The sequence below is a fragment of the Oncorhynchus clarkii genome, chromosome 4 (assembly GCF_045791955.1).
Source record: "Oncorhynchus clarkii lewisi isolate Uvic-CL-2024 chromosome 4, UVic_Ocla_1.0, whole genome shotgun sequence".
In the NCBI taxonomy this organism is placed as follows: domain Eukaryota; kingdom Metazoa; phylum Chordata; class Actinopteri; order Salmoniformes; family Salmonidae; genus Oncorhynchus; species Oncorhynchus clarkii.
The window spans coordinates 29,641,535-29,785,713 of NC_092150.1; the positions used below are offsets into that span (position 1 = coordinate 29,641,535).

Here is a 144,179-nt window from a genome sequence, read left to right on the forward strand (position 1 = left end):
CTTAACCAGGCCAGGACTTGTCCGTGTAGACCAATTTGGGTTTCCAATCTCTCCAAAGGAATGTGGTGATTGATGGTATCAAAAGCAGCAATAAGGCTGTAACATAACACAACGTGGGAAAAGTGAAGGGGTCTGAATACTTTCCAAATACACTGTATATGCCCAGACTTTTCCGTTTTTTTTTTTACCATTTCACTGTCAGTAATACCCACACTAAATAACTGTCACTTTAGTGCAGTTCATAATTCCTTTACATTGTTAGTTATCCTTTCTTTCCTCTGTCATGTCCGTGTGGTTGTTTCTGAGGGCCGGTAGTAAATTTGAACCTTTATTGATCTAGGCAAGTCAGTTAAGAACAAATTCTTATTTACAATGACGGCTGGGCCAATTGTGCGCCGCACTATAGGACTCCCAATCACGGCCGGTTGTAATACAGGCTGGATGTCATTGTTCCTGACAGTCAACTGTGTGCTGCAATAGTGGATCATAATAGACTAATGTTTTACAAGTTGTGCAATCATTTGGGACATGTAGCCCATCTGAATCATTATGGAACGCAGACCATACATAGCAGTTTAAACATGAAGACTGGCTCACGGGTCATTGTCATCACAGTTCTGTGATTAGTGAGGATTAGGGTAGATTTATAGGATTATTGTTCAACCACTATTTCTTACCTTCCAATATTTTATGGATTAGACAATTGAATATGGCAAATTTCAGGATGAATCAAACCACTGTATTATTTATTCACCAATATACTCACCAAAGGCTCTCCAACCCTGTTTATGTATGACTCATAAATACTTTCCTAACTGTAAATAATCTTCAAAATCAGAGTATTTTTTTAATCTACCAATTGGTGCAACAACAAATAAAGGATACTAATATATGTACATTAAGATGGCTTGCTTTCATAATTCCTATTCTGAACTTGTTCTCGATATACAGTATATTCTAGTCAGTGAGTCTGTTGAGAAAATTCAAATGAAATGTAAGTCATATGTGTCACGACTCCCACCTGCCTGTTCGGGCGGCGCCCTTTTCCTTTTGTTTGTTTGGTCTTATTGGTTGCACCTGTCTCTTATTTTTTTTTTTTAAGCCTGTTAGGTCTGCCTGTTTTTGTGCGGGCTTGTTTTCTGTTTGCCAGGTTGTGCGTGTTGTGCCCTGTGTTGGGTTGGACAATTTTGACTAACGACTAATTTCGCCTGTTGTTTTGGGCGTTAGCTTTGGAAACCTAATAAAGTCCGGTTTCCCCAGTATCCTCTGCTCTCTGCGGTTGACTCCGCACCCACCACTCCAGGCGTTGTGGCAGTATGTAAAGGTATGGCTTTAGATAAATGTACTGCAAACCCTGTTGAATGAAAACTCCATGAGAAAATCTGTTAGCCAACAAGTAGGAGGGTTTACAGCGCTTTAATTAAATCTATTCAATGCACATCAGGGAGTCACATCTGCAAAGCCTGTTACGCACATGCATAAGGTAAGTGTAAATACCAACTACTGAGAAAGGCTTAAATCAAAACACGGACTATGGGCGTGAAAGTATTGTCTGCTCAAGTTCAATTTGACAAAGAAAGCAAAATACACACACACATTTCTACAAGTATATATTTATTTTATAAAACTAGTTACATTTATTACAAGTTTAGTACAGTAGATATCGGCTTCAATCAAATAAGGTAAGTTATTATAACAAAGACAAAAGTCATTGTAATAAACTGTACAATTGAGAGGCAAGAACAATCTAGAAAAAGCAAAACATCTGATAGAAACTTGTCCGTACAAAAGATTTTAAGGTGTTGCATTTGATAAAACCACTTGTGTGAGATGTAGACTGGATTTTTCCAAGAAAACACAATTGACAGAAAAAGAAAGAAAAAAGAATGAAAACATTTGCTAATTCAATTGTCAAATTCCAGTTACCATTTCCTGCAATAGAGGAAGTGGGCGGATTGCTTCTCAGGAACTAGGTGTGTCCCTGTGGCTCCCCTGACCTTCCATCTACTGTGTAAACATGATTGCATTCCAAGGGTTTGCTAAAAACAGTGGTCTTTACAATGACGAATTATCTCATACAACTTTCATCAATCCCATTGAATATATTACATTTATCTCATAACAAAATACTTTGACTGAATAAACAATGCAATGGATAAGCCACTACTACATGTGATGACATTGTTCCTGATGGTCCCTGAGGGTGTGCTGCAAAAACAGACTCAAGGAGAGGGCTATATTTTGTGGGCATTTAGGGGAACAGTGCTAGTGATGATGGTGTTGACCATTAGGGGCTAAACAGGGGGTGTACTGTAGCGCACCTCAACACTGAACTTGTCTGCTGTTTTGGGCGGCAGTGGCTTCTTCACAATGCTTCTCTTCATGATCATCTCCTCATTAGCATAAATGGGTGCGTCAGTGTCGTCTGAGTGGTAGCCTGACTGGTACCCACTCGTCTGATTGGACGACTCGGAGGCCAGAGACTCCTTACTCTTACATCGCTGGATGTGACTATAGGAGGACAGGAACCATTTATTATCCAATAAAAAAATACAGTAACAATCACACAAATGCTGTGAGATTCCAGAGTGTAACACAACCATTGGGTTGGGGGTTATGGGCCTCCTGTTTTCTCACCTGAAGTTGGACGTGCGGTGACGCTGATGGTCCAGACTCTTCATCTCCTCTGGTGATAGGCACATACCGCTGTCCGTCTGACCCTCCTGTAGGGAACACCCACATGGACTCAGATTATTGGCTGTTGATATGTAAAGGGGAGTGACACTGTGTGTAACCATGGAGACACTCACCATGACGCTGCTATGCCCCACAGGGACGTCATCAAAAGTCTTCACACTGAGTGGTCGACTGCACCTGTCACTCTGCTGGGAGAGCCTATAAGGAGCAGTGAGGGGGGGGGCATCACCCGTTACACTAGCAACTAGCAAGTGTTCATACAAACTGCACAAAAGTAGTCCACTATATTGGGGTTTCATTTGTGATGGATCAATGCGATGCTTGGTGTTAATTTGAGTCAGTGTGCATGTTGCTGACCCGAGGGAGATGGCGGGTGTGTTGTCACAGTGTATCTGGGGGACATGGGTTTCCTCTCTGATGATCCTGGTGAAGGGGTTCCTGGGTTCAGGGCTGAGTGAGCCCCCCTCCACCTCCACTGCTGTCAAAGGGATGTAGTCCTTCCCATCCTGAAGGTAAACACACACCGATTACACTCTCAGACCTCACGATCTCATCTCATACACACACAATAAGATGAACAAACTCACATACCGTGCACCAATACCCTCATAAATAAACTAGTTACTGCTAGTTACATACATACATGTAACATGCATGTAAACAAACAGACCTGATGAGCGCTGGCCTGTAGCAGGTTCCCCAAATGTTCTACGAGCTCAGTGAAATTTGGTCTGTCGGTAGGTTTGTCCAGCCAGCAGTCCAACATGGTTTGATATCTAGCAGAACAATCATTACCTGGTCATTTGTTAATTCATCACTGCAATGGTGTCACATTGTTGTCTATGGCTTCACGTGGCAGATTCTATTGGCAGATAATTGTATTTCACAGTCATAATGGAATTGAGCAGGCTTCAGTATGTCATGTCGTGTGATATGCTGTATTTCAGTAGTCCACTCACATCTCAGTGGTGGCGTAGTCTGGTGCTCTCATCCTGGTCCCTTCCTTCAGCCTCCTGCAGAAGGCCTCATCAATGCCAACACCAGGGTATGGAGATGCCCCTGTGGTGGAGAGATCAACCGTTATAATACAGTCACAGTGTGGTCACGGTGCTGCCACTAAGTGGTCAAGTTGTGTTTGAAGAGGTACTGTCACTTGGCTCACCCAGAGAGAAGATCTCCCAGAGCAGAATGCCAAAGGACCACACGTCGCTCTGTGTGGTATAGACCCGGTCGAAGATGGTCTCAGGAGCCATCCATTTCAGAGGGAGCCGCGCCTGTAGAGTGAATCGCAGTTTATGAGACGTCGTAATAACCACTGCTAGTGACTGAGGTACGGCGTGTTCTTAGCAGCTTACGTCTCCCTTGCGGACGTAGTCGGGGTCTTTGTAGACGTCTCTGGCCAGACCAAAGTCACAGATCTTCACAATGTTGTTTTCTGAGAGCAAGATGTTCCTAGCTGCTAGGTCCCGATGGATGCACTTGCGGGAGGATAGGAACTCCATGCCCTTGGCCACCTGGAAGCTGTAGCTGATCAGGTCCTCCATGGTCAGGTGCTCCTCCCACTCACAACTCTCTGCTTGGGTTCAAATTGGGCATTTAATAATAGCAGAGAGGTTAAATGATCACATTATCACGTCATACATTATACATTGTGATCAGTGAAGTGGTGCATGCAAATGAAGGATCTTCATTTGATCAACCTTTTGTTGCTTAGAATTCTCCTGCACATTCTCCTGCTAGTGTATTTGAGTTTTAAAAAGGCTTCTAAAGTTTGAAATTCCGACTTTGAAATTAATTTCAGACTTGATTTGCCCTAACGAAAAATGTATCAACACCTACAAAAATGTATATTAAATATACCCCACATAATAATTCAAATGTCCTGTTGCTGCATGATTATTTTCCCGCTGTAGCACACTGGCTCAAGTTAAGATCCTACGTCTATATAAATCCTATTGGTGATATGTACAGTATTTGCATGAGGTGAGTATGGAGGTATAGAGCTGCAGTACCATCCTCCTCCTCTACGTGGCTAACAGAGCTCTCCTCTCCCAGTCTGGAGCAGACTGCTGTCCCAGTGCAAATGTCCAAGTGGGTGCTGGTCCCCAAACCCAGGTCCCCTTCAGTCACGTCCTCCTCCATCCGCTCCCACTGACATGACCGAGGCCGCCTCCTCTGTAACCATGGAGAAATGGCATGTCAAAGGATCAAGGACCAAAAGTCCAATAGAAAAACTGGACTGGAAAACTCCTGGCCCAAGCAATACAACATGAAATGGAAGCTGGTAGTTTCCAGCGGCTCAGGCAGGCAGACAATGTGAGAGCATCACGGAGAACACTTGTGTAATGGTCTGGGATCAGTGTAACCACATCAGAGGCTGGCTGAGCTTTACAGATCGCTGTTGCTGGGGCATGGCTCATTTACCTTGAAGGGGCTGTACTCTCCACGCTTGCTCTTTAAATAGCTGGAGAGGTTGCCGTGTTTACAGTACTCCACAATCACCATCAATGGACCTGAGGGGAGAGGGAGGGAGAAAAGGTTCAATATCAGAGGAAGATCATCACTTCATTAGAGCACTGTAGAATGGGAATGTGTAGTAAAGTAAGGGAAAGCGTAGGAGTGAGAAAGAGAGAGAGGACATGGAAACAGAGGCTCTCTTCCCCGTTCCCAGAACATGGCTTCCTTTCTGCAGTTTGAGCAGATATACAATTAGGACAGATAGAGCATGCTTGTTATTCTCTGCCTCTCACCTCTAATAAAGCAGACACTTCCTGATGAACACAATGTGCAGAACACAAATGGAAGGGGGAGGGGGAGAAAGGGGTGCCAAGAAATGGTGCGAGAGAAAAAGAGGGGGAAAGAAAATAGGAAAGGGAATATGTGAAATATGAAATGTGTGAGTGTGTGTTGATAATGTGAAGACTCACTCCCTGGTTTGGTGCAGGCCCCCAGCAGGTTGACCACATTGAGATGGTGGCCAATGTGGATGAGGATCTTCAGCTCTGACATCAGTGCACGGTACTCACTGGATGTGGCTCCCTCTGAGGTGGGCAGAGATAAAAACTCAGTCAGCTCATTTTGTGTGTGTGTGTGTGTGTGTGTGTGTGTGTGTGTGTGTGTGTGTGTGTGTGTGAATGCCAGGGGATGAGAAGGAGGTGTACCCACCTTTCAGCATCTTGACTGCCACTGTAGTACAGGTAGTGGCTTTCTCTATGCCAAAGGCTGCTGCCTCTACTACCTGTCCAAAAGCTCCACGCCCCAATTGGTCACCTTCAAAACACACCAAATACCATTTCAGACAGTGGATTTAAAACTTTCATCTCGCCTGTGTATAGCGTCTCTTCCTCCCCAAAAATGTGCCCGTAAGGATCTGAAAGTCTCACCTAGCTTCAGCCTGTCACGAGGGAACTCCCACTTGTTGGCGTCGTATGTGAGCCTCTCACAGTGCTCGTCCATGGGCATGTCCTCAGAGTCAAGGATGATGGACAGGTACCCTGTCTTCATGTCCCCATTATTTGTCTAGAGAGAGGGATTGGGGGGATGAGAGAGAGAGAGAAATTTATATATTTTTTATATAATGACCTACAGATAGTGTCTTCAGACATTTCCCCTGATGGGATGGATGGAAAGCCCCCTTTTCTGATTATTTATGGAAGTTTGTCTATGAGAGTTTGTCATGTGTTAGTCCCCTCTCTGCTGGTTCATCAGTTAGATGCCATGCCAGGCCCGGCCAGTGACGAAGGGACTGGCAGCAGAATGTGGCTCTGTTGTTCCCCAACACAAAGGAGTGTAGACACTGACCGCTAGACCAGTCACTTCTCATCTGTCAGACCCATCCGTGTGTGTGTGTGTGTGACTCTGTGTGTGTGTGTGACTCTGTGTGTGGGCCTGTGCAGAGGAGTGTGGAAAGGGGATGAGTTGAGCAGTCTGTCTTACTCTTTTCCTGCTGCGGATGACGAAGACGATGAGAAGCCAGAAGAACATGGCGATGACCACAGAGCCAATAGGAACAATCAGCTCTACATTAGTCTTCTCCTCTGCACCTACAACCAAAACAATAACCAGAGTGAGTATGAAGTAGTATGAACTACAGTAAACTGTAAAAGGTTATTTACCTCTTCATTACTCAATCGTTATACAGTGCTGCTTGAAAGTATGTGAACCCCTTGTAGAAATTACAGATTGTTTTAGTTTTTACCCTGAAATCTTAATTGGATCAGAACCAGTCTTTTTGATCTGACATAGCAGGTATATATTTACTAATACTGTATGCTGGTGTAGAGGAAATCATGCGTGTAGTAGGAAAACTAAATTAAAAAGGTGCAGGTGCAAAAATAAGGCTGATCTATGGAAATCTAAGTGAAAGCCAAGTTGCATTGGTTAAATCAAGTAGGTAAGTAGAATCAGGTGGGTAAATAATTGGGTACCAAATGAACCAATCAAAGGAGAGATCGTTAGGAAAGAGTTTGGGCGGGACTAAATAGATAAATAGAGATTGGAAACCTGGTCAGTTTGTTGTTACCCATCCAGGTGAATGCAAAGCACACCATGCCGAGAGAAAAGGAGATCTCAGAGGACATCAGGACGAAGGTAGTGAGAGCACGTCAGCATGGGGAAGGCTATAAAATCATATCAAGAAGATTTGAGCTCCATCAGTCCACTGTGAGGCAAATAATTTACAAATCGAGAGCATTTAACATGACAGCAACCCTTCCAAAGTATCCCCAAGAGCCACAAGAAATCAGGTAAAAGCCAAACCTAACATAACATCTAGAGATTTGCAGACTTCCCTTGCTGCATCTCAGGTGACTGTGCATGCTTCAACAACAAGAAGAACACTGAATCAAAATGCCATTTGTGGGAGGGTTGCTAGGGAGAAGCCTCTGCTGTCAAAAAAAGAACCAAACTGCCCGTCTTAACTTTGCCAGAGACCACCTGGAGAAACCTGAAGGTTTCTGGAAGTCCATTCTCTGGACCGATGAATCAACACTGCTATGTTTGGAGAAAACTCAACACTGCCTATCACCAAAATAACCTTATCAGAACAGTCAAGCATGGTGATGGAAATGTCAAGATCTGGGGCTGCTTTTCCTCTTCTGGACCTGGACGACTCCACATCATTAAGGGAACCATGAATTTTGAGGGATACCAGGAGATTCTTAAACAGAACGTCGGGCTCAAGGAGCTAAAGCTGGGCTTAAAATGGGTCTTCCAACAAGACAATGACCCAAAGCATTCAAGCAAAGCTACCAAAGAATGGCTCAGGAGAAAGAAGATTTGTGTTTTGAATTGGCCAAGTCAAAGTCCTGACCTAAATCCAATCGAGACGCTGTGGGAGGACCTGGAGAGGGCAGTTCATACCAGACACCCCTCAAACCTCACTCAATTGGCTGAGTTCTGTAAGGAGGAGTGGGGGGAACAATCTGTCAAAACAGATGTCAGAGACTGATTACTGGCTACAGGAGACGTTTACTCCCAAGTTATCGCTGCTGATGAGACAAGCTATTGACTGAAGGGGTTCACATATTTTGCACATTTTGCACACATCAAATCTGAGTTTCTGTTAAATAAACCACTTCTGTTAAATAAACAAAACAATTATTTGAAATAGATTTTCTCCGTCAGTTTGGAATTTGCCAATTACAATGTGCTTTGGCTATAAATCAGTACCAAGCTAGGAGGAACACGGTTTCAGGAAACCTGTGTGTGTGTGTGTGTGTGTGTGTGTGTGTGTGTGTGTGTGTGTGTGTGTTTGTATTGGCGGAAGGGCACTGTTGGAATTCAGGCTGTGAGCAGACCTGATATTCTATCTAGTCATAACAAATGTTCTGGGGTCAGCATCACTCTGGCCAAAGTCAACCTGGAAAAAAACTGTCATCATACCATAAGTCTGTGACTACAAGCTGTAGAACCCTAATGATCTACCCCCATCATTAATGTTTCCACCCTACTCGGTCCCTCTTTCCATCTATATCCCATTTTCTCTCTTTTGCCCAATATCCCTCTCTTGTCCTCCGCCCACATATAAGAGGAACTTCTCGTTAGTGAGCTGAGGCAGCCTCTGTCGTCTGTCCTGCCTCGTTAGTGAGGCTCACTGGCGCCTGAGAGACCCTGAGCTCTGACTGGGTGACGGGCCGGTGGCCAGAGGCCTGTGATGGGGGCTGGGTCACGTAGGCTCTACAGATGCAGGATCTTAATTTGAGACAGTTTTCTACAGAAGGAAAATAATTCTGGAACAACATTAAATGTGAATTATTATGTGGATTATAATTAATGGACATTTTTTGTAAGGGTTGATACAGTTTGTTAGGGCAAATCAAGTCTGACATTTTAAAGTAGAAATTAAACACTGTAAATATGCATTTTCTGCTGTGCCAGGAAATTCTTAGCAACAAAAGAGTGATCAAATGAAGATCCTACATCTGTAACTGGTCACTCTCTGTACGTCTGTTTGTTTGTTTGTTGCTGTGTCTCAGTGTTCTAGGCCAGCCTTTCCCTTTGTCCTTGCTGGGCTTCTTATTGTTTGGTATTCTGAAACTCCCAGGAGGATGTGCTCTAACAGGGCCCTCTTCCTGTTCCGTGGGGGAACAGTTATTTATACACTTCATCTTTGATATAGCAGAATGTCTTAAGTGGGAGGTGAATCAGGGGAACCTTGAGGCCAGCTATAAAAATAAAAAAAATATATAAATGAATGGATGGTCTATATGGGAGTTTATGGGTAAGATACTGTGAGTAAAACTGAACAAATTCATTGTGGTATGAATCCCTCTTTGGTTATGCCTGTACCTTCTTTTGTTTATGGATACACCACCAGAGAACAGGAAATACAGGCATTCCGTCATACTGCATTATGTCTGTAGCGTGATTAGTGCTGGCTGTTTCCTATGCTGTGATCCAGTTTCCCGTAGTGGGAGAGACTGACCTTCAGTGATAAGGTTGCTCTGAGATGTGTCGCAGCCCCGGCTGTTACAGGCAGTACAGGTATACAGACCACCGTCCTCCTCCTTCACACGCAGGATGGTCAGGGTCTGGTTCAATCGGCTCAGAATCACACCTGTGGCACAAAAAAAAAGTCCATGGCATTAATACCAATAATGTACTGTATTTAACACAAAGTAGAAATGATAGCAGCAGAAGTGGTATATTAGTAACCATTGGGTCATGCCATTACCAGAGCCCTCCACCACTGTTTGGTTGTGTTTGGTCCACATCACGGTTGGGGTGGGTGTACCAGTCACCTCACATATTAGCATGGTCGTCGCACTGACGTTCACTCTCTGGTCTGTCAAATTGTTCAGGATCCTCGCGGCCTCAAGTGCTAAAAAAACACACCAAGAAGACAGGACTCTAAATATTTTTCCAAACACTAGACTAGATTTAGAAACCTGCGGTACCCATGAGAGGACCTTGGTTAAGGACCTGTGAGTGGCCCAAGTGATTGTGGAGATGACTGATAAATATGGTCCAGGTACAGATTTGTACCTCTGAGGGTGAGGTGTCGGAGGAGACAGGTCCTCTCCCCAGTCTTGATGTTCTCCACCTGGCAGGCGTACACCCCCTGGTCCCTCTGAGACACATTGGTCAGGGGCAGCTCCAGGGTAACGTTGGTGCCCTGCAGCCCAGAGAGGACAGCCTGGGACAAGGGCTGCTGGGATAGGGACAGGCCCCGACAGGACTGCACAGCAGGGACCTTCTCTGTGTCAAACTCATTTTCCACACGGAACCAGGCCAGATTTCCATAGATCAGCCTGTCTGCCTTACACCTCAGAACCACCTGGTCCTGCTCAATGGGCTCACGGGACGGAGACACACTCAGCTCCAGACCACCTGTAGAGTAGACAATCACATGCACACACACACACTTAATCATGAGGTGTTCTCATGGACGATGCACCAATGAACACAAACAGAAAGAACAGAAGAAGCATAAAATGAAGCTTACGTGTCACATGGAAGACGATAATGCGTGAATCTTGTCCCGCTTTGTTAGAAGTTAGGCATTTGTAGAGGGCGTGGACCTTGGCTTTCTGGATCTTCAGAGAACTCACAGTCTGCAGACAAAATTATCTTGACTATTATTTTACTAATTCATTGATATAATAAATGACTGGGATCATTTAGAGAGGAAGGAATGGTCTTTACCTTGTGTACGTGATCTGTGTCACTGCTAATTCGGGCGATAGGATTCTGCCCTGTGGTATTGCTGATGTCCCTCCATTTGGTACAGTTCTCCATCTTGACCCCAGAGCTCACCACTCCCGACCTGCAGAGCAAAACCAAAATCACTCCATTGACACACTGCTATTGTCAGACACAAAGCACAGCACCGTAGACACACAAAAACAAATAAACATACACACGCACACGCAAATATAAAAAGAGGACTATGACCTTTATAAATACAACATGTCCCTGATCTATTGGTCCCTGTTCTCAGCTGGGAGATGGTTATTTCAGGAGAGGTTACGTCATTTGTTTACAGACTGGAGTGGGTGGGATTGTCAACAAAAACACACCACTACAGTAGAGACCAGAACTCAAACAGAGAAGCAAGAGAACAGAGACGCATAGAAATAGACGGCTAGAGAGAGAGAGAGAACACAAAAATTATCTGTGAAATGGGGAGCCAGAGATGATTGGAGTGATGGTGGTAGTGAAGGATGGAGGGAAGACGAGGAGGTAGAGACACGGTTGCACAGGAAGAAGCCTTTAGACAGAGTAGTGCACTGTGAACAACAGGAAACCCTGACCAGGGCTGAGGAAGTGCTTGGATGTGCAGGCTGAAGATAAGACCTTACTGTTGGTCTGTACAGTAGACTGGACCATACACTCCAACCACTCTATCAACAATCCTCACATTACTGCATACCTGAGGGGCCCATTCACTAATCACAACTGATTATGAAGCCCCAGCTCTACCCAATCACACTTTTCCTAAGAGACTCAATCATCAAAGTTTTCTGGAATACAAGGCTATCCATAATCCATATAGAATATTGGGATCATATGAAAATCCATACAAAACCATACAAAGATAAGATCGGTCTTCATGTTTTCTCCGTCTAAAGCCCCCTGGTGTTTTTAAATTATGCACGCAACTTATTGTGAGAAGTATGAATCACATCCTACAATCCGATGCAGGTCACAGGGCACACTCATTGTCTCTGTTAATGCTTTCATCAACATCTAGAATGCTGATGTTCCTCCACAGAATCAACAACCTGTTAACAATGACCGTCTGAGGAGCAGCAGGGTGAGGTTACACACACATGCGCATGCATCGTGCAGACACACACGCACGTACGCACACACACACACACACGCATAATGAACGGGAGACTTACTGAAAGAGGAGTGGGCAGTCCTCTCTGGACATCCACTGCCATTGGATGCGTGTAGGGGTGGGGATTCCACGGGCAGTGCACCTGAGGGTGGGGCTGCTGCCGTACATGTGAACATCAGTGTCCACGGCAACCTCCTTCTCAATGATATGGGGAGGGACTGAGGAGACATGAACCATGACTTGACAGGTGCAAACTCCATATGGCCTAGACTAAGTGCAGTGTGAACGCGGCAATGGTCACATCACAGTTTAAGTCTAAGACAGAGGTACAGCATAAAGGAGAAAGAGAGAGGGGGAAATTATGGGACAAATTGGAGGGAGGAGCACGAGGGGAGGGGAGGAGAAGACTGGTGAGAGTAATGAGAGAGAGGAGAGGGGAGGTACATACCATTGACCAAGAGCTGGACGGAGCGTCTCTGCTCTTCTTTTGTTATCTTATTGATCAAGACCACGGTGTAATTCCCAGCATCCTTTTCAGCTAGGCCAAGGATCATGAGCGAGTCCCTGGTAGGTTTAAATCTATAGTCATCCTTGTAAATAGGCTGGCCATTCTTATACCTGTAGAAATAAGGACAGGTTAAATGTACACAAATACGTAGTATACATAGAATACAATACAAACTACTGCAAGCATATACAGTATGTCATTACTGTACATGATCAACATACCATCTGACTGTAGGTTCTGGGTAGGCGTCGAACTTGACTGGGATCTTAATGTTCTGGGCACTAGCGTTCACCCCCAGAACCTTAACCCACTTGTGGTCATCAAAATCAATAAAAGGCTTTTCTAATGTCAACAAAAAAACAACATAAACATTGTCAGCTACCACCGTCATCAAAACAATTCAACTGTCACAAAGTAACATAATGGATTATTGTGCAATAAATCCAGACCAGGGGTCATTATTAATAAGACAATAAGAGGATACAGTGCCTTGCGAAAGTATTCGGCCCCCTTGAACTTTGCGACCTTTTGCCACATTTCAGGCTTCAAACATAAAGATATAAAACTGTATTTTTTTGTGAAGAATCAACAACAAGTAGGACACAATCATGAAGTGGAACGACATTTATTGGATATTTCAAACTTTTTTAACAAATCAAAAACTGAAAAATTGGGCGTGCAAAATTATTCAGCCCCCTTAAGTTAATACTTTGTAGCGCCACCTTTTGCTGCGATTACAGCTGTAAGTCGCTTGGGGTATGTCTCTATCAGTTTTGCACATCGAGAGACTGACATTTTTTCCCATTCCTCCTTGCAAAACAGCTCGAGCTCAGTGAGGTTGGATGGAGAGCATTTGTGAACAGCAGTTTTCAGTTCTTTCCACAGATTCTCGATTGGATTCAGGTCTGGACTTTGACTTGGCCATTCTAACACCTGGATATGTTTATTTTTGAACCATTCCATTGTAGATTTTGCTTTATGTTTTGGATCATTGTCTTGTTGGAAGACAAATCTCCGTCCCAGTCTCAGGTCTTTTGCAGACTCCATCAGGTTTTCTTCCAGAATGGTCCTGTATTTGGCTCCATCCATCTTCCCATCAATTTTAACCATCTTCCCTGTCCCTGCTGAAGAAAAGCAGGCCCAAACCATGATGCTGCCACCACCATGTTTGACAGTGGGGATGGTGTGTTCAGCTGTGTTGCTTTTACGCCAAACATAACGTTTTGCATTGTTGCCAAAAAGTTCAATTTTGGTTTCATCTGACCAGAGCACCTTCTTCCACATGTTTGGTGTGTCTCCCAGGTGGCTTGTGGCAAACTTTAAACAACACTTTTTATGGATATCTTTAAGAAATGGCTTTCTTCTTGCCACTCTTCCATAAAGGCCAGATTTGTGCAATATACGACTGATTGTTGTCCTATGGACAGAGTCTCCCACCTCAGCAGTTCATCCAGAGTGATCATGGGCCTCTTGGCTGCATCTCTGATCAGTCTTCTCCTTGTATGAGCTGAAAGTTTAGAGGGACGGCCAGGTCTTGGTAGATTTGCAGTGGTCTGATACTCCTTCCATTTCAATATTATCGCTTGCACAGTGCTCCTTGGGATGTTTAAAGCTTGGGAAATCTTTTTGTATCCAAATCTGGCTTTAAACTTCTTCACAACAGTATCTCGGACCTGCCTGGTGTGTTCCTTGTTCTTAACGATGCTCTCTGCGCTTTTAACAGACCTCTGAGACTATCACAGTGCAGGTGCATTTATACGGAGACTTGATTACACACAGGTGGATTGTATTTATCATCATTAGTCATTTAGGTCAACATTGGATCATTCAGAGATCCTCACTGAACTTCTGGAGAGAGTTTGCTACACTGAAAGTAAAGGGGCTGAATAATTTTGCACGCCCAATTTTTCAGTTTTTGATTTGTTAAAAAAGTTTGAAATATCCAATAAATGTCATTCCACTTCATGATTGTGTCCCACTTGTTGTTGATTCTTCACAAAAAAATACAGTTTTATATCTTTATGTTTGAAGCCTGAAATGTGGCAAAAGGTCGCAAAGCTCAAGGGGGCCGAATACTTTCGCAAGGCACTGTATCTGCAAAAAAAGTGTAAAAACCTCCAGACTATGTATCTTGGAGAACAGATGTGGCTTAAACCACTAAGTGTACCTACCAAAGACCACAAGAGATGCAGATGCAGTTTTGACCATTTTTCCACTGGAGGCTGTGCAGGTATACTTTCCTGTGTAGTTGCCGGTCACGTTCTCCACTGTGAGTGTGTTGGACAGTTCCAGAGAGCTCCACAGCTTCTTCTTGTGTGACGTGGTGTAGGTCCGACCAGAGCCATTCACTGGGGCCTGCAAGTGGGGCAGAAAGAAGAGTGAGGGGATAAAAGCACTGTAAATCAACCTAAAGACTGGTTGGTATAAGTGAGAAGACAACACCATGAATTATATAAGGGCAGCATTGAACTGAAGTTGTGTTTAAAAACTTTCATGAAAGCAGGAAGTAAGGAGGAAACCTTGGGAGTAAGAGGAAGGGATATATCATATGGTATCCCTCTCTTGAATGGAATATGTCTATGGTGAGTCAGTTTAGTGACAATATCATCACCATGTCTATGATTTCCGTGTTTGGTGGAATGTGATGACTGTCAATCAATAAAGCCTGAGTCAGTGATTTCATGTGCATTTAGTAATCACAGTCTGTCTATAAGAGTGGGCCATGCAGAGTACTGACCAGGCTGATAGGGTGTGTCCAGGTGAAGTCGATGGCCACGCTGAGCTCTGTGTAGGCAGTGCAGTTTAGCACCAATTTCTCCCCCACAGACAGCCTCTCATGTGCCGGGGTCAGGGTGAGGTCATGGATCTTATATCCTGCGGAAAAGGGAGGGGAGACACAGCGGTGTTGTGAGCAGGCTATTGTTCTCATAAGACTCACAAAAACACACACAATCATTAAGTTAAATGAACACAAACTTGAAAAAAAATTGACAGTTTCAATAACACCTTGGTAAGTCATACATACAGTGGATCAAATTGGATTCATACACTAAACTAAAACCTAACCCACTTACCAACAACTGTAACAATGTAGAGAGGTGACTTGTAGGTCTCATTGTGTATGCGTGTCTGACAGAAGACCAGTCCAGCGTAGCTGATCAGGTGACTGGGGACTGAGACACCCTTCATGCTATCCCAAAAAATGTCCTTCCCGTTCGGATTAAGTTCTTTCGTGGGATACTTCTGACGAAAAAGGACACAGAATAAAAAAAGAAAAACTAATTACAGATACATCACAACATTGCATCGACCTGACAAAACTGAGTAAAGCAGGTTCTTTGCTAGTGGTGCTGACCGACCAACCCTCACATGGAAATTATGAGTGATGTTTTACCATTTGATCAGCACTGGCTAGGTCAGAGGGCAGTGTGGTTTTTCCAACACTCATTTTCAGTAAAATATCCTATGAACCATACAGGCCATATACAAGGTCCCAGAGTTCAAATACTGACTGAAGGTGGGGACAACCCAGGCAGGAAATGGAAACTCAGTTTATTGTTCCCTTGAACTGACATGAAAACAACGCAACAGACTCAGAATCTCACCTGACATTATCTGCCGCCCACAAAGCCTGCAGTCTAACAAAACATGCCTGAGAGAGCAAGGTCTTTACCAACTGGCTTTGTTGACAGAGTAGAGCACAAATGTAGGCCACTTCGTGTAGTAAGACTAGAGGAAAGGCAGGTATGAGGTGAAGCAGTCTTAGTTGTCAACTTTAGACAAAATAGATAGAATAACTTCTGGAATTTTGACTCCATTCTGAACAGAATATATTGCATGTATCCGATACTGTACATACTGTTCTGTGTTTTAATGTCTTTAAAGTCATTCTCCAGAACATTGGCAACTACTAAATCGTTTTTAAACGTGCCTCTTTGGGCTGGATATGTCAATGTGTAGTTCATACATGCATAATCTATTAGCAAAATTACTGTCTTGCCTCAATTAGCCACGGAATCCCTAAAGCAACTGTGTTCCTGGAAGCTGTGCTGTGCACTTTTCCCTACATTTCCCCCCACTTGGGTAAGCCCCCTAGCATTTTCGAGTTCTAACCAACGAGCCCTGCCATTTGAGTGACAGCTAACAAGATGCACACACAGCAGAGCGAGAGAGAGCAATGATGTAGGGCACATATCTGCACATACAGTATGTGACCTAGTGAGCCATTTTCGGGGGACACTTTTGGCTGGTGAGCTCTACTTTAGTATGCCTTAAAATGTCCGCCCAAATGGACAATAAAGTCAGTGAATCTGTCCTTACGGTATGTAGCGTGACATTGAGATTTTCCACGGACCCTCGGCATGGGATGACCACCTGTACTCCCTCACTGATGAACACAACGTCATAGTCCTTGTCAGAGGGCACAAATGGCACTTTATAGTCTGAAATAAAACACAAATACATAAAGGAGTCATGAGACGTCATGAGAGTCAACAACATACACTGTATGTAATCCATACTGTACATACATCAGATCAGGTAGGCTCATTATTAAGGCAGCTCTAAGCAGCTCTTGGGTCAGATAGTAAAGATTACCCATTGGGTCATGCTTGAGGGATTTGGTAAGCCTACTTGTCATTCCAAGGTGAGGTAATGATGATGCACACCTTGGACATAGACATAAACGGCCACAGAGGTTTTTCTATCCTCCACCGCCAGGTCTCTGTAGGAGCACTGATACTTCCCAGTCTCATTGACGGTGGCCGAGGAAATGTGCAATTTGATGCAGAAGAATCCTGACCCACTGCAGTCTACTATGGAGAGTCGACTGCCAGCACGGCTGCGATTATAGGATGTGGTCCATTCCAGGTTCTGACGGCCACTGTAGATCCAAAGAACAGAGTGGGAATGATGTAGGGGAGAAGTTTGATGGATGGATGGATGGATGGATGGATGGATGGATGGATGGATGGATGGAGTTATATGGAGATTCATTATGTGAGGTATCAGAGGTAGTTGATATCAGTTTTAAGAACATTTGAGTTATGTTTGCAGCCATATTTGCCAGGCTTCTGGAGAAGAGAGGCCCATCAGGTTCCAGTATGTCTCACCTGCAGGTGATCGCCAGTGTGTCTGAGGTGTTGATCCTGAGGACTTTCTCCTGGATGCTCAGTGTTGGGGGGTCAGGCATGAACCGGAGTTCTAATGCTGTAGGAATGGAGAGGTAAACAGTCAGTCAATCACCCTGGTGATTGACTTATCTCAACAGTTCAGTCAGCATTAGCACACAGTGGAGATCAATATGAGACTGCTCTCTCTCATGTCAAACCAACCTTAAATCATGTGTATAGAAACATGTAGACTGGGAGACCGCCCGAGTATAGAGTGCTAATGATGTCTGAACATGAAATCAGATGGGTAATGGTTCCTATCCCAACTAAGGTTATGCTCTCCAATATCTAATCTCAGAATCCACACCAGACTCCTCAAACACACTAGTTTATTCTCTGCAACTAGAATGCTGATAGCTAGAACACATCATAACACATTTGTCATTCAATGATAAAATGAAGTTTCATGAATCATTCCAACAGTGGATCCCACAGTTGGGAGAAATGTTTTGCATCCATGGCGTGGACTCTATGGACTCTGTCGCTATTTTTCCACTCCTGTAGCAAATGGCGGAGCGGAGCTGTGTCAAAACAGGAAGCCAGGGCAGATGGGCCGGGTCAGGCTGAATAGCCCAGCTCTGTGTCGCCTAAGGTGGGGTTCCTGTTCCAGAGGATACGGCCTCCCAGAGAGGGCCTGGACACATACTATACATGCAGAAATGTGGAATATTTAGCCCCACATTATCCAACGTTTATGGAACAGTTCAATATTACTGATGTCTTTGATTAGCGTACTGATCCAAACAATATGAAAATGAAGTGTAGCACCAGAGTATTTAGGGGAGGAACATGTGTTGTCTCAATGCTAGCTCAATGGTCATTTGCTATACTGCCACAAATGAAGTGTCAAAAATTGATTGTTAAAAGGATTGAGGGCAAAGGGCCAGGGGTAATAAGGGCTACAACAGAATGTGGGTCCAAAAGGAATTGTAACTGACCTATGCACATAAAGAATAATCAACACCACTGTTAACACATTGTAATTATGTAATGCATCACATTTTATACCTGGCAACTGCACTAATTGGATGTTACCAATTATTACACAATTTCTACTAATTGATGGTCAATCATTCAACTATGTTCTATTATATCATCTACTGCCCTAGTGAGATAGAACCAATATTTTCGAGTTCAGACTTTTATACCCCCCAAAAAATCCCTGAAATTATTTGAAGTTCTTATAAACATCTAAATACAGTTGTTAGTTTTAGTAAAGTCAAAATAAACCACAATTGAAACACATAAAGGTAGCCTAAGATCCAAATGTTTTCTGAACATATTAAACTTAACCATTTTGATCAATATTATTTCTGTTTCATCTTACCAATCATCCGGCTGGCTCCCAGAAGAATGGCCACGAAATATAAAGTAATGACGGAGAATGCCTTTGCCATCGTCGACAATAGAGATGGATTGTCCCCGCATGAACACGCAATACGCAAAGTTCACTCCAGAAAGTAATCCAATGCTATCCGTTCATCACCTCTTCATGCACACTGACGATATTTGTCTATTCCACTGGACAATGTTAGAAAATGCTGAGCCAAAAACACAATGAACTGAATAAAATAGATAATCCTATTTCACAGCAGTGCAACTATGATACAGTCGTGCTCAACAGTTTGGCGGAGTTGATGGGTCGCTCTGAGGAAGGATGGAGCGCAAATAGGAACAGGCAGTGGAAACGCGCTGTAGCTGAAAGAGGAGGGAGAAAGAGCAGTGAGACAACGCAAGGGAGGAGCAAGCCTCCCCATCTCCTCAGCCCCCAGTCCGTTATCTCTCAATTTAACTGACCTGTTTCAAAGAAACTTGGATAAGTCCACCCAAATCATTAGGGTCAAAGGCTAGATCTATAGGGAAGGAACTTTGGGTTGTGCAACACAATCTCACACTCAATTCGTGCATTTATGTACTAAAAGTATTTCAGCTGATTTCATGCTTTTTGTGCATTTTTGTGCACCTTAATTTGTGTGAAAATACACAAAGCAGTCACTATGGTCTGGCTCAGAGTATGCTATGAAGAAGGACATGACTAATCAAGGAAACATTGGTAGTGTGGTCATGTGCCACATAACTTAGATGTGCCACATGTTTAAGAGGATGATTTTTGATAATCTTAAATGATTCCTGATGATTTTTTGCAGCTTCTGTCATTCATGGTCAAATTGTTATTTGAAACGTTGTTTTGTTATTTTAGCTGACAATGCTGATGGTTGGTGGGATGTGGGCCCCTCTGCTGTTTGCTGTTGGGGGTGGATGTGGGGGGTTGGATGTCAGAATGTAGGTCTCCCATCTCCACATGTTTCCTGTCCCGGTCACTTCTGCTGGGACTCTGCCACCTGAACCGCCTGCCCTCCTCGTAGCCAACACTTCCTGGCGGGCACTCCAATCCCGACAGGGCACTTAGAACAGGAACTTTTCTTTTTTTTCTTCTTGTGTTGTTAGATTCACAATACAAGGTTCTAATTGTTCTCTACTCAACAAAGAGAATGAGAGAGAGAGAGAGACCGAAAGAAGAAAGGATGGTGAAAGAGAGAGAGGCAGGGGCTCTTGAGGGAGAGAGAAATGTTGTACCAGAAGATAATGATCCTCTATGTTTATGAGGTATTTGGGTGTTGCTGGATGGGGAGCACATATCTCACAGTGGGAAAAAGCAAGGGTTGTGATTCCTGCTAGAGATTTGTGCAAGTTTTTCCAGTAGTTAAAACTCCCGTTCCCTGGAAAGTAGATCCGTACCCACTTTGAAAGATTGGGAAGGTACGTTGCCATGGGCAACAGGAAATGCGAACTGCTCCATAAGAGCAGATAACAGGCCAGGTTTAGGAGAGAAAGACAGCGCCCCCCCCTGCCTGTTGATATACGCCACCACCGTGCTGTGGTCGGGACCTTACCAACACATGCTGGCCCTTCAACATTGGAAAGAAACACCTCAGCGCCAGTAAAACAGTCAGTAGCTTTAAGTAATTGATATGCAGCGCCCTTTGTGATGTTGACCAAATCCCTCTTTCTGAGTAGCCAACACACAGAGGTTCCCATCCCAGTAAGGATGTGACTGTCGTGATCACCTGCGTGATATTACCAGGCCCATAACAACTCCATTCAATAGCACAGTCGCGGGTCCCTCCAAAGAGTCAACTCCTTTAGGCATGACGGGGATACCTTAAGCAACCAATGGCAGTGGCAAGATACAGTGCCTTGCGAAAGTATTCGGCCCCCTTGAACTTTGCGACCTTTTGCCACATTTCAGGCTTCAAACATAAAGATATAAAACTGTATTTTTTTGTGAAGAATCAACAACAAGTGGGACACAGTCATGAAGTGGAACGACATTTATTGGATATTTCAAACTTTTTTAACAAATCAAAAATAGAAAAATTGGGCGTGCAAAATTATTCAGCCCCTTTACTTTCAGTGCAGCAAACTCTCTCCAGAAGTTCAGTGAGGATCTCTGAATGATCCAATGTTGACCTAAATGACTAATGATGATAAATACAATCCACCTGTGTGTAATCAAGTCTCCGTATAAATGCACCTGCACTGTGATAGTCTCAGATGTCTGTTAAAAGTGCAGAGAGCATCATGAAGAACAAGGAACACACCAGGCAGGTCCGAGATACTGTTGTGAAGAAGTTTAAAGCCGGATTTGGATACAAAAAGATTTCCCAAGCTTTAAACATCCCAAGGAGCACTGTGCAAGCGATAATATTGAAATGGAAGGAGTATCAGACCACTGCAAATCTACCAAGACCTGGCCGTCCCTCTAAACTTTCAGCTCATACAAGGAGAAGACTGATCAGAGATGCAGCCAAGAGGCCCATGATCACTCTGGATGAACTGCAGAGATCTACAGCTGAGGTGGGAGACTCTGTCCATAGGACAACAATCAATCGTATATTGCACAAATCTGGCCTTTATGGAAGAGTGGCAAGAAGAAAGCCATTTCTTAAAGTGTCGTTTAAAGTTTGCCACAAGCCACCTGGGAGACACACCAAACATGTGGAAGAAGGTGCTCTGGTCAGATGAAACCAAAATTGAACTTTTTGGCAACAATGCAAAACGTTATGTTTGGCGTAAAAGCAACACAGCTGAACACACCATCCCCACTGTCAAACATGGTGGTGGCAGCATCATGGTTTGGGCCTGCTTTTCTTCAGCAGGGACAGGGAAGATGGTTAAAATTGATGGGAAGATGGATGGAGCCAAATACAGGACCATTCTGGAAGAAAACCTGATGGAGTCTGCAAAAGACCTGAGACTGGGACGGAGATTTGTCTTCCAACAAGACAATGATCCAAAACATAAAGCAAAATCTACAATGGAATGGTTCAAAAATAAACATATCCAGGTGTTAGAATGGCCAAGTCAAAGTCCAGACCTGAATCCAATCGAGAATCTGTGGAAAGAACTGAAAACTGCTGTTCACAACTGCCTCTCGATGTGCAAAACTGATAGAGACATACCCCAAGCGACTTACAGCTGTAATCACAGCAAAAGGTGGCGCTACAAAGTATTAACTTAAGGGGGCTGAATCATTTTGCACGCCCAATTTTTCAGTTTTTGATTTGTTAAAAAAGTTTGAAATATCCAATAAATGTCGTTCCACTTCATGATTGTGTCCCACTTGTTCTTCACAAAAATACAGTTTTATATCTTTATGTTTGAAGCCTGAAATGTGGCAAAAGGTCGTAAAGTTCAAGGGGGCCGAATACTTTCGCAAGGCACTGTATGTCCGGACGTGTAGAAATCACCCAACAGAAGCATCAACAGAAGTCCCAGATGCACCACAGCTATCATAGAGGAACCGTGCAAGACAGAGTAAGAATGCGACCCTCCTCTGTTGAGAAAAAAATGCATGATTCAGAAGCAAGTACAGAATAAGACCCAGAAACTTAATGCGCTGAGCCAGAGTCAAACAACTTTTTACTGTAAACCCCAGAGACTGAATATGGGAAACCAGCTTGGCAGTGTGGAGCTCCAACTGTTCCCTCGACTCCGCTACGACCAGCCAATCGTTCAGATAGGCCAATACTCTGATTCACTGGCACTGCACCAGTTCCAAAGCCACCTCCACCACCGCAGAAAAGGTGCAGGGAAATAGGGATAGCCCGAAAGTCAGGACCAGAAACTTGTAGGCCACACCCTCAAAATGAAGCTACATAAACTTTCTGTGGGGAGGATGTATAGCCACATGAAAATACTCATCCTTCAGACCTATGGATGTGAACTAATCACTGGGACGCACCGACTGCAATAGCTGGCGAAGTGTGAGGAAATTGCAAAAATGAGGTGCTTGTTTAAAACAAGTCCAGGATGCAACGTTCCATCGCTCTTGGGAACTAAGAAGTACCAGCTATACCAATCACTCTGTACATCTGAACATTGAGGAATCTCGGGTAGAAACAATGTGCTTTCGTGGTACTACCGTTCTGATACCAGACTCACCCTAGGTTTGGGGACTTCGGTAACCAGTAACTTGCCCCCATTGACCGAGCCACTTGGGAGCACTGTTGCCATAGTAAATGCTTGGGGAGGAGGGCCCCAAGAACATGCCACCTCCTCTGGCCTCCAGCTACGGTTGCGAGGTCTGCTACTTCCCCCGCACAGCTTTCACCCTGCTCTCCTTTCGACCCTGCATGACCTCTTTGCCACGAAGCACCAATAAGGTCAAAAACCGACCTCGAAGCCGCCCCCTGGCCCAGTGCAATCCACCTTTGGTCTGGACCCTTTCCTTCACGCCTCCGGAACTGCCGAGCAGCCCTTGAGAAGGATTTTTCTGGGATAAGGACCAGTAGAGTTGCGTCCTGTTTTTGTTTCTCCTCAAAATGAGCCTGTAAGGACTTCATAGCCCAGAAAAACAACCTTGTCAGCAAAACTGGCTCATCAAAATGCGTCCGCCTGTCCCTAAGGAACCACACCCTCAGCCTGGTACACTTTGTCCAGCTGATCCACAGAGAACCGGCAACTCGGAAGCACCGTGCTGGGATTAGCCCACTTGTTAGCCTCTGGATTTAAGAAACTGGCCAGCTTTCCATCCATCGACAGTGTGCAAACAAGCCTTGCCTCCTCCATACCCTCAACATTCATGAACTCACCATAACCTGGTAGTACCAGCCTTGCTGAATGAGGGGAATCCCAGGTCGCCTTTAAAGAAGTGCAAGCAATGCTTCACTACTGCAATTACAGGAGGTAAATACAGTACCTTCCCCCAAACCTAGAGGAACACCAATGCGGGAGTTAAAGACCAATCCAATCCACCCCCAGGTGATCTGCCACCCCTACTACACCTCTCCATCAAAGGCACATTAACCACCAATGGTTCACTCTCCTCTCTCCATCGAATCCACAGCCGGGGGTTTAGACCACCCCGAACTGATGTCAGGCTGTCTGTTGATAGGGGTGTCAGTCACACTATGAAAACCTTCCAGAGCCAACCAGGGACAGTATATCATCCCCGGAATCCGGAGCCTGAACACCGCCAGAGAAACCGGAATGAGCCTCACTTGGCTGGGATGACAGCCCTATAAACTTCAACCACCGCTGCTGCTCTCACCCGGCCTCAGACAACCCCATTCCCGAGGTCACTTCACCGGAAGACCCTTTGCGAGAAGCCCCAATCTTTCTCACAAAGTCAGCCCAACGCACAATGGAAGTTGAGCCCAGCTGGATGTAATGGTCCCACAAACTGGTCCGAGCCAAAGCCTCCTGAGCGTGTTTTTACCCAGACAATCAGGACAGCACTTTAATTGTCATGGTGAAACCACATGTCCTAGGTCAGTGGTTCCCAAACTGCGGGGTGCACCCTCTGCCCACCCCTCGTGCCCACCCCTCGTGCCCCCCCTAGGGGGATGTTCCCCAATGCTGAAAGGGGGGCCTGAGTTAAAAAGTGATGCCCAACTCACCTCAGCACAAATATCTCCTATAGTTAATCCTTTAAGCAACGCCTAAGACACTGCTGGACCCCAGGTAGAGTGGGAGCGTACATCGCTAGGTAACTGTTGTCCCTTGTTGTTATATTCCAGGGAGATAACCTCCACAATCCAGTGGGAGTGCGCCCTGCTGCAAGCTGGATTAGCAAAACAAACAAAAAGCTGGTCACCTGGGATCGTTCAATGTACATGTGTAAAGTTTGCACAGAACACAGGGCATGTAACATCTGTTGCTTTTCAGAAGCAAATGGAGGAGGTGAAAAGGGAACCAACTCAAAAGCTAAGGACCTGTAGGACATAGTCATGACCTTTGGTGTGAAGGCCGCATTGAGACGCAACGTCACCTTAGAGTCGCCCGGGGCGAACTGATTACAGGAAGAGTGTACGGATAATATGTGGAGGTCCCCAACACAATAGGCAGAGGCCAAAGCGATGAGCAGGGAGGTTTTGTAGGAGAGGATCTTCAATCGGCAGGGTAGCCTAGTGGTTAGAGCATTGGACTAGTAACCGAAAGGTTGCAAGTTCAAATCCCCGAGCTGACAAAGGTACCAAGTCTGTCGTTCTGCCCCTGAACAGGCAGTTAACCCACTGTTCCTAGGCCGTCATTGAAAATAAGAATTTGTTCTTAACTGACTTGCCTAGTAAAATAAAGGTAAAAAAAAAAAAATCCACCAACTCCAGATTCTCAATGGGTGCTGCACATGTGAGTGCAATAGGTTCACATGACATGCTGAGATAGCGGCCATGTGCGCTTTTAAAGTGGAGAAGACTTGAAAAGCTCCTGTATGAACATAAGGATGTCCCTCACAGATCACTGAAAAGGAACCAGCCCTTTATCTTGGCACAAGGGCTCAAACGCAACTTATACATCCCTCTCATGGAGGGCGCCCTTGCGGACTGAATGGTAGCAATAACATACATAGGTAAACCTCTAGCCATCAGATTGGCCCTCTACGGTCAGGGCGTGACAATAAGACAGTCTCGTTTTCCAATTGTTTGTTTTAGTATACAGTAGTACCGTAAATCGCTTTTGTTCACACCGAGCGGAATAATTGAAGGAATGAATCCAAGCCTCACACTTTTGGAAGGCAGGACTTTCAGTGAGGCACAGATTTCATTGGCCTTGTTAGGTGTGATTGTACATCCTTCAACCGAAGTATCGAGAGTGCGACTCCCCATAGTATCTTATACCGAGAGTGCGACTCCCCATAGTATCTTATACCGAAGTTGACCGACTGAAAGGGAACTAAATGGTTCACCCCTACCATTTGGTGCCACACTCCTTTTTATCCAGGCTGTGCCCTGGTCTCTATAAAGGAAGTATATTGCTGTGGGGTCATGGGTATGACATTAACAGTTTTCATGGCTGTAGAAAGTTTTAAATTGATGTACCCCATGCACATGGCATTTACAGTACAGCCAAAGTGGACCATACAGTGCATAGCTGAAATGTAGTCACAAAACTCTAGCTTGGGGAATGAAACCTATCCTACAGTATTTTACTGTATTGTCCTGGCATGCTCTGTGGCAGGGGTCACAAGGGCCCTTTCAAATTGTACTTTTGATACTTAAGTATATTTTAGCAATTACATGTACTTTTGATACTTAAGTACATTTAAAACAAAAATACTTTTAGACTTTTACTTAAGTAGTATTTTACTGGGTGACTTTCACTTTTACTCTAGTATGACAATTGGGTACTTTTCCCACTATTACATACTATTCAAGACAATGCTGAATAGTACACTATGTGAAATTTGGGATTTTCTTTTAAGACAGGAAGACATGACATTTTCAGAAGTTGCAGAGAGGGACCACAACGTGTTCAATACATCTGTCTCTCAGGCTTTTGTAAACATAATCTTAAGCTTTTAATGTTCCTCATACTTCCAGCAGTCAGATCAGTGAAAATAGCCCGTTTGATCCAAGGTTACGTCTAGGAATCATGTTGTTGCTGTACAGCATTCATTTCATACAGCATGCCTTTTCGAATATGGCACCACTGTATACTGTGTCTGGTTGCCCATTTAAACTGTGATTACTATGACTACAGTACAGCCTCATCTCTAAGAGATAAAATAGGAACTCCAATCTGACACACACATTCATATATACAGTTGAGGTCGGAAGTATACATACACTTAGGTTGGAGTCATTAAAACTCGTTTTTCAACCACTCCACAAATTTCATGTAAACAAACTATAGTTTTGGCAAGTCAGTTAGGACATCTACTTTATGCATGACACAATACATTTTTCCAACATTTGTTTACAGACAGATTAATTCACTTATAATTCACTGTATCACAATTCCAGTAGGTCAGAAGTTTACATACATTAAGTTGACTGTGCCTTTAAACAGCTTGGAAAATTCCAGAAAATGATGTCATGGCTTTAGAAGCTTCTGAAAGGCTAATTGACAAAATTTGAGTCAATTGGAGGTGTACCTGTGGATGTATTTCAAGGCCTACCTTCAAACTCAGTGCCTCTTTGCTTGACATCATGGGAAAATCCAAATGAAATCAGCCAAGACCTCAGAAAAAAGGATGAACCAGACCTCCACAAGTCTGGTTCATCCTTGGGAGCAATTTCCAAACGCCTGAAGGTACCACGTTCATCTGTACAAACAATAGTATGCAAGTATAAACACCATGGGACCACGCAGCCGTCATACGGCAGGGTAGCCTAGTGGTTAGAGCATTGGAATAGTAACCGGAAGGTTGCAAATTCAAACCCCCGAGCTGACAAGGTACAAATCTGTCGTTGTGCCCCTGAACAGGCAGTTAACCCACTGTTCCTAGGCCGTCATTAAAAATAAGAATTTGTTCTTAACTGACTTGCCTAGTTAAATAAAGGTACAAAAAATACCGCTCAGGAAGGAGACGCGTTCTGTCTCCTAGAGATGAACGTACTTTGGTGCGAAAAGTGCAAATCAATCCCAGAACAACAGCAAACAAACTTGTGAAGATGCTGGAGGTTCTATATCATCATAACCTGATAAGCCGCTCAGCAAGGAAGAAGCCACTGCTCCAAAACCGTCATAAAAAAGCCAGACTACGGTTTGCAACTGCTCATGGGGACAAAGATCGTACTTTTTGGAGAAATGTCCTCTGGTCTGATAAAACAAAAATAGAACTGTTTGTCCGTAATGACCATCGTTATGTTAAGAAGAAAAAGGGGGAGGCTTGCAAGCCGAAGAACACCATCCCAACCGTGTAGCACGGGGGTGGGAGCATCATGTTGTGGGGGTGCTTTGCTGCAAGAGGGTCTGGTGCACTTCACAAAATATATGGCATCATGAGGATGGAAAATTGTGGATATATTGAAGCAACATCTCAAGACAGTCAGGAAGTTAAAGCTTGGTCGCAAATGGGTCTTCCAAATGGACAATGACCCCAAGCATACTTCCAAAGTTGTACCAAAATGGCTTAAGGACAACAAAGTCAAGGTTTTGGAGTGGCCATCACAAAGCCCTGACCTAAATCCTATAGAACATTTGTGGGCAGAACTGGAAAAAGCAGGTGCGAGCAAGGAGGCCTACAAACCTGACAGTTACACCAGCTCTGTCAGGAGGAATGGGCCAAAATTCACCCAATTTATTGTGGGAAGCTTGTGGAAGGCTACCCAAAATGTTTGACCCAAGTTAAACAATTTAAAGGCAATGCTGCCAAATACTAATTGAGTATATGTAAACTTCTGACCCACTGGGAATGTGATAAAAGAAGTAAAAGCTTAAATAAATCATTCTCTCCACTATTATTCTGACATTTCACATTCTTAAAATAAAGTGGTGATCCTAACTGACCTAAGACATGCAATTTTTACTAGGATGAAATGTCAGGAATTGTGAAAAACTGAGTTTAAATGTATTTGGCTAAGGTGTATGTAACCTTCCGACTTCAACTGTAGGCTACATTGCTAAACATACTGTAAATTTCACAAATTCCTTGCAGAATTTTATTAAATGCCAAGAAAAACTCATTACAGTTATTGTTTTATGAAGTTTATTTGGGTTAAAAATCTACTTCTTGGGAAGTTGATGTCCATGGGTCAGAGCCCTTTACCTTTCCTTACACACAGGGAGCTGTATGATAACCAGTCACTGGATCCTATCACCAGCAGAGTCACGTTCTTTGTAAATAGAGGCCGGCGCCCATCTAGGAGAGAGCGAGTCCTTGAAGCTAAAGAAACAGTTTATACTCTAAGACAGTGGGGAAAACTTACCACACGGTTAGGGATTCTGTATCATGTCTCAAAACACCCAGTGAGTAAGAAGAAAATATTCCAATATGTGTGTCCTGTGTCTTTGAGAGGCGTTGTGTTGAAGGGAGTTCATGATGATGCTGGTCATCAGGATCAGCAGCGCACATTTTGGCTCACAAGACAGCGGTTTAATCTATGGAGAAGGATGTCAAGGAATACGTGGCCCACTGTAAGAGACGTGTTTTGAGTAAAGCACCTGAGCCTGAAGCAAGAGCCCCACTTGTCTCCATTGTGACAACGGCACCTTTAGGACTGGTGTGTATTGATTTCTGGACTGCAGAAGATTCAAACAACAAGTCTATTGATGTGTTGGTAGTGACTGATCACTTTACTAAGCTGGCCTGTGCGTATCCATGTCCAAACCAGTCTGCTAAGACTGTTGCTCGTGTTCTCTGGAATAATTTCTTCTGCATTTATGGGTTCGCTGATTGTATCCATTCTGACAGGGGTGCTAACTTTGCAGAATTACTTCAGTTATCTGGTGTTGAAAAGTCCCACACCACACCTTATCATCCCATGGGTAACGGTCAAGCAGAATGTCTGAATCACACACTGGGTGGGATGATTAGAGCTCTGCCAGCTAGGTCCAAGGCTAAATGGCCTCAGATGTTGAACACGTTGACTTTCTCCTATAACTGCACTGTTCACGAGACTACTGGGATTCCACCCTTCTTCTTGATGTTTGGACGCACCCCTAGGTTGCCGGTAGATTATATGTTCGAAAGTGTGCTGTTGGATGGGGACACAGTAGATGTGGATAAGTATGTCCAGTCTCTGGGTGAGGATCTGAGAGAGGCCATGACATTGGCCCAGCAGCATGCCAGTAAGCAACAAAAGAGACAAACCGAGGTCTACAACAAACGGTCTAAGGGTCACTCGGTGCGGAAGAGAGACAGAGTTCTACTTGCTAACAAGGGGGAGAGGGGCAAGAAGAAACTGGCTGATCGCTGGGAGAGTGTGGTGTACATAATGGTTGCGAAGAACAGCTCTGTAACGGGTTTCTTCCGTTGAAGGAGAGGAGGACCAAAATGCAGCGTGGTTAGTGTTCAACATGTTTAATATAGACGATAAACGAGAACACTACAAAATACAAAACAACAAATGTGAAAACCCGAAACAGTCCTATCTGGTGCAATGACACAAAGACAGAAGACAACCACCCACAAAGTACCCACAGAATATGGCTGCCTAAATATGGTTCCCAATCAGAGACAATGATAGACAGCTGCCTCTAATTGAGAACCAATCTAGGCAACCATAGACATACATACTACCTAGATAGGAAACAGCCCCATAAACATACAAAAAACCCTAGACCAGGCAAAACACATAAATCCCCATGTCGCACCATGACCTAACCAAAATAATAAAGAAAACAAAGATAACTAAGGCTAGGGCGTGACAAGCTCACTGAACACATGTCGTATCCAACACCCTGCCACTGGACGCATCAAAACTGTGCATAGGAACCTGATTATGCCAGTCAACTTTCTGCCTTTGCTTTCGTGGGAGGAACCTGAGGGTCACAAATCTCTATCGAGTGGTGATGTGATCTCTGAGATGTCTGCAGAGTCCAGCCAAATGGATGGGAGTGACGCCAGGACTGTCCACTGGGTAGCAGGCCTTCCTGAGTCTTCTGGGAGGATACTCCAAGAGGATGGTGAAGTCCCAGCTGATGGAAGTGAGGTGGAACAACCGTATGAAGTCCCCTTAAGTGAGGTGTACTCAGCGGAAGTGGACCAGAGAGATATCCACGAAGCCTACAAGAGTTCTGATTGCGAAACTCCATTCCGTGTGGATGATGCTGTGACAGATAATGTTACCTTGGTTGAAGATGCTTCGTCAGTGTGGTCTGTGACAATCTATCCGGATTCTGATCAGTAGTCTGACACTACTAGTGTTGAGTCTGTAACTGAAAGTGTGCTGGCTCCGGATATGCGGATCTGTAGTACTCCCCATTCTGAGGTCAGACCTCTGAGCACGGTTAGTGCAGTCTGTGACATTCCTGCTAGGTTTTTGGGTGAGGGTGTTCGGACTAGACTAGGTAGAGTTATTAAGCCAGTGAATAGGCTAATCCAAACTATGTCTACACAGGAAATGAAACAGTTCCTGGTTTCTCGGTGATGGTAGGATATTGCCTACCTTTTCATTTTTTTATATATATACAGTGCCTTGCGAAAGTATTCGGCCCCCTTGAACTTTGCGACCTTTTGCCACATTTCAGGCTTCAAACATAAAGATATAAAACTGTATTTTTTTGTGAAGAATCAACAACAAGTGGGACACAATCATGAAGTGGAACGACATTTATTGGATATTTCAAACTTTTTTAACAAATCAAAAACTGAAAAATTGGGCGTGCAAAATTATTCAGCCCCCTTAAGTTAATACTTTGTAGTGCCACCTTTTGCTGCGATTACAGCTGTAAGTCGCTTGGGGTATGTCTCTATCAGTTTTGCACATCGAGAGACTGAATTTTTTTCTCATTCCTCCTTGCAAAACAGCTCGAGCTCAGTGAGGTTGGATGGAGAGCATTTGTGAACAGCAGTTTTCAGTTCTTTCCACAGATTCTCGATTGGATTCAGGTCTGGACTTTGACTTGGCCATTCTAACACCTGGATATGTTTATTTTTGAACCATTCCATTGTAGATTTTGCTTTATGTTTTGGATCATTGTCTTGTTGGAAGACAAATCTCCGTCCCAGTCTCAGGTCTTTTGCAGACTCCATCAGGTTTTCTTCCAGAATGGTCCTGTATTTGTCTCCATCCATCTTCCCAATAATTTTAACCATCTTCCCTGTCCCTGCTGAAGAAAAGCAGACCCAAACCATGATGCTGCCACCACCATGTTTGACAGTGGGGATGGTGTGTTCAGCTGTGTTGCTTTTACGCCAAACATAACGTTTTGCATCGTTGCCAAAAAGTTCAATTTTGGTTTCATCTGACCAGAGCACCTTCTTCCACATGTTTGGTGTGTCTCCCAGGTGGCTTGTGGCAAACTTTAAACAACACTTTTTATGGATATCTTTAAGAAATGGCTTTCTTCTTGCCACTCTTCCATAAAGGCCAGATTTGTGCAATATACGACTGATTGTTGTCCTATGGACAGAGTCTCCCACCTCAGCTGTAGATCTCTGCAGTTCATCCAGAGTGATCATGGGCCTCTTGGCTGCATCTCTGATCAGTCTTCTCCTTGTATGAGCTGAAAGTTTAGAGGGACGGCCAGGTCTTGGTAGATTTGCAGCGGTCTGATACTCCTTCCATTTCAATATTATCGCTTGCACAGTGCTCCTTGGGATGTTTAAAGCTTGGGAAATCTTTTTGTATCCAAATCCGGCTTTAAACTTCTTCACAACAGTATCTCGGACCTGCCTGGTGTGTTCCTTGTTCTTCATGATGCTCTCTGCACTTTTAACGGACCTCTGAGACTATCACAGTGCAGGTGCATTGATACGGAGACTTGATTACACACAGGTGGATTGTATTTATCATCATTAGTCATTTAGGTCAACATTGGATCATTCAGAGATCCTCACTGAACTTCTGGAGAGAGTTTGCTGCCCTGAAAGTAAAGGGGCTGAATAATTTTGCACGCCCAATTTTTCAGTTTTTGATTTGTTAAAAAAGTTTGAAATATCCAATAAATGTCGTTCCACTTCATGATTGTGTCCCACTTGTTGTTGATTCTTCACAAAAAAATACAGTTTTATATCTTTATGTTTGAAGCCTGAAATGTGGCAAAAGGTCGCAAAGTTCAAGGGGGCCGAATACTTTCGCAAGGCACTGTATATGTAGTAATCTAAGTGTCTTAGAATGATTCATTGAGATGGATGTTTTCTAACAACCTTTCTCTTAAGGCTGAGGTCACCTTGTTGCCTCGATCAGATTCTTTGATTTGAAAGACAATGTAATAATCAAACATCTAACATGGGTTCAGGGATTGATATTCAATAGTTGGGTCTGTACATTACCAGAGGTTCTCACAGGCAATTCTTAGCCTTCAAACATTACTTCTCCGCAGAAAAACTCTAAATGTTACAGTCTTCTCAAACTACTCGAACAAATTTTCTGTCTGACTGCTGATGGCTCTTTTCACCACAATATACTCCCGATCAGTGCCAAGAGAGCCTGCTATTCCATTATGAAAAAGATAGGCAATTGTGAGAGAGGGAGAGAAAAATAGACCCGATCTCCAATACTCTTACTCTCAGCTTCGTATCCTCAAGTCTTTCCTCAGTCATTCAGCAGGACTGTTGATCCCCAGTTTATGGTTCTCAGTTCAGTTTTATCCCAGTGTCATGTGTAATTAGGGATGTCTCTCTCAAAGCTGATGGTGGTGGTCTATGAGGGCACAGGACAGATGGGGCAGCCGTGGACATGGGGCCTAAGGAGGGTCCAACTTTGGCCACAGTGAGCGAAGGGAAGGTGGACGGCAGGGAGGGGAAGGGGACAGGAAACAGTCCACGCTTCCCCAGACAGGATACTGCGCTCCTCTAAGAGGCATCCTGGAATCAAACGCCTCAAAAGCAGGACTGTCTTTTACACAAACACACACACAAGCCCAAAACACGTGTCACACTGTACACAAGGGAGCAGCATTTGATACATACATATACGTTACTCTCACACACACACACACACACACACACACACACACACACACACACACACACACACACACACACACACAAACACGCGCACACACACACACACACACACACACAAACACGCATGCACACTCACACACAGTCACACATAGAAAGCACTGAGTAAGCTGAACCCTGTCAAACCTGACAGTGATAGTGCATACCAAGAATAAACCAATCAATCAAATAAACAAAACACTTTCCATATCTATCACACACACACAAAGCCAATATACACAGTAAACACAAACACCCCTCTCTCTCTCTCTCTCTCTCTCTCTCATCCATGCACTCAAAATAACATACAGTACATGCTTAGACTAATGTAGACCATTCTGTCTCCTGTGGGAAAATTGATTCCTAATTAAGTGGCTGTTGTACTGCAGACACAGAATAATTACTATAGAGGAAGAGGAGGACTGAATTTATAGCCTCGTAATGAATTTCAATTGTCATATATCATGTCCAGGAAGTGGCTTTATCCTTGAGACAGATAAGAACAGAGTAGACCAAAGCTACTACCATTAAATCAAAGGAACTATAACTGAACCTGGTTGGCTAAAGAATTACTGCTATTAGGTCAATTAAAACATTATTTGGTCTTGCTCCCCATCGTAGGCTTACAGTACTTTTATGAACACAGCTCACTGTAATCAATCAATATTTTTACCAATTATTTTAGACACTATGGAGCTCAGTCTCTTTTCCGTTAGTAACAAAGATTTTGTCTGTCCTGTACACAACAAGTTTGCCATCGGAATCTTAACACCCATACTGTTAAATGTAACATTTTCTTAGAAATGATATGTGACCATCTCAAAGTCTTAAACTAACACTAAGTGTTGATAAACTAACACCCCAAAAGTGTTGAGTCCATAACACCATGGGTGTTGCAAATTCAAACTTAAATTAAAGATCATGACCATTCCAAATCATAATTTTTATGAAATTGGATGATATTTGGATGAAACCAGATCATAGTATGAATCAAAATTGTTGCTTCTACATTGATGAAGTTTGATCATAAAGTTACTGGTCCCCTTCCCAATGTCAAACACTTAAATTCAGAAGGCGGGACTATTAAGGGGATAGGGATAACTCTCTCATTTTAATACACCAATGGTAACATGATATTCTGTTACCCAATTTAAATAAGTACCACCTTGTAACCAACATCGGAGAAGGCGTGTTTGTAGAGGGGTGTGGAATATTTCTTACATTATTAGCCCAGAATTTCTGGGGGGAACGTTTGGATATCAGAGCGACAGTAACTCACCGGCAATACCAGCATTACGACATGGGAATACGACTTTCCCGAATTGGATCCTTTGTTCGTACCCCCCAGGGCAATCGAACTGATAACAGAGGCTGATCCAAAACACCGCCAGCAGAGAAGATGTATACGGAGTGGACTTCTAGTCCGACTCAAGAGGCGCACACACCACCCACCGCTTCCGAGTATATTACTCGCTAATGTTCAGTCTCTGGATAATAAAGTTGATGAGCTCAGGGTGAGGATCTCCTTCCAGAGAGACATCAGAGATTGTAAAATACTTGCTTCACGGAAACATGGAAATCTCTGTATATACTGTCTGAGTCTATACTGCCAGTTGGGTTCTCAGTTCATTGTGCAGACAGGAATAAAGATCTCTTCCCGGGAAGAAGGGCGGGAGTGTATGTTTCATGATTAACTACTCATGGTGTGATTGTGACGACACAGAAACTCAAGTCCTTTTGTTCACCCGAACTAGAATACCTCACAATAAAATGCAGACCGCATTGCCCCTCAAGAGAATTATCTTTGGTTATAGTCACAGCCGTGTATATTTCCCCTCAAGACGATACCACGACGGCCCTCAAAGAACTACACTGGACTGTATGCAAACTGGACACCACATATCCGAGTCCGCATTTATTGTTAACAAAGCTAATCTGAGGAAAACGCTACCGAAGTTCTGCCAACACATTGACTGTAGCACTCGCTCTGAGAAAACATTGGACCACTGCTACTCAGCATTTCAAAATGCCTACAAAGCCCTCCCCCGCCCTCCCTTCGAAAAATCTGATCAAGACTCCATTTTGCTACTCCCTTCTCATAGGCAGATACTCAAACATGAAGTACCTGTGCTACGGACTATTCAACGCTGGTCTGACCAATCGGAATCCATACTTCAAGTGTTTTTTGATCACGCGGTCTGGGATTTGTTCCAGGTAGCCTCTGAGAATGACATTGACGAATACACGGATACAGTGACTGAGATTATCAGGAGATGTTATACCCACTGTGACTATTAAAACCTACCCAAACCAGAAACCAGCATTCGCGCAAAACTGAAAGCGCGAACCACCGTATTTAACCATGGTAAGGTGACTAGGAATATGGCTTAATATAAACAGTGTTGTTATTCCCTCCATAAGGCAATCAATCAGGCAAAACATCAGTACAGAGACAAAGTGGAGTCACAAAAGACCCACTTCAATTTGCCCCAATAGATCCACAGACGATGAAATCGCCATTGCACTGCACACTGCCCATCCCGTCTGGACTCCAAAGAGGAATACACCTATGTAAGAATGCTGTTCATTGACAATAGCTCAGCATTCAACACCCTAGTACCCTCCAAGCTCATCATTAAGCTCGGGGCCCTGAACCCCGCCCTGTGCAACTGGATCCTGGACTTCCTGACAGTCCGCCCCCAGGTAGTGAATGTAGGAAACAACACCTCCACTTCGCTGATCCTCAACACATGGGCCCCACAAAGGTGCGTGCTCAGCCTCCTCCTGTACTCCCTGTTCACCCATGACTCCGTGGCCACGCATGCCTCCAACTCATTCATCAAGTTTGCAGACGACACCTGTTTACCAACAATAACGAGACAGCCTACAGGGAGAAGGTGAGGGCCCTGGGAGTGTGGTGCCAGGAAAATAACCTCTCACTCAACGTCAACAACTGATTGTGCACTTCAGGAAACAGCAGAGAGAACACCCCCCTATCCACATCGACAGGACCGCAGTGGAGAAGGTGGAAAATTTCAAGTTCCTCGGCGTACACATCACTGACAAACTGAAATGGTCCACCTACACAGACAGTGTGGTGAAGAAGGCGCAACAGTGCCTCTTCAACCACAGGAGACTGAAGAAAATTGGCTTGGCATCTAAAACCCTGACAAACTTTTACAGATGCACAATTGAGAGCACCCTATCAGGCTGTATCACCGCCTGGTACGGCAACTGCACCTCCCGCAATTGCAGGACTCTGCAGAGGGTGGTGCGGTCTGCCCAACGCATCCCTGGGGGCAAACTACCTGCCCTCCAGGACACCTAAAGCACCCGATGTCACAGGAAGGCCAAAAAGATCATCAAGGACAACAACCACCCAAGCCACTGCCTGTTCACCGCTATCATCCAGAATGCGAGGTCAGTACAGGTACATCAAAGCTGGGACTGAGAGACTGAAAAACAGCTTCTATCTCAAGGCCATCAGACTGTTAAATAGCCATCACTAGCACCTTAGAGGCTGCTGCCCTATAGACATAGACTTGAAATCACTGTTCACCTTAATAATGGAACACTAGTCACTTTAATAATGTTTACATATTTTGTATTACTCATCTCATACGTATATACTGTATTCTATTCTATTCTACTGTATTTTAGTCTATGCTCCACCGACATTGCTCGTCCAAATATTTATATTTTCCTTTACTTTAGATTTGTGTGTATTGTGTGTATTATTGTGAAATTGTTAGATATTACTGCACTGTTGGAGCTAGAAACACAAGCATTTTGCTACACCCGCAATAACATCTGCTAAACGTGTATGTGACCAATACATTTGATTTGATTTAGATAGCTACTCTACTGATCCCAAAATTTGACTGTAGGGTGTCAGCAAATATAATAACACGTTTACCCTAATCATATATAGGGTAAGCTTGTTTGCCCTTTCATATGTGTTTTGTTTTAACTAGTTACTGGCTAGCTAGGTCTTCAGCCAGCATGGAACAAAATGGGGTGAAGGTTCGTTCACTGCAGTTAGAATGACTGCCAAGGTAAGGAAGATTGATAAAGGAGACTACCTAAACCATCTAAATTTGAACCACCATCTCAATAATTTGTGAATAAGTCCAACCATTTACAGATTGGAATAGTTTAGAAAAATGTATGTTATTTATCTTTGTGCAGTATAAGATCAATTAATCAATCAATGTGCGTACAGAAACATAAATATTAAAACAAACTATTCTTAAAATCAACCTGCAACAAAACATGCAGGGAAATATGATAATGAGGCCCCTCCCATGTCTTTTTCACTCAGGGTTAACGGGAGTTAACTCAACACAGTTGAGTAACAACAACACCACGATTCTGTAAATTCTGTTGCTATTTTGTTATTATGCTCTTTGAACAACGTGCCCTGATTTTCCAGTAGGGAGGCAACCATCTGCCAACAAAGCCATTGTCAACCATCCCTCTCCTGTTCTCATTTAGGATTGTCAGAAGCCAAGGCTTGTGGGCGTCATAGAGCATGTTACATGTGCGTGTTTGTCAGAGTCTCAGCTTTCATAGATAGCTTTTAATAGTTTGTAGCTCAAACCATTAGGACTCTGCATACATGCAGAAGAAATAAACAAATCCAATGGTACAAACCAGAAGTCTGTAGCTCAAACACACTATGTTTAAAAGGGGGTAAGAAGTACAAAACGTGTCTGCAATACGGTGTGACTCATTGGGTTAACATCTTTTTAGCTTCCTCTCATGGATATGTTTTGTGTAATTTGTGTACATTTTTTCTTGTGTTTTGTTGTTCTCTTTTGCAGGGACAGTGGAGACTAACCCACAGGTTTACCAGTGAAGGCTGGTTTGAGCTGGTCTCCTGTCATTACTTTCCTGAGCTGCTGATCTATGTATCTCTGGGGATTGTGTCTGGCAATCACACTCTCACCTGGTGGCTCATTGTCCTCTACATAAACACAGGCCCTCACGCACTTTGATATCTAGAGTTCTGACTGGGTCTTGACTGCTGGAGCTGCTGTACCTCTCATACCGCCTCCAACAGGAGGCCCTTAAAGGAAATAAATGGTATAGAAACAGTTAACATGGTTCTACCCACATTTGCTGTACCAAAGCTGAAATAAAAATGTCTACAGGACAGCAATAAATGAATGTGTTCAATGAATGTTCCCACCTCAGCCACTGGTCAATGACAGTTTGGATATTTTGCATTGTGGATTTTTCTGAGCTGTTTTCTCAGGCAGTGGCTCGAACAGTCAAGTCAGAGGCTGTCAGAGGCAGAGACCGTAAAAAAAATACATTTTCAGAGGTCTTCTGGCCAAACTCTTGCTGCCACCTGCTGTTTACACCTGTAACATCAACAGCACATTAATGATTCGTTGTGTTTTTTTAATCATCTATTGATTGGATCAGTTATATCCGTAATGTATCATACAGTATGGTGGTTATTTATCTGATGAACTAACTAATACACGACTGTCCCTGTGTAGTCTTCAAACCCCGACCCTAGGCAACGTTGTCAAGTTTCGGGTTACGGGTCGAGTTATCGAGACAAGTCCCTTTGCAGCAGTTGTGCATCGGAACTTGAATGCTCCATTGGTGTTTCCAGACGGAAGTTTTTGAGTGCCTGACTGAACAATGCTAACACTTTTAGGATTTTGTGTTATTGATTTCCTGTGGTTATCCTTGGCTTTATGCTTTCTCTTAGCTTTTTGTGTCCACAGACTTTCACGTTACCTGCCGACTGGATGTGAGCATTCAAAACTGTATATATTATTCCAGGATCTAATCCGATACGGTAAAACCAAGGGACCACTGAAACGAGACCACTGGCTGCGTGTTTTTGATATCCCAAAAAGGTAATGCTCGGCCCTTTTGAGGAAATGGGAAAACATATTTCAACTGTATTTTAAATTACCCACTTCCATATATTTACTTTATTGGGTGGACGTTTATCAGCACAACGTAATGTAACAGCTGATCGGAAGTCCAGATTTCGAATGGTTTTGCAAGACTAGAGCCCCGATTGATGATGATGACACTTGACTGACTGTAGGCCACTGATTTGAATTAAACCTCTTCTTTGTAGATGGTTCTGGCACTTCTATGCAATATCTGTTGGCTGGAATGGTTTTCTTATTGTCCTGTCACTTAACATGATTGTATGGGGCCAGAAATTCCCATCATGGTTGACTGACATATTGGGATTCCTGACTACTGGTGGACCAGTGGCAGTCAGGCAAGGTAACTTTTCCAGATTTGGGATATTTTATGGTTACCTCATTTGTTTTCATTTGCTGTGTTGGCACCTGGTAAGACCAACTCATCATATTAGGTTGTATGTGCCTGTAGAACACTGACTCGTGTTTACTTTAGTTCCACAGGTGTCAGCTGTGCTGGTGCAGGTCCTGTTATGGGTTCATTCTCTTAGACGACTACTGGAGTGCCACTTGGTCAGCGTGTTCTCTGATGGGGTCATTCACATTGTTCAGTATATATTTGGCTTGGCCTACTACATTTTACTGGGGCTGACAGTGCTGTGCTCGGATTCTTTGTTAATTGAAGGAGGTGAGCATTGTATTGCTTCACAATTCACATACTGCTTGATGATCTTTAAAGAACAAAAATATAAACGCAACATGTAAAGTGTTGGTCCCATGTTTCATGAGCTGAAATAAAATATCTCAGAAATGTTCCATATGCACAAAAAGCTTATTTTTCTCAAATTGTGTACACAAATGTGTTTACATCCCTGTTAGTGAGCATTCCTCATTTGCCAAGATAATTTATCCACCAGACAGGTGTGGTATATCAAGAAGCAGATGGAACAGAATGTTCACATTGTGCTGGGGACAATAAAAGGCAACTCTAAAATGTGCAGTGCCACAGATGTCTCAAGTTTTGAGGGAGCATGCAATTGGCATGCTGACTGCAGGAATGTCCACCAGAGCTGTTGCCAGAGAATTGAATGTTAATTTCTCTACCATAAGCCGCCTCCAACGTCATTTTAGAGAATTTGACAGAACGTCCAAACAGCCTCGCAACTGCAGGCCACATGTAACCATGCCAGCCCAGGACCTCCAGATCCAGCTTCTTTACCTGCAGATTGTCTGAGACCAGCCACCCGGACAGCGGATGAAACGGAGGAGTATATCTGTCTGTAATAAAGTGCTTTTGTGGGAGAAAAAATCATTCTGATTGGCTGGATCTGGCTCCCAGTGGGTGTGTCTGGCTCCCCAGTGGGTGGGCCTATGCCCTTCCATGCCCACCCATGGCTGCGCCTCTGCCCAGTCATGTGAAATCTATAGATTAGGGCCTAATTTATTTATTTCAATTAACTGATTTCCTTATATGAACTGTAACTCAGTAAAATTGGTGAAATTGTTGCATGTTGCGTATATATATATATATATATATATATATATATATATATATATATATTTCAGTGTATTATATGTAATTGTGATATTTGTTATGCTGTTGATGCCAGACTGATGGTGTTGTTTTGGTAGGGAGCCCTGCTTTCCCATTGCTCTCCCAGCTGAGGTGGTACTATGTGGCTGGAGCTGTACTCTTCTCCTGGGCCTCTCTGCTGCAGCACCGCTCCCTGGTCTTGCTGGCCAGACTGCGCACTGGAGGATCAGGTGAGGTCATGCAGATCAGATGTCTCAATTATTAGCTCAAAATGACTCTGAGAGGACACTCGGGAAGTAAATGTTTGATCACATTAACCCTATCAGTCCCGAGACCCCAGCAAAAATCTGCTTTTTTTGTCCATGCCTTATATTTATCCTCACAATTAAGTGTTTTACCATTTTCTTTTCAAGACAACGAGGGCTACAAGTAGCACACAAAACACTTTGACACAATCATTTGCATTCACGAGTTGTATTGACAAATGTCAATAAAAAAACAAGGTCACCCAAAGCAAAAACCTGATTTTTCTTTTTAATGAACGCTGTAAGTACAGAAATGGTTTGTTCACTGGGAAATTAATATCCAAATTGTCAGTGACAACTGTGTGGTGTTTCTGACAGCAACTATGTGAGCTTATTACAGTATAGACACTTTGTCCTGGGATTTCCTATGATCTTTGTAGAAGAACATCATACATTCTAACGACTCTTGTGTGGCTTGTGAGCATCATAGGGCAAAACATGTGCGTGTTTGTGAGAGTCTTGACTTTTCATGGAAAGCTTTTAATAGTTTTGTAGCTCAAACCATTCGGACTCTGTATATGTTTTTGTATAAAGGCCCCGGGCCCCTTTGGAATCCACAAACACTGCTCTATCTCAGCCCCGGTTAATTACGGACTACGGATGCAGAAGAAATAGATGAATCCAATGGTAAAACCCAGTAGTCTCTAGCTCAAACACACTGTTTAAAAGGGGTTAGAAGTCCAAAATGTGCCAGTGATACAGTGGGACTCATTTGGTTAACATCTTTTTAGCTTCCCCTCATGAATATGTTTTGTATAATTTGTATACATTTTGTCTTGTGTTTTGTTCTCCTCTTTTTCAGGGACAGTGGAGACTCTAGCCCACAGGGTTCCCAGTGGAGGCTGGTTTGAGCTGGTCTCCTGTCCTCATTACTTAGCTGAGCTGCTGATCTATGTGTCTCTGGGGATTGTGTCTGGAAGTCACGCTCTCACCTGGTGGCTCGTTGTCCTCTATGTGCTCTTCAACCAGGCGTTGGCTGCCCAGCTCTGTCATGAGTTTTACACAAGCAAGTTTCAGTCTTACCCACAGCATCGCAAAGCATTCCTCCCTTATGTATTGTAACTGAAGCCTGATATGAATAATGTGATTTATTTTGTACAACTTAATTTTCCAGAAAAATAAATCTAAAGACATTGTTTGTTGAAATGATTGCATTGAATATCTATTTTTTTAATAGAATACATTTAAAGATTAAACAAATTAACAGGACAAGATTGATAAGGACACTGTTAGCAGCAGAAATCGTTTGTGTACATTGGCAAGGACTGATAAGGGAGTGCCTTGGCTTCCGTACTTAAGGTGATTTAATTAAGGTGCAGGGTTTACGCCAGGCCCTAGCCCAGTTTATGCTGTGACTGACAGCAGCAGCAGCTCCACTAGATAATGAATGGCATTGGTGTCCATTTCGGTGTCCATATCCTGAGATTGGCCCCAATTTAAAATTGCAGTAATGACATCAATATTTAGAAAAGTCTTCCAGCATTTTTTAAATGATCACAGTATTTGAATTGCTTTTATTTGACCACCTGTATTACTCTACATTAAAGTGTAGCTACTATATAGTATAGTTTCATAGAGCCTCTTGCTCTCGCTGCATTTTCTTCCCTCCCACTATTGGTTGGCATTTGCAAGTCTCTCTAACTTGACATTTTCCATGACATCTACAAATTGGCAGTTGAAGTAGCCAATGACAGTACTGCACAGAAGTTAAATTAGCAGATTACATACGCGTCCTCCTTTTAGCGATCCAATCACATTAGTGGTTTACTGTCTTTCAGGTAGCATGTTCACAATTTAAAAAAAATCCCGTATGAGTTCTATCCAAAGCAGAAATGGTTATATCCTCAATGGTTCAATTGGCAAGCTTTTCTACCAACACCAACTAGCTATGTAGTGTACGTCTAGCTAATTTTATCGAGTGGTTTACGCAGTCAGGGGCAGTGATTTTTATCATCTAACCCATACGCTTATGTAAACTGCCTTTATTATCAGCATTTTTAACACAATCTGCTTGCTTCCCTTTGTTAAAATGTATCTACTGGCCGGCAGAAGGAATGGAAGGGCTAACATAAGTATGATGCGTGTCCTGCTGCCCCTGGTTGTCGCGGTGTTGTCAGCTGGAGTTTCTGGAATGCAGGAGGAACACAAACCAGTCCAAGAACAACCGCAACAAGAGGTAGTTAACTAGTTAGCTAGCTATCTTAACTAGCAACTCGAAAACATTCCACATAGCTAATAATGCTAACTAGCGAGCGTCGTTACGTTCGCATAGCCAGAGCAAGATGATGTGTGAAGTCACCACCAGTATCTATTTCACTCGGTTACTTTGACCTCTTTCTTGGTTCATGCTTTGGGGACATGCCATAGGTGGAAAACATGGTTAGCCGGGTTATTGTCCTGGTCGTCACTAGCCCTAGTCTGGAAGTTGAACTCTAATAACTACCAAGTTGTATTATACCCCCAGTCTACGTGACTTTGACTACCTCCTTCAATGAGACAGGCTGTACACTTTCCAATATACAGTATCAGTCAAACGTTTTGACACACCTACTCATTCCAGGGTTTTAGTTTATTTTTTACTATTTTCTACATTGTAGAATAATAGTAAAGACATTAACTATAAAATAACACATGGAATTTTCTAGTAACCAAAAAAGTGTTAAACAAATACAAATATTTTAGGTTCTTCAAAGTAGCCACCCTTTGCATTGATGACAGCTTGGTATTTATTCTCTCAACCAGCTTCATGAGGTAGTCATGATGCATTTCAATTAACAGTTGTGCCTTGTTAATAGTGAATTTGTGAAATGTCTTTCCGTAATGCATTTGAGCCAATCAGTTGTTGTGACAAGTTCAGTGTGGTATACAGAAGATAGCCCTATTTGGTAAAAGATCAAGTCCATATTATGGCAAGAACAGCTCAAATAAGCAAAGAGAAACGACAGTACATCATTACTTTAAGACATGAAGGTTAGTCAATCTGGAAAAATGTAAGAACTTTGAACGTTTTCTTCAAGTGCGGCAGGTTGGGGCGGCAGGTAGCCTAGTGGTTAGAGCGTTGGGCCAGTAACCGGAAGGTTGCAAGATCAAATCCCCAAGCTAACAAGGTAAACATCTGTCATTCTGACCCTGAACAGGGCAGTTAACCCACTGTTCCTAGGCTGTCATTGTAAATAAGTATTTGTTCTTAACTGACTTGATACAAACCCATCAAGTGCAAAGGCTCTCATGAGGACCACCACAGGAAAGGAAGACCCAGAGTTTCCTCTGCTGCAGAGGATAAGTTCGTTACCAGCCTCAGAAATTGCAGCCCAAATAAATGCTTCAGAGTTCAAGTAACAGACGCATCTCAACATCAATTGTTCAGAGGAGACTGCGTGAATCAGGCCCTCATGGTTGAATTTCTGCAACAACACCACTACTAAATGACACCAATAAGAAGAAGAGAGAAACACTGGACATTAGTTTGGTTTGAGGAGTCCAAGTTTGAGATTTTTGGTTCCAACCGCCGTGTCTTTGAGACGCAGAGTAGGTGAACGGATTATCTCTGCATGTGTGGTTCTCACTGTGAATATGGAGGAGGTGGTGTGATGGTGCTTTGCTGGTGACATTGTCTGTGATTTATTTAGAATTCAAGGCACACTTACCCAGCATGGCTACCACTGCAGCGATACGCCATCCCAGCTGGTTTGCGCTTAGTGGGACTATCATTTGTTTTTCAACAGGACAATGACCCAACACACCTCCAGGCTGCGTAAGGGCTATTTGACCAAGAAGGAGAGTGTTCGAGTGCTGCATCAGATGACCTGGCTTCCACAATCACCTGACCTCAACTCAATTGAGATGTTTTGGGATGAATTGGACCGCAGAGTGAAGGGATATCAGCCAACAAATTCTCAGCATATGTGGGAACTCCTTCAAGACTGTTGGAAAATAATTCCAGGTGAAGCTGGTTGAGAGAGTGCCAAATTGTGCAAAGCTTTCAAGGCAAAGGGTGGCTACGTTGAAGATATATTTAGATTATTTTTTTGGTTACTACATGATTCCATGTGTGTTATTTCATAGTTTTGATGTCTTCACTATTATTCTACAATGTAGAAAATTGTAAAAAATAAATAACTTTTGACTAATACTGTATGTGTACAAAAAGACAAATTAAAACATGGTTTCCATGGCTAACCTGTTGTGGAACTGAACTGATATTTGTTTCCCCCTTCAACAGAAAACACCAACTGCTCATGCTATTGGCCCAGAGGTCAGTGAAAATGATTCCAGCAAATCTGGTGACCTGGGCTTCATCCATGCCTTTGTTGCTGCCATCTCTGTCATCATTGTCTCTGAGCTGGGAGACAAGACTTTCTTCATCGCTGCCATCATGGCTATGCGCTACAACCGCCTCACTGTGCTGTTAGGGGCAATGCTAGCGCTTGGCATTATGACCTGCCTTTCAGGTTAGTGGATGGATTGTTGGGATTTTGTTCATGTATCCCAATTAGTGGAGGTGCGGATCCATCCTGGGTGTGTCTGAATGTCCCCCTGAGTATTTGGTTCTGTACAGTACGTCCTTTATCCTACTAAGTCCCTCTTATGTTTTCTCAGTGATGTTTGGCTATGCCACCACCATCATCCCCAGGATCTACACATACTATGTGTCCACAGCTCTGTTTGCCATCTTTGGTGTTCGCATGCTGAGAGAGGGGCTGAAAATGAGTCCAGACGAGGGTCAGGAGGAGCTGGAGGAGGTGCAGGCTGAGATTAAAAAGAAGGATGAGGAGGTCTGTAAAACACACTGCCCACACCTACATTTGCATGTTAGGAATTTTCATATTACCCTGCTGTAACTCTTGGTCTAGGGTTTCATTGTTTGGTTTGTATTCATATTTCCTATAGCTCCAGCGGTCTAAGCTGGTGAATGGGGCTTCAGATGTGGAGTTGGGCTCAGGGTCAAGCCATCCTCAGGGGAGATGGCACAGCTTCATCTCGCCTGTGTTCATCCAGGCCTTCACCCTCACCTTCCTTGCAGAGTGGGGAGACCGCTCTCAGCTGACCACCATCATCTTGGCTGCCCGGGAGGTGAGTCCTGACAGACCCACTATGGAGTCTGAGTCTGCTTGCCTAGTAAAAATGGCACACGCTGGCAAATGTTACACTGATCGCAAGCTAAAATGCTGAGATGTGGCTGCAAAGCATTCATTGTGGATCTAAAGTCCGAGTTCATGATTAAGATCAGGATATAGGGTTGCTGTGTACGTTTAATATACTCAAAAGGAATTATATTGTTAGGGAATTATTGTTGTGCATTTATTTCTACTGCACTGTGATACTTGTTGGTTCTGTGAGAGGCTTAAACGTATCATAAACAAATGCTCTGTCTCAGGATCCTTTTGGAGTGGCAGTGGGTGGTACTCTGGGACACTGTCTGTGCACAGGACTGGCTGTGGTTGGAGGAAGGATGATTGCACAGAAGATCTCTGTCAGAACTGGTGATATATTTTTCCTAACTTGAGTTTTTTAAAAAAAGTGTTCCTGGTTGTGGTCATAGCCTACACCAGGGCTCTCCAAACCTGTTCCTGGAGAGCTACCGTCCTGTAGGTTTTCGCTTCAAACCTAATCGAACGCATCTGACTCTAATAATTAGCAGGTTGATTCGATTAATCAGAAGTTACAACTGGGGTTGGAGCGAGATCCTACAGAAGGGTAGCTCTCAAGGAACAGGGTTGGAGAGCCCTGGCCTATACTGTAATGAATGTAGCTAGTAGTCATTGGAATTGTGTTATGGACCTCTGTTTTCTCCTCCTCAGTTACAATCATTGGTGGGATAATGTTCCTTGCCTTTGCATTCTCTGCCCTCGTCGTCAAGCCAGATGCTGGAATCTGATTGGAGTACATACCTGTAAAGCTCAACTATGTGTATTTGGAGAGGCTGTACTCTTGACTCTGTGTGTACGACAGTTGTACTGTACTCATGGTGTGGGTGAGATATGGAGAATATTCTATAATGGGACTCTAATGGGTGAGTGTGTCTGTGTGAATGTTGCCCTCTTGTCTTACTGAGTCTGTGATCCCTCACCGGTCTGAATCCTGTGGCTTACACACAGGACAAGACTTACGTCTCCCGCAGGCCTGTCGGTATTGATCTTGGGTCTGTTTTATTAATTCGTTCCCCATCCTCTGGTTATTATATTATGATTTAAGAGCAGCTCATTCATTGACTGAGTGCATGGAATCTCTCCTCCCCTCTTCAGCATGAGCTCAGTGTTGTTGAACGCTGACTTCAGGGAAATCCCATGGAGGGCCAGTCTGTCTGTTATCTACCACTCAAATTACTACAACGGTTTATGAAGAGGTTGTGTGAGGCCTACTGATGACGAAATCATGGAACAAAATACTTCATAGCTTCACTGCCATGTTTTGAGACCTGAGCCATTGTCTACTACACCTTTCCTGAAAGTGGTTGGTTATGGTATTTATTTACAACTTTTGAGCAGAGATTGATATTGTTAACTTTTATTTTTTTAGCTGAAGTACTGTAGACACTATACTTTTTTTAAAAGTGCACAGGGAAATGTCACTACATTGTCAATATTTGACAAGTTGTACCCTGTGATGACCGACCAAGCGTGTACATGTACGCTGTTTGAGATATTCACTTCATTGTTAAAGCCTGATTAATGTAAATACTCAATAAAACCTGTCATGCCAAGACTGGTTTCTTACCTTATAAATTATTGTCTAGCCCCTACATTTTATGCAATGATTAAGTTATCCTGGATATGAGTGATTGCCGAAAATTGCGAGAAGCAATTAACGCCTGCCTTCTGGTTTGTCCATCATGAGTGAATGTCCAAAACGAGGGATTTCTCAATTAAAAACATTTTATTCATTTTAAAATGTAATAAGGGGCGCAAGCAGCACTGCTTGCTTTAAAAGGTTCCATTATGTTTAGTTTATGTAGGAATGATCTGGCTCTAGAAATTAATTTATAGCAGCAAACTCCTTAGTGATATTACAGCACCATTAAAATGCAAAATGCCTTCAGAATGTCTCAGGGTTATCACACAACCTGATTTACCTATGCTGCAGAGCATGGTTAGCACCATTGAAATAGAAGGGGTAGAACGGACATTAAAATGCATTTTTCCTTTTAAGTCTACTCCGGGGTCCAAGGGATGAAACTCCCAAACAAATATATCAATATCATATTGGTCCATTCCACTGATTTCTGAGCACCCTCAACGATCGATGTGTTTGAACTTTGAGTTCAACTGATGTCACAGAACTAGACAGAGGTTGTGGAATTCATTGCTTGAATAAAATGCTGAGAATGCATTTAACTACAAACTGTCCATTCTACTTGTTCTAAATCTATGGTTAAATGTAATTATGGGTCAAGAACTGATGTAGAAAGTGGAACACAGCCCTAGGTTATGACTCAATTGTGCCAAGATAACACCTGGAACTGGAAAATGGTTTTTTTGGAAATTGTACTGAACAGATTAATTTCATGAGCCAAACAAGTGTACTGCAAAGAACGCCACACATACAAAGATTAAATGATAGAACACTGATAAACATTCAGAACTTCTAGCGTGTACATCAGAACTACAGAACATTAAACATGATTCACCACCCTCTACATTGGGCATTAAAAACATCTTTCCCACACCCCACATCTAGCATATAGTCTGGGTTGAATTACCTTGTATATATGCCTTTTGAGATACAACATAGGAGATTCCTACTTTGAAACTTCTGGTAAACATGTGAAAAAGGAACATCAATATGTGGTCATCCTAGAGATGATCCAATATATTAATATAGCATTCCCCTCAAATCACATTGAGAGAATTCATAAGATTTATTTGGCAATTGAAACCAATTACATGGAGGGGGGGGGACACACAGTATATGTTATTAAATAAGGATTCCTTTCAACATTTCAATACACCTTTGCATAACCATGAGCTCATGAGTCCTTATCGAGGAGCTCAAAGTAGCCAATCCTGTTTTTTGGAAATTAGATCAATAGTTTTTACGCATGTCACAGTTTGTTTAATTCCTTTCTCATTTGAGGTAAATCATTAGCTAGATTTATTTACTATTTTGCTTTCCCTTTCTACACCGTGATAGCAGTATATTACAGTGTATGACAATATCTACTATAGCTATCTTTTTAGGTCTAGCTTGGCCATAGAAAAATAATCTTAAAATCTGAGGTGTGTGTTCTGTTAAAACACTTGGTTATTAATTTCTTTATGCATACCAGTTTTTACACAGCTATGTTGGTGTTCGATATTAAATTACATTCATTCAAGTATTGCACTGCCTGACCCACTGATGGTAGCTGATAAGGTTTATCACTAGATGGAGCAACTTTAATTTGTGTTAACAAAAAAACAGAATAAAATCAGTGACCAACCAACTATTAAGAGCCACATATACCGTTTCTATACAACTTGTTGAATAATCTGTGTCAATATGCATTACTGGCAATACAATAACTTTGAGGTTATAAGAAGTACCAGCCTTGTTGTACTGTACAGGGCAATGCACCACCAATAGCCTAGCAACAGGGACCACCATTCACACTAAGCGTGAATTTTAATAAGCAGAGACTAGCAGGCTTTGTGTGACTTATTGTACATGTGAACAGAAGGGCTTGGCACAGTTTTGCCATGAGGTACTGCAACATGAACATGGAATAGACCCGCCAGCCTTGTGAGAGACCAGAGCAGGAAATGACCCCTAGAAGGCCCAGACGTTCTACAATGTTATGCTGTGATTACAGAGGTTTGATAGAAAATATGTTATTTGTCAACTTCCACCAATAAAAAAAGTGAAACTTAATGCAGGTTTCACACAATCCTTCTCAACTAAAAGATAGCAAACAATCAAGAATATTAATTATTCTACACTGAACAAAAATATAAATGCAACATGCAACAATTTCACAGATTTTATTGAGTTACAGTTCATTCAAGGAAATCATTCAATTGAAATAAATTCATTAGGCCCTAATCTATGGATTTCACATGACTGGGAATACAGATATGCATCTGTTGGTCACAGATACCTTAAAAAAAGGGTGGGGTGTGGATCAGAAAACCAGTCAGTATCTGGTGTGACCACCATTTGCCTCATACACCACCACGCAACTCCTTCACATAGAGTTGATCAGGCTGTTGATTGTGGCCTGTGGAATATTGTCCCATTTCTCTCTTCAAAGGCTGTGTGAAGTTGCTGGATATTGGTGGGAACTGGAACATGTCGTACACGTCGATCCAGAGCCTCCCAAAAATGCTCAATGGGTGACATGTCTGGTGAGTATGTAGGCCATGGAAGAACTGAGATATCTTCAGCTTCCAGGAATTGTGTACAGATCCTTGCGACACGGGGCTGTATATTATCATGCTGAAACATGAGATTATGGCGGCGGATGAATGGCACGTCAATGGGCCACAGGATCTCGTCACGGTATCTCTGTGCATTTCAATTACCATCGATAAAATGCAATCGTGTTCATTGTCCATAGCTTATGCTTGCCCATAACCATAACCCCACCGCCACCATGGGCACTGTTCACAACATTGACGTCAGCAAACCGCTCGCCCACATGACGTTTCCCCAGCGTCCCAGTAGCCATCGAAAGTAAGCATTTGCTCACTGAAGTCAGTTACGACGCCCAACTGCAGTCAGGTCAAGACCCTGGTAAGGATGACGAGCGTGCAGATGAGCTTCCCTGAAAAGGTTTCTGACAGTTTGTGCAGAATTTCTTCGGTTGTACAAACTCACAGTTTCATCAGCTGTCCGGGTGGCTGGTCTCAGATGATCCCGCAGATGAAGAAGTCGGATGTGGAGGTCCTGGGCTGGCGTGATCTGAGGCCGGTTGGACGTACTGCCAAATTCTCTAAAACAACATTGGAGGCGGCTTATGGTAGAGAAATTAACATTCAATTCTCTGGAAACAGCTCTGGTGAACATTCCTGCAGTCAGCATGCCAATTGCACACTCCCTCAAAACTTGAGACATCTGTGGCATTGTGTTGTGTGAAAAAACTGCATATTTTAGAGTGGCCTTTTATTGTAATTGTGTAATGATCATGCTATTTAATCAGCTTCTTGTTGTGTCACATGTCACATGGATGGACTATCTTGGCTAAGAACAAATGCTCACTAACAGGGATGTAAACAACTTTGTGCACAACATTTGAGAGAGAAGCTTTTGTGCGTATAGAACATTTATGGGATATTTTATTTCAGCTCATGAAACATGGGACCAACACTAAGGATTAGCCCCCTTTTTTCAATTTTCGCCAAAAATGACATATCCAAATCTAACTGCCTGTAGCTCAGGCCCTGAAGCAAGGATATGCATATTCTTGGTACCATTTGAAAGGAAACACTTTGAAGTTTATGGAAATGTCAAAGGAATGTAGTAGAATAACACAATAGATCTGGTAAAAGATAATACAAAGAAAAAAAAGAAGTTATTTTGTATTTTTTTTGTACCATCATCTTTGAAATGCAAGAGAAAGGCCATCATGTATTATTCCAGCCCAGGTGCAATTTAGATTTTGGCCACTAGATGGCATCAGTCTATGTGCAAAGTTTTAGACTGATCCAATGAATCCATTGCATTTCTGTTAAAAAGTTTGTATCAAGACTGCCCAAATGTGCCTAATTTCTTTATAACTTTTCATGTTCAAAATTGTGCACTCATCTCAAACAATAGCATGGTATTTTTTCACTGTAATAGCTACTGTGAATTGGACAGTGCAGTTAGATTAAGAAGAATTTAAGATTTCAGCCAATATCAGATATGTCTATGTCCTGGGAAATGTTCTTGTTACTTACAACCTCATGCTAATCACATTAGCCTACGTTAGCTCAACCGTCCCGTGGAAGGGACACCGTTCCCGAAATGTTGCGTTTATATTTTTGTTCAGTATATAATAAATTTTTTATAGAGATGAAATTAGCTAACCTGCTCCCTGACCATTCTACTGTAAGTGAAAATTCATAACGACTACTACTAAAGTGCCATTCTGCAGAAGCCCCTGACAACAAACGAGCAACTGGGAAAACCAGAGGCTCAATCCCCAAGAACCTCACTTGACAACATTCACCATAGAAACCTGGAAATCCACTATGGAAGTTAATATGGCAACATATAGTACAACCAGTCCATAGGACCCCACTCAACAACAGTCGTTTTAAATTTGCCATGGCACGACAATATAACCATCACCTTATAGCCTTACAACACAGTTACATGGTGATATGTACTGCCTGACAGGAGGAGCAGAGCAGCAGGAGAAGAAAAACTTCAAACAGACAACATCTGTTAACCGTATGATAATTGTTTCAATCCATTCTTTTGGCAGGTCCAACAAACACCAGTTTCACTTGTTTCAGAGGTCATTTGCGTTCTAGGATCAAATAGCATTTTCTCTGTTCTTGTCTGGACTGGGCCTAGCCTTAGGAAATATTTCCAGTAGTGTAGTTTGTCTTCTCGCAATCGAACAACTGAGAAGAAGTGAAGAGTACTGTCTGTAGGGGGTTCTTAATGTTAGAGTCGTCAGTAGCCAGAGTTTCAATAAGTGCTATACGTTTACTTTAATGAATGACCCCAGTAGGTCAGATTAGCAGCTTAATGTCTTGATTAAGACCGCATCCCCCCACAGTGTAATACCTACGTCACTGGCTTCAGACAAACATACAAGCTTACTTCACGAACACATGAAGATGAACTCGGATCGCAACAATCGCTGGTGGCATTCTGTCCTAACACCTATTTGATGAGATCCACCTTCATTACATTTCTCCTCTAAAGAGGACAAATATCAATCATTTGTTTGTTCTGACCCAGAAAAAGCTTAATTGGAGATCAAGGTCATAAACATGCTGTAGTTGTTGGTTGTAAGTGACCGGAGAAAGTATGGACATAAGGGGATGCATTTCATTCATAGAACAGACACTAAAATAATTCAGTATTCATACAATTTCTAACAGAGCTAATATGTGATATTGTGCGGAAAAATCACAAGCGTATATTGCATTTCTTAGTTTAAGGTAGTGTTTTTGACCATTTAAAACGGCATTGATTAGATACTTTTTCTATGAGAATACTTATATTTTCTACACATTAAGCCTTCGGGGCTAAAATAACTACAGTATTGTAAAGCATTATGACTTGGCCCTAGTATAGCCTGTATCTAGAGGTACTATTCATGCATCACTATGAGTGTTATGTGACCACTCCTTAAAACAGTCATAATGCCACAGGTTTGAATAAACAAAAAAATGCTTTTGGCATGAGTCATTATGGCCGAGTAAAGAATGAACTCATAGGGTTTCCATAGGATGCATTTAAAGTCTATTTGGTCAACATTGGGTCTTTGCTTTATTAACTATTTAAAATATTGTTTTGACTAAGATTGTGTCTATTTAGAGTCCTCAACATGTTGCTTTGGACCACAATGTATATTCTAAAAAAATATTGTAACTTTAAAACATTTTTTTTTCCTTTACCAAGACATTGAAAGTGAGGAAGAGGATGAAACAAACTGTGACATGACGAGCAGCATCAGCGGTGTCCGCTAAGCAGACCCCCCCCCCCCCTGAGAAGAAGGAAGTCTGTGAAAAGATCTGCCATTGAGCGTGTTAGGTTTGCTTTCTTTCATAGAGTACTAGATAAAAATATATATATTCAAAGCTACAAATAACAGACTACGCTTTTCATTTCATGCATCATATAAAATATTAGTTATCTTTTTGTCCATATATTTACATATTATTTTACATGTGTTCTGTACAATAAAAGTACAATCCACATGACATTCTTAAAAATATTTTCTGACCCATAATTACTTTCACATGAAAAGAAAAATAGGAGGAAAAACAATACACACAAGGAATCTGTCTGCTGTCTGTTCCGTAGGACTTCTTTGAAGCCTGGATTGAAGCTCCAGTGTGTCGACTGGATCATCCTGCATAAATTAATCCTGTGAGGGTGACCGGAGCACACACTGAACACACAAGACGAGGACAGAGGAGGGGACAAACACTGGCGGGACCAGGGTTTCCTCTTCCTGCCACCGTGGTGAGGGGACCTGGACAGAGTGGAGGTCTCTGTGAGGTAAGAGTTCTGAGCATGGCCGTGAGGCAGAGCGACCCTGTGCTCACTGTCAGCACAGCATTGTTTTCTCTCTGAAGCGCCAATCGTTCCCAAGTTCTATTGATCCATCCATCCACTATACCTCTTCACCCCCTCACACAAACACACAGACCGTGTCTTGGTTCAGTCCACATGTCTAAATTGGCTGTTGCCAGGTTACTGGGGCTGTGTGCTGGAGCGACCTGACATGCTACCTGCCCTGTGAGAGGCCAGCTGCTGCTCCTGTTGCTGCTGTTGTTGGAGTTGCTGTTGCTGTTGTTGTTGCTGCTGCTGGAGCTGTTGCTGCTGCTGCTGATGTTGCTGTTGTAACTGTTGTTGTTGTTGCTGCTGCTGCTGCAGTTGCGTGGTGGCGAAAGCTCCTTGATGCTGCAGTGGGAACGCCGCCTGCAGGATCAACTGAGTGGACTGGTTTCCATGGAGCAGCCGAGGGCCCTAGAGAGGGAGAACAGAGAGGTGGGTGGGAGGGAAAAGTACTTGATCTACCTCTACAGACGGTGCTCCCTATTGGTCACCTCACCTGGAGGAACTGGGTTTGTTGCTGGGCCTGTCCATGCTGCGTGGCTAAGGCCTGAGACTGCGCCTGCGTCTGCTGCTCCTGCTGCTGAGGCTGCTGTTGGGCGATGCTGATTGTCTGAGTCTGGCCCTGCTGAGGAGCGAACGCTGTCACCACCTGGCCCATGAACATGGTCGTAGGGACCATGACCGCTCCACACGCCATCGGACCAGTCACCAGCTTAGTCAGCAACTGAGAGCCAGCTGGGAACCTGAGAGAGATGAGGGAGAGAGGGTGGCAATAAATGAGCAACATAAGAACCACACACAAAAAATGTATGCAAATCCCTTGGATAATCATTATAGTTCTCAGCAACAATCAGCTGCTGAGTGAAAGGAGAATAAACCCTGTTGATGGCATCATGTACCTGATCTGTCCCGAGCGGTCCTGGGCAAAGGTTGCCACAGTAGCAGTGTTGTTGCTGCTGTTCTGGGCCAGGCTGTTGGCTATCTGGACCACATTGGCCTGGTTGGGTTGAGAGATCATCATGGTGTTGTAGAGGGAGGCCGGCAGGGCACTCTGCTGGGGCGGCAGAGAGTGAGTCGACCTCACAGAAGACTGTGAGAGGACAGAGCTGGTGTCTTGTAGCAGGTTCTGTTGTTGAGGCTGGGCCTGCTGCTGAGGTTGCCGTTGAACCGTGTGCTGCTGCTGAGTACTGCTCTGCAGGTTGCCTGCAGACACCACCTGACCCTGCATGTTGAGAGCGCCACCTGGCTGCATGGTGGTCCCCTGGGCCAGCTGCACAGAGCTCAGGCTCAGCCCACCTGCACCCTGTTGGAGGAACATCTGCACCAGAGAAAATACCACATGGTAAGACTCTTCTTACATAGAAAAACACAGGCATGACACATGCATGCATCCACACAAATGTAAGCAGACATTTTGGTTCAAGTACCCTTTCCCAGCTCTACATAAGAGGGCCATGGTCAATATATGGGGCCCTTATAGTGCTGTTCCCGAGACAGACAGCAGGGGGAAGTGCTAACCTGTAGGCCCTGGCCCTGCACCTTCTGGAGCTCCTCCTGGATCTGCCTGAGCTCTTGCTGCTGCCTCTGGATGTTGGCCTCAATCCTCCTGGTCCTCTGCTCCAGCTGATCCTTCAGGTGCTGCATGGCATCCAGCTGGGTGGAGAACTGTACCATGGGCTAGCAAAGATGAAAAATAAGGGATGTTTGTGGATGGCTCATTATAATTGAACATTTCTGTCACTGACACTGCGAAATTACAGTCCTGCGAGAGATTTCTCACCTGGACACTGGACTGGATCTGCAGTTGCTGCTGTTGTGGCGGTTGCTGCTCTTGTGGCGGTTGCTGCTGCTGTTGTGGTGGTGGTTGCTGCTGTTGTGGTGGTGGTTGCTGCTGTTGTGGTGGTGGTTGCTGCTGTTGTGGTGGTGGTTGCTGCTGTTGCCGTGGGGGTTGTGGTTGCTGCTGCCTCTGCTGTTGCTGTTGATGATGTTGTTGTGAAACAATGGAAGGGGCCATGTTCTGCCCTGTATTCTGGGTGTGCTGGGAGCTCATTGATTGCTGTTGGAGACAAAAACAGGAACTACATTATGAACCAGATTACTATCAAAAATAAAGATGCGGTGACCGCAAGCGGAAGAAAGCCCACACTGACCTGACTGCTGACGGACGACCTTCGCTGTGATGTCATCTCAATAGCAGAGACGGACTGGCATCCTGGTGTACCCCTGTCTGTCTTTAGCTTAGGCGCTGAGGAGGAAAAAACAAACAACTTACTCTTAGGATCAAAGTAGATCTCAGAAAGGATGTGACCATAGACAAGATGGATGTAGTGATGTCATGTGGTCAGTGCTTACAGGCGGGATTGGAGACGGCGGTGTGGGACGAGGACTTGCGGGAGCTGCGTGAGGAGGTGGAGGGCGTGCGGCTGCGGTCAAATCGCTCCAGGGCCTCCTTCAGGCTGGAGGTGTTGAGCTGGTGTTGAGACTCAGAACCAGAGTCCTGAGATGGAGAGAGCAGAGAGAGAACAGTCAGACTCACTACAACAACTCCCAAACGTTGTTAGGAGACTTAGGAAATACATCCCTCCTTCCTCGCATGAGGTAATCACTGATCTAACACAGTTCGATAGGTGAAAACAAAATGTTTTTATATAGTTTTTCCATTTGCACATTTAGCTCACATAATATAATTTAAAAGTATGCATTACGGTGTCTGTAATAAATAATACATTTGGCAAAAACGAATGTAGACATTAATAAATGAATTTCCATAGCTACAACAGTGGGGGAGTGCCAAGATGGAGACACGGTGGATTCAACACTGCGCCCCCTAACAGTCATATAGTGAATATATAAATCATTGTTCACAACCTCTCCAGCAGTAGGAGTTGATGCCTTCACACAGCACACTTGAGCTGTCCAAAGCAAAATGAAGTGCCAATCAATCTACTCTGAGCTTATTTATTTTAGGGAAAGCGATTTACAAAAGTACACCTTCAATAGTGAACATTCTAGCAATATGCTGGCTAGCGTTGACAGTATGCAAAAAAGACACTAGCATTCATCTTGCTAGCCTACTGTAGCCATTTTGATCTCTCTTTTGGAGTCTTAAAGGGACAGCGTCCTATTTTCAAATCTTCTCAAAATGACATAGTTTAGAAACAAATGAATGCAATGCAATTCTAAAGAATAGAGTAATGACTTGCATTGCTAAATTATATGACACAGCTTTTAAATACATATCATAATAACCAAATATCGGCAATTAACAGCTGAATATAGAGAGAAAGCATGGCAAACTTTAGGCCAATGTATTTAAGAACCAAACCATGTCCGGGCCAGTATAAATTATTTTTGGGACACTCGATTTTTGGCCAACTTGGCAGAACATGGCCCTATCCATATTTTAACAACAAAAACAGCAACATCATCAACAGCAACAGCAGAGAATGCCAAGAGTGTGCAAAGCTGTCATCAAGGCAAAGTGTGGCTACTTTGAAGAATCTCAAAATGTAAACTCAGCAAAAAAAGACATGTCCTCTCACTGTCAACTGCGTTTATTTTCAGCAAACTTAACATGTGTAAATATTTGTATGAACATAACGAGATTCAACAACTGAGACATAAACTGAACAAGTCCCACAGAAATGTGACTAACAGAAATGGAATAACGTGTCCCTGAACAAGGGGGGGGGGGGGGGGGGGTCAAAAACAAAAGTAACAGTCAGTATCTGGTGTGGCCACCAGCTGCATTAAGTACTGCAGTGCATCTCCTCCTCATAGACTGCACCAGATTTGCCAGTACTTGCTGTGAGATGTTACCCCACTCTTCCACCAAGGCACCTGCAAGTTCCCGGACATTCCTGGGGGGAATGGCACTAGCCCTCACCCTCCGATCCAACAGGTCCCAGATGTGATCAATGGGATTGAGATCCGGGCTCTTCGCTGGCCATGGCAGAACACGTAACATTCCTGTCTTGCAGGAAATCACACAAAGAACGAGCAGTATGGCTAGTGGCATTGTCACACTGGAGGGTCATGTCAGGATGAGCCTGCAGGAAGGGTACCACATGATGGAGGAGGATGTCTTCCCTGTAACGCATAGCGTTGAGATTGCCTGCAATGACAACAAGCTCAGTCCGATGATGCTGTGACACACCGCCCCAGACCACGATGGAGCCTCAACCTCCAAATAGGTCCCGCTCCAGAGTACAGGCCTCGGTGTAACGCTCATTCCTTCGACGATAAACGCGAATTCGACCATCACCCCATGTGAGACAAAACCGCGACTCGTCAGTGAAGCGCACTTTTTGCCAGTCCTGTCTGGTCCAGCGACTGTGGATTTGTGCCCATAGGCGACGTTGTTGCCAGTGATGTCTGGTGAGGACCTGCCTTTACAATAGGCCTAGAAGCTCTCAGTCCAGCCTCTCTCAGCCTATTGCGGACATTCTGAGCACTGATTGTGCATTCCTGGTGTAACTCAGGCAGTTGTTGTTGCCATCCTGTACCAGTCCCACAGGTGTGATGTTTGCATGTACCGATCCTGTAAAGGTGTTGTTACACGTGGTCTGCCACTGCGAGGACGATCAGCTGTCCGTCCTGTCTCCCTGTAGGGCTGTCTTAGGCGTCTCACAGTACGGACTTTGCAATGTATTGCCCTGGCCACATTTGCAGTCCTCATGCCTCCTTGCAGCATGCCTAAGGCACATTCACGAAGATGAGCAGGGACCCTGGGCATCTTTCTTTCTGTGTTTTTCCAGAGTCAGTAGAAAGGCCTCTTTTAGTGTCCTCAGTTTTCATAACTGTGACCTTAATTGCCTATCATCTGTAAGAAGTTAGTGTCTTAAAGAACATTCCACAGGTGCATGTTCATTAATTGTTTATGGTTAATTGAACAAGCATGGGAAACAGTGTTTAAACCCTTTACAATGCAGATCTGTGAAGTTACTTGGATTTCTACAAATGATCTTTGAAAGACAGGGTCCTGAAAAAGGGACGTTTCTTTTTTTGTTGAGTTAATAAAATATATTTAGATTTGTTTAATACTCTTTTGGTTATTACATGATTCCATGTGTTATTTCAGAGTTTATATATCTTCACCATTATTCCACAATGTAGAAAACAGTAAAAAAAAAATTTAATGAGTAGGTGTGTCCAAACGTTTGACTGGTACTGTGTGTGTGTGCGTGTGTGTGTATGCATGTACTTGTGTACGTATGTACAGTTGCAGTCGGAGGTTTCCATACACCTTAGCCAAGTACATTTAAACTCAGTTTTTCACAATTACTGACATTTCATCCTAGTAAAAATTCCATATCTTAGGTCAGTTAGGATCACCACTTTAATTTAAGAATGTGAAATGTCAGAATAATAGTAGAGAGAATGATTTATTTCAGCTTTTATTTCTTCCATCACATTGCCAATGGATCAGAAGTTTACATACACTCAATTTGTATATGTAAAATAAAAAAAAATATTTGTCAGCATTGCCTTTAAATTGTTTAACTTGGGTCAAACGTTTCAGGTAGCCTTCCACAAGCTTCCCACAATAAATTGGGTGGATTTTGGCCTATTCCTCCTGACAGAGCTAGTGTAACTGAGTCAGAGATGGCCGCCTCGCTTCGCGTTCCTAGGAAACTATCCAGCGTTTTGTTTTTTTACGTGTTATTTCTTACATTAGTACCCCAGGTCATCTTAGGTTTCATTACAAACAGTCGAGAAGAACTACTGAATATAAGATCAGCGTCAACTCACCATCAGTACGACCAAGAATATGTTTTTCGCGACGCGGATCCTGTGTTCTGCCTTTCACCCAGGACAACGGAATGGATCCCATGCAGCGACCCAAAAAAACGACTTTGAAAAAGAGGGAAACGAGGCGGTCTTCTGGTCAGACTCCGGAGACGGGCACATCGTGCACCACTCCCTAGCATTCTTCTCGCCAATGTCCAGTCTCTTGACAACAAGGTTGATGAAATCCGAGCAAGGGTAGCATTCCAGAGGGACATCAGAGACTGTAACGTTCTTTGCTTCACGGAAACATGGCTCACTGGAGAGACGCTATCGGAGGCGGTGCAGCCAGCGGGTTTCTCCACGCATCGCGCCGACAGAAACAAACATCTTTCTGGTAAGAAGAGGGGCGGGGGCGTATGCCTTATGGCTAACGAGACATGGTGTGATGAAAGAAACATACAGGAACTCAAATCCTTCTGTTCACCTGATTTAGAATTCCTCACAATCAAATGTAGACCGCATTATCTACCAAGAGAATTCTCTTCGATTATAATCACAGCCGTATATATCCCCCCCAAGCAGACACATCGATGGCTCTGAACAAACTTTATTTGACTTTGCAAACTGGAATCCATTTATCCGGAGGCTGCATTCATTGTAGCTGGGGATTTTAACAAGGCTAATCTGAAAACAAGACTCCCTACATTTTATCAGCATATTGATTGCGCAACCAGGGGTGGAAAAACCTTGGATCATTGTTACTCTAACTTCCGCAACGCATATAAGGCCCTGCCCCGCCCTCCTTTCGGAAAAGCTGACCACGACTCCATTTTGTTGATCCCTGTATTCAGACAGAAACTAAAACAAGAGGCTCCCACGCTGAGGTCTGTCCAACGCTGGTCCGACCAAGCTGACTCCACACTCCAAGACTGCTTCCATCACATGGACTGGGACATGTTTCGTATTGCGTCAGATAACAATATTGACGAATACGCTGATTCGGTGTGCGAGTTCATTAGAACGTGCGTTGAAGATGTCGTTCCCATAGCAACGATTAAAACATTCCCTAACCAGAAACCGTGGATTGATGGCAGCATTCGCATGAAACTGAAAGCGCGAACCACTGCTTTTAATCAGGGCAAGGTGACTGGTAACATGACCGAATACAAACAGTGCAGCTATTCCCTCCGCAAGGCTATCAAACAAGCTAAGCGTCAGTACAGAGACAAAGTAGAATCTCAATTCAACGGCTCAGACACAAGAGGCATGTGGCACGGTCTACAGTCAATCACGGACTACAAGAAGAAATCCAGCCCAGTCACGGACCAGGATGTCCTGCTCCCAGGCAGACTAAATCACTTTTTTGCCCGCTTTGAGGACAATACAGTGCCACTGACACGGCCTGCAACGAAAACATGCGGACTCTCCTTCACTGCAGCCGAGGTGAGTAAGACATTTAAACGTGTTAACCCTCGCAAGGCTGCAGGCCCAGACGGCATCCCCAGCCGCGCCCTCAGAGCATGCGCAGACCAGCTGGCCAGTGTGTTTACGGACATATTCAATCAATCCCTATACCAGTCTGCTGTTCCCACATGCTTCAAGAGGGCCACCATTGTTCCTGTTCCCAAGAAAGCTAAGGTAACTGAGCTAAACGACTACCGCCCCGTAGCACTCACTTCCTTCATCATGAAGTGCTTTGAGAGACTAGTCAAGGACCATATCACCTCCACCCTACCCGACACCCTAGACCCACTCCAATTTGCTTACCGCCCAAATAGGTCCACAGACGATGCAATCTCAACCACACTGCACACTGCCCTAACCCATCTGGACAAGAGGAATACCTATGTGAGAATGCTGTTCATCGACTACAGCTCGGCATTCAACACCATAGTACCCTCCAAGCTCGTCATCAAGCTCGAGACCCTGGGTCTCGACCCCGCCCTGTGCAACTGGGTACTGGACTTCCTGACGGGCCGCCCCCAGGTGGTGAGGGTAGGCAACAACATCTCCACCCCGCTGATCCTCAACACTGGGGCCCCACAAGGGTGCGTTCTGAGCCCTCTCCTGTACTCCCTGTTCACCCACGACTGCGTGGCCACGCACGCCTCCAACTCAATCATCAAGTTTGCGGACGACACAACAGTGGTAGGCTTGATTACCAACAACGACGAGACGGCCTACAGGGAGGAGGTGAGGGCCCTCGGAGTGTGGTGTCAGGAAAATAACCTCACACTCAACGTCAACAAAACTAAGGAGATGATTGTGGACTTCAGGAAATAGCAGAGGGAACACCCCCCTATCCACATCGATGGAACAGTAGTGGAGAGGGTAGCAAGTTTTAAGTTCCTCGGCATACAAATCACAGACAAACTGAATTGGTCCACTCACACAGACAGCATCGTGAAGAAGGCGCAGCAGCGCCTCTTCAACCTCAAGAGGCTGAAGAAATTTGGTTTGTCACCAAAAGCACTCACAAACTTCTACAGATGCACAATCGAGAGCATCCTGGCGGGCTGTATCACCGCCTGGTACGGCAACTGCTCCGCCCACAACCGTAAGGCTCTCCAGAGGGTAGTGAGGTCTGCACAACGCATCACCGGGGGCAAACTACCTGCCCTCCAGGACACCTACACCACCCGATGTTACAGGAAGGCCATAAAGATCATCAAGGACATCAACCACCCGAGCCACTGCCTGTTCACCCCGCTATCATCCAGAAGGCGAGGTCAGTACAGGTGCATCAAAGCTGGGACCGAGAGACTGAAAAACAGCATCTATCTCAAGGCCATCAGACTGTTAAACAGCCACCACTAACATTGAGTGGCTGCTGCCAACACACTGACACTGACACTGACTCAACTCCAGCCACTTTAATAATGGGAATTGATGGGAAATGATGTAAATATATCACTAGCCACTTTAAACAATGCTACCTTATATAATGTTACTTACCCTACATTATTCATCTCATATGCATACGTATATACTGTACTCTATATCATCGACTGCATCCTTATGTAATACATGTATCACTAGCCACTTTAACTATGCCACTTTGTTTACATACTCACCTCATGTATATACTGTACTCGATACCATCTACTGTATCCTGCCTATGCTGCTCTGTACCATCACTCATTCATATATCCTTATGTACATATTCTTTATCCCCTTACAGTGTAAGTGTACAGTGTATGTGTGTGTGCTCTGTTTAGGAAACAGGCAGGTGATCACTGCAGTAGATTAATGTGTGTGTGTGCTCTGTTTAGGAAACAGGCAGGTGATCACTGCAGTAGATTAATGTGTGTGTGTGCTCTGTTTGATCTTGCCACCAATCTGAAACAGGCAGGTGATCAATGCATGGCACAACCACAGGAAAGGAACTGTTTCGCATCATACATCAGGAAGCACTAAGAGCCAAAGGTCTAAATCACCGCCAGTTTAAATCTTTTCTGGAGGATGTACGCAGACGTGCCGTATCACACAGAGGTGAGATGGCTAAGCAGAGGAAAAGTACTGAACAGATGTTTCGAGCTGCGTGAGGAAATGGAAACCAAAGGGAAGGATGTCAATTCCTGTGCAGTAGATTAATGTGTGTGTGTGCTCTGTTTAGGAAACAGGCAGGTGATCACTGCAGTAGATTAATGTGTGTGTGTGCTCTGCACTTGTGCCAAAGGAAACAGGCAGGTGATCACTGCAGTAGAGGTGAGATGGCTAAGCAGAGGAAAAGTACTGAACAGATGTTTCGAGCTTGTACAGCAGAGCTCCGGGAGCAAAAAGGCTCGATACACATGTGTAGGGCCTTAACTGTGCCTGTGGGAGAATCAGATGACAGTAGTTTTGGAATTGTTAGTTAGAATACTTGTTGGTTATTACTGCATTGTCTGAAGTCAAAGTATGACTAGAAGCACAAGCATTTCGCTATGCAATTTTTCTTGCTACAACACTCGCATTAACATCTGCTAACCATAGAAGCACAAGTGTATGCATTAACATCTGCTAACCATGTGTATGTGACAAATAAAATTTGATTTGATTTGATTTGAGTCCAGTTTGTAGGCCTCCTTTTTCAGATCTGCCCAAAAATGTTCTATGGTATTGAGGTCAGGGCTTTGTGATGGCCACTCCAATACCTTGACTTTGTTGTCCTTAAGCCATTTTGCCACAACTTTGGAAGTATGCTTGGGGTCATTGTCCATTTGGAAGACCCATTTGCGACCAAGCTTTAACTTATACTTATTTTCCACCATAATTTGCAAATAAATTCATAAAAAATGTGCAATGTGATTTTCTGGATTTTTTCTTCTCATTTTGTCTGTCATAGTTGAAGTGTACCTATGATGAAAAGTACAGGCCTCTCTCATCGTTTTAAGTGGGAGAACTTGCACAATTGGTGGCTGACTAAATACTTTTTTGCCCCACTGTATGTAGGTACAGTCGTGGCCAAAAGATTTGAGAATGACACAAATATAAATTTTCACAAAGTCTGCTGCCTCAGTTTGTATGATGGCAATTTGCAAATACTCCAGAATGTTATGAAGAGTGATCAGATGAATTGCAATTAATTGCAAAGTCCCTCTTTGCCACTGAATCCCCCCAAAAAACATTTCCACTGCATTTCAGCCCTGCCACAAAAGGACCAGCTGACATCATGTCAGTGATTCTCTCGTTACACAGGTGTGAGTGTTGACGAGGACATGGCTGGAGATCACTCTGTCATGCTGATTAAGTTTGAATAACAGACTGGAAGCTTCAAAAGGAGGGTGGTGCTTGGAATCATTGTTCTTCCTCTGTCAGACATGGTTACCTGCAAGGAAACACGTGTCGTTATCATTGCTTTGCACAAAAAGGGCTTCACAGGCAAGGATATTGCTGCAAGTAAGATTGCACCTAAATCAATCATTTATCGGATCATCAAGAACTTCAAGGAGAGCGGTTCAATTGTTGTGAAGAAGGCTTCAGGGCGCCCAAGAAAGTCCAGCATGCGCCAGGACCGTCTCCTAAAGTTGATTCAGCTGCAGGATCGGGGCACCACCAGTAATGGCAGCAGGCAGGTGTGAGTGCATCTGCTGGCCTGGTGTCAAGAAGGGCAGCTAAGAAACCACTTCTTTCCAGGAAAAACATCAGGGACAGACTGATAGTCTGCAAAAGGGATTGGACTGCTGAGGACTGGTGTAAAGTCATTTTCTCTGATGTATCCCCTTTCTGATTGTTTGGGGCATAAGGAAAAAAGGAGTGGGCTCACTCACAATTTTGCCTATGAACACAGCCATGAATAAAGAATGGTACCAACACATCCTCCGAGAGCAACTTCTCCCAACCATCCAGGAACAGTTTGGTGATGAACAATTCCTTTTCCAACATGATGGAGCAAAAGTGACAACTAAGTGGCTCGGGGAACAAAACATTGATATTTTGGGTCCATGGCCAGGAAACTCCCCAGACCTTAATCCCATTGAGAATTTGTGGTCAATCCTCAAGAGGCGGGTGGACAAACAAAAAACCACAAATTCTGACAAACTCCAAGCATTGATTATGCAAGAATGGGCTGCCATCAGTCAGGATGTGGCCAAGAAGTTAATTGACAGCATGCCAGGGTGGATTGCAGAGGTCTTGAAAAAGAAGGGTCAACACTGCAAATATTGACTCTTTGGATCAACTTCATGTAATTGTCAATAAAAGCATTTGACACTTATGAAATGCTTGTAATTATACTTCAGTATTCCATAGTAACATCTGACAAAAATATCTAAAGACACTGAGACAGCAAACTTTATGAAAATTAATATTTGTGTCATTCTCAAAACTTTGGGCCGCGACTGTATGTATGTATATACATGTATATATATTTCCATTTTTCTTTTTATCAATCTTATTTCCCGATTGTTTTTTCAACCAGCAACTATCTAGCATTAAAATGTACCAGAGGCCACCAAACTAGAGCTTGTAACACCCCCATCCCAGCCCGGGGGAGCCTGGTTGGCTATTTTCTACTTGGCTGGCTTCTCCATGTGCCTGTGGAAAACACCCTCATCATTAACGAAACTCAGCCCCGTCTTTATCCCCTAAACCGAATTCTGATTGCTCATGCTCAGGAGTCGGCGAGACGAGCTCTCATGTCAGTCTCATAAATGTCTCACCTTATCTACCGCAAAGATTTCTGGCGGCGGTGACTCAACAATCCCCAGCTCCCTGCGCTGTTCAGCCCTTACCTCAGCATAGCTGTAACACAACAGTGAAAGAGGGTTATGAACATCCTAACACAATGCAATACTACTGGTTATCCATAGTATGACAGACATACTTCTTGTGAAATATACATACGAATATCATTATTATTGATTGGCCGATTTATACCTGACGACAGTGTGCGTGCAGACAATGAACTCGGGCCTTGAGTTCCACTGGTGGTAGGTGATGTAGTAATGAGTCTGGAGCCAGATCCACTGCTGCCCTTTGGTGAGAAACCTGTAGTAGCACGACTTCCCCTTCCCATACTGCATTACTGAAGAAGAGAAAGAGAGGAGTGAACTGATGTCACAGATATGGACATGGGACAGGAAAACACAAACACACTCATAAAATGTGTACCCACTGTGACTATTAAAACCTACCCTAACCAGAAACCGTTTGCAACTTCCGGCGCCGACAGAGATGGCTGCCTCGCTTCGCGTTCCTAGGAAACTATGCAGTATTTTGTTTTTTTACGTGTTATTTCTTACATTAGTACCCCAGGTAATCTTAGGTTTCATTACATACAGTCGGGAGGAACTACTGAATATAAGAGCAACGTCAACTCACCATCATTACGACAAGGAATACGACTTTCCCGAAGTGTATCCTGTGTTTTGCCCACCACCCAGGACAATGGATCGGATCCCAGCCGACGAACCAAAACAACGTCGCCGTAAAAGGGGCAAACAAAGCGGTCTTCTGGTCAGGCTCCGGAGACGGGCACATCGCACACCACTCCCTAGCATACTACTCGCCAATTTCCAGTCTCTTGACAACAAGGTTGATGAAATCCGAGCAAGGGTAGCATTCCAGAGAGACATCAGAGATTGTAACGCTCTTTGCCTCACGGAAACATGGCTCACTCGAGACACGCTATCGGAGTCGGTACAGCCAGCTGGTTTCTTCACGCATCGCGTCGACAGAAACAAGCATCTTTCTTGTAAGAAGAGGGGCGGGGGGGTATGCCTTATGATTAACGAGACTTGGTGTGATCATAACAACATACAGGAACTCAAGTCCTTCTGTTCAGCTGAATCACAGTCAAATGTCGACCGCAATATCTACCTAGAGAATTCTCTTCGATTATAATCACATCAGTATATATTCCCGCCCAAGCAGACACATCGATGGCGCTGAACGAACTTTATTTGACTCTATGTAAACTGGAAACCACATATCCTGAGGCTGCATTCATTGTAGCTGGGGATTTTAACAAGGCTAATCTGAAAACAAGACTCCCTAAATTCTACCAGCATATCAATTGTGCAACCAGGGCTGGTAAAACCCTGGATCATTGTTATTCTAACTTCCGCAACGCATATAAGGCCCTCCCCTGCCCTCCTTTCGAAAAAGCTGACCACGACTCCATTTTGTTGCTCCCAGCCTTTATCCAGAGACTAAAACAGGAAGCTCCCGCGCTCAGGTCTGCTCAACGCTGGTCCGACCAATCTGATTCCACGCTTCAAGACTGCTTCGATCACGTGGATTGGGATATGTTCCGCATTGCATCCAACAACAACATTGACGAATACGCTGATTAGGTGAGCGATTTCATTAGCAAGTGCATCGGCGATGTCGTACCCACAGCAACTATTAAAACATTCCCAAACCAGAAACCGTGGATTGATGGCAGCATTCGCGCGAAACTGAAAGCGCGAACCACTGCCTTTAACCAGGGCAAGGTGACCGGAAACATGACCGAATACAAACAGTGTAGCTATTCCCCCCGCAAGGCAATCAAACAAGCTAAGCGTCAGTATAGAGACAAAGTAGAGTCGCAATTCAACGGCTCAGACACAAGAGATATGTGGCAGGGTCTACAGTCAATCACGGATTACAAAAAGACAACCAGCCCAGTCGCGGACCAGGATGTCTTGCTCCCAGACAGACTAAATAACTTCTTTGCTCGCTTTGAGGACAATACAGTGCCACTGACACGGCCCGCTACCAAAACCTGCGGACTCTCCTTCACTGCAGCCGACGTGAGTAAAACATTTAAACGTGTTAACCCTCGCAAGGCTGCAGGCCCAGACGGCATCCCCAGCCGCGTCCTCAGAGCATGCGCAGACCAGCTGGCTGGTGTGTTTACGGACATATTCAATTAATCCTTATCCCAGTTTGCTGTCCCCACATGCTTCAAGAGGGCCACCATTGTTCCTGTTCCCAAGAAAGTTAAGGTAACAGAGCTAAACGACCACCGCCCCGTAGTACTCACTTCTGTCATCATGAAGTGCTTTGAGAGACTAGTCAAGGACCATATCACCTCAACCTCACACCCTAGACCCACTTCAATTTGCTTACCGCCCCAATAGATTCACAGACGATGCAATCGCCATCGCACTGCACACTGTTCTATCCCATCTGGACAAGAGGAATACCTACGTAAGAATGCTGTTCATTGGCAATAGCTCAGCATTCAACACCATAGTACATTAAGCTCAAGGCCCTGGGTCTGAACCCGCCATGTGCAACTGGGTCCTGGACTTCTTGACGGGCCGCACCCAGGTGGTGAAGGTAGTAAACAACATCTCCACTTCGCTGATCCTCAACACAGGAGCCCCACAAGGGTGCGTGCTCAGCCCCCTCCTGTACTTCCCGTTCACCTATGACTGCATTGCCACGCACGCCTCCAACGCCTCCTCTCACTCAACGTCAACAAAACAAAGGAGCTGATCGTGGACTTCAGGAAACAGCAGAGGAAACACGCCCCTATCCACATCGACGGGACCGCATTGGAGAAGATGGAAAGCTTCAAGTTCCTCGGCGTACACATCACTGATGATCTGAAAGGGTCCACTCACATAGACATTGTGGTGAAGATGGCACAACAGCGCTTCTTCAACCTCAGGATGCTAAAGGAATTTGTCTTGGCACCTAAAACCCTCACATATTTTAATAGATACACAAATGAGAGCATCCTGTCGGGCTATATCACCGCCTGGTATGGCAACTGCATCGCCCGCAACCGCAGGGCTCTCCAGAGGGTGGTGCAGTCTACCCACCGTGTCACTGGGGGCAAACTACCTGCCCTCCAGGACACCTACAGCACCCAATGTCACAGGAAGGCCAAAAACATCATCAAGGACAACCACGTGAGCCACTGCCTGTTCACCCCTCTATCATCAAGAAGGCGAGGTCAGTACAGGTACATCAAAACTGGGAACAAGAGACTGAAAAAAAAGCTTCTATCTGAAGGCCATCAGACTGTTAAATAACCATCACTAGCTGGCTTCCACTCGCTTACGCAACCCTGCACCTTAGAGGCTGCTGCCCTATATACACAGACATGGAATCACTGCCCACTTTAATAATGGAACACTAGTCACTTTAATAACGTTTAATTAAATGTTTACATACTGCTTTACTAATCTCATATGTATATAATGTATGTTATTTTACTGTATTTTAGTCAATGCCACTCCGACATTGCTCATTCTAATAATTATATATTTCTTAATTCCATTCTTTTACTTTTAGATTTGTGTGTATTGTTGGATACAACTGCACTGTTTGAGCTAGGAACACAAACATTTCGCTACAACATCTGCTAAATATGTGTATGTGACCAATACAATTTGATTTGAAATACACAAATGTGACAGAAATGTACTTACAGTGTTCGTGGCATTTGGCCAGTGACTCCAGGTCATCCACGTGGTAGTAGTCATATCCAGATGTACCCAGAACCTCAAACGGCAGATAACCTATTATGGGCGGAGCCCTGGGGAGGTAACAATGTCATTTAATGATAGCACAACCCATTCAAAGACAATAATATACAGTTTATCACCCAGTAAAGTAGTTATAATAACACATCAAAAACACACAAAACAATGCATTACCCTCTGGACCTGGTATCTACAGAGGACAGTATAATAAAGGTTTTCAGTGGCAGTGAAACGCTACGTACTCTTTCTAGTGTTGTTGCTCAAAAACAGTTGAGACTGACTGGCCCAGAGAGAACACAGCAGCCAGCTAATTTGATTTGAGATGAACCTAACACTCTAGTTTCAAACAGGTAGAGGCTAACTCACTCGAACATGACATAGGCAAGTAAACACACAGACATGGCTATAGACAGCACACATTACCTGTGGTCCAAGAAGAGGAACTTCCATTCTAAGCTGTGTCTGGAGGTGAATTCTTCATTGGGTTCTTCCACAGTGCACATCTCCTGTGGGTGAGTGAGGAAAAACTAGATGTTTACTTCTTATACAAAGGAAATAATTTACAAGGCTGTCACTTAGGAAACTTTACAGTACAGCATTTGACATACCTGGTTACCTAGCTACCTACATATGCAGTCTGTGATATACTGTATAAGTGTCTTACCTTAATAAACTGTGGTTTAGCTAATCTCACAGTTGCTATGAAACAGACTCGGTCCTCAAAAGCGGGCCGGAGTGAACGCTGGATCACCCCTTCCAAGCCGTTTCGAGTTGAGTTAGGTACTTTGGGAGAAAGGGAAAATAAAGATCGGGACAGACCAAAAGGCAACAGTGACTAAGTGCATTTATGGTCACAAACTAAATACAGAGCAACTACTTGTGTACACATTCCAAGCCTATTTTCCCATAAAGCAATATAAAATAAAACTTACCATTATTCAGGGCCTTGAAGTTTCCGATGAACTTGACGTACTCGTACACAGGGGGAGCTTTAGGGTCAATCGTTCCTCTGAGCATGTGGCAACAGAATTCTAACTGGTTTTTAGCTGAAAACAAATTAATTATACAATAAAACAGTACAAATAAACTCATGGGTACATCTAACTCTGAAGAAAATTATCTGCTTATGTGTGGCCAAAGAAACTTGACTATGACGTTACTTTAGCTAATATGGTGACAGCGATATAGGCTGTGTGTAGAGGTTATAATCTGGTTTGGCTTGGAAAGATTTTTTTTACACCAGGTAACATATAGCTGATGTTCATTGAAGTCCACAAACAAAGAGAAAAGGTGAGAGGAAGAGAGCGCATGGTTGCGAGAAGGAATACAACCTGGCTGCTCTTAAAGTGAACTGTGTTTACATGTGATCAGGAGTGTATACATTCTGCCGATTCAGTTGAAAAACATTTCTTAAAATGGCAGCAAGCGGAATGAGTAGAGTTAAACATACCTCAATTTGTCTAATAGAAACTCTCGTTTGCAACTGTTGGACTAACAATTACTCTAGATCAGCTAGATGCAAGCAAGAGTGTGCAAGGCGGTATTGAATGTGTCACTATCTGTCCGTGTGTTACTGTCTGTCACCTAAAAATATCTTGACCTGTATGCACCTACGTTGTAAACTTTCATTCACAGGTCGAATTGCTGCAAATAAACTACTACTAAAGGGCACCAATAAGAAGAAGAGACTTGCATGGACAAAGAAACACGAGCAATGGACATTAGACCGGTGGAAATCTGTCCTTTGGTCTGCTGAGTCCAAATTTTATATTTTAGGTTCCAACTGCTGTGTCTTTGTGAGACGCAGAGTAGGTGAACGGGATTAACTCCGCATGTGTGGTTCCAACCGTGAAGCATGGAGGAGGAGGTGTGATGGTGTGGGGGTGCTTTTTCTGGGGACACAGTTTGCACTTAGTGGGACTATCATTTGTTTTTCAACAGGACAATGACCCAAAATGACCCACACCTCCAGGCTGTGTAAGAGTTATTTGATCAAGAAGGAGAGTGATGGAGTGCTGCATCAGATGACCTGGCCTCCACAATCACCTGACCTCAACCCAATTGAGATGGTTTGGGATGAGTTGGACAGCAGAGTGAAGGAAAAGCAGCCAAGTAGTGCTGAAGATATGTGGGAACTCCTTCATCCTCCCTCTTCATAAACGGCACCGACCGCCACTGATATGCACATACATTTATACTGACTCTACACACACCCCACTCACATACAAGCTACAGCTACTCTGTTTATCTTATATCCTCTAGCTCCATCAAACCTGTATCCCTACACATTGTAAATATGGTATTGGAGCTGACCCTGTATATAGTATGCTTACTTACTTACTTATTGTGTTCTTCATATTTCTCATGTGTTTTTTCTAGTATTACATTGTTATTGATTATTGCATTGTTGGGTTTTGAGTTTGCTAGAAAGGCATTTAACTGCACTTGTGCATGTGACATTAAAATTTGAAACTGAAAAAACACTAAAACAGCTCCAGTACTTACTCTTGAGATACTCAGGCGTTAGCGTCTCGCCCTCCTGTATGTGAGACGACAGGGCTTTATACACGTCTGAATGTTCCCCCAGGGGCAGGAAGTTCAATAGGTTCTGATCCACCAGGTCAGACTGAAACACACACACGGATGTCAACCTAAGTCATGTATGTCAACCTTGGTCGTGTATGTCAACTGTCGTCATGCATGTCAACCGTCGTCACGCATGTCAACCTTTAGTAATGCATAACAACAACCTTACATAGGCATTAAGTAATGTGTATGGACAGAATTAATACTCACAGGAAGATGTTCCAGTAGAGATGTAACACTCTCTGAGACATAGATTATGTTCCCATCAGTCATAATTGCTAGGAAGAAGCCGTCTAACGCCTAGCAGATACAAACCAGTTATTAAAGCACCATCTACTTGCAGTATAGAGTATTACTAAGTAAACTATGTAGAAAAAATGGTACCATTGCGGTTAACTTAAAACTTGAATAGTCCTTGGTGTGTTAAATCAATCAACAATGACGTCCAAAAAACGAAGGGTGGTTTGCATACAAGCATTTATACAAATATTCCTTCGTTTTTTTTTTTTACCTATACAGTGGACCTGTTTTAACCCACACACTTTTTTATCTTGCTTACACAGCAGACATTGTCAACCTTCTTCAGTAAACTATGAACAAAAACATGTTCAGAATGTTGTTACTGCTACTTGACATCCTTTTTGACTGACATACTTTATTTGTACACTGAACAAAAATATAAAATGCAACATGTAGTGTTGGTCCCATGTTTCATGAGCTGAAATAAAAGATCCTAGAACTGTTCCATATGCACAAAAAGCGTATTTCTCTCAAATTTGGTGCACAAATTTGTTTACATCTCTGTCAGTGAGCATATCTCCTTTGCCAAGATAATCCATCCACCTGACAGGTGTGGCATATCAAGAAGCTGATTAAACAGCACGATCATTACACAGGTGCACCTTGTACTGGGAACAATAAAAGGCCACTCGAAAAATGTACAGTTTTGTCACACAATTCCACAGATGTTTCAAGTTGAGGGAGCGAGCAATTGGCATGCTGACTGCAGGAATGTCCACCAGAGTAGTTGCCAGAGAAGTTAATGTTCATATCTCTACCATAAGCCGCCTCCAACGTTGTTTTAGAGAATTTGGCAGTACATCCAACCGGCCTCACAACCGCAGACCATGTGTATGGTGTCGTGTGGGCGAGTGGATTGCTGATGTCAACATTGTGAATAGAGTGCCCCATGGTGGAGGTGGGGTTATGGTATGGACAGGCATAAGCTAGGGACAACAAACACAATGGCATTTTATCAATGGCAATTTGAATGCACAGAGATACCGTGACGAGATTCTGGAGGCCCATTGTTGTGCCATTCATCTGCCGCCATCACCTCATGTTTCAGCATGATAATGCACAGCCCCATGTCGCAAAGATCTGTACACAATTCCTGGAATGTCCCAGTTCTTCCACGGCCTGCATACTCGCCAGACATGTCACCCATTGAGCATGTGTGGGATGATCTGGATCGACGTGTACGACAGCGTGTTCCAGTTCCTGCCAATATCCAGCAACTTCGCACCGCCATTGAAGAGGAGTGGGACAACATTCCACAGGCCACAATCAACAGCCTGATTAACTCTATGTGAAGGAGATGTCATGCTGCATGATGAAAATGGTGGTCACATCAGATACTGACTGGTTTTCTGATCCACGCCCCTACCTTTTTAAGGGATGCATATCTGTATTCCCAGTCATGTGAAATCCATAGATTAGGGCCTAATGAATTTATTTAAATTAACTGATTTCCTTATATGAGCTGTAAATCAATATAATCTTCACAATTGTTGCATTTATATTTTTGTTCAGTATAGATCCTACTTAGTGAAAGGATGTGCAATCTACTGCACTTTGAGTGTGTTGACTGCCACTCTCACCTCCAGCATCAGCTGTGTGAACTCTTCATTACTAAGAAAAGGAGGTTTCCAGTCCTGTCGGATCTCACTTGACTCTGACTGCGCAGCGATTTCTGACAGGGAGAGACACAGATTGAGTAATTCACATCAGTGATTCCCCTGACAGCTTGGTTAATACTAGGGGTTGGAACCGGTTCAGGGAACAGTCCCGAAAACTGGACAAAAATGTTTTTCCGAAGAACAGAACCAGAACCGAGAACGAAAGTGATGTATCCATGATCTGAATCTGCACGTTTCATCACAATATTGTTTTGCACGTTCGTTTTAGAACAGACGCCCAGACGAGCATTCTACTCTATGCAGTCTTAACAGGTGGGGATGACGATCTCGTCTAAAGTGCATTACTGTGCCGATGGCATTTCAAAAGGAGGCAAATAATTAGTAGGACATTTTTTGGCATCATTGTAATGTCGCCAGATTGACTTTAGATGTAGCATAACTTTAGCTAGCTAGCTACGATTGAGGGGAGAGCACCGACATTTTAGCCAGCTTAAAGTTAGCATTGCTAGCTATTTCTGACCAACTTTGCAGGCTCATGCCAACATTGCCATTTCTATAAAGTAAACTTGATGACATCATAATGCCCATGTTGTTTTCTACAAATTATTTGTCTACTTTAGCAATGTCATCGTATTTCCAGGCCACTATAGTGTAATTTTGACGAAACAGTCATTAGCCCCCGTTCAGGAAGACTAAGCAATAACCATCAGTAGGATATCAATATGCTGCAGCATCTGTAGAACCTTGATAGCAATGGCAATGACGCGACCAAGTGACGGAGGTACAACCCATGAATACTGTTCCGGAACAGAACCATTATTTTAAAAGCATGGGAACTGTTCTCCAGTCCCACGCAAAACACAACAAAGCACCCATGCAAAGAAACTTATTCTAGTGTCTGTCTGCCTACCAGCTGAAAATCTTTGCCAGTGTGTGTAAACTACCGGCCCCTCCCCCTCCTTCTAAAGCATGCATAGTCTACTGTAGTTACGGACGTTACAGCCGTGATTTAGAAATTAGGGAGAGAGATTTTTAATTACAGAACAACAAATTAACTTTGTTCACATGCGATTTAAGGATACTATAGTTACAGCATCATGTTTCACATTGGATTTATTAACTACAAAAAAGTTACATTTTAATTTTAATTCTGGTGCTTCTCTGCACACACAAGCTTGTTAGCTAGCTAGCTCTGGTCTAGCTCTTGAAAACTCTAGACGGCATTATGAGTAATGTAATGGAACTGAGAGTCATGATCAAGGGCTAGTTCTGGTCTAGCTCTGGTCTAGCTCTGGTCTAGCTCTGGTCTAGCTCTGGTCTAGCTCTGGTGTAGCTCTTAAACTCCAGGAGGCATTATGAGTAATGTAATGGAACTGAGAGTCATGATCAAGGGCTAGCTCTGGTCCACCGTCAATTAAGCCAAATCTCTGAAGTTCAAAGACATTCAAAGTTCTTTCATAGAAGTCGCTCCTCCGTAGGTATAACTATGTGGGCTTAATTCAGATATTATACGTCATAATTACAAGATGCCCAGCGCTCTCCTCACCCGCCAAATTTCAGTCGCATGTTGCACTCTACACTACACTTGTCTATCCAATGTATGCACATTGCTTGCCCGCTCCATAGCAAGCTGCTCTATCCATTTGTGAAGTGATTTATTGTCAAACTAAATGTAAAAAAAAATCTAAAATCTGAGGTTTAAAAAGGAACAATATAAACAGTTCATTTTTTTGTGTTCGAACCAAAAAACACCTGGTCGGGAACAGTGGAATGGAATTTAAAAAAAATAAGATTCTGTTCAGAACAAAACTAATGGAAAATAATTTTGGTTCCCTGGTTAAAACACTGAAATGTTCCTATTTTTCCAGACATGTTGATGTCCAAGGGCTAGAAGGAGGAGAGGTCCATACCTTTATGCTTGCGCAGGAAATCGATGCTCTTCTGTAAGATGGTAGACTTGTCCATCTTCCGAGTGTTGCCTGGCAACATGGTAGCCAGCTCCTTGATGAGGACATTGAACTGGTCTCTGCGCTTCTTCTCAGACTTGTTACGGGATACTCTGGAGGGTTGGACATGAGAAAGATAAGAATACACATACTAAGATGCTAACAAAAACAACACAATGATCAAACTAAGCCTTTGTTCAGAGTTCCCTTTAATGGAGTGCTTGAGCTTATTAAGACCTCACCGTTTTGCTTTGTCCTTTTCATCTTCTTCCATTAACCCATCAAAGATACTGCTTGCGTCATCCCTGCAAAACAAACAACCAATCAACCAGTCAAACAAGATCCTACAAACCTAAACCTCTACTCAATAAAGACCAGCCAATCACATACCACGGCCCCAAAACAATTTAAAATCCATTTATTTAAACTAACTTTACAGTTACTTACACTTAAATAATGTCAGATGAATAATATAAACATTTATTCAATTACAGACCAGAACAAAAAAAAACTTGACAATGGCATTACAAAATAATTATTTTGGGCCAAATATAAGAGGTGCAGATATCATTGGCCAGACTGCTACCTCAGCCCAAGCAGTAGAGGGCAGTGCCAGGCTCAGTCTATATTTAGACAGAGACTTGTGCTCTTTGACTCAGCTGGTATTGAGGAACAATGTCCGGGGATGTGACTCATTTGCCTTGGAAGGGAGAACCTTTCGCTTACTCAGCCGACTAAGACTGATATCACTAAAGTACGTCAAATTGTCATTATTAGGACCTTGACAAGTAGCATTGGCAATGTTCTGCCTGCAGTTAGAAAATAATCATAAGTATAGTGTGTCAGCATAGATGAGACCTATTGAAGCCTATGGCGCTGTGTATTTGTGCCAATATGCATGTAGCTGTGTATACGTGCCAATATGCATGTAGCTGTGTGTGTGTGTACATGCAGTAGATGTTAATATGTACACCTCCAAGAAAATATTTTAAAGTGCTTGACTGTCCGTCTACATGCATAGCATGCGTGGATATGGTCCAGATGAGGAGTCACTGTGCTCCTCAGTCCTTCCAGCCAGTACCATAAAGGTTTATTGGCCAACCGGAGTCACTTCTGAGGTATATTGTCACTCCACACTTCCTCCCATTCAACAATCATTCATTAAATCACTGACCAAGATTCCTTGGACAGGGAAAATCATGCTAATGCAAATGCGTGCTGATCTAAGCATGTGCCATTCTGTGGAATGAGGTACACTGGCACGCTTTCTGTATGTGTGCATCTATCCCAATATGTGCCCTTATGCATTTTGGTGCATGCTGTGTGAGTATGAGATTAATGTTTTGTGTGAGTGTGTGTGTTTTTAACCCCAGAATTGCTACGATCAAATTAGCTTCAAATTACACTCACCAAATATATTTTTAGATGAAGCCATTAACATCAACAATGTAGAAACCTGATGGTTTAATATCAAAACAACAAATGCTGCAATAAAGATACAGTAAAAACAAGCACACATCCACTGACAGATAAGGACAGCCAGGCTCTGGCTTATCATGAACCCTAATGGTGTTTGCTCTCATATGAGAATGAATGGGACTCCGAAGAAATGCGAACTGATATTTACATTCCAACTTGCTGGAGGCATCAGATCAATAACAAATTGCCCATAAAGATGCCACATGAATAAATGAAACTCCACCCATAGTGCACTATTAAATTAGGCCACCTAAAGCTGGCAGTGTTTTATTGTGGTGCCATGTAAAACGTGAGGATTGTGTATTTAAGCTGGTGTTAATAGTGTGTGGCCAGCTCTAACCTCTGCCTTTATAGGAGGCGGAGCTACAGAGGACCGTGTGGCAGCAAAACACTATTCTCCTCTGAAACCAAGGGACAATGAGTAAGATGGATGCTCACAAAAATGATACTTACAAACACAACCACCGTCAAAATACTTGAGACAAACTATCAACATACCTTTCACAAACTAACGACAGACTTTTGACAAAAGGTATTTTTATAGCAGTTGTGCTGGTCTTTGTGTTTTCGATCCTCACAAATCCTTAACATTTATTTCTTTAAGTAGCAGCCAAAGAGGGTCAAAGTGTGAATAGATTTTCAAGTAGATTTAAGTCAAAACTGTAACTCGACCACTCAGGAACATTCACTGTCTTCTTGGTAAGCAACGCCAGTGTAGATTTGGCTTTGTGTTTTAGGTTATTGTCCTGCTGAAAGGTGAATTCATCTCCCAGTGTCTGGTGGAAAGCAGACTGAACTAGGTTTTCCTCTAAGGTTTTGCCTGTGCTTAGCTCCATTCCGTATATTTTTTTTATTCTGAAAAACTCCCCCGTCCTTAATGACTACAAGCATCCCCACCACTATGCTTGAAAATGTGGAGAGTGGTACTCAGTAATGCATTGTAATGGATTTGCCCCAAACTGAAAACTTATTCAGGACAAAAAGGACAAAAAGTTAATAGCTTTGCCAGTATTTGCAGTATTACTTCAGTGTCTTGTTGCAAACAGGATGCATGTTTTGGACTATTTTTTATTCTGTACAGGTGTCATGACCTCTCTCTTTCTCTCTCTCAAATTCCTGGTGAAGACTCTCTCCCCCTGGCCATGCAGAAAGAGAGACACAGAGAGAGAACAAAGGATTTCACATGGCAAACTCCTAAATCCCCAAAATGGAAATTTGAAACAAAATATCCACTTGTGAGAAGGTGGGAATGTTCAGTGGACACTTAAGGGATGGGTATGACGAGTATGTTTCATTTGGTGACCTCAGAGAGGACAGGAAACACACATAACTCTCTCTGAATGTGTACATTTCTCAATTATGGGGTTTGTATCTAATTATTGTATAAAATGAATGAGTAAAGATGAAACTATTTGTGAAATGATGTAATGTGATGTTAAACCTTTAATGTGAGAGAATTGTATTCCCTTTAAAGTTTAACTAAGTCATTGGCCCGCCCCTGTGAGCACAGACATTATCTGGCGTCATAGAACCTACTTTTCTATTGTTACGAATAAAAACCCCTCCTGAGGAAATCCTCTTCAGACCACAAAAATCTCAGTATAAGGTAAGGTTGTAATGGTTGCCGAATTCCTAACCATACCACGTGCAGCATTGGCTACACGGCTGGAAATGGTTAAACTCTGAGACTATCGATCCCTACAGACTAAGAGCAAATCTTAGATAATAATTACTAGTCTGCAGCTAGAAATTATGTCAACCTGGGATGCGAAGACCGACAACCGCTGAAACATCTAGTCTATGAGAACATTTCTGAATGGTACTCTGGAGTATCCATTCTAACCACAATAGATTTTGATCTTCAGGGAAGTAGAGAGAGAGACGATGATGAACTGACTCTCCAACAGAAGAACTGACGATTCCAACAGAGATTACGACGACACACTGGGTGTAAATATATATATTGATTACAATTATTCCCGAATGAGTGAGCGTTCATGTGCAAAGGATTAGCATTTCAATTAATATAATTATAGTAGTAATGTGTGTAGTGAGCCCTCTGTTATTTTCCGCCTGTTCTCAGTCCACACCCACTTCTCTTTGTCCACCAAGCCGTCATACCGGCTTAGCCCACTAGGGAACCTCCCGGTAGGTTTCCTTGTAACCATAACTGTTTGTTTATGCATTTCTGTGACTATTTAGTTAGTTAGTAAACAAATTATTAAGACAATTGGTGTATGGATGATCCATAGTAAAGGCTGGGTTCGTGCAGATAACCAACAATGTACAACGTTTGCAATGAGACTAACGTTAGGTAATTAGTAGACAAATTAATCAGATATTAAAATATCTGAAGAGTCATATTAGGAAAATTATAACTTTGTAATCGGAAGATCTTCCTTGGTACCCCGACTTCCTAGTTAATTACATTTACATGATTAGTTTAATCACCTAACAAAAATTACAGAAAATTGATTTGATAAAATAACAGTTCACTTTTAATGATGCCAAAGACACGACACAGGCTTCCTTCTTTTCACTTTGTCAATTAGGTTAGTACAGCCATTAAACTCTGTAACTGTTTTAAAGTAAACTTTGGCCTCATGGTGAAATCTCGGAGCGGTTTCCTTCCTCTCCTGCAGCTGAGTTAGGAAGGACGGCTGTATCTTTGTAGCGACTGGGTGTATTGATAACCATCCAAAGTGTACAGTGCCTTGCGAAAGTATTCGGCCCCCTTTAACTTTGCGACCTTTTGCCACATTTCAGGCTTCAATAATAAAGATATAAAACTGTATTTTTTTGTGAAGAATCAACAACAAGTGGGACAAAATCATGAAGTGGAACGACATTTATTGGATATTTCAAACTTTTTTAACAAATCCAAAACTGAAAAATTGGGCGTGCAAAATTATTCAGCCCCCTTAAGTTAATACTTTGTAGCGCCACCTTTTGCTGCGATTACAGCTGTAAGTCTCTTGGGGTATGTCTCTATCAGTTTTGCACATCGAGAGAATGACATTTTTTCCCATTCCTCCTTGCAAAACAGCTCGAGCTCAGTGAGGTTGGATGGAGAGCATTTGTGAACAGCAGTTTTCAGTTATTTCCACAGATTCTCGATTGGATTCAGGTCTGGACTTTGACTTGGCCATTCTAACACCTTGATATGTTTATTTTTGAACCATTCCATTGTAGATTTTGCTTTATGTTTTGGATCATTGTCTTGTCGGAAGACAAATCTCCGTCCCAGTCTCAGGTCTTTTGCAGACTCCATCAGGTTTTCTTCCAGAATGGTCCTGTATTTGGCTCCATCCATCTTCCCATCAATTTTAACCATCTTCCCTGTCCCTGCTGAAGAAAAGCAGGCCCAAACCATGATGCTGCCACCACCATGTTTGACAGTGGGGATGGTGTGTTGCTTTTACGCCAAACATAACGTTTTGCATTGTTGCCAAAAAGATCAATTTTGGTTTCATCTGACCAGAGCACCTTCTTCCACATGTTTGGTGTGTCTCTCAGGTGGCTTGTGGCAAACTTTAACCGACACTTTTTATGGATATCTTTAAGAAATGGCTTTCTTCTTGCCACTCTTCCATAAAGGCCAGATTTGTGCAATATACGACTGATTGTTGTCCTATGGACAGAGTCTCCCACCTCAGCTGTAGATCTCTGCAGTTCATCCAGAGTGATCATGGGCCTCTTGGCTGCATCTCTGATCAGTCTTCTCCTTGTATGAGCTGAAAGTTTAGAGGGACGGCCAGGTCTTGGTAGATTTGCAGTGGTCTGATACTCCTTCCATTTCAATATTATCGCTTGCACAGTGCTCCTTGGGATGTTTAAAGCTTGGGAAATCTTTTTGTATCCAAATCCAGCTTTAAACTTCTTCACAACAGTATCTCGGACCTGCCTGGTGTGTTCCTTGTTCTTCATGATGCTCTCTGCGCTTTTAACGGACCTCTGAGACTATCACAGTGCAGGTGCATTTATACGGAGACTTGATTACACACAGGTGGATTGTATTTATCATCATTAGTCATTTAGGTCAACATTGGATCATTCAGAGATCCTCACTGAACTTCTGGAGAGAGTTTGCTGCACTGAAAGTAAAGGGGCTGAATAATTTTGCACGCCCAATTTTTCAGTTTTTGATTTGTTAAAAAAGTTTGAAATATCCAATAAATGTCGTTCCACTTCATGATTGTGTCCCACTTGTTGTTGATTCTTCACAAAAAAATACAGTTTTATATCTTTATGTTTGAAGCCTGAAATGTGGCAAAAGGTCGCAAAGTTCAAGGGGGCCGAATACTTTCGCAAGGCACTGTATTTAATAACTTCACCATGCTCAAAGAGACATTCAATGTTTTTTTAAAACCCATCTACCAATAGCTCCCCTTCTTGCAAGGCATTGGAAAACCTCCCTGGTCTTTGTGGTTGAATCTGTGAAATTCAGTGCTCGACTGAGGGACCTTACAGGTGTGCGGTACAGAGATGAGGTAGTCATTCAAAAATCTATTATTGCACAAGGATTGAGCCCAATAAATGTATTATGTGACTTGTCATGCACATTTTTACTCCTGAACGTATTTAGATTTGCCATAACAAAAGGGTTGAATACTTATTTTATACGCATTTCAGCTTGTTATTTTTTATCAATAAATATAAACATTTCAAAAGACATTATGGGCTTATTGTTAGTAGGCCAGTGACAAAAACATCTAAATGTAATCCGTTTTAAATTCAGGCTGTAACACAACAAAATGTGACAAAAGTAAAGGGATGTCAATACTTTCTGAAGGCACTGTATTAACAAGGCAAGTTCATTAAGAACCATTTCTCATTTACAATGACAACCTGGCAAGGTATAGTATATCCCTGCCTGGTGGGACAGTATACCAGGGTTGGGGTCAATTTGGAATATCTGAATTTAATTATTTTCAAACAATGAATTTGAATTGGACACATCTCATAGGAAGCAGAATTTGAAATGAATTTTCATTTTAAGGAAGTATAATTTGAATTCAAAGCAATTAAAATCAATTCAACTGAGACGTGAAACATGAAAGTCTCATTCATTCGAAAAAATCTTCTATCAAAAGGATATGCCTCATAAATAATGCAAAGAACACTCAGAGTCGATATTCACGTAATAATAAGGGGTTCCCCTCAACCACAACTTCACAAAAACAAACATTCCTTGCCATTGACCCCAGTGTAAAAGAGCCAACTTCATCATACATTTTTAGCTATACAGAAATAACAAAGCATGACGAAAAGCTGCTGTGTTGTTCAATGTAGATGTTACCAGATAAAAAATCCCAACCCTACGGTTTGCAATGCTCTCACATAGGGAAATAGAGCCTGCGAGAAGAGCCCTGGGGGTTCAGGCTTTTCAGAGTGGGAGAGTGATAAATGTGGGGAAGCCGGTGTCCAAGTAGGCTAAACGTAGCTATGTGTGTGGAAAACAGCACAGGTAAGACATTTATCTTGTTTAGTATAGTTTGTAACTCCACTCACTTCTTCATTTTTTTACCCTTATTTTACCAGGTAAGTTGACTGAGAACACATTCTCATTTACAGCAACATACTTTTCCTGATATCTAAAAACATTAAGTCGAATTATTAGACAACCCACATGATAGTAGAGGGGGAGTTCAGTGGTGCCCAACAGAGAGGCCCCTCCCTTGCATAAGACGGCACACACACACACACACACACACACACACACACACACACACACACACACACACACACACACACACACACACACACACACACACACACACACACACACACACACACACACACACACACACACGGAAGAGAAAAACACCACCCACTCAAAATGGAGCAGGGCTGAGTGGTATACTAATCCTGGGGTTAAGGCGGGAGATCCCGTGCTGGTAGGATACAGGGACACTTCCGCTGTCACTCAGCTAGCCAGCCAGTTAAAACAGGTGCCGAGCCACAGAGTCCACCCACACACAGGTCAGTCACACACCTAAAGGTCCACCAAAATGTTGCTTGAAATCACCATGGGGACTCTGTGCAGCCAAGGTGAAGTACAGATGAAGATTTTAAAAAATACTCCTCGGTTAAGGATTTTTAACCACAGGTGATTTCAGAGACAGCGTCTAGGTTACCAGTTTGATGAGCAGGTAAGGTAGGATATTTATTTCTCTCAGGGGTAGGAGGAGATTGGTGGACTGACTCACCCGCCTATGCTGGAAGTCATCTTGTAGCCTGTTCAGGGTCGCAGTGGTGGAGAGGGGCCTTTTAATCGTGAGGTAGACATTTGTGAATTAACCTGCCAGATAAAACTAGATTAGCAGTGAAATTACAGTACATGGCTTGAAACAAAAAAATAGTCCACAGCCTCCATCCCTGAAGCGCAGCAGCACACAGCCCAACCTTACCTCCTGTCTAGCCGACTATGTGGGAGGATGAGGAGTGTGGTGTAGGATGAAGGTCCACTCTGTGAGGAGACACTGTGGTGATGGCAGAGGTCTGTGTGCCCACTAGGGGAGAGGGGTTGTTACGAGTGTCACGGAGAGGATCCTGTGTCAAAGGCCAGCGGTTGTCAACGGGTCCTTTCTGAGCTGAGCTTTCCGCCGGGTTCGGTTGTGGACGTACCTCATGACAGCTACATCGGATGCTCTAACTGGTTACAAAACAGAAGACATTACATTAGTAAACCTTTGGAGTTTGCTATTTATTCAATTCCAAAGGTACTTGTGTACCCTAGGTGTCTGTCTGAAATGAATGATTGGAGAAATGTTACATGGAGAAAATTCCACCTAGCCTATTAGTGGCGCTATATTTCTCATGTGCCTAGGAGTGGAAGGGTTTAGGGGTCAATTTGGGACTGGCTGTAAATCACACTGATTAGTACAGAGGTAAGCACTTACCGATCACATGGTTGGTCTGGAGTCGCTACAGCACTGGACTAGAAGATACCTTTTTCTTCTCAGATCTAAAATAAGAAAAGGCACATGACATTATACCCCTGAAACATACACACACACACACACACACACACACACACACACACACACACACACACACACACACACACACACACACACACACACACACACACACACACACACACACACACACACACACACACACACACACACACACACACACACACACACACACACACACACACACACACACACACACACACAATTATACCCTGAAAACAGACACACAAATAACCTTACATACAGACACACATATAACCTTATACCCTTAGAGATGACACATGATGATGGAACAGCTGATTCAAAAGAGACAGATGGGTCACAACAGCCACAGCCTCACGTACGCAACCAAAAACTGACATGATAAAATCCTTGTTTAGACACCGGCCCTAGTCTTTAAACTGGTAAGCGGTCCTAATGATACCTACTTCTGCCAATGCAAGGACGTCTACAGTAGAGCTTGACTGACCAATAGAAAATCACCAATGGCAAGCTTTCCTAAAATGACCAGTATCAGGATTCCTCCCATTCTGACCCAACAGACTGCAATACCTGGATAGAACAAACCATCAGAGTTGGTGTTTGACACGTTTTTTAACTACGAACACATTTTAGGATAGATAGAGCGAAACAGAGACATTGGGGTGTGGTGGCTGTGGCTGAGTGTCTAGGTGAATGAGGGGAGTGCCTGATAGAAGGGGGGCGGGCCAGTGTCACAGGCCGTTGACTTTCAGCTATGCCCATTTTGCTGCTCTCTGCATGTGACAGATACATTTGACCTACACAGGCAGAATGACACACAGGCTCTCGCACACAAACACATCACATAACACACAGAGAATAAGGTCTCTGTCCATAACATAAGGTTACAGGTTTAATGAACTCTCAACGTGACCATGTATGTAAGCAGCAGCAAGTTTCTATCCACATTATGTAGCCTTGCAACAAGGGCGCATTGACACAGCTGGTGATGTCGTTAAATATACATTTCATCTGTCAAAACTATAAAATAACGTGCACAGAATTGGAAAGATATGGTCATTCTCCAGTGGGAAAAAATATAGAAAAAATGTCACACGTAAGTGTTCACGTACAGAGGTATAAGCGAGGGATGGCAACAGTTTATCGAAAATACAAACAGTATTCAATCACTTGTTGTGTGTTAATTTGAGAGAGAAAAAAATGGGCTTATTTTAACAATGAAAAAGCTGTCTAAATTCAATTCAATTATCCATGTGACATTGTTACATACAAGGATATACCATGGCATTCGAAATTCTTAACTTAATAAAACATCTAACTTTTGAATGTAGTTTTTATAACGGTGCGTTGAGCTACTGCTGCACATTTAGCCCACCAGGCAGCCCTGACAATGTTAAGCCATTTTCCCCTCTTCAATTAACGATTACAGGCATGAAACCTAACGGAGGTTCCACAAGACCTGACACAGATAATTGCAAAATACCCAGCAGAAAATATTCTTCAAACAGAATCCGTTCAAATCAAATGTATTTGTCACGTACACAATTTACAGCAAGTTTAAAAGGTGCAGAGAAATGCTTACAGCTTTATCACGGCAAACACATTTAGAACTTTATATATATTTTTTGGAATATTTAAAAAACATCAAAAAACGTCATATGAAAAATATTGTTATCGCCCAGCTCTAGTTCCTTAGGATTGCATATTTACAGGTAGTGTGAATAGTATACAAGGCCAGGCACCACACCTTAATAGGTAATTATTTATCTTTATATAGGCCTATATCAAAAGTAACCTTTACCTGTTGAATATAGGCACATAATGTAACAAGATATGCAAATGAGACATACACTACCGTTCAAAAGTTTGGGGTGGTCACTTAGAAATGTCCTTGTTTTTAAAGAAAAGCACATTTTTTAAAGAACATCACATTGATCAGATGCAGTAAGAAATACAGTGTAGACATAGTTAATGTTGTAAATGACTATTGTAGCTGGAAACTGCTGGAAACTGAAATCTACATAGGCGTACAGAGGCCAATTATCAGTAACCATCACTCCTGTGTTTCAATGGCACGTTGTGTTAGCTAATCTAAGTTAATAATTTTAAAAGGATAATTGATCATTAGAAAACCCTTTTGCAAGTATGTTAGTTAGCACAACTGAAAACTGTTCTCCTGATTACAACGACGCCACTCTTACTGTGGGTGATTCCCTGATCCACCTCTACGCAGACAACTCCATTCTGTATACATCTGGCCCTTCTATGGACACTGTGTTAACTAGAGGTCGGACGATTAATTATGGCCGATTTCAAGTTTTCATAACAATCGGAAATCGGTATTTTTGGACACCGATTAGGCCTTCTTTTTTTTTTACACCTTTATTTAACTAGGCAAGTCATTTAAGAACGGATTCTTATTTTTAATGATGGCCTAAGAACAGTGGGTTAACTGCCTTGTTCAGGGGCAGAACGACATATTTTTACCTTGTCAGCTCGGGGATTCAATCTTGCAACCTTACGGTTAACTAGTCCAGCGCTCTAACCACCTGCCTTACTTTGTGTACCTAACCATAAACATCAATGCCTTTCTTAAAATCAATACACAAGTATATATTTTTAAACCTGCATATTTGGTTAATATTGCCTGCTAACATGAATTTCTTTTAACTAGGAAAAATGGGGCCCTTCTCTTGCAACAAGTCAGGGTATATGCAGCAGTTTGGGCCGCCTGGCTCGTTACGAACTGTGTGAAGACTATTTCTTCCTAACAAAGACAGCCAACTTCGCCAAACGGGGGATGATTTAACAAAAGCGCATTTGAGAAAAAAGCACAATCGTTGCACGAATCTACCTAACCATAAACATCAATGCCTTTCTTAAAATCAATACACAGAAGTATATATTTTTAAACCTGCATATTTAGCTAAAAAAAATCCAGGTTAGCAGGCAATATTAACCAGGTGAAATTGTGTCACTTCTCTTGCGTTCATTGCACGCAGAGTCATGGTATGTGCAACAGTTTGGGCCACCTGGCTCGTTGCGAACTAATTTGCCAGAATTTTACATAATTATGATAATAACATTGAAGGTTGTGCAATGTAACAGGAATATTTAGACTTATGGATGCCACCCGTTAGATAAAATATAGAACGGTTCCGAATTTCACTGAAAGAATAAACGTTTTGTTTTCGAGATGATAGGTTATTAATATGGTCAAATCCGTAAACTAAGACTTGTATTTCTGTGTGTTATTATGTTATAATAAAGTCTATGATTTGATAGAGAAGTCTGACTGAGCGATGGTAGGCCCCAGCAGGCTCGTAAACATTCATTCAAACAGCACTTTCATGCGTTTTGCCAGCAGCTCTTTGCAATGCTTCAAGCATTGCGCTGTTTATGACTTCAAGCCTATCAACTCCCGATTAGGCTGGTGTAACCGATGTGAAATGGCTAGCTAGCTAGCGGGGTGCGCGCTAATAGCGTTTCAAACGTCACTCGCTCTGAGACTTCGAGTAGTTGTTCCCCTTGCTCTGCATGGTTAACGCTGCTTCAAGGGTGGCTGTTGTCGATGTGTTCCTGGTTCGAGCCCAGGTAGGAGCGAGGAGAGGGACGGAAGCTATACTGTTACACTGGCAATACTAAAGTGCCTATAAGAACATCCAATAGTCAAAGGTATATGAAATACAAATTGTATAGAGAGAAATAGTCCTATAATTCCTATAATAACTACAACCTAAAACCTATTACCTGGGAATATTGTTGTTAAAAGGAACTACCAGCTTAAAAGGAACCACCAGCTTTCATATCTTCTCATGTTCTTAGCAAGGAACTTAAATGTTAGCTTTCTTACATGGCACATATTGCACTTTTACTTTCTTCTCCAACACTTTGTTTTTGCATTATTTAAACCAAATTGAACATGTTTCATTATTTATTTGAGGCTAAATTGATTTTATTGATGTATTATATTAAGTTAAAATAAGTGTTCATTCAGTATTGTTGTAATTGTCATTATTACAAATACATTTTCAAAAATCTTCCGATTAATCGGCACCGACTTTTTTTGGTCCTCCAATAATCGGTATCGGCGTTGAAAAATCATAATCGGTCAACCTCTAAATCATAAATCGATTCACCTCTACGCAGACGACACCACTCTGTATACATCTGGCCCTTCTTTGGACACTGTGTTAACTAACCTCCAAACAAGCTTCAATAACATAAAAACACTCCTACTGTGGCCTCCAACTGCTCTTAAACGCTAGTCAAACCAAATGCATGCTTTTCAACCATTCGCTGCCCGCACCCGCCCGCCCGACTAGCATCACTACTCTGGACGGTTAGGACTTAGAATATGTGGACAACTACAAATACCTAGGTGTCTGGATTGACTGTAAACTCTCCTTCCAGACTCATATTAAACATCTCCAATCCAAAATTAAATCTAGAATCGGCTTCATATTTCGCAACAATGCCTCATTCACTCACGCCGCCAAACATACCCTCGTAAAACTGACTATCCTATCGATCCTCGACTTCGGCGATGTAATTTACAAAATAGCTTCAAATACTCTACTCGTCTATCTCAGTGCCATCCATTTTGTCACCAAAGCCCCTTATACCACCCACAACTGTGACCTGTATGCTCTAGTCGGCTGGCCCTCGCTACATATTCGTCGCCAGACCCACTGGCTCCAGGTCATCTATAAGTCCATGCTACGTAATGCTCCGCCTTATCTCAGCTCACTTGTCACGATAACAACACCCACCCATAGCTCTCTGCTGTTCTCTGCTGCCAATGACTGGAACAATGACTTATATTTCCCTCACTAACTTTAAGCATCAGCTGTCAGAGCAGCTTATCGATCACTGCAGCTGTACACAGCCCATCTGTAAATAGCACATCTGTCACACCCTGACCATAGTTTGCTTTGTATCTTTCTATGTTTTGTTTGGTCAGGGTGTGACCTGAGTGAGCATTCTGTTGTGTGTCTAGTTTGTCTATTTCTATGTTTGGCCTGATATGGTTCTCAATCAGAGGCAGGTGTTAGTCATTGTCTCTGATTGGGAACCATATTTAGGTAGCCTGTTTTGTCATTGTGGGTTGTGGGTGATTGTCTATGTTAGTTGCTTGTGTCAGCACAGTTCTCATTATAGCGTCACGGTCATTATTAGTTTATTGTTTTGTATAGTTTGTATTCAGTGTTCAATGCTTTCTTTAATTAAAAAATCATCATGAACACATACCACGCTGCATTTTGGTCCGCTCCTTACGACGATCGTGACAGAATCACCCACCACAACAGGACCAAGCGCAAGGAGGACTGGACATGGGAGGACGTATTGGGCGGTAAAGGACCCTGGGCACAGCCAGGAGAACATCGCCACCCCAAAGAAGAGCTGGAGACGGCGAAGGCGGAGAGGCGCTGGTATGAGGAGGCAGCACGGCGGCGTGGATGGAAGCCCGAGAGTCAGCCCCACGGTCGTTATTCGTTTATTGTTTTGTATAGTTTGTATTCAGTGTTCAGTGCTTTCTTTAATTACAAAATCATTATGAACACATACCACGCTGCATTTTGGTCCGCTCCTTACGATGATCGTGACAACATCCAACCAACTACCTACCTCAACCCCATATTGTTTTGTCTGCTCTTTTGCACACCAGTATTTCTACTTGCACATCCTCATCTGCACATATCACTCCAGTGTAAATTGCTAAATTGTAATTACTTCACCACTATTGCCCTCTATATTGACTTACCTCCTTACTTCATTTGCACACACTGTATACAGATTTTTATATTGTGTTATTGACTGCACGTTTGTTTATCCCATGTGTAACTCCATGTCATTGTTGTCGCACTGCTTTGCTTTATCTTGGCCAGGTCACAGTTGTAAATGAGAACTTGTTCTCAACTGGCCTACAAGGTCAAATAAAGGTGAAATAAAACAAATATATTCAAAAAGAGACTAACAACTTACAGATGGTAGGAAATTAAGATCACAATTATGAAAACTGAGGACACTAACTAAAGAGGCTTTTCCACTGACTCTGAAAAACAAGAAACGAAAGATGCCCAGGGTCCCTGCTCATCTGCGTGAACGTGCCTTAAGCATGCTGCAAGGAGGCATGAGGACTGCAGATGTGGACAGGGCAATAAATTGCAATGTCTGTGCTGTGAGACGCCTAAGACAGCGCTACAGGGAGACAGGACGGACAGCTGATCATCCTCGCAGTGGCAGACCACGTGTAACAACACCTGCACAGGATCGGTACATCCAAACATCACACCTAATGGAAAGGTACAGGATGGCAAAAACAACTGCTCGAGTTACACCAGGAAAGCACAATCCCTCAATTAGTGCTCAGACTGCCTGCAATAGGCTGAGAGAGGCTGGACTGAGGGCTTGTAGGCCTGTTGTGAGGCAGGTCCTCACCAGACATCACCGGCAACAACGTCGCCTATGGGCATAAACCGACCGTCGATGGAACAGACAGGACAAGCAAAAAGTGCTCTTCACTGACGAGTCGTGGTTTTGTCTCACCAGGGGTGATGGTCGGATTCGCAACTATCGTCGAAGGAATGAGCGTTACATTGAGGCCTGTACTCTGGAGCGGGATCGATTTGGAGGTGAAGGGTCCATCATGATCTGGGGCGATGTGTCACAGCACCATGGGACTGAGCTTGGTGTCATTGCAGGCAATCTCAACGCTGTGCGTTACAGGGAAGACATCCTCCTCCCTCATGTGGTACTCTTCCTGCAGGCTCATCCTGACATGACCCTCCAGCATGACAATGCCACTAGCCATACTGCTCGTTCTGTGCGTGATTTCTTGCAAGACAGGAATATCAGTGTTCTGCCATGGCCAGCGAAGAGCCCGGATCTCAATCCCATTGAGCATGTCTGGGACCTGTTGGATCGGAAGGTGAGGGCTAGGGACATTCCCCCCCAAAATGTCCGCGAACTTGCAGGTGCCTTGGTGGAAGAGCGGGGTAACATCTCACCGCAAAAACTGTCAAATCTGGTGCAGTCCATGAGGAGGAGATGCACTGCAGTACTTAATGCAGCTGGTGGCCACACCAGATACTGACTGTTACTTTTAATTTTGACCCTCCCTTTGTTCAGGGACACATTATTCAATTTCTGTTAGTCACATGTCTGTGGATCCTGTTCAGTTTATGTCTCAGTTGTTGAATCGTGTTGCGTTCATACAAATGTTTACATGTGTTACATTTTTCTGAAAATAAACGCAGTTGGCAGTGAGAGAACGTTTCTTTTTTTGCTGAGTTTACATTTTGTGATAACTGCACTGTGACTCTGCACTGAACAAAAATAAACGCAACAATTTCAAAGATTTTACAGAGTTACAGTGCATTAGGAAAGTATTCAGACTCCTTGACTTTTTCCACATTTATTATGTTACAGCCTTTTTCTAAAAATGATTAAATTGTTTTTTCCCCTCATCAATCTACACACAATACCCCATAATGACAAACCAAAAAGAGGTTTTTAGAAATGTTTGCATAAGCATTCAAACCCATACTCAGCACTTTCTTGAAGCACCTTTGGCAGCGATTACAGCCTCGAGTCTTCTTGGGTATGACTCTACAAGCTTGGCGCACCTGTATTTGCGGAGTTTCTCCCATTCTTCTCTGCACATCCTCTCAAGCTTTCAGGTTGGATGGAGAGCGTTGCTGCACAGCTATTTTCAGGTCTTTCCAGAGATGTTCAATCGGGTTCAAGTCTGGGCTCTGGCTGGGCCACTCAAGGACATTCAGAAGCCACTCATGCATTGTCTTGGCTGTGTGCTTAGGGTCGATGTCCTGTTGGAAGGTGAACCTTCGCTCCAGTCTGAATTCTTGTGCTTTCTGAAGCAGGTTTTCATCAAGGATCTCTCTGTACTTTTTTCCGTTCATCTTTCCCTCGATCCTGATTAGTCTCCCAGTCCTTGCAGCTGAAAAACATCTCCACATCATGATGCGGCCACCACCATGCTTCACCGTATGGATGGAGCCAGGTTTCCTCCAGACGTGACACATGGCATTCAAGCCAAATAGTTCAATCTTGGTTTCATCAGACCAGATAATCTTGTTTCTCATGGTCAGAGTCCTTTGGGTGCCTTTTGAAAAACTCCAAGTGGGATGTCATGTGCCTTTTACTGATGAGTGGCTTCCCTCTGGCCAATCTACCATAAAGGCCTGATTGTGGAGATGGGAGAACCTTCCAGAAGGACTACCATCTCTGCATTACTACACCAGAGGAACTCTGGAGCTCTGTCAGAGTGACCATCGGGTTTTTGTTCACCTCCCTGACCAAGGCCCTTCTCTACTGATTGCTCAGTTTGGCCAGATTGCCAGCTCTAGGAATAGTCTTGGTGGTTCCAAACTTCTTCCATTTAAGAATGGAGGCCAATGTGTTCTTGGCGACCTTCAAAGCTGCAGAAAGTTTTTGGTACCCTTCACCAGATCTGTGCCTCGACACAATCCTGTCTCTGCGCTTTACGGACAATTCCTGCGACCTCATGGCTTGGTTTCCACGCTGACATGCACTGTCAACTGTGGGACCATATATAGACAGGTGTGTGCCTTTCCAAATCATGTCCAATCAATTGAATTTACCACAGGTGGACTCAAATCAAGTTGTAGAAACATCTCAATGATTTTTGATCAATGAAAACTGGACGCACCTGAGCTCAATTTCGAGTCTCAAAGCAAAGGGTCTGAATACTGATGTAAATAAGTTTATTTTTATTTATTTTTATTTTATACATTTGCAAGAATGTCAAAATCCTGTTTTCGCTTTGTCATTATGGGGTTGTGTGTGTCGATTGATGAGGAAAAAAATCAATATAATACATTTTAGATTAAGGCTGCAATGTAACAAAATGTGGAAAAGGGGAAAGGGTCTGAATACTTTCCGAATGCACTGTATATGGTAATCAGTCAATTGAAACAAATTCATTAGGCCCTAATCTATAGACTTCACATGACTGGGAATACAGATATGCATCTGTTGGTCACAGATACTTTAAAAAAAGGGAGGGGTGTGGATCAGGAATCCAGTCAGTATCTGGTGTGACCACCATTTGAATCATGCAGAGCGACACATCTCCATGGAAGAACTGAGACATTTTCAGCTTCCAGGAATTGTGTACAGATCCTTGCGACATGGGGCTGTGCATAATCGCGCTTAAACATGAGGTGATGGCGGCGGACGAATGGTACAACAATGGGCCTCAGGATCTCGTCACGGTATCTCTGTGCATTCAAATTGCCATCAATAAAATGCAATTGTGTTCATTGTCCGTAGCTTATGCTTGCCCATAACATAACCCCATCGCCACCATGGGACACTCTGTTCACAACGTTGACATCAGCAAACCGCTCACCCACAAGACGTCATACATAATGTCTGCTATCTGCACGGTACAGTTGAAACCGGGATTCATCTGTGAAGAGCACACTTCTCCAGCATGTGAGTGGCCATCGAAGGTGAGCATTTACCCACTGAAGTCAGTTACGACGCTGAACTGCAGTCAGGCCAAGACCCTGGTGAGGACGACAAGCACGCAGATGAGCACTCAGTTTAACAGTTTGTGCAGAAATTCTTCAGTTGTACAAACCCACAGTTTTATCAGCAGTCCGAGTGGCTGATCTCAGACGATCCCGCAGGTTAAGAAGCCAGATTTGGTGGTGCTCGGCTGGCGGGGTCTGCGTTTGCGAAGCCGGTTGGAAGTACTGCCAAATTTTCTAAAACGATGTTGGAGGCTTATGGTAGAGAAATGAACATTAAATTATCTGGCAACAGCTCTGGTGGACAGTCCTGCAGTCAGCATGCCAAAACTTGAAACATCTGTGGCATTGCGTTGTGTGAAAAAACTGCAGATTATAGTGGCCTTTTATTGTCCCCAGTGTAACGGATGTGAAACGGCTAGCTTAGTTAGCGGTGGTGCGTGCTAAATAGCGTTTCAATCGGTGACGTCACTTGCTCTGAGACCTTGAAGTAGTAGTTCCCCTTGCTCTGCAAGGGCCGCGGCTTTTGTGGAGCGATGGGTAACGATGCTTCGTGGGTGACTGTTGTTGATGTGTGCAGAGGGTCCCTGGTTCGCGCCCGGGTATGGGCGAGGGGACGGTCTAAAGTTATACTGTTACACCAGCACAAGGTGCACCGGTATAATGATCATGCTGTTTAATCAGTTTACTGATATGCCACACCTGTCAGGTAAATGGGATTATCATGGCAAAGGAGAAATGATCACTAACAGAAATGTAAACAAATTTGTGCCAAAAAAATGAGAGAAATTAGCTTTTTGGGATCAAACATGGGACCAACATTGTACATACTGCATGCTGATTTTTCGTAGCATTAAGGATCCCAACTTCGTTTAAACTTTCGCACCCCAAGTAAATAAAATAAAATCACATTTTATTTGTCACATGCGCCGAATACAACAAGTGTAGACCTTACCGTGAAATGCAGACTTATAAGCCATTAACCAACAATGCAGTTAAGAAAATATTTACTTAACAAACTAGCTAGCCAGTGCTAGCTAACATATTCATGCTTAGACTATTTTTCTCTGATTTAGAAGATATCGTTGCCCAAACAACATGCTGATCTAGGCCTACACCAGCACTGGTATCAGGCTGTATTACCTAGCTACGTTTGAGCTGACTTTTTACATTAAGCTAATTACCTAGCTAGCTAACTAGAAATTAGCATTAGCAGCTAACACAATTTAGTTTAGCCACAACTTTATAAGAAAAGACAAACTAGCTGTTTGTAGACAGTATAATACAAACTAATAGTGTAATTATAGAACACTTGTGGATTTATATTCAGAAGCAAAGTGGAAATCAGCATCATTGTCACCAACATCTTGTAGCATCTGACCATGCAGGAAGAGTGAACGGCACAGCAAGTGCTCGAGTGATAGGGTGCAGAGCTTTGTATAGGAAGCGTATGGGGAAGCGGCATCCAGGAGTAGCGGGAGAGACGACTCAATTAGGAAACGGAGTAAAGTATAAAAAAAGACGTTACATGCGCTGGAGTGGTGTATCGCATTACAAATTGAAATACCGTTATAAAAAGTAAAGTAAAAACCGAAACCGGTGCGTGCATCAATACCAGTATATACTGTATAGTAAAATACTAATGCCGCCCGGGCCTATAAGTTACTATGCCTTTTGCGGATATTTTTCTCATTTGATTGTCTATTTCAGACTGTAACAACCATAACGGAGGGTGTAACATCCATAAGTCATTTTTCGTCTCTAAAGTAATAATGGAAATGACAACCTTTAAAAAAGTATAGTTTTTTGTGCTCAGCCAAGCCTTTCCTTTGAAATGGCTATCCATGTTAAGACGTACAGACTTTCACTAATATGTTCAGTCTCCTCTAAAAGCTTGTCAACAACATCCATAACGTTTCGTATTTGCTTTATTTCTCCAACATGCCAATATTTAGAAGTTAGCTTTTGGGGTATAAACACCCCCCCTAGGGCTATTATACACACATAAAAGTTTAAATGTATATTTTTTGTAAATTCTTTGACACATTAAAGTTGCGATTTTGCGTGCAAGTCCATAACATTGGAATTGCCACGAAGAAAAACATGCAGACAGAGCATGACGTGAGAGAAGAGGAATGATAGGGAGTAGGATTAAGGTTAAAAAGCTACAGCAACATTTCTATTTCCTCTAAAATAACAACAGTTGCAGTAGCAGCAGCAACACTAGCTGTAGCTACAGCTAAAGGCTATGCTTGTATAACTATGAGGTCACTGAGTGCTTCACTGATCCGCTGACACAATGACCTATTTTCCTCTTCCTTCCCCTTTAACTTCATCACAGCTCCACAGGCAGCCAATAACAGAGCACTTTCAGTCACCATGAAACCCTGAGCAGCCAACCACTGAGCAGAGAAAGTCACCATGAGCCCTGAACAGCCAATCAAGTCCCTAACCAGCATATCACAACATTCAAAAGCCAATTACACAGTTAGCAAATGCATCCTGGCTTCTCTGGGGCAGTAGTGAGACAAGAGTTAAAGAAGAGAGAGGGAGGCATGAAGGATAATGGGAAGGACATGGAAAATGAGAGGGTAAAAGGGGAAGAGAAATGTTTTTAAAGTAGCCACTCATCAATCACTGAAGCCGCAAATTTCCTGTTTCTCCCTCATATACACAGAAACCGATTAATACACCTCCCAGGCAGGAGCCCCCTCATCATTTCTTAGTAGTCTCAAATACAGAGCCTATAGGGAGGAGGTCAGAGACCTGGAAGTGTGATGCCAGGACAGTGTGGCCAGTGTGGTGCCCTAATTTATGTCAACGGGGCTGTTGTAGAGTGGCTCAAGAGTTTCAAGTTCCTTGGTGCCCACATCACCGACAAACTATCATGGTCAAACACACCAAGAAAGTTGTGAAGAGGGCACGACAACGCCTTTCCCGCTCAGGAGACTGAAAAGACCTGGCATAGGTTGCCAGATCCTCAAAAAGTTATTCAGATGCACTATCGAGAGCATCCTAACCGGTCGCATCACCGCCTGGTATTGCAACTGCTCGGCACCCGACCATAAGGCGCTACAGAGGGTAGTGCATATGGCCCAGTTCATCACTGGGGCCAAGCTTCCTGCCATCCAGAACCTATATACTAGGCGGTGTCAGAGGAAGGCCCAAAAAATGGTCAAGACTCCAGTCACCCAAGTCATAGACTGTTCTCTCGGCTACCGCACACATTCGTTACCGGAGCGCCAAGCATAGGTCCAAAGGGCTCCTTAACAGCTTCTACCCCCAAGCTATAAGACTGCTGAACAATTAATCAAATGGCCACCTGGACAATTATTTTTTAACTTTAGCGAACTTAGTAAATATTTTATTCTCTATTTTCTTAGAACTGCATTGTTGGTTAAGGGCTTGTAAAGTAAGCAATTCAGTGTAAGATATACACTTGTTGTATTAGGTGCATGTGACAAATAAAATTAGATTTGATTAGATTTTTCTCCCACTTACAAAATCTCACTCACCAAACCCTTTTTCACCAATCCCCTCTCACAGGCATTGTGCTGATGTGCTGTGTGTGCATGTGTGTGCGCGCGTGCGTGCGCACGCACTGACTCAGATGTAGGTCAGAGGAGCTCTGAGGATATGACTCATTCTAAAGTGGATCCTTGGCGCAGCTCGTCGTCACGCACACCAACGCATGCATCGAGACGCCAGCATATCGTCAGTGCCCATCAGCAACCCCATAGCAACCGCCCGCGCCATGCAGGGTAAAAATAGCTCCGCCGAATTCCTCTACAGCTGAGAATTGCCCCATCATGAGTGCGCATCCCCCTATTCTATTATAGAGCAGAGAGAGAGACTCCCTTTATCTCTGTTGGAGGATGAGCTGCCCCCTATGATGGTCTACCTACTGCAGAAAGAGGACCTACCTCCATACCTCTAAGACCTTCGCTAGAGAAATTAGGAAAAAAAGCATCAATAGCACTGTTTGTCCATCTTGAGACACTGTAGCCAGTATGCACTTCCTCAAAACAGTCTGCATTTATCAAAGATAACTCAAGAAATCGGTAATTCATTTTGACATTTTTGCCAACAAGATCTTAGTCGCAAAATTTTTACATCTAACTAAGATGTTTGGTACAGTATTTCTCAAGTAAAACAAATATGCATGAAAACAATGAATCTCTCATTGAATGACAACAAACACTTCATTGAAGAATCCCTACTGTTGACCAATCACCGGCGAAGGGGCGTAGACTTTGGCTATCGACTTCAGGTTGCCTAGAGACATTGTGTGCGCACGAACAACATCTTGGTGTCATTATACTCCTACTAGTGTGCTCTAACATATGGACCTTCTGAAATACACATTCACATGAATTAATTCATTTAACATTGAAAATATTAATATGAATCAATCTCAAAAGTACCCTTTTTAAGACGTATTGTTTGGAACAATATCTACTCTATAAGTACATAAGATTTACAAAGTGGCCTCTCTGCTAATTCTGATCAATTTTATGAGCACCACGACCACAGTGAATGGGAAAATGGATTTGAAGGGAACTCTGTTGGTGATTTGCTGAATGTGCAACCCTAAAAGGAGGGCTGTGCTTGGTTAATGAACTATAATGTCAATTTCTATGCAGAAAATTGTCATATTTTCAAGTACCAGAGTGCATACTCTTGAAATGTGACGTGTTTGAAGAGAATATGGTTCCAGACAATGTCTAAAAATAAGCAAAATCAAAAAGGATACTTGTGAGATAAATATTTTTAATGTTGAATAAATTAATGGGAATCTAGACAGATATGAGAGCACACTATAGCCTAAGGAGTATAATGACACCAAGATGTTGTCTATATCATGTACGGTTCACGAACCATAGGGTCTTACTGGAGGTATGTAAAACGTACCTATATTAAAGACAAAAAATCTGATCCGGATCGTATGGACCTTGGCATACAGAATAGGTCCTTTCTAAGCTCAGCCCAAGCCTGTGTGTACCATCCCGACATATTCTGACATCGGAAACTCAAAAGAATTTGTGGACCATCGATTAGTAAGGGGGTAGGACAGCCAGAGTGTCACCATATGAAAAGCAGCAGTACTGCTTTTAGGGAACTGACAGTGGGGATGGGAAAATGTCTCCGCCATAGAAACAGGCCGACATTTAAGATATTCAGCCGTTCAGACAAGGAGCTGGAGGAGGAGAGTTTCTGCTCTAAGTGGCAGAGAATCCCTCATTAATCTAATGCAGTCGGAAACCACCAACGAGCATCAACACATTCATTGCCGGGAAACGAACCAAATATACATTTACCCACACTTTGCATATACACCCTCTCTCTCTCCCGCTCTCAGACACAGGTTACACCTCTCCCTGTTAAATCAGACAATAAGAGAGTGTGCCTGCTACCAGCGCACACTGTGGTTAATGGCTTCTAATTAGTAGGCTGACAATTCCAAGAAGAAGGAGAATACAGTGGAGTTACTGACAAACAAAAACAGCAGGCTTGATGATTCTTCTGACAGTCAGTGATCCGTACTGTGTCTGGGCTAAAGCTTAGACCTTGAGCTACTGTTTCTCTATCCATGCTGCTGCCCAGTTCCCTGCCCACCCCAGCTCGTCTCCCCACCACTGGGCTGCTGAAGCCCCCAGAGCTGGGCAACCAGTTGTGTTCCACCCAAGCACATGCATCCACAGCCCCAACAGCACAAAAGGGGTCTTTGTTTGCGTTTGAATCCCACACTCCACAGACAGGAATGTCAGAGTAGGGCAGCGGTTTCCAATGGCAGCAGGAGGACGGAGAGGCTGCCAGGAGCCCCGCCACTTGCCCATTCTCCCACAGTGGCCAGTTCAGACAGAGAGAGGGAGAGAGAGACAGAGACAGAGACAGAGAGATGAGCACTGCCAGGCCAACACAGGAGAGGACGATATTAAAGACGCCATGCCAACTGCCCACAGTGCCCGCTACCACCGCCTACCACGATATGCATCATGAGCGTAGGCTTACACTACCGTTCAAAAGTTTGGGGTCACTTAAAAATGTCCTTGTTTTTCAAAGAAAAGCTAATTTTTTGTGTATTAAAATATCATCAAATTGATCAGAAATACAGTGTAGACATTGTTAATGTTGTAAATGACTATTGTAGCTGGAAACGGCTGATTTTTTATGGAATACCTACATAGGCGTCGGGAGGCACATTATCAGCAACCATCACACCTGTGTTCCAATGGCACATTGTGTTAGCTAATCCAAGTTTATTATTTTAAAAGGCTAATTGATCATTAGAAAACCCTTCTGCAATTATGTTAGCACAGCTGAAAACTGTTGTTCTGTTTAAAGAAGCAATACAACTGGCCTTCTTTAGACTAGTTGAGTATCTGGAGCACCAGCATTTGTGGGTTTGATTACAGGCTCAAAATGATAATGGGCCTCTGTATGCCTATGTAGATATTCCATAGAAAAATCTGCCGTTTCCAGCTACAATAGTCATTTACAACATTAACAATGTCTACACTGTATTTCTGATCAATTTGATGTTATTTTAAATGGACAAAAAAAATGTGCTTTTCTTTCAAAAACAAGGACATTTCTAAGTGACCCCAAACTTTTGAACGGTAGTGTAACTGTATCAATGTTTTCCCCCATCACTACTTAATAGTCAGGGCAAACCCGTTTTGGTGATTTGATCAAAATAAATAAATCACCTCATGTTTTTTAACTCATTCAGCAGTTTTTACCAGATTAAGTACAATGCCATTGGAAATTCATTTTGTTAATAAAGTTACATTTATATTACAAAAAACGTAAATTGAAAATTAGGCTGTCGCTGCTTTCTGCTGACAAAACATTTTGATGAATTGCCCAAAGTCAAAAAACAGTTTTAAAGTGTCCAAATCAATAACCAGAAACACATTTTGATATATTGAAAACCTAAAACATACAATTTACTATATACACATACTTAGTAATAGTAATCATATTACTTGTATTTTTTAAACAAGCACCTTGTAAACTGCACACATATGGTAAAATAATTAAGCATGCCAATTTATGATAGTATACACTGAGTGTACAAAACATTAGAAACACCTGCTCTTTCCTTGACAGACTGACCAGATGAATCCAGGTGAAAGCTACTGATGTCACCTGTTAACCTGTAAATTCACTTCAATCAATGTAGATGAAGGGGAGGAGATAGGTTGAAGGATTTTTAAGTGTTGAGACATGGATTGTGTATGTGTGCAATTCAGAGGGTAAATGGGTAAGACAAAGTATGTAAGTGCCTTTGGTAGTAGGTGCCAGGTGCACCGGTTTGAGTGTCAAGAACTGCAACGCTGCTGGGTTTTTCATGCTCAACAGCTTCCTGTGTGTATCAAGAATGGTCCACCACACAAAGAACATCCAACCAACTTAACACAACTGTGGGAATCATTGGAGTCAACATGGACCAGCATCCCTGTGGAAAGCTTTCGAACATTGTGTAGAGTCCAAGCCCCGACAAATTTAGGCAAAAAAAAAGGTGGGGAGGGGGTGTTCGTAATGTTTGGTATACTCTGTGTAGATCCATGAGAATTGCAATACATTTTGTATCGGCACCCAAGTATCGTGATAATATCGTATCATGAGTATGTTGACCACTCACAATCTATTGCAGCAATGCCATTTATTTCTCACTCATTTAACCATTTCGAGAGTTTATAAATGCACTCAAACACAATTTACCCAGACACTCTAGACTAGAGCCTCCATAGAGGCTGAACGTTTTTCTTTGCTATTCGAACGGTTATTACGGAGACTGCGGTCACAGCAGAACCAAACGTCAACATCAGAACCAACCATTTATCTCAAGATAGTCAGGCTATAATATATTCCAAAACCTTTACCTATCACCATTTTGACCTATTACCTGGACAAATTTGAACAATGACTTTACTCTACTTGGGCAAACCCAAATACCCACTTTGAGAAACCCAAATTTAAAATTCAGACCCCAAAAGGTGACACATAGCTAAATCATCAAATATAAATTACATGCACAAATAGCCTAAATTTGTCACTGCGTGTATTCAAAAATGCTTTAGACCACATTAACTTAATAGACCCGTCACACCAATGGTGCCAGTCCAAATGGAGTCGTTGCATAGACTGTGCAGTACATTCCTCAAATGCCATGCAGCCTTTTTCTTCGTCTCCTTACCTCTTACACTTTATTAAGCGATGTCCAGTAAGGCAACCAACCCTCTGCAGCCCATGTTCTCAGCACAGCCGTTTTGTTCAAAATGTCAACCTGGAAAATAAAAATAACAAAGGCCACTGAGAACCACACATATATTTGATCAAGATTGCCCTGTGGTCTGGGCGAGTCTATATGGTAGGAATATGAAACAGTCGTTACCTAACATTCTTGTGCAGTGACCCACCTGAAGCTTTTCAAATTTCCTTGTGACCAGCAGAAAAAACAATCACAATATATTGTGCCAGAGTGCAGTCTTTAGCAGGCAGGGCTGGGAATTGCCAGTGACCTCACAATACAATATTATCACGATACTTAGGCGCCGATACGATATGCATTGCGATTCTCACGATTCTATATGTATAGCGATTCGATAATAGGTTTCGATGTACCAAACATATTGACCACCATGTCTGCTGTAAAGGGACAAGAATGAGCCATGATCAATCAGCCATGGAAATAAAAGGGCTGAAATCATGTTGAGAATAAGCTAGAGAAGGAGTTAGGGACTTGCTTTAGGTTTCATTGGGGTTGGCTGTGTGGTGATCTATGAGTTTCCAGAGGACAAGGCGGTGCCGTGTGAGGTTCTGCTCTAGCCATCAGCTCTGCTACTCCCAGACGTTCTGATTAGAGATTAATCACATCCTGAAGCTTCCAAAGCAGTGACACACCAGTCAGAAAACTCAGACACACACAACCACACCTCCTAAACTCATTTACAACCAAGGCTTGGCACTGTGTCAGTCAGCTGGGATGGGGGGTTTGGTACCACAGATGTAAACACAAGCTTCCATCTGCTCCTGGATCCACATGAAACTAATCCTAGATGTGTGTCGTGTCTTGAACCTGGCGAGAGAGAGAAATAGAGAAAGAAAGAGAGAGAGAAGGGTTGGGCTCATTTCAAATTGATTTCAATTTACTTTTCAGTTTATTGAAAAGTCATTGAATTGTAATTTTAGTTTACTTCCTGAATTGACTGTCGTCAATACGAATTGAGCCCAACTCTGGCTGGCTGGCTGGCTGGCTGGCACAGACAGACAGACAGACAGACAGACAAGGCTAGTGACTTGAAGGGGATTAAAAAGGTGCCACACCTAGAATTTCTAGGTTAATTGCAACAGCGCTAGGCTGCATTCAAAACAAATCTCCCCCGCATCTAATTTCCATGTTAGGTGGAGACTTGCTTGAGCCTTTTACTTTTGGTTTTGGTCCACCAGCTTCAAACAGCTGTCAAAACTATATTTTTTGTGATTGAAAATATATTTCAGAGCAATTTTGATGGTACAATGATTCCCTACAGTATTCAATGCTTGTTTTCTCACATAAACTGAAATTAAGCGAACAGTGTCCAATTTTAGCAGCCAGTAAATTATAGACCGATTTCTTCATGGCCACTTAATCCAATTCCCACTAGATAACACAGCCACAAAGTCAAAAAAAAGCTTTCCCATTTTGATTACAGATGCCGCACCGGTAGGAGAAATCAACAGGCGAATATCACAGCGGGAAGTAATACTGTGAAACACTATCATTGCAATAACTATGAATATATTATGGACATTTTCTCAAATTAAAATTCTAAAACAAATCCTGTCTAGCACCTTTAAATGGGAGCATATTGTCTCAATTAGGCTACTATCTGACGAAAGAAGTTTCAATACTATTTGCACAAAGACAGGCCCAGGCTGACCTTCTCCATCACCACTGGAGTGGAGATACACCAGATGTTAAGATGGCGCCGAAGAGGATGGCAGACGCTTTACATGCCCATGATTCAACCATATATGCATCAGCAACCACAGCTAATGAAGTCACTGAAAACCTTAACAAAGAGTTGCAGTCTGTTTTGGAATGGGTGGCCAGTAATAAACTGGTCCTGAACATCTCTAAAACTAAGAGCATTGTATTTAAGTACAAATCATTCCTTAAGTGCTAGACCTCTTAAGTGCTAGACCTCAGCTGAATCTGGGTTGAGGAGAGACTGACTGCATCACTTCTTCTTTTTATAAGAAACATTCATGTGTTGAAAATCCCAAATTGTTTGCATAGTCAACTTACACACAGCTCTGACACACACACTTATCCCACCAGACATGCCACCATGGGTCTTTTTATAGTCCCCAAATCCAGAATAAATTCAAGAAAACGTACAGTATTATATAGAGCCCTTATTGCATGGAACTTCCTTCCATCTCATATTGCTCAAATAAACAACAAGCCTGGGCTCAAAAAAACAGATAAAGCAACACCTCACGGCACAACGCCGCTCCCCTTTTTGACCTAGATAGTTTGTGTGTATGCATTTGTATGTAGGCTACGTGTGCCTTTTTAAAAATGTATGTAGTTCTGTCCTTGAGCTGTTCTTATCTAATGATGTTCTGTATTATGTCATTCTGTTTTATGTTTCATGTTTTGTGTGGACCCCAGGGAGAGTAGCTGCTGCTTTTGCAACAGCTAATGGGGATCCTAATAAAATACCAATTGTGCTATTATGTTAGATTTTTTGCGTTGTTTGTAACTTATTTTTTGACTTATTCTGTACATAATGTTGCAGCTACTGTCTCTTATGACTGAAAATGACTTCTGGACATCAGAATTGGGATTACTCAACACAAACTGGAAGATGATTTTTCATTTAACGAGTCTGACGAGAAAGATATACTGTTCTCCAGGGAAAAGGCCCAGATCCCCGCCATTTGCGTGAAGAAAAGACAGAGGAAAAGAGGACGCAGATCAGGCTGCCTTTTGACAATCCGTAGGCGAGTGAGTAAACTCCCACTGTCACCCGTTTTACTTGACAACAAACAATCATATCTTATGTTTCGCCAAGTGGTGGCTGAACGACGACACAGAAAATATAAAGCTGGACAGATTTTCAATGCACCTGCAGAACAGAGAACCTACAGTTGAAGTCGGAAGTTTTTCAACCACTCCACAAGTTTCTTGTTAACAAACTATAGTTTTGGCAAGTTGGTTAGGACATCTACTTTGTGCATGACACAAGTCATTTTTCCAACAATTGTTTACAGACAGATTATTTCAATTATAATTCACTGTATCACAATTCCAGTGGGTCAGAAGTTTACATACACTAAGTTGACTGTGCCTTTAAACAACTTTCAAATTCCAGAAAGTGATGGCATGGCTTTAGAAGCTTCTGATAGGCTAATTGACATCATTCATGTCAATTGGAGGTGTACCTGTGGATGTATTTCAAGGCCTACCTTCAAACTCAGTGCCTCTTTGCTTAACATCATGGGAAAATCAAATGCAATCTGCCAAGACCTCAGACAACAAATTGTAGACCTCCACAGGTCTGGTTCACCCTTGGGAGCAATTTCCAAATGCCTGAAGGTACCACGTTCATCTGTACAAACAATAGTATGCAAGTATAAACACCATGGGACCACGCAGCCGTCATACCGCTCTCCTAGAGATGAACGTACTTTGGTGCAAAAAGTGCAAATCAACCTTGTGAAGATGCTGGAGGAAACCGGTAAAAGAGTATCTATATCCACAGTAAAAACGAGTCCTACATCGACATAACCTGAAAGGCCACTCAGCAAGGAGGAAGCCACTGCTCCATAACCGGCATAAAAAAAGTCAGACTACGGTTTGCAACTGCACATGGGGACAAATATAGTACTTTTTGGAGAAATGTCCTCTGGTGTGATGAAACAAATGGGCCAAAATTCACCCAACTTATTGTGGGAAGCGTGTGGAAGGCTATCCGAAATGTTTGACCCAAGTTAAACAATTTAAAGGCAATGGTACCAAACACTAATTGAGTGTATGTAAACTTCTGACCCACTGAGAATGTGATGAGAAATAAAAGCTGAAATGAATCACTCTATTATTCTGACATTTCACATTCTTAATTTAAAGTGGGGATCCTAACTGACCTAAGACAGGGAATTTTTACTAGGATTACATGTCAGGAATAGTTCAAAACTGAGTTTAAATGTATTTGACTAAGGTGTATCTAGACCTCCGACTTCAACTGTATAAATGTTGTACTGAAGTGTCTGCCCAGATTGACAGAAGGGTCTGGACCTCCTCAAAGGACCAGGGAACCGACTTTTTAGTTCTTTGCCGCAACAGTATACATTTATCTGTTGAAGAAGCTGACAACTGGTTGCTTAGCAACTGTGTTTGCCAACTTGAGAACAACGTCACTGGCCTGAATCTTAATCGGGCTAGCATCAGTTGTGAAACTGGGCTGCACTGGCCAGGGTTTCCTCCGACCCAGCTCTAATTTGAGAATTACATTCAAGCCAGCTCAAATTTGGCCTTAATTCAAATGCCAATGAAAAAGGGGCTTAGGTGTCAAAATACACATCTCCTCATATACATATTTCCTCACTGTACAGGTTCAACAAATACCAGGTTTAGGCTAAGGAATAAACTGTGTACTATTTGGGGAGTGACTAACTTGGTCACGGTCAAACCAAAAGTCACTGGACATTTTCTAGAACTCAGACAACAGGCTACTGTGCATGCTGTGAGCAGTGCTCAAGGACAACTTCCCCACAAATACTCCTAAAGACAAACAATAACAATGAGGACACAGACAAGGCATGCAGACACCACTATAGATATCACAAGATGCATGGCAAAACAGATGCAGTTCAGGGTGGATGAGAATTACTTACCATGGCCTGCCCTGAACAACTTGTTCAACCATAGATCCACTGAACAATTTGTTATTCCATTTCCATGGACAAATGTATGTTTCAACATTGGTTACACGCTGTGTTGGTCAGTGCAGATCGGTAGAATTCAGAGGGCAACTTAGCAACAACAGATTGGTACTGCTTCAACAGCTGACAAAGACACATATTGGTATGGTTTCAAGGCTGCCAAAAACACAATCCTACTGAGCATCACAGGAACCAGTGCACCAAACTGCATTAGACAGGCATTCCGTGCATAAATAAATAAAATGTGTACATTAAGGCTGTAAATTAATACAATGAACATGGTCAGATGGCTCTAGTTGAATATAGCAGTGGCTATTAGATTTATGCCATTTGGATACATTGTATCCTAGTCAAAAGCCATATACAGGTGATTCTCATGAAACCAGTTTTAAACATGTCTGTAGCAAATAGAGTTACAAAACCTATGATGCATTTGCAAAAATCAACTATCATTCTGCAGACTAAGATGTCTAGTTTTTTTGGCAAAGTGCAATATGTAACATTTTGGTGACCTCACCAAATTCACATAGAAATGTGTGTTATAGATCTGTCATTCTCATTGAAAGCAAGTCTAAAAAGCAGTAGATATGTTCTATGTGCACTATTTCTATGTTTCGCTTTGTGTCTTACTTTCGGTTGTGTACACCAGCTTCAAAACAGCTGAAAATACAATATTTTGGGTTATGGAAAATATGTTTCACAGCAGTTTAGATGGTACAATGATTCTCTACACTATACTTGCTTGTTTTGTCACATAAAAATATAAATTAGGCAAACTATTAGAATTTTAGCAACCATTAATTGGCAGTGCGATTTCTGCATAGTTCATCTTTAAATACATTTTATATTTTACATTTTCACCCCAAATACTCATTACTGAAATGCGTCTGGATTAAATTATCGGGTCATTCTGTACAATTTTACTTTATAAAAAAAATTATTTGAATAAAAGACAAAATAAGTTGCTGTAGTTAGTCTATAAATCATATTTTTTTTCAAATAATAGTTGACATTAAACTATCATTCAGTATTTATTACGTAAAAACACTGTCTGTGAACATGTCTCATTACCGTAACACTTTTTCAAGTTCCTGTAAAAACTAAAGTTCTACTCAACATTGCTTGATGCATCATCTAGAGGAGTAGTCTTTAGATGAGCATAAGTTAATGTATTCGCTTAAATTCGCTGGTTCACCAACTACTTCTCAGAGAGAGTTCAGTGTGTCAAATCGGAGGGCCTGTTGTCCGGACCTCTGGCAGTCTCTATGGGGGTACCACAGGGTTCAATTCTCGGGCCGACTCTTTTCTCTGTACATATCAACGATGTTGCTCGTGCTACTGGTGATTCCCTCATCCACCTCTACGCAGAATACACCATTCTGTATACATCTGGCCCTTCTTTGGACACTGTGTTAACTAACCTCCAAACAAGCTTCAATGCCATACAACACTCATTCCGTGGCCTCCAACTGCTCTTAAACACTAGAAAAATCAAATGCATGCTCTTCAACCGTTTGTTGCCCGCACCCGCCCGCCCGACTAGCATCACTACTCTGGACGGTTCTGACTTAATATGTGGACAACTACAAATACCTAGGTGTCTTGCTAGACTGTAAACTCTCCTTCCAGACTCATATTAAACATCTCCAATCCAAAATTAAATCTAGAATCGGCTTCATATTTCGCAACAAAGCCTCTTTCACTCACACCGCCAAACATACCGTAAAACGTAAAACTAACTATCCTACCGATCCTCGACTTCGGCGATGTCATTTACAAAAAAGCTTCCAATACTCTACTCAGCAAACTGGATGCAGTCTATCACAGTGCCATCCATTTTGTTACCAAAGCCCCTTATACCACCCACCACTGCGACCTGTTTGCTCTAGTCGGCTGGCCCTCGCTACATATTCGTCGCCAGACCCACTGGCTCCAGGTCATCTATAAGTCTATGCTAGGTAAAGCTCTGCCTTATCTCAGCTCACTGGTCACGATAACAACACCCACCCGTAGCACGCGCTCCAGCAGGTACAGTGCCTTGCGAATGTATTCGCCCCCCTTGAACTTTGTGACCTTTTGCCACATTTCAGGCTTCAAACATAAAGATATAAAACTGTATTTTTTGTGAAGAATCAACAACAAGTGGGACACAATCATGAAGTGGAACGACATTTATTGGATATTTCAAACTTTTTTAACAAATCAAAAACTGAAGAATTGGGCGTGCAAAATTATTCAGCCCCTTTACTTTCAGTGCAGCAAACTCTCTCCAGAAGTTCAGTGAGGATCTCTGAATGATCCAATGTTGACCTAAATGACTAATGATGATAAATACAATCCACCTGTGTGTAATCAAGTCTCTGTATAAATGCACCTGCACTGTGATAGTCTCAGAGGTCCATTAAAAGCGCAGAGAGCATCATGAAGAACAAGGAACACACCAGGAAGGTCCAAGATACTGTTGTGAAGAAGTTTAAAGCCGGATTTGGATACAAAAAGATTTCCCAAGCTTTAAACATCCCAAGGAGCACTGTGCAGGCGATAATATTGAAATGGAAGGAGTATCTACCAAGACCTGGCCGTCCCTCTAATGCAGCCAAGAGGCCCATGATCACTCTGGATGAACTGCAGAGATCTACAGCTGAGGTAGGAGACTCTGTCCATAGGACAACAATCAGTCGTGTATATTGCACAAATCTGGCCTTTATGGAAGAGTGGCAAGAAGAAAGCAATTTCTTAAAGATATCCATAAAAAGTGTTGTTTAAAGTTTGCCACAAGCCACCTGGGAGACACACCAAACATGTGGAAGAAGGTGCTCTGGTCAGATGAAACCAAAATTGAACTTTTTGGCAACAATACAAAACGTTATGTTTGGCGTAAAAGCAACACAGCTGAACACACCATCCCCACTGTCAAACATGGTGGTGGCAGCATCATGGTTTGGGCCTGCTTTTCTTCAGCAGGGACAGGGAAGATGGTTAAAATTGATGGGAAGATGGATGGAGCCAAATACAGGACCATTCTGGAAGAAAACCTGATGGAGTCTGCAAAAGACCTGAGACTGGGATGGAGATTTGTCTTCCAACAAGACAATGATCCAAAACATAAAGCAAAATCTACAATGGAATGGTTCAAAAATAAACATATCCAGGTGTTAGAATGGCCAAGTCAAAGTCCAGACCTGAATCCAATCGAGAATCTGTGGAAAGAACTGAAAACTGCTGTTCACAAATGCTCTCCATCCAACCTCACTGAGCTCGAGCTGTTTTGCAAGGAGGAATGGGAAAAAATGTCAGTCTCTCGATGTGCAAAACTGATAGAGACATACCCCAAGCGACTTACAGCTGTAATCGCAGCAAAAGGTGGCGCTACAAAGTATTAACTTAAGGGGGCTGAATAATTTTGCACACACAATTTTTCAGTTTTTGATTTGTTAAAAAACGTTTGAAATATCCAATAAATGTCGTTCCACTTCATGATTGTGTCCCACTTGTTGTTGATTCTTCACAATATATCTTTATGTTTGAAGCCTGAAATGTGGCAAAAGGTCGCAAAGTTCAAGGGGGCCGAATACTTTCGCAGGGCACTGTATATCTCACTGGTCATCCCCAAAGCCAACACCTCCTTTGGCCGCCTTTCCTTCCAGTTCTCTGCTGCAAATGACTGGAACGAATTGAAAAGTCGCTGAAGCTGGAGACTTATATTTTCCTCACTAACTTTAAACATAAGCTATCTGAGCAGCTGCAGCTGTACATAGCCCATCTGCAAATAGCCCACCAAACCTACCTACCTCATCCCCATATTGTTTTTATTTACTTTCTGCTCTTTTTCATACCAGTATTTCTACTTGCACGTCATGATCTGCACATCTATCACTCCAGTGTTAATTTTCTAAATTGTAATTACTCCGCTACTATGGCCTATTTATTGCCTTACCTCCTCACGCCATTTGCACACACTGTATATAGACTTTATTTCTATTGTGTTGACTGTACGCTTGTTTATTCCATGTGTAACTCTGTGTTGTTGTTTGTGTCGCACTGCTTTGCTTTATCTTGGCCATGTCACAGTTGTAAATGACAACTGTTCTCAACTAGCCTACCTGGTTAAATAAAAGGTGAAATAGAAAATAAAAATACATGTAAAATGTTTTTTTTTTATGACTTTGGCAGAGGTTCTTATTCTCAAACACCCCCTTTACCTCACTTGGCCTTCTCATTACCAAAACGGCTAAAAAGTTCAAATAGGGAAAAAGTCAGAACCTTACCAACATTAAGGCATAAATGGGCTTTAGTGAAGTGGTCAATTGTTTGTTGACTCATAACGGCTCTCCTATTATTTGCAGATTGAGCTTGGGCCTCATGGCCCGAAATACACATTTATCATTACCACATCATTTTTTAGGTCCGTTTCGGTAATGAGAACCTTAATTTCGGTAAAGATACTAAGCTAATTGTAATGTACAGTCAATGGGTGTGCTGTGCTGGTAACTTTATTTACTTACTAGGACCACTTCTTAAACCTATTGTATAGATATTTTTGTAAAACAGTTATTTGATTAAGTAGGGTTTGTTATGAAAAATGGGGTGTATAAAACCCAATGTAATTTACTTTAAGCCACAATGGGCTGGATATCCCCCATTTTGACATGTGTATCTGTTTTCACACTTGTTTGATATTCCAAAACAGTTTTTAGTCCATATCTCACGTATTTAGATACTTTATAGGCATATTGTGTTATGCTGTTTGCCCATAGGATTCCATTCAATCCATAAATATACCTAAAATACCTTTCAACCACAAATATCCACATCCTAATAAACCAATATTACCTGTAATTACCTTGGATAAACAAATATATATATATTAAGTCACCTTATTAAGGTTTAAATCCACTTTTGGATGCAGTAACTTTACTTATACTGTATTTTTGTAAATTGCATTAAGATCGGTGATTTTAAACAGAACCAAAATGTACAGTTCAAATAAGGAAATGAGTCAATTGAAATAGTCATTAGGCCCTAATCTATGTATATCACATGACTGGGAATACAGACACGCATCTGTTGGTTAAAGACACCAATACAAAAAAAGTAGGGTCGTGGATCAGAAAACCACTCAGTATCTGGTGTGACCACCATTTGCCCCATGCAGGGCGACACCTCTCCTTCACATAGTGTTGATTAGGCGGTTGATTGTGGCCTGTGAAATGTTGTCCCACACCTCTTCAATGGCTGTGCAAAGTTGCTGGATAAAACATGCTCAATGTCTGGTTACATGTCTGGTGAGTATACAGGCCATGGAAGAACTTGGACATTTTCAGCTTCCAGGAATTGTGTACAGATTCTTCCGCCATGGGGCTGTGCATTATCATGCTGAAACATGAGGGGATGACGGCAGATGAATGGCACGACAACGGGCCTCAGGATCTCGTCACCATATCTCTGTGCATTCAAATTGCCATTGATAAAATGCAATTGTGTTCGTTGTCAATAGCTTATACCTGCCCATACCATAACCCCACCACCACGGGGAACTCTGTTCACAACGTTGACATCAGCAAACCACTCACCCACATGACACCATACATACTGTCTGCCATCTGCCCGGTACAGTTGAAACCGAGATTAATCCGTGATGAGCACACTTCTCTAGCATGCCAGTGGCCATCAAAGGTAAGCATTTGCCCACTGAAGGAGGTTACGACGCCAAACTGCAGTCAGGTTATGACCCTGGTGACGATGACGAGTACGCACATGAGCTTCCCTGAGACAGTTTTTGACCGTTTGTGCAGAAATTCTGTGCAAACACATTTTTATCAGTTGGCCCAGGTGGCTGGTCTCAGACGATCCCACAGATGAAGAAGTCGGATGTGGAGGTCCTGGGCTGGCGTGGTTACGCGTGGTCTGCGGTTATGAGGCTGGTTGGATGTACTACCAAATTCTATAAAACGACGGCGGCGGCTTATGGTAGAGAAATTCATATTACATTTTCTGGCAACAGATCTGATGGACATCCCTGCAGTCAGCATGCCAATTGCATGCGCCATCAAAACTTGACACATCTGTGGCATTGTATTGTGTCACAGAACTGCACATTTTAGGAGTGGCCTTTTTTTGTCCCTAGCACAATGTGCACCTGTGTAATGATCAGGCTATTTAATCAGCTTCTTGATATGTCACACCTGTCAGGTGGATAGATTACATTGGCAAAGGAGAAGTGCTCACTAACAGGGATGTAAAGAAATGTGTGCACAAAATTTGAGAGAAATAAGCTTTTTGTGCATATTAAACATTTCTGGGATCTTTTATTTCAGCTCATGAAACATGGGACCAACACTTTACATTGTTGCGTTTATATTTTTGTTCAGTGTATTTCACCTCCAAGTCATCTAATTTGCTAGGTCATTAAAAGCTCAAATTTGTCACAGTCTCTGTGGTCATATCAGAGATGGTCCCCAATTTAGGGAATCTCCGATGCTATAAATGCTTTTGGTTTACTACAGTCTATGGCAGTGTTTTTTGTACTTGCAGTCCACCCAACTGAAAAGTGCACATTCACTTCCATAACATTTGTTCTAGGCTACCAGCATGTAAGATAAACATTCACAATAACACAGGATACCCTTACAAAACTGCAGTACAATGAAATAATGGTTGTTTTATTAATGATATCTGGATTTCTTGCTGTGTGTTGGCTTCTAACAGTAATATTTTGTTGTGTTAGCTAATTGCACTGTTTATTGTGCTGCACATTTTCTTCTGTTCCACTAAATGCTGTTTTGATGTTATATTATGACTAACTACATTTTTTTCAGAATTTAACAAATTTTACATAGGCCTGCCTATGTCTTTTATTTCAATAGCCTACTACAATCCACCAGGATTTACAAAACTACATTTTTAATCGCATTTATTTCCATCAATAATTAGTCCAAAGTTATTGCACCACCCTGAAAATATGACAATTATATTTATCCTTAAAGCTTTTAATAAATGAACATAATGCATGCAGTAATTGGACTTTAATTTCAGTAGCTAAATAAGGAGGTAGGCATATCAGTTCCAGCTAAAGCAATTAAATATTTTTTTTCACTAACCCGTACAGTAGTTGGCGGAAGTACACCAATAGGTGTAGTCTGCCATAAAACCTTAAAGATAACGAAGCTAAAACTTGAATTGGAATCTGTGTCTCACGCGCAGCAAAAGATCTCTGCACTCAGGCAGCCTGCTTGAGAGCAGCCGTCAACATTCCATATGGCAGTTGGGCCAGGGCGCCCGGTAAGCTACACAACAACACAGCTGGAAAACCACAACAGGTTCTCGAAATTTACACAAGAAACGTATAAAAAAGATTTGACTGCTAAGTCGTAGTCCCCTGTTCTCCTGCATTCTTGTTACACTTTTGCAAGTAAAGCAGCAGTGTGTTGGGGAGAAGAACATCAAGGAATGATTTGAGCTAGCTACTGTAGTTAGCTAGCTTGCTACACTTTGATTTATTTTAATGATAGTAAATGTGTGTGTGTCAGTGGAGGCTCCTCAGAGGAGGAAGGGGAGGACCATCCTCAGTGAGTTTCATAAAAATACAAATTGTTAAACATTTTAAAAGTTATCCTTTTTAGATAAAAAAATATATTCACATCACCAAATAATTGATTAAAACACACTGTTGAAGGTCTACAGAAGCCTCAACAGCACTCTGTATGGTAGCGCCAGTGTAGCCGGAGGACAGCTAGCTTCCGTCCTCCTCTGGGTACATTGACTTCAATACATTCTCACCCCCTTCCATATACTTACACAGTAATAATGACAAGTTCCTGAGGACGTCCTCCAACCTATCAAAACTCATGCAGCATGAACTGACATGTTGCCCACCCAATCAAAGAATCAGAGAATGAATCTAGTACTGAAAGCATAAGCTACAGCTAGCTAGTACTGAAAGCATAAGCTACAGCTAGCTAGCACTGCAATGTATAAAATGTGGTGAGTACTTGAGCCAGAGAGAAAGACAATACTTGAACAGGTTTGAACAAATTAATTCATTCCAAAATTAAGAAGCAAGCAGGTTTTTTTCCCAGAAAAGCTGATAGCTAGTTTAGCCTACTCAAACACTCTGCTCAAACAGAGGGGTGATGTGTTAGCTAGCTGGCTATGACTATCCAACACAACACAATTTATTGCCACCGGGGCCCGACAGTGTAAGTGCTAAACTACTTACTGATTGCACACTAACTTTACTGCATGATTGTAGCGGGTTTACTAATGTGTTAGTTATATTAGCTATGTTGACTATGATGTTACTTTAGCTAATATGGTGACAACGATGTAGGCTGTGTGTAGTGGTTACGATAGGGTTTGGCTTGGAAAGGTTTTTTCGCCTGGTCACATACAGCTGATGTGTTGTACATTGAAGTCCACTGTCTGTCACCTCAAATTTCTCTCTCGACCTGTGCGCCCACGTTGTAAACTTTCATTCGTAGGCTAGGTTGTAGCAACCTCATGACGGGTACAGGGAAAATTAGAGAATCATGTAGTAGCCTAAACCTGACGCTGTTACATTTAACTGGGTGAATGGAATATCAATGACAGTCATCCAATATGCTGTAATAGAAATAAGGCCATGCTGATCAAAAGTAAAAATTGTCCTCCCTCATCTTTAATGGCACCGACAGCCACTGGTGTGCGTGTGTCCTCTATGTGTGAGTGAGTGAGTGAGTGAGTGAGTGAGTGAGTGAGTGAGTGAGTGAGTGAGTGAGTGATGATCACAATAAGTTTAGAAAAAACATTGTCATGTCAACGTTGTCATGCTAACTATGTGTGTATCTGTGTGAGAGGAAGGAGAGATGATTATGATCACAATAACTTATAAAAAAAAGATTGTCATCATGTCAACATTGTGTCATGTTAGCTGTGTGTGTGTGTGTGTGTGTGTGTGTGTGTGTGTGTGTGTGTGTGTGTGAGAAAGAGAGAGAACATGAATACACAGAACATTGATTGTTTGTGTTGCGTAAGATCGTAAACTGGGATAATTCTTGAAACTTCTACCCCCAATATGGATGTGAAGATTTTCTTGATTCATTAGAGATCCTTGTATTTTTGGATATTTTATATTTGAGAATAACATACATTACCTGCTCCCCATCAACACGCATTCTAATGTTACACCGATCAACTGCCTTTGTCAATTCTTTATTCTCTGTTTTTGCAGGAATCTTCTAGCTTGGATGGAAGGATGGAGGAGGGAATAAAGGGAATGAGTACAGAAGTTATCCAGCCTGCAGACTAAGAAACGTAAATAGCCTATGCTTGGTTGTCTATGCCTCTCCGTCTGTCCGTCTGTCTGCCTGATTGCTGAAGAACCATTTTGGAACCCTTTTTTTCTAAGAGTGTAGTGTAAGTAGATCCAATCGAAATAGCACCGCTTCTAATAATATAACATTGTAAAGCAAATCAAATCCAATTTTAACTCGCCTTTCCCCCCCCCCAGGTGCAAAACCCTTGTGTCCTGATTTAACAGACACCTTCCTTGGTGAGCAATGTTCTCTCTAAACTGTTGCCCGGAGACTGTTGGGAGCGCAGAAGAAATATCAGCCAACAGAGAGAAGCACGAGATTGAACTTCACTCAAATTCCTAGAGTTTTCCCTGTTAATTAACACCATCAATGTTTTCTGTTACTGTGGCTATTGTAATCGAATCAAAGCAATATTAGCAACTTTCAATGCAACATGCTAAAACAAAACAAACTATTTATGAGATGTTGTTGTAGGCAGAACGCATCGGAGCAGGATTCTATTGGGCATGACTCAGCCTGTACTATACACAGACCAATGCAGCATAACCAATCAGAGCTGCAATAGACCTATATGCAAATAGACAATTGCCATATGGATCTGTGGTGTTAACTTTTATCTGAACTGTGTTGACAGCTGTGATCTGAGTAGATTATCTTGTTTTGAGATCAAAGCATGAGCTGCATGTAGCCATGTGTCCACATTTTGTTCATAATTTTTAGTCAGCAATGGGGGAGTGATTGCTTCCTACAAGATCTCAAAATGTGTGCATTTCTAGACATCTTTGAAAGGCAGGTCAGGTAAAGAGCTTTTTTTGTCTTAAAGGGGCAGTGTTGTATTTTGAGACAGGCTTGAATAAACTAAGTAGCCAATAGGCAGAGGGTAGCATAATTTGTCTGATTCTTTGTAATAATGGTATGGGAATAATACTGCATTTTATTTTGTAAATTGTTTTCTTGCATCAAACAACAACATTTTCAGTTACCTCCTTGTCTGAAGGACAAGTGGATAAACAGGTTAATGTCTAGCCCTGCATGTTTTTTTTTCCAAAAGTCTCATAATTTAGAACACCACACATTGGCTGCTACTGTAGGCTGAATGTTAAAATGTTATGGGATGCATTTTCTTTATTGTTTTTTATGATAGACCACTCTGTTAGGCCTACATTGTGATCAAATAGCCACTGTAGCCTATCTGGCCATTGTTAAAACTGTAACTTAAAATGGGTACAGCCTCAGTGTTCACAGCAAAAGCACGCTGGAAGTTCATTCAAGTTTGCACTCAGCAGACCTGAAATTTGCTCAGTGGCAAAGGTACAATTGTTGGTGAGTCATGTACAGTTTCTCCAATTTCTCTCTGTCGCTCACTCAAACACGTGTGCAGTTGCAGAGAAGAGGACGAGATTTGCCAATTACACCCATTTCTAACACTATTTGTTGCATTTAATGATATGACAGACATCACTTTTGAACAATATAATATTTTATTGTCTTTACACATACTTACATTGAACTTTCTTTTTTTAAGACTGCCAAGCTATCCTGAATTGGGGCACCTCTGTCCGGGACAATGTCCTCAGGATTAGGCAGCGGTGTGTTTAGAAAAAGTGTTTAGAATAGTACATGTATTAAGATAAAGCAAAACGTGACCATTTAGAGAGGAGTTAAACATTTTCATTATCCAACTACTGTCTCATTTTTATGTCCTCTTTTTTCAAAATGTTTCAGATTCATGACCAAATCATTTATGTCCGACTTCAATATGTAGGGCCCGAGGAGAAAACATGCCTTTGCTACCACTTTTAGTAGATTCTGACTGTTAAAATATATTTTACTGTGCATTACTGTCATGTCGTGTCCTGCATGCCAACACTGTTGTTTTTTTTAATGCTCACAGTAAGTGTCATGAAAAGCCAGAAAACTCAGGAGATTGATGTGTTGTGGGCCCTCTGGAAAGTCCCGAAATATGCCCCTGAGCTGTGTTGGTGAGGGAAGTAAAGTATGTATATAAGCAAGTTGCATTTTTCTAAAGACATCTCGAAGCTATAACTGCCACAAAATACTTTAACTAGTACCATACAAATACTTCTAGCCAGCTGAGTCCACAAAGTTTCTTCAAGAATGTCCTTTTCTAGTTTGCTTATAAAATCTCAAATGTATAAAGTTGTAATGCGCTGATTCGCTTCACTGCAGATCTGAGCCATCACACGACTCTTCAAGAAGGCCACTACGCTCCAGATCACCATCTGTGCTCAGGGGTCCTTGATGAGGATCTACCCCATCACACCACTCGTATTAATCATTAATCTATATAAAACAATGGGCCTTTATATACTCACAGTATTTCTATGCATGTCATTTCTGTTGATGAATTATGAAACAATTACTGTACACAGATGTGTGAAATTGTGATGTAGATTTGTTTTTGCCATTGCTTGATACATTTTAAATGTAAAAATATGTTGCAGATTAACTTCAATCGGTGACTATGGAAACAAATAGAAATGTAATGAACAATGTTTTTAATATCCAACTTTGTCCTCTGCAATACATTTTACAGTAAACTCTTAGAAAAAAAGAGGTGCTGTCTAGAACCTAAAAGGGTTATTTGGCTTTCCCCATAGGAGAACCCTTTGAAGAATCCTGTTTGGCTCCTGGTAGAACCCTTTTGGTTTCAGGTACTGTAGAACCCTTTTTGTTTCAGGTACTGTAGAACCCTTTTGGTTTCAGGTAGAACCCTTTTGGGTTCTATGTAGGACCCTTTCCACAGAGGGTACTACATGGAAACCAAAAGGGTTCTATGTGGAACCAAAAAGGCTTCCTAGAACTAAAAAGGGTTATTCTATAGAGACAGCTGAAGAACCATTTTGGAACCCTTTTATCTAAGAGTGTAGTAATAAGCTGTAGTTAGGTAGTCATTACCAGGTTATGGTGAGGTCTTAACTATGACCAGTAGGCTACATAATATAGCACATAAAATAGTGCTAAGAATTATGACCAGCTGGTCAAATAGAGATCACAAATATATCCAACTGGTGGTATGGCGGTCTGAAAAATACGTTAAAAACGTCATTTTTCAACCAGTTTGCGACCAGAATAAGACGTATGACGTCTTTCAACCAGGGTTTGCCCACTGGGTAGGCTCCTTAAGAGTACGTCTTGGGCTAGCTCATGACATGCAAATTGTGTATTCCCGTTACACGGATTTCCTCTGCATAATATTGATGTGTAGCCTATCTGCATTTCTCACTGGATCACCCAGCTACGTTTGCAGGTTGCGTCCTCAGATCCTGGGTGAAAATGTCGAGGGTTAATTGGATTTGTTTCAGCCCACATCCATGCGAAAGCTTCCGATTGCAGTGTAAAAATCTAACTCACATTCACAGCTACTGTTCACTGCACAACCGTAGCGTTCAACCCACTGACATTATAGTTTCAGCCCCAAAAGGAACATCATTAGAAATTACAGTGAAAGAGACGCAACTGTGCTGTCATTGCAAACGCGCACTCGAAACCAACTGCGTGTTTCATCACTCCAAAACAGGGGTCAATGCGAGCTACCAGGCTAAATATAGCAACGTAGTTATAACACATTATGCGACAGATACATCCACATTACTAATGAAAATAGTAAACATACGAAAACCAGGAGCATATTTAAACATCAAAAACCTATGCGGCGATCTACTGCACACTCCCCGGTATTTCTAGCCTAGATTACGAATGTGGGTCACCAGGCCTTTTGAAACAAGCTTGCATAGCTAAGAAAAAAATGCCTCGGTTTACTCCTCTTCAATATAACTGTGTCTACACATAAACCTATGACAGGAGCGTTTCCAAATTAAGTGGATTTTGTCGGTTAAAAGGTCATTCTTACCTTGTCTGTTCACCGTTCATCTGGATTTCCCTGCTTCTTGTTTTGCTTTAGCTGGCCGCGTTGAGTTGAACTCATAGAGAATGATAGAGGCCTCTAGTGGCCAAAAGGCGGTATTAGCATGGGCAGAGCCATTGAGGACTTCCACCATTTTAATGTAGTCAACTGGGTGGCCGATCCCTCCTGGTGGGGGTTCCACTAGTTACCACAGCCACAAAGTATGAATGGCTATATGGTTGAAATTAATTAAACAAACATTTGATTTTTGGTCTTCATTGTGGGGTTAGGATTGGGCATACGGATAGCAGTGTGGTTAAGGTTAGGTTTAACATCTTATTATAAGAAGAAACATTTTAGAAATATGCAGGGTTTATGACTTTGTGACTGTGGTAACTAGGGACGACCCTCCTGTTGACCCTGTTGAAGTCATGTCCAACTGGGTCATCAGGTGGGATCAGTCAATCGTAAATAAGAAAATGTACTAATTCAAATTGGAGATTGCCTCAATGGCGTCTCCCATTCTGTCACAGACGCTCTAATAGCACACGTACAACAATAAGTCCTCTATATATCTCTATGGTTGAACTGGATTTCAAATAAACAGCAGGGTCTACCTCGATCTCTTGACGCGCATGCGCAGTTTTTTACCGAGCAATACATTTGACACGAACAAACTCGTATATAACCACGTGCCCATTCACAATTTCCATGCGAGTAAAGTCATAGGCAACTGCATACATTTTTTTTAAATCACGACAGCTGTGATGGAAACGGGAAGTTTCGGTACAATTTTATAAATGCCGACAGATAGGCCTACTTTCTTCGTTCAATATTGTGCGATATTTTTGTATCTGTAAAATTAATGATGCTTGAAATGGCGGTGGAAACGCCTTTATGCGCAGGTATTGATATAATAACTATCATATCGAAGTAAATTTGGAATCACGAAGTGGTCCTCCCACCATATATGACTCACTGGAATCACGAGATTATATGTGGTCCTCCCACTACGATTGACTGGCGGGAATATGCGCATATTTTCTTTAACCGGATTTGAGAATATTAGCATGAAAATCAGTCGCCAATTGGATGGCAACCTAGCTCCTTCCCCTAAAATATTGTAAGACGTTTGAAGTATGTTGCGATAAACATTCTAATTAATTGTATTTCACTCGAATAATAACACAATGCCTACAGCTCCACAACCATACATATATTTGTTGTTAAAAAAAATTAAAAATAAAAAAGTACCCTACATTTTGGAAAAGAGTGCTCCGTGTATAGGCCAATCTACACAATTATGAATTTATGAAAGTAAATATGGTTAAATAGCTTTTTTAAATATATTCCAATATTTGTCATGTTTAATAGTTTATATTAGGTTCATCATCTGACTGAACTAAAAGTGTGACACCTCTATATAATTTAGTGCTACTGAGACCTGTTTCTCACAATAGCCTACAAACATTTGCGCCTTCAGTTATGTGAAAATGAGCAAACGCAATCCTTTCGCTTTTCTTATTAGATGCTGTGAAGCGAACTTTATTTAATTTACTTCATTCCAATAAACATGCAAGGTTTTTCTGTGGTCAGGTTTTTGGCTACTCGTGTGCTCTCTGAATTCTTGTTATACAACTGTTCAAAATCCTTGGCCTTCATGTGCCGCTCACTTCCTTGGCAGGGTGCCAATTAGGTCACGAACTCACGAACCAATCAACCTTCATTGTGCACGCGGGAAAATAAATTCTTGACAGCTGATGTGTTGAATCACTGGATTGTGTTCTTGAATGATAGGATTTATGTCATACAACCAAACATCCATTTCAATTTCAGTCCCGTGCTCCCCACCTTGGTTTCTACGGTTAAAAGCAAACGCAATTAAACGCGTTTTCTTTCCGTATTTAAATGTCCGGTATCCAACTGTGGCAGTGGCAGCAAGAAAACGTTCATGGTTATAAATATATCCAGTCATGCAGCTAACGTTACACTTGTTTACTTCTCTCATCATATCGAGTCTACAGCTTTTGAAACTTTGTGGTCATCAACACCATGTGTCCAACCTTCCACAAAAAACCCTGGACCTCATCAATATTTTTATTTATTTGATTTAATATGGGTGGAACATTCCTCAAATTATACCCACCCATTTAATATTTATTTAACACATATGCCCCTGTGTTACGGGATGTGGGAGCCATGGATCATCATGATCATATGACAGAAGAACAAGCAGAGGTAATTGTTTGATTTGTAATTTCATAAGTTTATTATTCTTCTACAATAGGCCTATCTCCTACAACACGTTATCATTCCCATAATAGATTCACTGTATTTTCTCAAAAGATCATCACTGAAGATACAGAGGTGATGTGGCTGTCTCAGATCCTTGTTATGCATCATGACACCCCAATGTACGAGCCAGTGCCACCCTGGGCAAGGAGGCTTGCTGCTGTGAAGGAGATGGTGGCTGTACAGAAGATGCTCCTGTGGGAGGGCACAGCCATGAGTAGGCGCAGAAGTACAGTGCCTTGCGAAAGTATTCAGCCCCCTTGAACTTTGCGACCTTTTGCCACATTTCAGGCTTCAAACATAAAGATATAAAACTGTATTTTTTTGTGAAGAATCAACAACAAGTGGGACACAATCATGAAGTGGAACGACATTTATTGGATATTTCAAACAAATCAAAAACTGAAAAATTGGCCGTGCAAAATTATTCAGCCCCTTTACTTTCAGTGCAGCAAACTCTCTCCAGAAGTTTAGTGGGGATCTCTGAATGATCCAATGTTGACCTAAATGACTAATGATGATAAATACAATCCACCTGTGTGTAATCAAGTCTCCGTATAAATGCACCTGCACTGTGATAGTCTCAGAGGTCCGTTAAAAGCACAGAGAGCATCATGAAGAACAAGGAACACACCAGGCAGGTCCGAGATACTGTTGTGAAGAAGTTTAAAGCCGGATTTGGATACAAAAAGATTTCCCAAGCTTTAAACATCCCAAGGAGCACTGTGCAAGCGATAATATTGAAATGGAAGGAGTATCAGACCACTGCAAATCTACCAAGACCTGGCCGTCCCTCTAAACTTTCAGCTCATACAAGGAGAAGACTGATCAGAGATGCAGCCAAGAGGCCCATGATCACTCTGGATGAACTGCAGAGATCTACAGCTGAGGTGGGAGACTCTGTCCATAGGACAACAATCAGTCGTATATTGCACAAATCTGGCCTTTATGGAAGAGTGGCAAGAAGAAAGCCATTTCTTAAAGATATCCATAAAAAGTGTCGTTTAAAGTTTGCCACAAGCCACCTGGGAGACACACCAAACATGTGGAAGAAGGTGCTCTGGTTAGATGAAACCAAAATTGAACTTTTTGGCAACAATGCAAAACGTTATGTTTGGCGTAAAAGCAACACAGCTGAACACACCATCCCCACTGTCAAACATGGTGGTGGCAGCATCATGGTTTGGGCCTGCTTTTCTTCAGCAGGGACAGGGAAGATGGTTAAAATTGATGGGAAGATGGATGGAGACAAATACAGGACCATTCTGGAAGAAAACCTGATGGAGTCTGCAAAAGACCTGAGACTGGGACGGAGATTTGTCTTCCAACAAGACAATGATCCAAAACATAAAGCAAAATCTACAATGGAATGGTTCAAAAATAAACATATCCAGGTGTTAGAATGGCCAAGTCAAAGTCCAGACCTGAATCCAATCGAGAATCTGTGGAAAGAACTGAAAACTGCTGTTCACAAATGCTCTCCATCCAACCTCACTGAGCTCGAGCTGTTTTGCAAGTAGGAATGGGAAAAAAATTCAGTCTCTTGATGTGCAAAACTGATAGAGACATACCCCAAGCAACTTACAGCTGTAATCGCAGCAAAAGGTGGCGCTACAAAGTATTAACTTAAGGGGGCTGAATAATTTTGCACGCCCAATTTTTCAGTTTTTGATTTGTTAAAAAAGTTTGAAATATCCAATAAATGTCGTTCCACTTCATGATTGTGTCCCACTTGTTGTTGATTCTTCACAAAAAAATACAGTTTTATATATTTATGTTTGAAGCCTGAAATGTGGCAAAAGGTCGCAAAGTTCAAGGGGGCCAAATACTTTCGCAAGGCACTGTAGAAGCTAGCCCTGGAGAATGATAAGTTTGCCATGAAAAAGCAAAAAAGACTTGAATATTAATATCCTAAAATAAATCTGGTTTGATATCATACAGACGTCTTCTTGTCATGTGAATCTCATTGCATCTACCAGCGGCATTGTGGTCAGCAGCAACATCCTGTTTAGGTACAGCTGGTGGAATGTCAGGTATATTGGGATGTGGCATCAGGAAGCACCAGTGACTCGGTCAATAAAGAAGTGGTCAGATGACACAGATGCTAAGTTACAGGACTGTTTTGCTAGCACAGACTGGAATATGTTCTGGGACTTTCCGATGGTATTGAGGAGTACACCACATCAGTCACTGGCTTCATCAATAAGTGCATCGATGACGTCGTCCCCACAGTGACCGTACGTACATACCCCAACCAGAAGCCATGGATTACAGGGAACCTCCCCACTGAGCTAAAGGTTAGAGCTGCCACTTTCAATGAGAGGGATTCTAACCCGGATGCTTATAAGAAATCCCGGTATGCCCTAAGACGAACCATCAAACAGGCAAAGAGTCAATACAGGATTAAGATTGAATCGTACTGCACCGGCTCTGACGCTCCTCGGGTGTGGCAGGGCTTGCAAACTATTATGGACTACAAAGGGAAGCACAGCTGCGAGCTGCCCAGTGACACAAGCGTACCAGACAAGCTAAATTACTTCAATGCTCACTTCGAGGCAAGTAACACTGAAGCATGCATGAGAGCATCAGCTTTTCCGAACGACTGTGGGATCACACTCTCTGTAGCCAATGTGAGTAAGACCTTTAAACAGGTCAACATTCACAGACAGATTATCTGGACATGTACTCTGAGCATGCTCTGACCAACTGGCAAGTGTCTTCACTGTCATTTTCAACCTGTCCCTAAATGAGTCTGTAATACCAACATGTTTCAAGCAGACCACCATAGTCCCTGTGCCCAAGAACACTAAGGTAACCTGCCTAAATGACTATCGACCCATAGCATTCACGTCTGTAGCCATGAAGTGCTTTGAAAGGCTGGTCATGGCTCACATCAACACCATTATCCAAAAAACCCTAGACACACTCAAATTTGCATACCACCCCAACAGATCCACAGATGATGAAATCTCTATTGTACTTCACACTGCCCTTTCCCACCTATTCATTGACTACAGCTCAGTGTTCAACACCATAGTGCCCTCAAAGCCCATCACTAAGCTAAGGACCCTGGGACCATAACCCTCCCTCTGCACCTGGATCCTGGACTTCCTGGCAGGCCACCCACAGGTGGTAAGGGTAGGTAACGACACATCTGCCATGCTGATCCTTAACACAGGGGCCCTTCAGGGGTGTGTGCTCAGTCCCCTCCTGTACTCCCTGTTCACCCATGACTGCATGGCCGGTCATGACTCCAACACCATCATTAAGTTTACCGACGACACAACAGTGGTATGCCTGATCATCGACAACGATGAGACAGTCTATAGGGACATGGTCAGAGACCTGACCGTGTGGTGCCAGGATAACAATCTCTCCCTCTTCGTGATCAAGACAAAGGAGATGATTGGGGACTATAGGAAAAGGAGGACCGAGCACACCCTCATTCTCATCGACAGGGCTGTAGTGTGGCAGGTTCAGAGTTCCATGTTCCTTGTTGTCCACATCACCAACAAACTATCATGGTCCAAACACACCAAGACAGTTGTGAAGAGAGCAGGACAAAGCCTATTCCCCCTCAGGAGACTGAAAATATCTGGCATGGGTCCTCAGATCCTCAAAAACTGCTACAGCTGCACCATCGAGAGCATGACTGGTTGCATCACTGCCTGGTATGGCAACTGCTAGTCCTCCAACCGCAAGGCACTACAGTGGGTAGTGCGTACGGCCCAGTTAATCACTGGGCCAAGCTTCCTGCCATTCAGGACCTCTATACCAGGCGGTGTCAGAGGAAGGCTGCATCACTGCCTGGTATGGCAACTGCTAGTCCTCCAACCGCAAGGCACTACAGTGGGTAGTGCGTACGGCCCAGTTAATCACTGGGCCAAGCTTCCTGCCATTCAGGACCTCTATACCAGGCGGTGTCAGAGGAAGGCCCTAAAAATTGTCAAAGACTCCAGCCACCCTAGTCATAGACTGTTCTCTCTGCTACCGCACGGCAAGACGTACTGGAGCACCAAGTCTAGGTCCAAAAGGCTTCTAAACAGCTTCTACCCCCAAGCCATAGGACTCCTGAACAGCTAATCAAATGACTACCCAGACTCTTTAACTTATATATTTTTTACTTAACACTTATTTTTCTTGAAACTGCATTGTTGGTTAAGGGCTTTTAAGTAAGCATTTCACTGTAAGGTCTACCTACATCTGTTGTATTTGGCGCATGTGACAAATAAAATTTTATTTGATTTGTTTTTTTATGCAGATGTTGTGCAAGATACATGCCAATGTTATGATCTTGCATGTTTTTTCTGGGCTGTATAAAATAACTCCCCAGTGCGGTCAATGCCTGTCTTTTTCTAGTTCCTGTTTTCTAGTTTTCCAGATTTTTACCATTCTGCCTGCCCTGAGCCTGCCTGCCGTTCTGTACCATTGTCACACCACCCTCTGCACAATCGAGAGCATCCTGTCGGACTGTATCACCGCCTGGTACGGCAACTGCTCCGCCCACAACCGTAAGGCTCTCCAGAGGGTAGTGAGGTCTGCACAACGCATCACCGGGGGCAAACTACCTGCCCTCCAGGACACCTACACCACCCGATGTCACAGGAAGGCCATAAAGATCATCAAGGACAACAACCACCCGAGCCACTGCCTGTTCACCCCGCTATCATCCATAAGGCGAGGTCAGTACAGGTGCATCAAAGCTGGGACCGAGAGACTGAAAAACAGCTTCTATCTCAAGGCCATCAGACTGTTAAACAGCCACCACTAACATTGAGTGGCTGCTGCCAACACACTGAGTCAACTCCAGCCACTTTAATAATGGGAATTGATGGGAAATGATGTAAAATATATCACTAGCCACTTTAAACAATGCTACTTAATATCATGTTTACATACCCTACATTATTCATCTCATATGTATATGTATATATATATATGTATATACGTATATACTGTACTCTATATCATCTACTGCATCTTTATGTAATACATGTATCACTAGCCACTTTAACTATGCCACTTTGTTTACATACTCATCTCATATGTATATACTGTACTCAATACCATCTACTGTATCTTGCCTATGCCGCTCTGTACCATCACTCATTCATATATCTTTATGTACATATTCTTTATCCCCTTACACTTGTGTCTATAAGGTAGTAGTTTTGGAATTGTTAGCTAGATTACTTGTTGGTTATTACTGCATTGTCGGAACTAGAAGCACAAGCATTTCGCTACACTCGCATTAACATCTGCTAACCATGTGTATGTGACAAATAAAATTTGATTTGATTTGATTTGATTGGGACCAGGATGCCTTGCTCCCAGGCAGACTAAATAACTTTGTTGCCCGCTTTGAGGACAATACAGTGCCACTGACACGGCCCGCAACCAAAACATGCGGACTCTCCTTCACTGCAGCCGAGGTGAGTAAAACATTTAAACGTGTTAACCCTCGCAAGGCTGCAGGCCCAGACGGCATCCCCAGCCGCACCCTCAGAGCATGCGCAGACCAGCTGGCTGGTCTGTTTACGGACATATTCAATCAATCCCTATCCCAGTCTGTTGTTCCCACATGCTTCAAGAGGGCCACCATTGTTCCTGTTCCCAAGAAAGCTAAGGTAACTGAGCTAAACGACTACCCCCCCGTAGCACTCACTTCCGTCATCATGATGTGCTTTGAGAGACTAGTCAAGGACCATATCACCTCCACCCTACCTGACACCCTAGGCCCACTCCAATTTGCTTACCGCCCAAATAGGTCCACAGACGATGCAATCTCAACCACACTGCACACTGCCCTAACCCATCTGGACAAGAGGAATACCTATGTGAGAATGCTGTTCATCGACTACAGCTCAGCATTTAACACCATAGTACCCTCCAAACTCGTCATCAAGCTCGAGACCCTGGGTCTCGACCCCGCCCTGTGCAACTGGGTACTGGACTTCCTGACGGGCCGCCCCCAGGTGGTGAGGGTAGGTAACAACATCTCCACCCTGCTGATCCTCAACACTGGGGCCCCACAAGGGTGCGTTCTGAGCCCTCTCCTGTACTCCCTGTTCACCCACGACTGCGTGGCCACACACGCCTCCAACTCAATCATCAAGTTTGCGAACGACACAACAGTGGTAGGCTTGATTACCAACAACGACGAGACGGCCTACAGGGAGGAGGTGAGGGCCCTCGGAGTGGGGTGTCAGGAAAATAACCTCACACTCAACGTCAACAAAACTAAGGAGATGATTGTGGACTTCAGGAAACAGCAGAGGGAACACCCCCCTATCCACATCGATGGAACAGTAGTGGAGAGGGTAGTAAGTTTTAAGTTCCTCGGCGTACACATCACAGACAAACTGAATTGGTCCACCCACACAGACAGCATCGTGAAGAAGGCGCAGCAGCGCCTCTTCAACCTCAGGAGGCTGAAGAAATTTGGCTTGTCACCAAAAGCACTCGCAAACTTCTACAGATGTACAATTGAGAACATCCTGTTGGACTGTATCACCGCCTGGTACGGCAACTGCTCCGCCCACAACCGTAAGGCTCTCCAGAGGGTAGTGAGGTCTGCACAACGCATCACCGGGGGCAAACTACCTGCCCTCCAGGACACCTACACCACCCGATGTCACAGGAAGGCCATAAAAATCATCAAGGACAACAACCACCCAAGCCACTGCCTGTTCACCCCGCTATCATCCATAAGGCGAGGTCAGTACAGGTGCATCAAAGCTGGGACCGAGAGACTGAAAAACAGCTTCTATCTCAAGGCCATCAGACTGTTAAACAGCCACCACTAACATTGAGTGGCTGCTGCCAACACACTGACTCAACTCCAGCCACTTTAATAATGGGAATTGATGTAAAATATATCACTAGCCACTTTAAACAATGCTACTTAATATAATGTTTACATTATACATTATACATTATTATTTATCTCATATATATACGTATATATACGTATATACTGTACTCTATATCATCTACTGCATCTTTATGTAATACATGTATCACTAGCCACTTTAAACTATGCCACTTTGTTTACATACTCATCTCACATGTATATACTGTACTCGATACCATCTACTGCATCTTGCCTATGCCGCTCTGTACCATCACTCATTCATATATCTTTATGTACATATTCTTTATCCCTTTACACTTGTGTGTATAAGGTAGCAGTTTGGAATTGTTAGCTAGATTACTCGTTGGTTATTACTGCATTGTCGGAACTAGAAGCACAAGCATTTCGCTACACTCGCATTAACATCTGCTAACCATGTGTATGTGACAAATCAAATTTGATTTGATTTGACCTCTGCCTACCCTGACCCCGAGACTGCCTGCTGTTCTGTACGTTATGGACTCTGATCTGGATTACTGACCTCTGCCTGCCCTTGACCTGTCGTTTTGCCTGCCCCTGTTCTAGTAATACACTTTTGTTACTTCAACACTGTCTGTATCTCTGTCTTCTCCTGAAACGTGATAGAATCTGGATTTTAGGACTCTGATAGATCTCTCTACTAGACTTCTTGTTTTCATCAAAGCATGGTTGTAGTTCTCGTTGTGTCATTGTTAGTGTGTAGGACTGGTGTTATGAGCCATGTTTTTTGTCCATGGCCACTATCACCTAAAAACCCCCAAATACTAAGTAGTAAATTGATATCATAAGAAGAAACACTTTTTTAAGTGTGCTTTGGACCACAAAACAATTATACAGTTAAATGGTATCAGGTGAAGGAAAGAAAGGGTTAGTGATTTCTTTACATAATAGCCATCCACCAGGAATGTGCCATTCCTCAATCTTGGCTCCCAGGGCTGAATTTGATCAAATTAAGGAGTCGTGTGCTCCAGGACCATTTGGCAACAGCTTATTTGTTCAGATGCAGTTGATGGGAACTTGATAAATCTTCGTACATGACGACACAGTGCATCACGCACACTGCACTAACCACCCGAATCACAGAGGACTGCAAGCAAGGCTTGAAAGGATCCCGATTCTAGGAATCTCAGGGCTATCATGATTTGAATGATGATTGGAAGAGGGCATGATCTCATGGTCTTTCTTTTTAAGTTTTCATTTAGGCCAGCTAAGTGTTGTGGTAGTCGATATTGCCTCAGTAGAACATGGTCAGGGACATATAGAGGATCCATCCAATCCCGTAGGGGCTTCTGTGAGTTCTCTTCTCTCTAGCCGCTGTGCAAAGAACATCCATCCTTCAAAGTATCATCGTAAGCTTTGAATCACTAAATATTCATGTTTGATTATTACTGTTTTGGACTATTGCCATTAAATGGAAGTTGTTTTACTTGTTATTTTAATAATTTTCTAATAATATATTTAGTTTTGTCTTCATTAGATTTTATATGACCATTTCAACAATTATTATTATTATTATTATCCATTATTTAGTCAAATATGTGATTTAAAAAATAAATAAATAAAGGTTTACAATGATGTTTTTAGTTATAATGTTTGTTTTTTTAAATGCTCACCTCCTGACCAGTCTGCACAAGACAAGGGTTTAGCCCCCGAAAGCTATGTACATTTCCAAGAAGAAATCCAAGAAAATGATTTTAAAGAATCCCATTTCTTCTTAACTTTTCTCTTAGGAAGAAACATAGGTAGAAATGTAAGAACATTTCCAATACCTTTATTGAGGAATAGCAACTTTTGGTAAGTTAAAATTTCACTCATTTAAGAAATGTCCCATTGCGTTTCACTCTATTGCATTGGCTTGGCAGGAGAAAACAGTCCTTCCCGATTCATTTGGAGGTAGCTAAGGGTGTTTTCAGACTTGGTCCCTTTCAGACAATAAAATAAAAAGAGGTGGTCTGAATTCGGTTCGTTAGAATTCCTCAGAACGGTTCCCTTTTTTAGGGCAATGTGAACACAAAGCTCCCCAGATTTGCTTGTCATTATTTCCGCAGCAGACACTAAAATACTGCAACACCAATTCTCCTGCCATAACCCTCACATTGGTGCCACAAAAGAGGGGAAATGATGAGCAGGTTGTCAGAAAAATGTGTGTGGTTTTGGGATATTGTTTAGCAATTGTCAAGGATGCACAGAAATTCCAAATGTGTTTTTAGTTCAGATTTTTAATTTGAAATATGTGCGTTATAAAGACATGTCCATAAACTGTTTATTTGCTTGTGGGGTTTGAATAGTGTGAGAAGATGACAACATATTTGGTGAGAATCACAACATAGGATACAAAATCAATTCTAGCTCTTAAAGAGGCAGGAGCCTACATTTGGTGTACAATTTTCAATTACAGCATTATGTAATCTGCAGTTATTCTTCCTCTATTTATTCTGTTACCAATAGTATTTACGTATAAATAGTATCTTCTGATTACAACTATGTCTTATCTTTAACTAAATACAATCTATTAGCTTCCAAAATATAAGTAGGTGTATACAGTGCATTCGAGGAAATATTCAGACCCCTTAACTTTTTCCACATTTTGTTACGTTACAGAAAAAATATATCCTCATCAATCTACACACAATACCCCATAATGACAAAGCTTAAACAGGTTTTTAGAAATGTTTGCAAATTTATAAAAAATAAAAAACATAAACACCACCCTTCACATAAGTATTCAGACGCTCTTCTATGCAACTCAAAATTGAGCTCAGGTGCATCCTGTTTCAATTGATCATCCTCGAGATGTTTCTACAACTTGATTGGTGTCCACCTGTGATAAATTCAATTGACTGGAAAGGCACACACCTGTCTAAATAATGTCCCACAGTTGATAGCGCATCTGTAGAGCAAAAACCAAGCCATGAGGTCACAGTAATTGTCCGTAAAGATCCGAAACAGGATTGTGTCGAGGCACAGATCTGGGGAAGGGTACCAAAAAATGTCTACAGTATTGAAGGTCCCCAAGAACACAGTGGCCTCCATCATTCTTAAATGGAAGAAGTTTGGAACCACCAACACACTTCCTAGAGCTGGCCGTCCAGCCAAACTGAGCAATCGCGGGAGAAGGGCCTTGGATAGGGAGGTGACCAAGAACCCAATGGTCACTCTGACACAGCTCCAGAGTTCCTCTGTGGAGATGGGGGAACCTTTCAGAAGGACAACCATCTATGCAGCACTCCACCAACCAGGCCTTTAAGGTAGAGTGGCCAGACGGAAGCCAGTCCTAAGTAAAAGGCACATGACAGGCCGCTTGGAGTTTGCCAAAAAGTACATAAATACTCACAGACCAAGAGAAACAAGATTCTCTGGTCTAATGAAACCAAGATTGAACTATTTTGCCTGAATGCCAACCGTCACGTCTGGAGGAAACCTGGCACCATCCCTACGGTGAAGCATGGTGGTGGCAGCATCATGCTGAGGGAATGTTTTTCAGCCACAGGGAGACTAGTCAGGATAGAGAGAAAGATGAACAGAGCAAAGTATAGAAAGATCCTTGATGACAAACTGCTCCAGAGCACTCAGGACCTCAGACTGGGGTGGTTCACCTTCCAACAGGACAACGGCTCTAAGCACACAGCCAAGACAACACAGGAGTGGCTTTGGGACAAGTCTCTAAATGTATGTGAGTGGCCCAGAGCACGGACTTGAACCCGATCGAATATCTCTGGAGAGACTTGAAAATAGCTATGCAGCAACACTCCCCATCCAACATGACAGAGCTTGAGAGGATCTGCAGAGAAGAATGAGGGAAACTCTCCAAATACAGGTGTGCCCAACCTGTAGCATCATACCCAAGAAGACTCGAGGCTGTAGTTGCTGCCAAAGGTGCTTCAACAAAGTACTGAGTAAATATTTATATGAGTGAATATTTATGTAAATGTAATATATATTTACAGTACCAGTCAAAAGTTTCGACACCTACACACCTATTCCAGGGTTTTTCATTATTTTCACTATTTTCTACATTGCAGAATAATAATGAAGACATCAACACTATGAATTAACACATATGGAATCATGTAGTAACCAAAAAAGTGTTAAACAAATCAAAATATATTTTATATTTGAGATTCTTCAAAGTAGCCTCCCTTTGCCTTTATGACAGCTTTGCACATTCTTGGCATTCTCTCAACCAGCTTCATGAGGTAGTCACCTGGAATGCATTTCAATTAACAGGTGTGCCTTGTTAAAAGTTAATTTGTGGAATTTCTTTACTTCTTAATGTGTTTGATCCAATCAGTTGTGTTGTTACAAGGCAAAAAAAGAAACGTCCTTTCACTGTCAACTGCGTATATTTTCAGCAAAATTAACATGTGTAAATATTTGTATGAACATAACAAGATTCAACAACTGAGACATAAACTGAACAAGTTCCACAAACATGTGACTAACAGAAATGGAATAATGTGTCCCTGAACAAAGGGGGGTCAAAATCAAAAGTAACAGTTAGTATCTGGTGTGGCCACCAGCTGCATTAAGTACTGCAGTGCATCTCCTCCTCATGGACTGCACCAGATTTGCCAGTTCTTGCTGTGAGATGTTTCCCCACTCTTCCACCAAGGCACCTGCAAGTTCCCGGACAATTCTGGGGGGAATGTCCCTAGCCCTCACCCTCCGGTCCAACAGGACCCAGACGTGCTCAATGGGATTGAGATCCGAGCTCTTCGCTGGCCGTGGCAGAACACTGACATTCCTGTCTTGCAGGAAATCGCGCACAGACCGAGCAGTATGACTGGGGGCATTATCATGCTTGAGGGTCATATCAGGATGAGCCTGCAGGAAGGGTACCACATGAGGGAGGAAGATGTCTTCCCTGTAACACTCAGCATTGATATTGCCTGCAATGACAACAAGATGAGTCCGATGATGCTGTCACACACCCCCCCAGACCATGACGGACCCTCCACCTCCAAATCGAGAGTACAGGCCTTAGTACAGGCCTCGGTGTAACACTCATTCCTTCGACAATAAACGCGAATCCAACCATCACCCCTGGTGAGACGGTGGGTTTGTGCCCATAGGAGACATTGTTGCCAGTGATGTCTGGTGAGAACCTACCTTAAAACAGGCCTACAAGCCCTCAGTCCAGCCTCTCTCAGCCTTTTGCGGACAGTCTGAGCACTGATGGAGGGATTGTGCGTTCCTGGTGTAACTCGGGCAGTTGTTGTTGCCATCCTGTACCTGTTCCGCAGGTGTGATGCTCGGATATACCGATTTGCCTACTGTCTGTAAGCTATTAGTGTCTTAACGGCCATTCCACGGGTGCATGTTCATTATTGTTTTGTGGTTCATTGAACAAGCATGGGAAACAGTGTTTATTTGAAAGACAGGGTCCTGAAAAAGGGATGGTTATTTTTTTGCTGAGTTTACATTATTTTCTGAAAGTGAAATTGTATTTGTTGTAGCATTGGGACATCTACTCTTTAGAGGAAGTACTGCACCTTGAATCAGCTATCTTCCATTCCTTGTTTTATTTATTTAACTAGGCAAGTCAAACTAATTTTTATTTACAATGACAGCCTACTCCAGCCAATTGTGCACCACCCTATGGGACTCCCAATCAAAGGCAGATGTGATGCAGCCTGGATTCAAACCAGGTACTGCAGTGACACCTCTTGTACTGCTATGCAGTGTCTTAGACCACTGCCCCACTCGAGAGCCCTTGCATCTCCCACAAAACAAAGAATTTGTCATATTGTCAGGTTGATCAATGAAAGGGACCAACCTATCTCCCTTTAGGTTCAAGGTTTTCAACAGTCTTGAAGGAATGTAACATTGCCTTGGGATGGGGTTGGTGCTGAAGATATAACTGTGCTTTCTGAGATGTTCTTTTTAATACCACTAGATAGCGCCATGGTCAAATATTTGATCCACACAGCAGTGAATTGATCCTGCATCAGATACAAATGTGTGTTCGTCTTCTGTTTTATCTGGTACAATATTATGTACAGCTGGGAGGTATTATATTTTACCAGCTCTTCTCACCATTTGGCAGAGCATTCTGTCTGTTGACTGAACACATGCTTCCCGCTTGGAGGAGTTCTCACACTCAGAGACTTGTCTTGTGGGGTGTCTTGTTGCTTCACACTCCCAACCTCCTCCATCCCCTACCCAGATCTAGCTTTCCAGGATACAGCAGCCTGCTCATGGGTCACTATCAGTCCACAGCCTTCCAGCTACTTCTTTCAAGAAATACTCCCACAGTGGGTGAGAAACCAGAAAGGAAAGAGATACACGTTATTTGTGTAGTGTCATTATCGATCATACAGCCACTGCTGTGTGTGTTAAGTCTGATAATAGTTACTTGGTCACAAAAACAAAGTATACATTTTTATTCCATATTCCAGACCTGACTCTCCACAAATATTTTCCTAATTAACAAAACCATTAATACAGCTTCAATGCTATAAGGTAAATACAATTAGTAAGTCATCAGAATGAGTTTACTTCTTCACCTGAATGTAATAGTTGGTAGCTGAAACAATGAGGTTTTGGTATATTGAGACTATAATCAGCCTTTCTGGTCTTTCGTCTGTTTGAAAGGTAGAGTTTAATTCCAGAACGCGGGTGCAACATAATAGTGTTGGGTGAGATCTCAATCTTGTGTCATAGGAAATGTTTCAGAGAGAGACATAATTTTTTTGAGCACACTAAGTATGGTCAAGAGTATTTCAGCTCACACACACACACACACACAAACACACTCCTCTTGTGTGTTCACTGACAATTTTCCAGTTGCGTCAGGACCTCTTTGTGCAAGTTTCATAAGCAGTATCTGTCTTTTTGCAAAATCATTCCACCACAAAGATAACCATATAACAATGCTTTTAATTCAAAAGACACATCATCAAAACACAAATAAGACTTTTGGACAAACAAAGATTATTTTACTTAGACTCTCATTTCTTTGTTCTTCATTTTGTTTCTTCATTCTTTCAACATCGTTTTGGTGGAGGTCTGGACCACTCTAAGATGGTTGTGCCTGTTCGGTTATCTGGTTCTGTGTCATCTCTGTACAACGTAGAGTAGGGACTCTGTAACACGTTGTTTTAAAGGGTCAAGGCCATGCAAGTACAAACACAGTAGGCTACGACTCATGATAAAACATGTTTTCACAGTAATAATAACCAAAGAGTTTCATGGAAACCTGCCTCCCCACTCTGTCAGATTACGGGTTTGATATGTTTTTTTCCCCCATTCCCAACCCTTTCAGGGTACACTAGTAAATGGACATCAGTGTTACAGCAGTGTTTACTAATGATAATGGCATTGAGAAATACCCCAAACCTTACATTTACTCAAATTCTAGGGATCTTCTTCCATTTCTTGGCTGTAAGAAAGAAATACAAATGTTACTGATGTATGAAATCAAATAAACGTTGTAATGAAGTTAATGCCTGTTCCCTGAATGTGTGTATTCATACCCGATATAAGAAGTACCCTCTGCTCTGAATTCCTCCAGGTCCCTGGAGATGATCCTAAACAGAAAGCACAGAGGATATCAATGATCAGGTGATAGAAATTCAGGTATTGTCTTACTTGAGTAAGGCAGTATTTATTCAGCCGACAACCGCTTTAAAATGAAAAAAGTCAACATTTCAGTTGGAACAGAAAGAAGTGTGCTAGATATCCTTGTTTATCTGTCTAAGCTCCTTTTCCACTTATTTCATTCTTTCGTAGGCAAAACCATTAGAGCAGACGTCACTCCCATTGAGTCTCTGCCGTAAACAGACACACACTAAGCTGAGCACTTTTCCACTCACAATTCTGATGTAGCTACTATGTGAATGTCAACCCCAGGTAGAATGAAGGATTAATTATGTTGAGTTAAAGCACAGCGATGTGGATGTTCACCTGTCAGATGCATTAATTTTAGACTGTAATTACCTGAATCATGGAAAAGAACAGCTAATGTAGACGAGTACAGAGAGTGACAATATGTGTGTAAAAAAGGTAGCCTCTATACGCACAATGAAACAGTCTCATAATAGGACAACACACTGGAAAAATGACAAATCCTGTATGCATTGGCTAAGCGAAAAGAGAATAGCCTCCAGATGCCCTAAATTGACTGCAAAGGGAACATCAAGAGTTTTAGCTCTCCCAATTAAATAAAATCAAAGGGTGCTCACAATATCTTTAATTCGACGATTAGTATCACACTATAACAAAGCACTGCAAATTGTGGTGGCTTTGTTATATGCGAGTCTAAGAGATTACTGAGAGATTTCCTCTCCAAAGAAGTGACAGGTGCAGAGTAGATGTAAAACGGAATATGCAGAGTGTACATACGCGGAATACAAACTCCTCTCCTCTCTCTCGTCTGGTATGGAGTTGAGGAACTAGCTGCAGTAGAGGGTGCATCACAGGGGACTGACACATCCACAAAACATCCACATACAGACAGACATGAAGAAACATGAACAACTGCCCGGACATAGAGACAGAGGGCTGGGGGCTGCAGAGAGGAGCCCATATATACATATACACACACACACACACACACACACACACACACACACACACACCCTAACATCCCATCCACACAGACACAAGTATGAATGCATGCTCCAGTGGATCCACCCATGTGCACGAGCACATCCGTGCGAGGGCAGGCGCCCACAGAATTGACTCCCTTTCCACCCATGAGTTGAAATTCTAATTGAATTGGCCACACCCTACAGGATGTAGAATTTGAGTTTGATTGACAGAAAGTAGAAGTTAATTCAGTGCAATTCAAATAAAGTCCAATCAGTCATAGAAAATTAGTTTCATTGAATCTGACTGGTCACACTTCCAGATAACAATAAATATAAATTTTCTCTGGAATGTTCATATACTCTTTTAACATTAGTGCTTAGAATAGCCAATTATAATTCCACCAAACATTTAATTTGTTTGGCTTCTTTTTGAATCCCTCAGGGTCAACTTGAGGGTTAAACTAATGCATTCTGGGAAATGTGGTATTTTCCCCATATTGAACAAAATGTAAGTGATTAATGAAATATAATGAATATATGAATATTCATAAACAGGTTGCTTTCCTTGATCGTTCTTTTAAGAGTTTGTCCTGAAATCAATTGTTTCAACAATATATTTTATGCATGTATATAATGACATGTTTTATGTTCAATATGTATATTTGTATAGACTACCAGGTACTTTACCATGCACCTTAGACTGCTGTCATATGTACAGTCATTGAACACTGGTCACTTGAATAATGTTTACATACTGTTTCTTCCACTTTATATGCATTGTATTCTAGTCATGTCTCATCATAGATAACTTATTTTGTAATTGTTTGCTAGGTATTATTGCACTGTTGGAGCTCGATTTGCAGATGTTATCGCAGGTGCAATGAATTGCTTGAACCACAAGCGGTGAAACACAAGCATTTCACTGCACCAGCGATAACATCTGCAAATCTGTGTATGTGAACAATAAACTTTGATTTGACTATACCTCATATAGAATAGAATAGGCATTTGAATTTTATTTTATTTTATTTTATTTACTTTCATTCATATTCAAATTGCAATTTTGTATCCTGTTTACTACCTCAATTCAAATTGCAGAATTTAATTGGAATTTGATGCATTCTCAATTCAATTCGGAATCGGGCAACACTGACACACACACACACACATACATTTGAAGTCAGAAGTTTACATAAACCTTAGCCAAATACATTTAAACTCAGTTTTTCACAATTCCTGACATTTCATCCTAGTAAAAATTGCATGTCTTAGGTCAGTTAGGATCACCACTTTATTTTAAGAATGTGAAATGTCAGAATAATAGTAGAGAGAATGATTGATTTCAGCTTTTATTTCTTTCATCACATTCCCAGTGGGTCAGAAGTTTACATACACTCAATTAGTATTTGGTAGCATTGCCTTTAAATTGTTTAACTTGGGTCAAACACTTCGGGTAACCTTCCACAAGCTTCCCACAATAAGTTGGGGGAATTTTGGCCCATTCCTCCAGACAGAGCTGGTGTAACTGAGCCAGGTTTGTTGGCCTCCTTGCTCACACACACATTTAAAGTTTTGCCCACATATTTTCTATAGGATTGAAGGCAGGGCTTTGTGATGGCCACTCCAATACCTTGACTTTGTTGTCCTTAAGCCATTTTGCCACAACTTTGGAAGTATGCTTGGGGTCATTGTCCATTTGGAAGACCCAATTGCAACCAAGCTTTAACTTCCTGACTGATGTCTTGAGATGTTGCTTCAATATATCCACATAATTGTCCTAGCTCATGATGCCATCTATTTTGTGAAGTGCACCAGTCCCTCCTGCAGCAAAGCATCCCCACAACATGATGCTGCCACCCCCGTGCTTCACGGTTGGGATGGTGTTCTTCAGCTTGCAAGCATCCCCTTTTTCCTCCAAACATAACGATGGTCATTATGGCCAAACAGTTCTATTTTTGTTTCATCAGACCAGAGGACATTTCTCCAAAAAGTATGATCTTTGTCCCCATGTGCAGTTGCAAACCGTAGTCTGGCTTTTTTATGGCGGTTTTGTAGCAGTGGCTTCTTCCTTGCCTTTCAGGTTATGTCGATATAAGACTTGTTTTACTGTGGATATAGATACTTTTGTACCTGTTTCCTCCAACATCTTCACGAGGGCCTTTGCTGTTGTTCTGGAATTGATTAGGACTTTTCGCACCAAAGTACGTTCATCTCTAGGAGACAGAACATGTCTCCTTCCTGAGCGGTATGATGGCTGCGCGGTCCAATGGTGTTTATACTTGCATACTATTGTTTGTACAGATGAAAATGATACCTTCAGGCGTTTGGAAATTGCTCCAATGATGAACCAGACTTTTGGAGGTCTACATTTATTTTTCTGAGGTCTTGGATGATTTCTTTTGATTTTCCCATGATGTCAAGCAAAGAGGAACTGAGTTTGAGGGTAGGCCTTGAAATAAATCCAAAGGTACACCTCCAATTGACTCAAAGGATGTCAATTAGCCTATCAGAAGCTTCTAAAGCCATGACATTTTCTGGAATTTTCCAAGTTGTTTAAAGGCACAGTCAACTTAGTGTATGTAAACTTCTGACCCACTGGAATTGTGACACAGTGATGTATAAGTGAAATAATCTGTCTGTAAACAATTGTTGGAAAATGACTTGTGTCATGCACAAAGTAGATGTCATAACCGACTTGCCAAAACTATAGTTTGTTAACAAGAAATTTGTGGAGTGGTTGAAAAACAAGTTTTAAAGACTCCAACCTAAGTGTATGTAAACTTCCAACTTCAAATGTACGTACACACACAGTCCTCAGTACAACCCTGTGTTCATTTGCAGACTCTGAGACTCTGCATGTTTAGATCGACACATCACATAGTGACAGCACGCTCTCCACATGCAGGCCATGCCAGGACATTGAAGTGCTATACCTTCTCTACTAATGTAATGTACCAGCGTCATGCGTAGGTAACATTGGACAGCGTTTGGTGTGGGATGTCATTATGACGGAATTGAAGTGATGTCAGATAACCGATTACAATCAGTTAAATACGCATTTTCATGGCATAATCACAATGTCTAGGAAAGACATCATATTTGGATTGTTATCTGGTTGACAAGTTTTACATTTTGTCAACTCAACTTGATTTTACTGTGCTAACATCCTCTGAGGATGAACTTTGCAAAGCCAATCTCTGCCCTGTGACTGTAAATAGAGCTATATCCTAAATGAATTAATGAAGCCATCACAGGAAATAGAGGATGTCATTTCGGTGCCATTACAATGACTTGGAGACTTGAGATGAAAATGGTTGGCACTTAAAAATACAGCCTTCCATGAATTATTCAGACAGGGCATAAAATTACTCCCTTCATTGTACTTTCTGTTTATCTAATTTACACTAATGATGTTCCCCCACGTCAGTTATTCTGATGACAGCGGAAGTGAGGGTGAAATGAGTAATTCCAATTCTCATGCAAACAAGACAGGATACACTAATGTGTAAACAGGTGTGTCACGCACCCCAAAATTGTGAGGGGGCACAAATTATGTGAGAATAGCTAGGGTGTGGTCTGTAGGGGGGCTAGGTCCCCCGTCCGTAAATTAGAGAATTTAGCATTTTTCAAACACCTTTTTCCTGCATAATCCTTATGCTTAATTCTATATCATTAAAAAAAATGCATATCTAAGCATACCTCATCAGCTGTCTGTATCCTCCTGGCTGGGGAGTTTTTTAAAAGAAACTAAGGGCTCTATTTTAACAAACCTAACACAATGGTAAATCTAAGTGCATGCGGTAGTGTTATACGTTCAGGGGTGTGTCAGAAATATTTGTGCCATTTTCACTCTCACAATTATCGGCACACTTGCTGGCGTTGGCGCGAAAGGGCTGGGTTTTGATGAATAAACAAGTTGTGGGTGTGTCGAGGCTTGGCCCCTCACTGGCCAATCAGAACGTGCGCCATGGCGAAATATGTGGTTGCTTCAAGCTGTGTATTTACGTTTTTTTATGTATTGCCTTGGAATCAACTCCAATGTTAGTCTGTTATAGTTTGTTAAATAGCTTAAGGAAGCCAAATAACAAAATGTAGACCTATCTTTGCTAACTGCTAACCTGAACCCATTTGTAGTCCACATTGTTCCAAGTAATTACATGGCTTCAATAGCATTCACACTGATATAGGGGCCAGACCTACTGTAAATTGCATTATGGCTGAGCATGGACATGCCAAACATTATCAATAAGCAATATTAAATTATTTATTGATAAGGCCTAAAAAGAGAATGAATAAGTCTAATCAAATTCTAAACAAAACAACTTGTTTTAAATAGGCTATGTGGCACCATCATTTCTCCCCGTGGGCATATCATATTAAAACAACGCAGACTATGCAGGGTTTATGCGCCTCCAAACTGATCCAATAGAAATAGAAAGGGAGGATGTCCACTCACCGTTATACTGCTCCCAAATAGTCCTATGTTTTATGAACATAATCAGAACCAATTTAAAGATCAGGTAGCGTTCACACACCTCCAGAAGTTACATTGCAAGCGTGACACGGACTTTGTCACCTTAAAACCAAGAAGTTGAATCATTCTAATAAGTTGTGGTAATACAATTTAAAAGAAAAACAATCTGTTGTTTTTAAACAACAAATAAATGTTGTTAAAGTCACCAGGATAAAAAAAAGTCTACGTTATAGTAGGTTTTGAACGTATGAAACGTAAAACAAGCCATTGTTACAGACCAGATAACTTCTAAATACTCGGTTCACCGGTATTCACCGAAGTTCTCCTCTCCCGTTTCATGATGGGCATGGACACGTAGCCTACATCATGGAGGGGGTTTTACGCACGTCCAAAACCGGACCTGCATGGCTAAAATAATGTGGGCCTGCCTACAATGCATAGATGAAAAGGGAATGACAGCTCACTGTTTTACTCCTCTCAAACTTTATATTTTAATAAAGCTTTGGTGATTAAGATTTATTTCCAAGCGGTCTCAGGAGCCAACCCCTTTATTGACAGTCTTGACTACTTCATAATTGCATTGGGCAAACAAAAAAAGCCTTAATTGAGAGGGGAGGCTATGCTTTGTTTTTCATCAAATAAAACAAGATGGGAAGAAAAAAAATCTGTTTCTAAATACAAAGTATAGAGGCATCAAAAGCACATTAGGCTACTGTTGTTCCATGCACATATGGGTAGTGTCAGTCACGGCTGTATAGGCTGTGTTTCCACTGTCAAAATAATGCCATTACCCGCTAAACCAGCTTTTGGATGGCCTTAAATATCCCTATCAGCGCTGCCTGAAATGACCATTTTGGATCATATTTTTAAGGAACTGGGTTTCTATGGCCAAGCAGCAGCACACAAGCCTAAGATCACTATGCGCAATGCCAAGTGTCAGCTGGAGTGGTGTAAAGCTTGCCACCATTGGACTCCGGAGCAATAGAAATGCATTTTTTTAAATGATCAATCACGCTTAACCATCCAGCAGTCCGAAGGACGAATCTGGGTTTGGCGGATGCCAGGAGAACGCTACCTGCTGGAATGCATAGTGCCAACTGTAAAGTTTGGTGGAGGAGGAATAATAATCTGCGGCTGTTTTTCATGGTTCGGACTAGGCCCCTTAGTTCCAGTGAAGGGAAATCTTAACGCTACAGCATACAATTACATTCTGGATGATTCTGGGCTTCCAACTTTGTGGCAACAGTTTAGGGAAGGCCCTGTCCTGTTTCAGCATGACAATGCCCATGTGTACAAAGCGAGATCCATTCAGAAATGGTTTGTCGAGATCGGTATGGAAGAACTTGTTGGCCTGCACAGGGTCCTGACCCCAATCCCATCAAACACCTTTGGGATGAATTGGAACACCGACTGCT

The 144,179-nt window shown here is 42.5% G+C and overlaps 5 protein-coding genes across 10 annotated transcripts in view; 2 read left to right on the top strand and 3 right to left on the bottom strand.

The window, feature by feature from the left end:
- Positions 1 to 1,593: 1,593 nt before the first annotated feature.
- Positions 1,594 to 19,429, bottom strand: LOC139406701 (kinase insert domain receptor (a type III receptor tyrosine kinase)). 4 transcript variants are annotated; one of them, XM_071149623.1, is made up of 29 exons: positions 18,990 to 19,429; positions 17,603 to 17,699; positions 17,159 to 17,373; positions 16,812 to 16,933; positions 15,566 to 15,734; positions 15,229 to 15,365; positions 14,663 to 14,846; positions 12,713 to 12,833; positions 12,432 to 12,601; positions 12,045 to 12,201; positions 10,843 to 10,963; positions 10,643 to 10,751; positions 10,183 to 10,527; positions 9,872 to 10,018; positions 9,623 to 9,754; positions 6,634 to 6,740; positions 6,081 to 6,216; positions 5,863 to 5,967; positions 5,625 to 5,738; positions 5,122 to 5,210; positions 4,710 to 4,872; positions 4,053 to 4,270; positions 3,860 to 3,971; positions 3,657 to 3,756; positions 3,368 to 3,473; positions 3,055 to 3,203; positions 2,811 to 2,895; positions 2,638 to 2,723; positions 1,594 to 2,511 (listed from the first exon to the last, which is right to left on the bottom strand). In XM_071149623.1, the coding sequence occupies exons 1-29, from the start codon at positions 19,057 to 19,059 to the stop codon at positions 2,295 to 2,297; spliced, it is 4,083 nt and encodes a 1,360-aa protein (XP_071005724.1). In that variant the 5' UTR covers positions 19,060 to 19,429; the 3' UTR covers positions 1,594 to 2,294. The 4 variants fall into 4 exon arrangements, with proteins under 4 accessions (XP_071005724.1, XP_071005725.1, XP_071005723.1 ...); XM_071149624.1 differs by having other exon boundaries at positions 4,053 to 4,273; positions 15,566 to 15,731; positions 18,990 to 19,362; XM_071149622.1 differs by having other exon boundaries at positions 1,598 to 2,511; positions 4,053 to 4,273; positions 18,990 to 19,391.
- A 19,692-nt stretch (positions 19,430 to 39,121) lies between these two features.
- LOC139407659 (steroid 5 alpha-reductase 3) lies at positions 39,122 to 42,379 on the top strand. Its single transcript, XM_071151500.1, has 5 exons — positions 39,122 to 39,373; positions 39,604 to 39,758; positions 39,891 to 40,082; positions 41,027 to 41,158; positions 42,036 to 42,379. The coding sequence occupies exons 1-5, from the start codon at positions 39,153 to 39,155 to the stop codon at positions 42,293 to 42,295; spliced, it is 960 nt and encodes a 319-aa protein (XP_071007601.1). The 5' UTR covers positions 39,122 to 39,152; the 3' UTR covers positions 42,296 to 42,379.
- A 683-nt stretch (positions 42,380 to 43,062) lies between these two features.
- LOC139406703 (transmembrane protein 165) lies at positions 43,063 to 47,936 on the top strand. Of its 2 annotated transcripts, XM_071149630.1 has the most exons (7): positions 43,063 to 43,128; positions 43,286 to 43,409; positions 45,456 to 45,684; positions 45,833 to 46,008; positions 46,124 to 46,306; positions 46,611 to 46,716; positions 47,035 to 47,936. In XM_071149630.1, exons 2-7 carry the CDS (start codon positions 43,308 to 43,310, stop codon positions 47,109 to 47,111), a joined length of 873 nt encoding a protein of 290 aa, XP_071005731.1. In that variant the 5' UTR covers positions 43,063 to 43,128; positions 43,286 to 43,307; the 3' UTR covers positions 47,112 to 47,936. The 2 variants fall into 2 exon arrangements, with proteins under 2 accessions (XP_071005731.1, XP_071005730.1); XM_071149629.1 differs by having other exon boundaries at positions 43,072 to 43,409.
- A 154-nt stretch (positions 47,937 to 48,090) lies between these two features.
- On the bottom strand, positions 48,091 to 120,663 carry LOC139406702 (clock circadian regulator a). Of its 2 annotated transcripts, XM_071149626.1 has the most exons (23): positions 120,582 to 120,663; positions 102,679 to 102,768; positions 84,898 to 84,962; positions 84,406 to 84,650; positions 84,205 to 84,296; positions 76,759 to 76,821; positions 76,481 to 76,629; positions 74,532 to 74,623; positions 72,862 to 72,951; positions 72,571 to 72,691; positions 70,998 to 71,111; positions 70,730 to 70,848; positions 70,489 to 70,571; positions 70,012 to 70,118; positions 66,521 to 66,668; positions 66,304 to 66,385; positions 56,783 to 56,927; positions 56,581 to 56,675; positions 56,211 to 56,486; positions 55,949 to 56,107; positions 55,330 to 55,748; positions 54,927 to 55,173; positions 48,091 to 54,841 (listed from the first exon to the last, which is right to left on the bottom strand). In XM_071149626.1, exons 5-23 carry the CDS (start codon positions 84,222 to 84,224, stop codon positions 54,566 to 54,568), a joined length of 2,805 nt encoding a protein of 934 aa, XP_071005727.1. In that variant the 5' UTR covers positions 84,225 to 84,296; positions 84,406 to 84,650; positions 84,898 to 84,962; positions 102,679 to 102,768; positions 120,582 to 120,663; the 3' UTR covers positions 48,091 to 54,565. The 2 variants fall into 2 exon arrangements, with proteins under 2 accessions (XP_071005727.1, XP_071005729.1); XM_071149628.1 differs by lacking the exon at positions 102,679 to 102,768 and having other exon boundaries at positions 120,582 to 120,654.
- Positions 120,664 to 136,719: 16,056 nt separating this feature from the next.
- The window catches only part of LOC139407660 (neuromedin U), an 11,505-nt gene continuing 4,045 nt past the window's right edge, over positions 136,720 to 144,179 (bottom strand). The window contains exons 7-10 of the mRNA XM_071151501.1: positions 138,103 to 138,183; positions 137,235 to 137,288; positions 137,103 to 137,140; positions 136,720 to 136,844 (exon numbers count right to left, since the gene is read on the bottom strand). Of these exons, the coding sequence (XP_071007602.1) occupies positions 137,105 to 137,140; positions 137,235 to 137,288; positions 138,103 to 138,183 (171 nt within the window). The 3' untranslated portion in view covers positions 136,720 to 136,844; positions 137,103 to 137,104. The remainder of the gene's footprint in view (positions 136,845 to 137,102; positions 137,141 to 137,234; positions 137,289 to 138,102; positions 138,184 to 144,179) is intronic.

Excerpts from the sequence above, each read along its gene's own strand:
- LOC139406701 (XM_071149622.1), bottom strand. The coding sequence starts at position 19,059 with ATGGCAAAGGCATTCTCCGTCATTACTTTATATTTCGTGGCCATTCTT. Across the intron at positions 14,847-15,228 it reads GGACACACCCTATCAGCCTG|GCCCCAGTGAATGGCTCTGG; the intron begins GTCAGTACTCTG and ends CCCCACTTGCAG. Across the intron at positions 12,202-12,431 it reads CGTCCAGCTCTTGGTCAATG|TCCCTCCCCATATCATTGAG; the intron begins GTATGTACCTCC and ends ATGTCTCCTCAG.
- LOC139407659 (XM_071151500.1), top strand. The coding sequence starts at position 39,153 with ATGCTAACACTTTTAGGATTTTGTGTTATTGATTTCCTGTGGTTATCC. Across the intron at positions 39,374-39,603 it reads GTTTTTGATATCCCAAAAAG|ATGGTTCTGGCACTTCTATG; the intron begins GTAATGCTCGGC and ends TCTTCTTTGTAG. Across the intron at positions 41,159-42,035 it reads ACTGCGCACTGGAGGATCAG|GGACAGTGGAGACTCTAGCC; the intron begins GTGAGGTCATGC and ends CCTCTTTTTCAG.
- LOC139406703 (XM_071149629.1), top strand. The coding sequence starts at position 43,263 with ATGTATCTACTGGCCGGCAGAAGGAATGGAAGGGCTAACATAAGTATG. Across the intron at positions 46,009-46,123 it reads TTAAAAAGAAGGATGAGGAG|CTCCAGCGGTCTAAGCTGGT; the intron begins GTCTGTAAAACA and ends TATTTCCTATAG. Across the intron at positions 46,307-46,610 it reads TCATCTTGGCTGCCCGGGAG|GATCCTTTTGGAGTGGCAGT; the intron begins GTGAGTCCTGAC and ends GCTCTGTCTCAG.
- LOC139406702 (XM_071149626.1), bottom strand. The coding sequence starts at position 84,224 with ATGACTTCCAGCATAGGCGG. Across the intron at positions 70,849-70,997 it reads CTTCAAGGCCCTGAATAATG|TACCTAACTCAACTCGAAAC; the intron begins GTAAGTTTTATT and ends TTTCTCCCAAAG. Across the intron at positions 66,386-66,520 it reads TGCACGCACACTGTCGTCAG|CTATGCTGAGGTAAGGGCTG; the intron begins GTATAAATCGGC and ends GTTGTGTTACAG.